Source organism: Eschrichtius robustus, chromosome 19, assembly GCF_028021215.1.
Source record: "Eschrichtius robustus isolate mEscRob2 chromosome 19, mEscRob2.pri, whole genome shotgun sequence".
Lineage (NCBI taxonomy): Eukaryota > Metazoa > Chordata > Mammalia > Artiodactyla > Eschrichtiidae > Eschrichtius > Eschrichtius robustus.
The window spans coordinates 63,553,815-63,688,723 of NC_090842.1; the positions used below are offsets into that span (position 1 = coordinate 63,553,815).

General features: G+C 56.9%; 9 protein-coding genes across 20 annotated transcripts; 5 read left to right on the forward strand and 4 right to left on the reverse strand.

Moving 5' to 3' along the window:
• The first annotated feature begins 5,023 nt into the window (after nt 1-5,023).
• On the forward strand, nt 5,024-11,195 carry NR1H2 (nuclear receptor subfamily 1 group H member 2). Of its 2 annotated transcripts, none has more exons than XM_068528235.1 (10): nt 5,024-5,129; nt 5,255-5,389; nt 5,880-5,941; nt 6,025-6,144; nt 6,465-6,755; nt 6,838-7,094; nt 7,308-7,487; nt 8,150-8,249; nt 10,390-10,598; nt 10,914-11,195. In XM_068528235.1, exons 3-10 carry the CDS (start codon nt 5,899-5,901, stop codon nt 11,058-11,060), a joined length of 1,347 nt encoding a protein of 448 aa, XP_068384336.1. In that variant the 5' UTR covers nt 5,024-5,129; nt 5,255-5,389; nt 5,880-5,898; the 3' UTR covers nt 11,061-11,195. The 2 variants fall into 2 exon arrangements, with proteins under 2 accessions (XP_068384336.1, XP_068384337.1); XM_068528236.1 differs by having other exon boundaries at nt 6,474-6,755.
• Nucleotides 11,196-14,022: 2,827 nt separating this feature from the next.
• On the forward strand, nt 14,023-37,043 carry POLD1 (DNA polymerase delta 1, catalytic subunit). Its single transcript, XM_068527836.1, has 27 exons — nt 14,023-14,095; nt 22,171-22,373; nt 22,736-22,849; nt 23,573-23,719; nt 23,805-23,930; nt 24,001-24,169; nt 24,261-24,342; nt 24,419-24,548; nt 25,072-25,238; nt 25,499-25,603; nt 26,945-27,085; nt 27,165-27,275; nt 27,650-27,841; nt 27,940-28,028; nt 28,097-28,213; nt 28,401-28,514; nt 28,844-28,991; nt 32,262-32,357; nt 32,474-32,611; nt 33,753-33,928; nt 34,217-34,369; nt 34,510-34,612; nt 35,426-35,558; nt 35,648-35,761; nt 36,061-36,113; nt 36,188-36,285; nt 36,857-37,043. Exons 2-27 carry the CDS (start codon nt 22,172-22,174, stop codon nt 36,960-36,962), a joined length of 3,324 nt encoding a protein of 1,107 aa, XP_068383937.1. The 5' UTR covers nt 14,023-14,095; nt 22,171; the 3' UTR covers nt 36,963-37,043.
• A 1,801-nt stretch (nt 37,044-38,844) lies between these two features.
• SPIB (Spi-B transcription factor) lies at nt 38,845-44,840 on the forward strand. Its single transcript, XM_068527848.1, has 5 exons — nt 38,845-38,988; nt 40,590-40,662; nt 40,951-41,162; nt 41,570-41,720; nt 42,950-44,840. Exons 1-5 carry the CDS (start codon nt 38,935-38,937, stop codon nt 43,246-43,248), a joined length of 789 nt encoding a protein of 262 aa, XP_068383949.1. The 5' UTR covers nt 38,845-38,934; the 3' UTR covers nt 43,249-44,840.
• A 1,762-nt stretch (nt 44,841-46,602) lies between these two features.
• MYBPC2 (myosin binding protein C2) lies at nt 46,603-70,825 on the forward strand. Its single transcript, XM_068527835.1, has 28 exons — nt 46,603-46,621; nt 47,733-47,822; nt 48,343-48,429; nt 48,580-48,779; nt 49,047-49,164; nt 49,981-50,029; nt 50,217-50,276; nt 52,422-52,615; nt 52,864-52,996; nt 54,793-54,917; nt 55,008-55,113; nt 56,622-56,794; nt 58,289-58,454; nt 59,531-59,637; nt 59,877-59,906; nt 60,214-60,353; nt 61,461-61,620; nt 61,712-61,816; nt 62,257-62,445; nt 62,897-63,031; nt 64,577-64,744; nt 64,900-64,988; nt 65,090-65,285; nt 65,548-65,687; nt 67,008-67,167; nt 67,530-67,666; nt 69,196-69,382; nt 70,741-70,825. The coding sequence occupies exons 1-28, from the start codon at nt 46,603-46,605 to the stop codon at nt 70,749-70,751; spliced, it is 3,474 nt and encodes a 1,157-aa protein (XP_068383936.1). The 3' UTR covers nt 70,752-70,825.
• A 537-nt stretch (nt 70,826-71,362) lies between these two features.
• Nucleotides 71,363-76,674, reverse strand: GARIN5A (golgi associated RAB2 interactor 5A). Of its 5 annotated transcripts, none has more exons than XM_068527851.1 (5): nt 76,450-76,674; nt 76,129-76,247; nt 75,669-75,799; nt 72,466-72,746; nt 71,363-71,584 (listed from the first exon to the last, which is right to left on the reverse strand). In XM_068527851.1, the coding sequence occupies exons 1-5, from the start codon at nt 76,490-76,492 to the stop codon at nt 71,496-71,498; spliced, it is 663 nt and encodes a 220-aa protein (XP_068383952.1). In that variant the 5' UTR covers nt 76,493-76,674; the 3' UTR covers nt 71,363-71,495. The 5 variants fall into 5 exon arrangements, with proteins under 5 accessions (XP_068383952.1, XP_068383953.1, XP_068383951.1 ...); XM_068527852.1 differs by having other exon boundaries at nt 71,363-71,536; nt 76,423-76,674; XM_068527850.1 differs by having other exon boundaries at nt 71,363-71,633; nt 76,423-76,674.
• A 92-nt stretch (nt 76,675-76,766) lies between these two features.
• On the forward strand, nt 76,767-83,658 carry EMC10 (ER membrane protein complex subunit 10). 3 transcript variants are annotated; one of them, XM_068527845.1, is made up of 7 exons: nt 76,767-76,946; nt 78,375-78,447; nt 79,286-79,407; nt 80,323-80,427; nt 80,725-80,906; nt 81,071-81,164; nt 82,493-82,781. In XM_068527845.1, exons 1-7 carry the CDS (start codon nt 76,833-76,835, stop codon nt 82,595-82,597), a joined length of 795 nt encoding a protein of 264 aa, XP_068383946.1. In that variant the 5' UTR covers nt 76,767-76,832; the 3' UTR covers nt 82,598-82,781. The 3 variants fall into 3 exon arrangements, with proteins under 3 accessions (XP_068383946.1, XP_068383948.1, XP_068383947.1); XM_068527847.1 differs by having other exon boundaries at nt 76,768-76,946; nt 79,298-79,407; nt 82,639-83,658; XM_068527846.1 differs by having other exon boundaries at nt 76,768-76,946; nt 79,298-79,407.
• A 14,551-nt stretch (nt 83,659-98,209) lies between these two features.
• On the reverse strand, nt 98,210-102,351 carry JOSD2 (Josephin domain containing 2). Of its 5 annotated transcripts, none has more exons than XM_068529133.1 (5): nt 102,171-102,351; nt 101,399-101,561; nt 99,739-99,864; nt 98,608-98,802; nt 98,210-98,505 (listed from the first exon to the last, which is right to left on the reverse strand). In XM_068529133.1, the coding sequence occupies exons 2-5, from the start codon at nt 101,542-101,544 to the stop codon at nt 98,406-98,408; spliced, it is 567 nt and encodes a 188-aa protein (XP_068385234.1). In that variant the 5' UTR covers nt 101,545-101,561; nt 102,171-102,351; the 3' UTR covers nt 98,210-98,405. The 5 variants fall into 5 exon arrangements, with proteins under 5 accessions (XP_068385234.1, XP_068385232.1, XP_068385236.1 ...); XM_068529131.1 differs by having other exon boundaries at nt 101,399-101,558; nt 102,171-102,349; XM_068529135.1 differs by having other exon boundaries at nt 102,129-102,310.
• Nucleotides 102,352-102,662: 311 nt separating this feature from the next.
• On the reverse strand, nt 102,663-105,021 carry ASPDH (aspartate dehydrogenase domain containing). The gene is made up of 7 exons (XM_068528227.1): nt 104,904-105,021; nt 104,355-104,499; nt 104,012-104,096; nt 103,771-103,920; nt 103,468-103,688; nt 103,244-103,398; nt 102,663-102,830 (listed from the first exon to the last, which is right to left on the reverse strand). Exons 1-7 carry the CDS (start codon nt 104,956-104,958, stop codon nt 102,787-102,789), a joined length of 855 nt encoding a protein of 284 aa, XP_068384328.1. The 5' UTR covers nt 104,959-105,021; the 3' UTR covers nt 102,663-102,786.
• A 3,439-nt stretch (nt 105,022-108,460) lies between these two features.
• LRRC4B (leucine rich repeat containing 4B) lies at nt 108,461-131,656 on the reverse strand. Its single transcript, XM_068527841.1, has 2 exons — nt 131,360-131,656; nt 108,461-110,302 (listed from the first exon to the last, which is right to left on the reverse strand). Exons 1-2 carry the CDS (start codon nt 131,654-131,656, stop codon nt 108,461-108,463), a joined length of 2,139 nt encoding a protein of 712 aa, XP_068383942.1.
• Between the last annotated feature and the right edge of the window lie 3,253 nt (nt 131,657-134,909).

Sequence of the window (134,909 nt, forward strand, 5' to 3'; positions counted from 1 at the left end):
GAGTCTTACCCACTGGACCACCAGGGAAGTTCCCGGCCCCAATTCTTACTCTCTAAGATTAAGTGGTTTCTGAAAGGTCTTGCCTGCAAATCCGTAAATGCTCACACGGTGGTGGTATGGGCCTATTTTCTCAGCCAAGATCCGCTCTTTCCCCACCCCCACCTCCCCCAATCAGTGTCTTTTCTTTTTCTTTTCTTTAAAGAGTTCTAGTTTATGATTTAGTCAAACTCTAGGAATTATACTCCTAACAGCTAGAAATGTAAAGCCTTCTGATTATTCTCTATTCAGTACGGGGGAAAATATTTTCTTTTTGAAAAATATTTTCTGATCAGTCTATTTTACATGAATTCTGATAATACAGTTTCATTTGTTTTTCCACATAAATTTCCCGAAAATGTTTTTAAAAATTAGTATACACGCTACAAAAATGGTTGACTCTACCCGCATCGTTTTTACATTGACAATAATATTTGATCAACTTTCTTGTAGTTGTGAACCAGTCTCTTAATTCAACTTAATTTACTGAGATCCAACAAGTATTTATTAAGCACCTTCCCCAAGGCAGCATTTTTTTCTGAAAAAAATTTAATTTTTAAACTTTACCTCCCTCCCTGGTTTCTTGAGCTGAAATCCTGGAACACATGGGTCTCTTTCAAGCCTGCCTGCTTTTGTCCCTGTGTTTCCCATTGCCTGAAATGCCGACACAAAGAAGTCAGGTAAGTTATTCCTCTCTGACTGCCCCCTGCCTAAGGTAGCTGGGAGATGTCTTCGGAACACAGTCAGCAAACGAGACCTAGATCACCCCTATTCTATCAAATAGTGGTTTGTAACAGGGTCGACCTCCAACACCAGAGCAGGAGCCCTCGAGGTAAGTCTCAGGCCTGACACCTTTCTCCAGACTCAGAACAATCAAGCCTCAAGATTCGAATGGATAAAGAGTTACTAGATTCTTCTTTTCTTTCTTTCTTTTTTTCTTTTTGGAGATTGTCCTTTTTTTTTTTTTTTTTTACTTTTTAAGGAATGTTTGTGACAATTGTATATAATTTTCAAGGTTAATGACATATTGCTTCACAATAATGAAAGTCTCCTTTATCTACATATTAGTGTCCTGAAGGTAGCTTAATTTACATAATCATAAATTACATTTCAACTGTCTTCATGAGCTTGTTCATCCTTTGATGAAAACGTAAACGGTAATTTTATTTGGGCTCAATTGCATACGTACTGCACTTATGCAGCATTAGAAAATAGCATTTAGGGGACTTCCCTGGTGGTCCAATGGGTAAGACTCCTCACTCCCAATTCAGGGAGCCCGGGTTCCATCCCTGGTCGGGAAATAGATCCCACATGCTGCAACTATCCCTGCGTGCTGCCTCAAAGACCCTGCGCAGCCAAAATAAGTAAATAAATAAATATTTTTTTTAAAGTTAAAAGAGAAAAGAAAATAGCATTTTAATCTAACCAGCAAGTTAGGGTCATTACAAAAAATAAGAATATTGGTTAAAACTTTTTTTTTTTAATTTTAGTTTTAACTTTTTTGCAGGATCTTAGTTCTCCGACCAGGGATGGGACCTACGCCCCCTGCAGTGGACGCGCTGGAGTCTTAACCACTGGACCGCCAGGGAAGTCCCTACTAGACTTTTCAACCTACCATTTTATTTAATCATCCAGCAACGTTGTAAAAGAGGGATTATTCTCCACATTTTACAGAGGGGAAAAACTGCGGTGCAGGCTGTACTCGGGGGTGGGGGGTGGGGGGGCGGGCGTGGGTTGAAGCTCCAGACACCTTGGAGTCAGCCTCCAGGCCTGGCTTTCGGTCACTGCGCTTACTACTTTTGCTGGGGTTCCACTGGCCAGAACGGAGTCACGTGATCACACCTAGCTGCAAGGGCAGGTGGGAAATGTAGTCCATTTGTGTCACCCTGGGCAAGGGACCGTTTTTTGTGAATTCTCAGCCAGTGTTGAACACATTTAGCCCACAGGTCCTCATGATTGGATCTGTGTTCCCTCTATGATCTTATCTTGTATCTTCATCCCACCCCACACAGCTCCAGCCATTCTGGCCTTCTTTGCCTGTTTTAGAACAAGCCAAAAGTATTCCTACCTTGTCTTATTGATAAGTTTATTAAGAGTTGGTCAGGGGATTTCCCTGGTGGTCTAGTGGTTAGGATTCAGCGCTTTCACTGCTGTGACACAGGGTTCAATCCCTCGTTGGGAAACTGAGATCCCACAAGCTGTGCTGCCAAAATGAAAAATAAAAATAAAAATAAAAAACAACTAAACAAACAAAGACTTGGTCATAATTTTGGAAAAATCGCATCACCCAGTACAACACTGCCAGAGGCATCTGAGTTGATGATATAGCGTTCCTGTGTCAGACTGCACTGTAGCTTTCAAATTCACGGTAATTCTATATTTTGAAGTAAGATTTGGCTGCCATATTTTTTCTGTCACCAACCTTTGTTGATGTAAATATCATTTTGTTACAGATTAGCTGTTACCCCCGAACCCACAGACCACAGTGAGGCCAAACAAACCAAAACATGGGAGTTTGGAGCAGAGAAATGTTTATTGCAGGGTAATGCAAGAACAGGTGGCTCATGTTCCAACCCTGAACTCCCCAAAGGGTTTCAGCAGAGTATTTAAAAAATTTTTAAATCTTATATTGGAGTATAGTTGATTAACAACGTTGTGTTATTTTAAGGTGTACAGCAAAGTGATTCAGTTATACATATACATATATCTATTCTTTTTCAAATTCTTTTCCCATTTAGGTGATTACAGAATATTGAGCAGAGTTCCCTGTGCTATACAGTAGGTCCTTGTTGGTTATCTATTTTAAATAGTAGTGTGTACATGTCAATCCCAAACTCCCAATCTATCCCTCCCCCCTCATTTTTAAAGGCAAGTTGAGGGAGGGGCGACCCAGGGTATGTGATCAGCTCGTGCATAGTTCTCTGCTTGATTGATGTTGAGGTAACAGCGCAGTTAACACTATCAATCCTTAGGTGCCAGTAGATCTGGGGGCTATGATCATCAAGTAGTTAATTTCTTACGTTTGGTGGTGGTTCTTAGCATCTGAAAAACTCAGGAAATATGCATGAGATACTATTATCTGGGTATAGTATCATGAGATACTATTATACTTCTGAAACTGTGTTACTCAGATTGGCACTTGAACCCACAGGCCAGGACTCAAACCCAGCCAAAACCTAGATTGGGACTTGAACCCAAGGTCTTTTAACGGAGATCACACACCTGGTCTCAGGACTTAATGAAGCTCAGGTTCTTGATGTCTCATCGCAGAAAGAATTCAGTGAGAGACAAAGTGATAGTAAGAAGTGGATTTATTTAGAGAGAAGCACGCTCCACAGACAGAGTGTGGGCCATCTCATAAGGTGAGAGCGGCACGAGGTTATGGGGTTGTCAGTTTTTATAGGGGTGGGTAATTTCATAGGCTAGTAAGTGGGAGAAGTAGTCCAGCTATTTTTGGGAAGGGGTGGGGAGTTCCAGTGATTAAGCCATTGCCCACTTTTTGACCTTTATCGTTGGACTTGGAACTGTCATGGTGCCTGTGGGTGTGTCATTTAGCTTGCTGATGTGTTACAATGAGCGTATACTGAGGCTCAAGGTCTAGTGGAAGTCGACTTGTCCTCCATCTTGGACCTATTTGGTTCTAATCAGGTTTATGTCGTGTCCTCGGGCTATGTCATTCTTTTAAAGGTTATGCCCTGCCCCCTTCCCTCCTGTTCCACTTCAGAGAGAATCTACAGCAGAGGATATAGTGGAGGGGTCTGTCATGGGAAGGCCCGTTAGAGTCCTGCTTGGTTACAAACTGAGACTGAGAGTGACGTGACTTGCCCCAAAACTGTTGTCCATCTTCAGTCTATTTCAGCCGTTTGCACTTTTCTAACAGTGAAAAGTTAAAAATAATTTTCACTGGAATAAACATAGCTCACACATACTGGGCTCCTTATTTGAGCCTGGCCAGGTTCACGGTTTTTACCTCATTTAATCATAATGACAATGCAACAACAAATTCTTGTCGGCCCCAATTTACAGATGAGGAAACTGAGGTGCAGGGATAGTAAATAGCTTGGCTCAACATTACACATTGAGGAAGTGGAAGAGATACCCATTCAGTCATCCCCCATGCCCATGTTAGCCACTCGTTTTATTGGTAAATATCCTTGGATGGAAATTTACACAGCTTGAAGGCCACGCTGGAATGGACAAAACAACCTACAAAAGAGTATGGAGCATATATCCCCATTAAAAAAAAATACATATACGCTCAATATAGATCTGATTATCACGGTGGAAAGACTTTGGAACAATTTCCATCTTCTACCTGTTCAAGTATTCTGAGTTTTTTGTTTGTTTTTGCCCTGCTGTGGGGCTTGCGGGATCTTAGTTCCCCTACCAGGGATTGAACGCGGGCCACGGCAGTGAAAGCGCCCCGTCCTAACCACTGGACCTCCAGGGAATTCCCGAGTTTTCTTTAAAAGCTATTATTTTTATCTTTTTCGTAGAGGAAGGTTACTTTTTAAAAGAATTCCTCCTATCACCAAATTATTTTTAAAATATATTTTTTCCAGGTTTTTTCTAGGTCTAGGTTTGTAATTTAACTTATTTAAAACCAATAAGCAGCGCAGCTCCAAAATCAGAAAACTTATAACAACCAAAAAAGGACAAACATGCTTTTAATCAGCCGTGTGCGAAAAGGATCTGTAGTCGTGGAGATGATGCAGAGTAAATCTTTGACCCGCAAGCCCAGAGAAGCACAGGGCAGAGTTTAAAGCCACGCAGGCCGGGGCGGGAAGGTTTGGGACTTGCCATACCGCCCTCTTGCCCAACGATTGATTGAATGGGTGCGGAACTCTTCCGCCAGCTCTCAGTGGAGCTATCCGGAAAGGTAAGCTTCCGGTGGGTATACGACTTCCGTGCGGGGCAGCTGGTTAGGCTAGCCCTAGAGCGACCGGAATTCCGTCACCCTGACTCCCCGCCCACTCCCGGAAGTGACGCACGGTGGGGTTGCCGGAAGAAGTGGCGAAGTTAGTTTTGAGGGGACTCGAGTCGCGGCGGCGTGCCAGTGGCTACAGAGGAGGAGGAAGAGAAGCAGACCAAGGGTACGCAAGCAGGTGCACTCGAGTGTGGGGAGACGCGGGAGGACCCCTGGGCCTGGGGCTTCCCGATGTTCCCCGCGCTGCTTGGCTCAGCCCCTTTCTCTCCTTCCACCGTCTCCCCTCCATAGCTCGCGCCGCCCCCGGCTGTTTCCAGGGCAACGGGAGTAGGGGACCCCCACGAGAGGCCGCCCACGAGACCCTCGCGCGCAGCCATGAGCCCCGCCCCCCACTGGTGTTCGGAGAGGGGCGGGACCTGGAGAGAGGTGTGGGGGCGGAGTATGATGGGAGGAGGTGGGGCGGGACCTGGAAGGGATGGGGAAGGACCTAGAAGGAAACGATATGTGGGCGGAGCATAAGAGGAGGAGATGGGGTCAGAATGAGAGGTAGGGGTGCTTCCTCGGCAGAGGTTGGGCGAGGAAGTGAGGGCGGAGCACTTGAAGCAGAAGGGACAGTATCTGAAAGAAGCCGGTGGGCGGGATCTGGAGTGGAGGGAGCCTAAAGGAGGGGCAGAGTCTAGAGGAGGGAGGGGTTTGAGACCCACCTGAAGGCTGTCCTGGAGCAGAAGGGGGCAGGCCCAATTGGAACTGGATGGGAGGGTATGTAGACTGGCAGAGACTGGGGTTAGGGTGTGTATGCAGTAGGGGGAGAGTCTGAGAGATGGAGGAAAGAGAGGTAGCCCCATGAAAACCTGTGGCTGGCCTAACCTGACCCTCCCTGGCCCCGCAAGGCTCTCAGTCCCCCTGTATTCTGCAGGCTGCTCCGTGACCCCACCATGTCCACCCCCGCCACGAGTTCCCTGGACACCCCCTTGCCTGGTGAGTGACCCCTTTCCCAACCCAGCCATCCCCCCGCCTGCAGATTATTGTCAGGAGAAACTCACTGTGCCTCCCTCTCCCAGGAAATGGCCCTAGCACCCCCTCTTCTTCACCTGATGGAAAGGAGGATGGCTCTGAGCCGTGCCCAGGGGCTGATCCTGATGTCCCAGGCACTGATGGGGCTAACTCAGCTTCCGTCGTGGGTGAGACGGGGTCCAAGGACATGGGCTGGGAGTTGGTATGGAGGCTTAGGGAGGGATCTAGAAAGGGAGAAAGATCAGAAATGGGGATGGGCAGCCCCAGTTTCTTGTTGTTTTTTTTCTTCTGTTAGTCCTTGACATCTCTTATTTTGACCCATTCTTTGGGATTCACTGACATACACATCTTTCCCTGTGAATTGCCATCTCCCTGGATCACTCTCCACACTCTGACTCTTTGCCTCCGATCTCTCATGGACCTGTCCCTCTGGCTGCCGTTTATCTCTGTGGCTCTGTCTCTCATGGCTTCTGTCCACCAACACCAGTCATCCTAGACACAGCAGAGGAGCCGGAGCGCAAGCGAAAGAAGGGCCCGGCTCCAAAGATGCTGGGCGATGAGCTGTGCCAGGTGTGCGGGGACACGGCCTCTGGCTTCCACTACAACGTGCTTAGCTGCGAAGGCTGCAAGGGCTTCTTCAGGCGAAGTGTGATCCGAGGCGGGGCCGGGCGCTACGCCTGCCGGGGCGGTGGAACCTGCCAGATGGATGCCTTCATGCGGCGCAAGTGCCAGCAATGCCGGCTGCGAAAATGCAAGGAGGCTGGGATGCGGGAGCAGTGTGAGTGCCGGGGAGGGAGCAGTGCCAGCCTGGCCCCTGCCCAGGCCTGGGGCCTCTACTGAGGCCTGTGTCTCCCCAACAGGCGTCCTCTCCAAAGAACAGATCCGGAAGAAGAAGATTCGGAAGCAGCAGCAGCAGTCGTCACCCACAGGGCTGGGAGTCGGCAGCAGCTCAGCCTCTGGGCCTGGGGCCTCCCCCGGAGGGTCTGACGGTGGCCAGGGCTCCGGGGAAGGCGAGGGTGTCCAGTTAACAGCCGCTCAGGAACTAATGATCCAGCAGTTGGTGGCTGCCCAGCTGCAGTGCAATAAACGCTCCTTCTCTGACCAGCCTAAAGTCACGGTACAGCCCCTTCCGCAGCCTTTAGGGGCGACGGGCCCAGGAGGCTCAAGCTGACAGGGCCGCAGTCTAGGGCACGGGGAGAGAATGAGGCTCCAGAGGGCAGGGGCTTTGAGACGGGGGCCTCCGAGGGTGTAGGCTTTGCCTCAAGGGGCCCCCATAGCCTTGGGCTTATGGGAGAAGTCCTGAGAGTAACCTGGCCCCCCACGTCCCCAGCCCTGGCCCTTGGGCGCAGACCCGCAGTCCCGTGATGCTCGCCAGCAGCGTTTCGCCCACTTCACGGAGCTGGCCATCATCTCAGTCCAGGAGATCGTGGACTTCGCCAAGCAGGTGCCTGGCTTCCTGCAGCTGGGTCGCGAGGACCAGATCGCCCTCCTGAAGGCGTCTACCATTGAGGTAATGGCCAGCCCGCCCAGCCTCAGGGAGGCCCTTCCATCCTGCCCTCAAGGAACCCCAGAGATAAGCCCCAGGACAGATGCTGGGAGCATAGTGACAAGCCAGACTCCGGTCCTTGCCTTGGTGGGGATGGTATTCTACAGGAGAAGATCAAAATATTAAACAAGTCATCAGAGCCTCCCACCAGGCAGGGAGAGAAAGGAAACAAGCCTAAGGCTGAGAATAACTGAGGATTGGGCTGGAGGGGTACACTTTAGGGAATGTGCTGAAAAGGCTTATTTAGGGAGTTGACATTTGAACCAAGCAATGGTAATGAATAAGCATTGAGTGCCTAGTGTATGCCGCGCCCTATTCCAAGTGCTGGGTGCATGGTAGTAAACAAAACAAAGAGCTCTGCCCCATGCCTCCTAACCACCTGGGGAGAGTGTCCTGAGTGGAGGAGGCTGGGGGTGCCGAACCTGGAGGAGGGAGAGAGCTCGGAGTGTCCAACACGCTGACCGCAGTCTGTGTGGCCGTGAGAACGGCGGGGCAGGGGTGGGGGGAGGTGAGGGATGATCCCGGCAAGATCAGGCCCCCCATTCAGGCCAGGAGAGGAAGGATGGTGGCTAAAGGGTCACAGGGCTCCTCAAACCCCTGCCCATCCCTCTCCCCACCGCTTTCAGATCATGCTGCTGGAGACAGCCAGACGCTACAACCACGAGACCGAGTGCATCACGTTCCTGAAGGACTTCACCTACAGCAAGGATGACTTCCACCGCGCAGGTAAGGCCAAGTGCAGGCTGGGCGGTGGGGGCACAAGTGGCGCCTCTGCTGGGTCCCTGCTGGCTGGGAGACGCGGGGCCCTCTCATCCCTGTCTGAGCCTCTGTTTCTTTATCTCCCAAGTGGGGTGAGGGTTGAGCCCACCTTGCAGTGAGACAAGAGCACGTTTATTGAGCACCAACTCTGCACAGTGGGACATAGTGCAGGATGAAACAGAGGGGTCTCTGCTGTCACATAGGGCATCTTGGTAAGAATTAAGAAAAGACACTCTCTCCTCCTCAAGCCTCGTCTCACATGAGGGAGGCTGGATCTCAGTCCATCAGGAAATGCGCAACCTCCCCAGCCGTACAGGGCAGCCCTGGTCCCTGCCCTCCAAGAGCACTTCCTTGGGGATGTAACCTAGGCGATGGCCTTCTGGAGGAAGCGTAGTTGAACTGAGGCTAGAGGAGTGAGAAAGATCACCTAGGAAAAGGGAGGTGAGGAGTAGCATTAGCCACCAGGGAATGCACGTGCAAAGGCCTCGCTCCCTCGGCCTCTGGGCTTTCTCAGTGAGTCTTGTTCTCTCCCATTATCTCTCCCTGGGGCACCTCTCTATACTCCTGGACATCTGCTCCTAACCTCATCTTCCTTTTAACACCTGGCCCTTCCAACACCCAGGACAGTCCCAGTAACCCTTTGAGTATAAGCTTGGCAGGGGAGCACTGGGTTGTGGGGGAGTGTTTCTGGCGGGGAGCTCAGCATGTGCAAAGGTCCTGAGGTGGGGAAGAGCCGGGCGGTTTTAAGGAACCACAAGGAGGCTTGGAGCACGGCGATGGGGCTGGAGAGGGGGTTGGTCCACATCACATCCCCCGCATTCTCTGCCATTACCGCCGTCTGGACCTCAGTGGGTTCTCCCTGGAACATTGCAGGGGCCCCTCACTGGGCTTCTACCTCCACCCCAACCCAGTGTGTTTGTTCACACAGTCATCAGAAGAATCCAGTTAACAACCAAGTTAGCTCATGTCCCTCCTGTGCTCAGAATTGTCCATGGCTCCCATCTCACTGGGAGAAAAGCCAAAGTCCTCACCTGGCCCACAGGCCCTGCAGGGTGTGGCCCTGTCCCTCTCAGCCCTCATCTCCCACCCTCTCCTCTCACTCTCCTCCAGCCACACTGGCCTCCCTCTTACTGGAACCCACCAAATGTGCTCCCGCCTCAGGGCTTTTGTACTTGCTGGTCCCTCTGTCCAGAACTAGGGTGACCAACTCGTCCCAGTTTGCCTGGGACCTTCCCAGCTTTAATACTAAAAGTCTCAGGGCCCAGGAAGTCTAGTTCCAGGCAAAACAGACGGGTGGTGCCCTACCTGGAACACTCACACATCCTGGTCACTTGCTCCCTCCCCTCCTTGGGGTCAGACACTCTGCAGTGAGGGAGGCCTTCGTGCAATGTCACCCTACGGTGACCATCTTGCCTAAGATGTTGACACGATTTTCGTGGGCCCGATTACCCTTCCCTGTGTTACCTTGATCCATAGAACTCAGAATCATCTCACAGGGTGGATAGTTTGCTTACATATTCATCTACTATCTGTCCCCTCAAGCCCCAAAGGTAAGTTCCACAGGAGCAGGGGGCTTTGTCTTGTAAACATCTCTACCCTGGGGCCTGGCATGTAGTAGGTGCTCAATCCAGTTTGATGAATGAATGAGTCACGCCTGGGAATGAGTTTGGCCTTCACTCCGAGAGCAGGCGAAGCCACCGCAGGGGGTGACATAATGTGACCGAGGATTAAACTTCTTTCTTTTTCCCAAGGAGAGGAACCGGGAAGGCAGGAAGGTGACATAATGTGACCGAGGATTAAACTTCTTTCGTTTTCCCAAGGAGAGGAACCGGGAAGGCAGGAAGGAAGTGAAGGGGGTGGTGGGGTGGCAGAAAATTCTGAGTTAAGTGTTCACGCCCATTACTCGTTCCTTCATTCGGGCGAGAGGTATGGCACACCTACCACGTGCCAGGCACCCTGACCGGCAGTGGGGTTACAGGGTGACCAGCACTCTCTACCTGCTGCTGTTTCCCTCCCCCTGCTGAAGGTGGGCAGCGCCAGCGGCCAGGCATGGGGGCCGGTTTCAGGGTCGGGGCGGTTCATCGGGCCGGGCCTCCCACCTCCGCAGGCCTGCAGGTGGAATTCATCAACCCCATCTTCGAGTTCTCGCGGGCCATGAGGCGCCTGGGCCTGGACGATGCTGAGTATGCCCTCCTCATCGCCATCAACATCTTCTCGGCCGACCGGCCCAACGTGCAGGAGCCGAGCCGGGTCGAGGCGCTGCAGCAGCCCTACGTGGACGCGCTGCTGTCCTACACCCGCATCAAGAGGCCACAGGTGCCAGAGCCCAGCCCCTCCGGCTTGGGGAGGGACAGGAAGTCCAGACCGTGTGGGGTCAGCCTGGGGCCAGGGGCCGGCTGCCTAGTCCCAGCCCGGCTCTGTCGCCGCCCCCGGCACCCGACAGCACTCTGAGCTCTGCTCAGCGTCCTCTCAGCGAGAGTGTGTCCTCAAGCCCCTGTCCCCTCCACAAGGAGCCAGGCCTGGTCCATGCACGGGGCGCCACACTGTCTCTCCTGGCTCGACCCACGGAGGGGCCCTCCCGGTGGTCTGAGGGGGCTGGCCCGCGCCCACTCCCTCCTGTGCCCCCCGCAGGACCAGCTGCGTTTCCCCCGCATGCTGATGAAGCTCGTGAGCCTGCGCACGCTCAGCTCCGTGCACTCGGAGCAGGTCTTCGCCCTGCGGCTCCAGGACAAGAAGCTGCCGCCTTTGCTCTCCGAGATCTGGGACGTCCACGAATGAGGGGCCCGGCCACCCCGCCCCACCGCCCTGCACCCTCCAGTGAATGAACACTGGGGTGGGGAGGGGCCGGGCTGGGCCTGGGGTTCCGCCCTGTGGCTTGGAGCTCAGGCCCTGGCCCCGCCAGCCCTCAGCCCTCAGGATGAGCCCCAGTTGGGGCCGGGAGCCTCTCTCCCCGCCCACTGAGTCTTCCTGGGAGGGGTAGGTGGGTCACAGATCCCGACCTCTCCCAGCACGCCCAGCTGCCCTCCCCGCCCAGCTTACACCTCAAGCCTACCACGCAGAGCACCTTGGGAGGCAGGGGAGGGCCTGTGGCTCCCCCAGAGCCCGAGAGACACAGGCCCCCCTCCCTCTGCTCCTTTTATTTAATAAAAACTAAAAAAAACAAAAACAGGAAAATAAAGTATGAATAGAAACCTGCCCTGAGCCAGAGTGAGTCTGAGGTGGGGAGGGGCTGCCAGGGTCTTCGTGGACACCAGCCCCCATGGACCTGGTGCTGAGCTGGGAAGGGTTCAGGGTGATGTGACTAGGCACTATGGGTGCCCAGGAGAGGCCCCTGACAACCTCCCGGTCACCTCCCGGTGGTTGGAGCCCGCTCCTGAAGGACAAGGAGGGTTTAAGTGGATGAGGAGAAGGGGCTTTTATTCAATCAAGTATTGGCTGAAGTCTCTTGTGGGCCAGGCACTGTGCTGGCCATCCTGGGGTCACAGATGTCATTCATTCAGCAAAAATGGGTGAAGCATTTTGGGACTTCCCTGGTGGCACAGTGGTTAAGAATCTGCCTGCCAGTGCAGGGGACACGGGTTCGAACCCTGGTCCGGGAAGATCCCACATGCCACAGAACAATTAAGCCCGTGCGCCACAACTACTAAGCCTGCACTGTAGAGCCCGCACGCCATAACTACTGAGCCTGCGAGCCACAACTACTGAAGCCCATGCGCCTAGAGCCTGTGCTCCGCAACAAGAGAAGCCACCACAATGAGAAGCCCACGCACTGCAATGAAGAGTAGCCACTGCTGGCCGCAACTGGAGGAAGCCCGCATACAGTAATGAACACCCAACGCAGCTAAAAATAAATAAATTAATTAATTAATTTAAAAAATGTGTGGAGTATTTACTATGTGCCAAGTACAATATTAGGCACTGGAAACATCAGTGAACAAGATAAAGTCTCTCCTTGCAGCCACCGTGGAAAACAGTATGGAGGTTTCTCAAAAAACTGAAACTAGGGGAATTCCCTGGTGGTCCAGTGGTTAGGACTCTGAGGGCCTGGGTTCAATCCCTGGTCGAGGAACTAAGATCCCACAAGCCACGCGGCTCGGCCAAACAAAAACAAAACCAAAAGCAAAACTAAAACTAGAACTGTTATCACAGGATGCAGCAATCCCACTCCTGGGTATATATCCAAAAAGAACAAAAACACTACTTCGAAAAGATACATGCACCTCAGTGTTCACAGCAGTATGATTTAAATTACCAAGATATGGAAGCAACCTAAGTGTCCATCAGATGAATGGATAAAGAAGATGTGGCGTATATATACACAATGGGATACTACTCAGCCATAAAAGAATGAAAGTTTGCTATTTGCAGCAACCTGGGTGGACTTGGAGGGCATTATGCTAAGTGAAATGAGAGAAAGGCAAATACTGTATATTATTTGTATGTGGAATCTGGATACAACAAACTAGTGAATGTAACAAAAAGAAACAGACTCACAGATAAAGAGAACTAGCTAGTGGTTACCGGTAGGGGGGAGGGGCAACAGGGGTGGGAGAGTGGGAGGTGAAAACTATTGGGTGTAAGATAGGCTCAATGATGTGTTGTACGACACGGGGAATATAGCCAATATTTTGTAATAACTCTAAATGGAAAGTAACCTCTAAAATATATATTAGGGAATTCCCTGGCGGTCCAATGGTTAGGACTCTGCGCTTTCATTTCCGGGGGCCGTGTTCGATTTCTGGTCGGGTAACTAAGATCTCGCAAGCTGGGCAGCATGGCCAAAAATAAAATTAAATTTAAAAAATAAAATAAAACAATAAATAAAAAGATCAAGTCCCTCCTTGGAGTTGTCTACCAGTCAGGACTGGTCAGGGTAACGGGGGGCTGAGCAAGGGCTGCTAGAAGGTAAGGGAATAGGGGCTTTAATGGGGTCAGCACGGGGCAATGTGGGAGCTGGAAGAGGAAGTCCGGCAAGGCCTCACAAAAGGCCCAGATGAGTTCAAAGTAAGGAAGGGCAGTGGAGTTCTCCTAATGTCTCCTTCTCTTGCGCCATGCCTTGAGGGGACACCGAGGTGAGCTGGATGGACAGTCCTGGTCGAGGGTGAAGAGGGTGTTGCTTGGAGGGATGGGTTGGGTACTGAAAAACATTATGTTTTTTTTAAAGGGGGAGAGGGAACAGCGGAAGTGAGAGTAGTTACAAGAGACGGTCCCAACCCAAGCAGTGTGCCCCTCGCCTTACAGGTGTGCCCGCCCTGCGCTGAGTCCACTTTACAGATGGGGAAACTGTGGCTGTGAGACAGGAGGACCGACCAGGCCAGGATCTGAGCGCGAACCGGCCAGCCTCCACGGAGAGGGAAAAGGTCAGGCTGCGCGAGCTGAAGAATGAACAGTGCCCAGGTGGTCCTACCGAGCAAGGCCTCGGCCAGGAGGCAGGTGGAGAAGCAGAGGAGGCGCGCCTAGCACCTTAGAACTGGCGGAGTCGTGGTGACAGCCAGTGCCCACGACCGCTGCGCGCGCTCAGATAACACTGAGTAGCGACGCTTCGGCAAGGAGGGGGCGTGGCTTTGAGCCGCATACGTCAGAAGGGGCGTGGTTCGGCGAGGGTTCGTCAGCAAGGGGACTAGACCACAGCCCGCGTCTGAAAGAGGGGGCGTGGCCTGTGCCCCAGAGGCGGGGGAAACAGGGCGTGGCTTTCCCCTATTCGGGCGGTAGGGGCGTGGCCCTGCTCGGCGGGCCTCTACTCTGGGCCTGCGCGCGCCGGAGTCAGGGGTCACGGCGGCGTGGGCTGTGGCGGGAAACGCTGTTTGAAGCGGGTGAGTTACGGGAGAAGGGAAATTGCAGGCGGTTCGGCCTGGCAGGGAAGGGGGCTTGAGGAGCCGGACACGTGGGTCTGAGAGAGGGTTGTGAGGGGTCGCGTGGGGCGTGACGGCGAGAGGAATCCCCTTGGCTTGGGGGCGCGCGGAAGAGGGGCAGGGGCCTGTTGTGGGCGCGTGCACGGGGACGCGCGGGAAGATGAAGAGGGTGGGGCGCCCCTTCGGCGTGCGGGGGGCGCTTGCGCTGGGCTCCGTGGACTCACCCTGGAGGGTCCTTGGGGCGACCGGTTCCGGATGCATTGGGGACTGAATGGTGCACGTGGGGGCATAGCGTCATTTTTTATTCACTAAATATTGAGTATTCTGTGCCAGGCACTGTTCTAGAAGCAGGCGCTACAACCGGAACAGGTCAGAAAAGGTCCCTGTCTCAGGGGGAGACAGACAGTAGACAAGTAATAAGTATAAACGATAAAGCAATGCTTTCAAGCCTGTGATACGTTATCCCAAGTGAAGTAAAACAGAGTAGCCTGCTTCTTTAACGAGGGTGATCAGGAATCGTCTCTCTGGGGAAGTGACATTTGAGAGAGAAGTCGGCCACGTAAAGAACGATCCGGGCAGGGGGATCATCCAGGGCAAAAGCCTCGAAGGAGGAAGGAACTTGGAGTGCTTGTAGCTGGAGGGAACAGGTGAGGCTGGAGACGGGATAGAGAACCAGATCCTGCAGGGCCTTGTAAATCTCGGTGTGCGGTTAGCTTTTATTCTAGGTTCGATAGGGAGCCGGGGGAGGTTTTAAACATCCCAGCAACGTGACCCTCCCCTGCGTTTTAAAAAAAGTCCCTGGCAGCTGACTGAAGATAGGATTGTGGCAGGAGCAAGAGTGGAAGGAGGGAGGCCAGTTAGGAGGCAGGAGGGGACCGTAGGTGGCTCTGTCTGCAGTGCAGGTGGGGAGAAACCATCAGGCATAGGTTGTGTTTGGGGTCTGAGCCCGCACGATGGGATAGGGTAGGAAAGGGGAGCCCAAGATTACTGCGGTTTGCGGTTTGAACAGCAGGCTGGAGAGAGAAGGCTGAGGGGGAACAAGTTTGGGGGTGCCACCCTGAGGGCAGAGCTTAGGTGGAGTGAGTGGGCAGGGTGATGTCAGTGTCTCAGGTTCATGGCCACACCCACTCCAGGAACCTCTTGTTGCCTTTTCTCCCCCTGCTTCCTGCACTTCCCCACCCAGGCCCCTTAGGTTCCTGTCCCATTCAGGGCCTTTGCCATGCCCTTCCCTCCTCCTGCAATGCTGTTCCCTCTCTTCATTCCTTCAGCCAGCTGCTCGTGTGGCAGGGCCTTTGTTAGGCACTGGGGAGCCAGTGATAATTCAGTTTGGCTGGGGGAAGGACAGGAAACCTCAAGCCAGAGCGCTCTGAGCTATAAAGAGGTAGTGCTAGTCTTTGGGAGCCAAGAGAAGAAGGCCGGGGCTCAGTGCAGACTTGTGGAGTCGGTGACACTGGAGAGGAGTCTAAACTGACACAACTTGAAGTGGCCTGCGTTCCAGGCACCGTGCTGGGTGCTGCTGGGGACCCAGACTGGAGTGAGCCCCTGACCCCTGTTTTTGAGGGCCTCCCAGCCCAAAGCCATCACAGCTCGTACAGTAACGGAAGTGCTCCAAGGCACTGTGAGAACCCCAAGGGGCAGCTGATGAGCGTGGAGGAGCTGAACCGGAGCCGAGTCTCGAAGGATGCAGAGAGTTAGGTGGCCAAGAAAAAGGAGGATTTCCTCCAGCAGATACTTCCCAAGACCACGTTCCATGCTGGATAATGCTGGGGACCCAGAGAAGCATCAGCCCTGCCCTACTCTTGAAGGTTCTCTGTCTGGTGAGGGAGTCAGACACAAGCCCACATGGTCCCCAGCCTGTGACAAGGGCAGCGGGAATCAGAGAGGCTCAGAGGCGGGACAAGACCAAAGATGAAAAGTGTGTCGTTTTTTGGGGGGCAAGAGTGAATAGGTTCATCTGTCATTATTTGATCAATCCCTCAGCAGATGTGTGTGAGCCAGGATACAGGGGTGAGCAAGCTGATGAACCGGTCCTAATTCTGTCTCCCCAGCTGGGCAGAGGGCAGTTCACCCCCATACCTCTCCTGGCACACCTGGAGGCCGCAGTCTGGAGCGCTGGTTTCCGGTGGGGCTCTGGAGCCAGCCTGCCTGGGTTTGAACCCTGGCTCTGCCCCTCTGAGCTAGCTGTGCCACCTTGGGCAGGTGGCTTCACCTCTCTGGGCCTCAGTTCCAGTCATTGTGTTGGAGGGTTAATAGCAGCACCACCCTCAGAAGTTTTGGTGGAAATTCTGTGAGTTCCTTCCTTCCTTCCTTCCTTCCTTCCTTCCTTCCTTCCTTCTGCATTCGGAAAATATTTATTGGGCACGAACTCAGTCCCAGGCACTCTCCTGGGGACATGAGATATAGCAGGAGACAAAGATGAAATCCCTGCTCTCACAGCGTTTCCATTCTCCTCGTGGGGAACAGACAGTAAACAAAATGAATAGGCAGTGGTGCTCAGACTTGAGCAGCGTCGGAGTCCCTGGAGGGCTCGATATACAGATTGCTGGGCCCCGCCCCCAGAGGCCCTGGTTCAGTAGGCCTGGAATGGGGCCTGACAATCAGCATTCAGACAGGTTCCCACCAGAAGTTCATGCTGCAGGTCCAGGGCACCACGCTTTGAGAACTCTTGAGACCTGGTACAGTGCACCAGACAGCGACAAAGGCCAGCAAGAAAAGTAAAGCAAGGGAAGGGGTTGGAGAGTATCGGGATGGGGCAGGGGGCTGTATTTTTAAACAGGCCTCACTGAGTAGGGGACATCCGAGCAAAGACCCGAAGGAGGGGAGGAGGGAGCCGTGGTAAGATCTGGGAAAGAGCATTTGCAGAGCAGCGGGAACAGCTTGTGCAGAGGTCCTGGGATAGGACCAAGCCTGGAGTGTTGAAGGAACAGAGAGGAGGCAAGTGGCTGGGGTGAGCAAGGGAAAGAGGGCGGAGGTGGTGTCCATGAAGGGTGGGGTGCAGTTGTGCAGGGTCTTGTGGGCCAAGATGAAGGCTTTGCTTTTAACTGTGCATGAGATGAGAGCCAGGGGCAGCGTCCGAGCAGAGCAGGGAATGGGTGATCCAACACACTAGTATGGGATCCCTTTGGCTCCTGAGTGGAGAACACTGAGGGGGCAGGGTGCAAGGACGGAGATGGAGGTGGGGTGGGGGAAGAGGCTATTCATTCATTGAACAGATATTTCTTTTTTTTTTTATCATAGTCGTTTTATTTTAATTTTTTTATTTTTTAAATTCTTTCACAGGGGAATGGGAGCCCTGAAGACAAATTCCCCAGGTGTGGGGGAGGAGGCTTTATAAGCTGGTTCGGCTGGGAGAGGTCAGGAATCAGAGCTGTTGCAGTAGTTTGGGGGATAGGGGAGGTCTGAGGATGCTGATGGCAGGAAGCACCCTTTTTTTTTTTTTTTTTTTGGCCTTGTGGTAGGGAATGTGGGATCTTAGTTCCCTGACCAGGGATGGAACCCGTGCCCCCTGCCTTGGAAGTGCAGAGTCTTAACCGCTGGACCGCCGGGGAAGTCCCAACAGATATTTATTGAGCGCCCTCTATGGGCCAAACGCTGTTATTGACACCCGTGATACTTCAGTGAAGGAAACTGCATCCCTGCCCACTAGGAGCTCATTTTCCAGCAGGGGGAGCCAGACAAACAGCAATGCACAAAATAAAGAGGCCAACCATTTTAGGGAGCCAGAGGGACCAGACTGGGAGGCTGAGAAGCGGTGGGACGCCTGTCCGTTGGAAGGCAGAGCTGATGGGATTTGCAGATGGAGTGAGCGTGTGATCTGAGGGGAAGAGAAGTTGGGGTGACTCCAAGGCTGTTGGCGTGATGGGAGCTGCCGCTTACTGAATCGGCGGAGATGGTGTGGTGCAAGGAGCAGGGTTGTGGGGAGATCAGGAGCCCGGCTTTGGAGTCTGGGGTGCCTGAAGGCACATGCTCACAGTGGGCAGTTAGATCTGTCAGTCTGGAGCCCGGGCTGAAATCTGGGCCAGAGACACAAAAGCGTAGAGGTGGCATTTAAAGCCGTGAGGTTGGGTGGGATGGGATGACAGCCTCGAGGGAGTGAGTGTCACAGAGAAACTGGTGTCTGGCCCGAAGCAGACACTCATCGTTGTGTGTTATTGCTGGATTCGCTCGCTGTTCAGTATTTGCTACTGAAGCGTCGAGAAAGGGAGAAGCTCACAACGTTTGCCAAGCTCCTGCTCTGCGCCGGGGCCCCTGAGGGGGGACACCCAGGGGCCTTCTTCCTTCTAATGCTGCCTCGCCTGACTGCACTAGGGGCAGCGCCTGGGATAGGGAACTAGTCCAGGACCCTAGATTTTGCTCCGGTGGCAGCTGCCCTCCCATCGTAGCCCCTGGCCACAGCCCAGTGACCCAGGGCTGCCATTCGGCCCCCTTCTACCTCCCTCTGCCAGGCCAGGTCTGGCCACTCCTCCAGGCTCCTGGAAACCGCTCCGCTTCCTCTGCTTCACCCGGGTTTCTCCCCCAGGTCCTGACTCTGCATCTCTCACAGTTACTTCAGAGGGCACAAAAGGAGAGCAGGTTCAGATTCTTTCTCCTTATACAAAACCTGCGTTTGCACGGTCATAGCAGCACTGTTCACAAGAGCCCAAAGGTGCAAACAACCCTCGTGGATGAACACAATGTGAGATAGCGACGCGGTGGGGAAATATTCAGGCATTAAAAGGAACGAAGCACTGATCCGTGCTATGTGGGTGGACCTTGACAACATCATCCACAGGGAAAGAAGCCAGACACAAGATTCCATTTCTAGGAAATGCCCAGAATAGGCAAATCCATCTAGACAAAGTGGATCAGTGGTGCTTTCGGGGAGGGGGAGGAGGGGGATGGGCTGACTCCAGAGGGTCTCTTTTTGGGGGCGTTGAAGGTGTTCTAAAATGGACGGTGGTCATGGTTGCACAAGTCTGAATATACTAAAAACCGTTAAACTATACACTTGAAATGCGTGAATCATATGGTATATGAATTAGCTCTTGGTCAAACTGTCTTCTCACCCCAGCCCCCCAGGGAACCAGTGTTGCCAGTTTATTACCCATCCTGCCAGAACTATGCATGAAAAGCCAACATCTTTAGATATATTCTCCCACCCACCTTGTGAAAATGTTATTTTTATTTTATGTGTTTCCCTCCAACTTTTAATTTTGAAAAATTCCAAGCCTGCAGAGAAGTCCCAAGACAAGAACAATTAACACCCATGAACCTTTGCCTGGATTTGCCAGTTGTGAATGTGCTGCCTCTTTTTTTTTTTTTTGGCTGAACTATTTGCAAGTTGTAGTCATCATGATACTACAGGATAATTATAATCAGGCCATTTACCATGAGGCGATACTGTTATCTCATAGGCAGTCCTTATTCAGTTTGCCCAGTTGTTCCAGTGATACCCTTCAGAGCTATTTTTGTTTTTTTAATCCAAGATCTGACCTTGCATTTAGTTGTCATGACTACGTAGTCTCTCCTTTAATCTAAAACAGTTTCCTGGCCCTTTTTCCCCTCTTCGTGACTTTGACATTTTTTGAAGATTCCATCTTGCAGGCCAGTCTTGTCTTTGGTTTGATTGTTTCCTAATGATTAGAATCAGGATAAACATTTTCTTCATTTTCTTAGACACCTTTTTTTAATATATATATATATATATATATATATATATATATACAAAAGTTCTCTTATGTACAACATTCTGCACTTTGCTTTCTCTACCTAACAATGGGTCTTTGAGAGTCCTCTGTCTCAGTACATAGAAAGCTTCCTCATTCCTTTATAGAGCTGCATAATATTCCATGGAACGGAATTCATGTAACTTATTTAAACAGTCCCCCAGGGGAGGACATTTAGGTGGTTTCCAGTCTTTTGCGACTGCAAACAATGCTGCCGGAAATAACCTTGTAAATGCAGGTTTTCATTATGTGATAGTGTATCTGTAGCATAAACCCCTAGATGTGTAATTGCAGCCTCCCCACTTTTATTGCTTTTACTTGAGGTGCAATTTACATATGGTGAAATGCACAGGTCTGAAGTGTACAGTTGGATGTATGGCACATTTCCATCACACCACAAAACAACCTCATGCCCCTTCCCAGTCAATCTCTCCCACCGCAGAAGCAGCCTGGTTTCTAGTACCATAGATGAGCTTAGTCTATTCTATAACTTTGTGTAAATGGCATCATACAATATATACTCTTGTTTTCTTAAATTGAGGTGACATTAACCATTTTAAAGTGTGTAGTCAGTGGCATTTAGTGCATTTACAATTTTCTGCAGCCATCACCTCTGTCTGTCTAGTTTCAGAACATTTTCATCACCCCAAAAGTTACTCCCCATTTCCCCAGCATGTACTCATGTGTCTGGCTTCTTTTATGCATTTTTTTTGGTAACATCTTCATTGGAGTATAATTGCTTTACAATGGTGTGTTACTTTCTGCTAATAACAAAGTGAATCAGCTATACATATGCGTATATCCCCATATCTCTTCCCTTCCCTCTTGCATCTCCCTCCCACCCTCCCTATCCCACCCCTCTCAGTGGTCACAAAGCACCGAGCTGATCTCCCTGTGCTATGTGGCTGCTTCCCACTAGCTATCTATTTGAAATTCGGTCATCCTGTGAGTATATCAGCGGCCACCTCCTTTTTAATGCTGAGAAGTGTACCATTGTATACCACCAACATTTGCCAAAACATATCCCCAGTCAGCTCAGAATTTTTCCGTGCTGTGTTTGTTAAGGTCTAGGCTAAGCTGCTATAACAAAGAGACACCAAGGCACAGTAGCCCAGGCAAGATACAAGTTTATGTCTCCCCATAACCATCCAAAGGTAGGCAGCTCTGCTCCAGAAGGTTGTCAAGGGCCCAGGTTCCTTCCATCTTGGAGCTCTGCATTCCCCTCAGTGTTGTCCTTGTCCCCGTGGTCAAGGTTGGCTCACTGCCGCCACATCCACGCTCCAGCCATGGGGAAGGGGGAAAAGGCTGGAAGGCAGGCTTTCTTTTCAGGCTGTCCCAGAAGCTATACACCTCACATTCACCCCCATTCCATGAGAAAGAACACGATCATGTGACGACCCTTTGCAATGCACCTTGGGAACTGTAGTCTCAGGCTGGGCTGGCTGTGGCAGCTCCAAGGCAAGGGGTCTGTTGCAAAAAGGACTAAGGGGAGACTGGATGTGGGGGGATAGTTATAAGATCCAGAGGTGTTCACTTGAACCTAGGGCAGCTGACCTGTCCCCTCCCCCACTCTCTCCCAGCCGGGTCTGGGTCTGCTCTTAGTTCTCATAATTCCCTCTGTCCTGGCCTGATGCTGGGAGAAGTGTACTTTTTTAAAACTTATTTTTCTAAATAAATAATTAATTTAAAAAATTTTCATTTTTAATAATTTCAAATTACAGGCCTGAAGGAGGCGCTTCCCAGCCGTTTGTAGAAGGAAGGCCTGGGCCAATGGGGAGAGGGGCAGGCGAGGGCATTGAGGACAGGGGCTTATGGGAAGGAAAGGGATGATCTGAGGACCAAGTCTGTGATGAGAGAGGGTGGAGGGTGCACAGGGCTGGTGCCAAGGGGTTGGCAAGGGGCAAGCAAACGAGGACAAAAATTATGTGGGGGCTTGACCATGTGAGGAAAGGGCTAAACTGAGCTGGCATTGCTGATGATTGTTGAGCATCTGGAAGGTGCCAGCACCCCCTGAGCCTGTGGGGGGGGGGGTTGGGGTGGGGAGAGTGTTTGTGGGGGGATGGAGAGTCATGTTACTCTTCAGGCACTCCGGAGATTGATTGATTGATTTATATTTAGTTATTTTCTGGCTGCGCCACACGGCTTGTGGAATCTTAGTTCCCCAACCAGGGATTGAACCTGCACCCTCAGCAGTGAAAGCACGGAGTCCTAACCATTGGACCCAGGGAATTCCCCACTCTGGAGATTTTTAAAAAGCTCACGGTCATGGTGGGTGCATGGGAGGCCATGGAGAGGATGGACACCCTCACCCCGCTCCAACTTGCCCCACAGGATGGATGGTAAGCGGCGACCAGGCCCAGGGCCTGGGGTGCCCCCAAAGCGGGCCCGTGGGAGCCTCTGGGATGAGGATGAGGCATATCGGCCATCGCAGTTCGAGGAGGATCTGGCGCTGATGGAGGAGATGGAGGCAGAGCACAGGCTGCAGGAACAGGAGGAGGAGGAGCTGCAGTCGGCCCTGGAGGGGGCTGCAGACGGTGAGACCTAGAGCAGGAGCCCCTTGCACCCCACACCTGTCATGCCTCTGAACCGTGGAGCTGACCTGTAACCTCTAACTGCCAGCCCCCGGCTCACTTTGAGCTCCACAAGGGGCTGACCTTTGACCCCATGTCAGTAGGCCACCTCTGTTTCCTGTCACTTCCAGTCTACCTTTGACCCTTGACTCCTCAGTCTCTCTCGAGTTTCCAGCCTGATCCAGAACACGACCTCCACCTGACTTTCTTTTCACGAATCTGATGCCACCTGAGGGATCACTGGCAGGGCTGGGAAGGCAGTTAGTACTGATTTCCGAAGCAGGACCACAACTCCATGGAGCCCTGCTTCCCTCTCCCCCATCCAGGGCAGCTCTCCCCGACAGCCATAGATGCCCGGTGGCTTCGGCCCTCCCCACCCACCCTGGACCCCCAGACGGAACCCCTCATCTTCCAGCAGTTGGAAATCGATCATTACGTGGGTGAGTTTGGGGGACAGAGGCCTGGCGGGTGGGAGGAGGGGCCCTGGGCTCCCGGGTGGAGGCTGGGTCAGGTCAGCCCCTCTGGCTCTGTGGGAGGAGATGGACACAGATAGTCCCCGCCCAGGTGACCAGAGCTGCGAGAGGGAGGGACAGGGCTGGGGTGGGGGCATCCTGGAGGAGGGGGGCATCTTCTAAATGAGGCCTGAAGGAGCTGGCTCCTCGCAGAGGGGAGAGGCGTGTGGCGTGGTATCCATTCGTCCATCCAGTTAGTCGGGAACAAATGAGTGTCTGCACTGAGGCAGGCCCTGTTCCAGGCAGACCAGGTCCCTGCGCTCAGAGGCTCACGTTCTAGAAGGAGAGGCAGAATAAGAAAGGAAGTGGAGGGAATTCCCTGGCGGTCCAGTGGTTAGGACTCTGTGCTTTCACTGCCGAGGGCTCAGGTTCGGTTCCTGGTCGGGGAGCTAAGATCCCACAAGCCGTGTGGAGCGGCCAGGAGAAAAAAAAAAGGAAGCGGAACGTGAGATGGTGGTGAGGGTTACCGAGGAGCATCGAGGAGGGTGGCGGTGCTGGGCCTCGCGTCATGGGTTGGGTGCTCCCTCTAGCTGTGCAGTGGGAAAAGGACTGTAAGGAGGACAAGGGTGGACACGTAAACCAGGAGGGAGGCAGGCACACCTTTGAGGTGTCCGAGAGAGCAGCCCCTGCCTTACCCTGTGACGCCCCCAGGCCCAGCACGGCCCCTGCCTGGGGTGCCCCCGCCGTCCCAGGACTCCGTGCCGGTGATCCGCGCCTTCGGGGTCACTGACGAGGGCGTCTCTGTCTGCTGCCACATCCACGGCTTTGCGCCCTACTTCTACACCCCGGCACCCCCCGGTGAGTGGCCCCGACCCCGAAGACCCCTCCTCGCCCCTACCACCTGGAGGCCCCCTGCACTTCTGACCTGCCCTCCCACACCCAGGGTTTGGGCCTGAGCACCTGAGTGACCTGCAGCGGGAGCTGAACGCGGCCATCAGCCGGGACCAGCGCGGGGGCAAGGAGCTCACGGGGCTGGCCGTGCTGGCCATGGAGCTGTGCTCCCGGCAGAGTGAGTGCTGCCCCAGGGACCAGGTGGGTGGGGGTCCCTCCAGGCCGGTGCCAACCCGCTCTGTCTGCAGGCATGTTTGGGTACCACGGGCACGGCCCCTCCCCGTTTCTGCGCATCACCCTGGCGCTGCCCCGCCTCGTGGCTCCCGCCCGCCGCGTCCTGGAGCAGGGCATCCGTGTGGCCGGCCTGGGCACCCCCAGCTTCGCGCCCTACGAGGCCAACGTTGACTTTGAGATCCGGTATGGCCCCCGCCTCGCTTCTCCAGCCTTCGCCTCCTTCCCCTCACCGCCCCCAGCCAGCCTCTGCCCACTGACCCTCATCCCCCTGCAGCTTCATGGTGGACACGGACATCGTCGGCTGCAACTGGCTGGAGCTCCCGGCTGGGAAATACGTCCTGAGGCCGGAGGGGAAGGTGCGTGGGTCCCCTGGGTGGGGTGGGGGGTGCAGAGCCGGGACCCTGCAGACGCTCACCCACCTCGTCCCCACAGGCCACACTGTGTCAGCTGGAGGCGGACGTGCTGTGGTCGGATGTGGTCAGTCACCCGCCAGAAGGGCAGTGGCAGCGAATCGCACCTCTGCGGGTGCTCAGTTTTGATATCGAGTGCGCTGGCCGCAAAGGTGTGTCCCCGGGGCCTGGGGGTCCTCCCTCCCTCCTTCCGGATGTTAGTGATATGCCAGTCTCGCCCCGGGAGTCCCTGCACTTCTTAAGCTCACTCAGGGAGAAGGGAGTAGACCCACAAGCAGACAGGTTATTAAAAGACTCGCAACACAAAGGAGGAAGGTGATGGAGACAGACAGGGCTGCTTCAGACAGGTGGGCAGGGGAGGCCTCGGGCGGGCGAGGGACTAAGCTTTGTGAAGAGGGAGGGGCCGGGGAGTGGGGCGGGGAGAGCATTCCCTGCAGAGAGAGTGGCAAGTACAGAGGGGCTGGGGCAGGACCGGCCCTGTCTGTGAGGGATGGGGAAGAGGGCTGGGAGCTGCAGGCAGTGGGGGAGCCAGGGTGGATTGTGCAGGGTCTGCAGGCGGTGGGGACAGAAAGGAGTGGGTGGGCCAGGTGAGATTTAGAGGTGCACCCACCCGTTGTGCCACGAGGGAGCATCAGGGGTCAGGCCCCCGCCTCCCCCTCCTCCCTCCCCTTGCAGGCATCTTTCCGGAGCCTGAGCGGGACCCCGTGATCCAGATCTGCTCGCTAGGCCTGCGCTGGGGCGAGCCAGAGCCCTTCCTGCGCCTGGCGCTCACCCTACGGCCCTGCGCCCCCATCCTGGGCGCCAAGGTGCAGAGCTACGAGCGGGAGGAGGACCTGCTCCAGGTGGCTCTCGTTCCATGCCCCCCAACCCCCACTTTCCTCAGCCCCCCACACTGCACCTCCCAGGCGCGAGGCCGTTTTCTGAGCCGTTTCCCCTCTGGATTCGTTACTTTCAGAAGCACCTTCCCAGTCTTTCTTCCACAGGTGGGAGGGCTCTTGGGCTGCTCTTGGGGGCTTCCAGAACATTCCAGGATTGGGGAGGCTCCATGGCAGGGGGTTGACCAGGATGACAGCCTGGGTGACCCGGTGTGCTCCTGCCTCAGGCCTGGTCCACCTTCGTCCGCATCATGGACCCCGACGTGATCACTGGCTACAACATCCAGAACTTCGACCTTCCGTACCTCATCTCCCGGGCCCAGATCCTCAAGGTGTGGCAGGCGGGTGGGGGCATGGGGCTGCCCTCAGACACCCCACTGATGGCTCAGGGTGTGGGCGGCTGCCCAGCAGCTCCACAGGCCTCCCCGAAACCCCGGCTCTGGCCCCGTCCCTGCCCCGTTCAAAGCCCAGAAGGTTTCTGTGGCTTTTGCAGAGGCGAGGAAGCATTCGTGGTTAAGTAAGAAAAGGCTCGTGTATTTGGAGGGGCAGACTGAAGCGGGCAGGGGTACAGTGCCTTATTCTTCGGGCTTTAAAATATGTCAACAAAAAATAAGGAAAAAAGGGGGTGTCCTTGAAGTAGGTGGCAAAACCTTGATGCTTGAATCTGGTGTGGGCCGGAGCGGGGCGTATGAGCTTGCAGGGGCTGCCGTAACAAAGCCCCGCGGTTGTGTGTCGTCTCTCAGTCTGGAGGCTGGAAGGCCAGTCAAGGTGTCCCAGGGTTGGTTCCTTCTGAGGCCTCTCTCCTAGCTTCCGGTTGCCTCAGACATTGCTGGAGTATACATGGCACTCTCCCTGTCTCTCCCGTCTGTGCATGTCTCTGTGCTCCAATGTCCCCTTTTTCTAAGGACACAGTCATATTGGATTAGGGCCACCCTAATGACCTCAACTTGCTCACCTGCAAAGACCCAATTTCCAAATGAGGTCACATTTTGAGGTACAGGAGTTAGGACTTCCGCATCTTTTGGGGGGACCCAATTCAACTCCTAACGGAGTATATTGTATTATTTTCTTCCTTTTCTCTATGTTTGGCCAGTTTCATAATGGAAAAAGCAAACAAGCACACTTTAAGGCCCCCAGCAGCTCCAGGGAGAAGCCCACCCCTGTCAGCCTGGCGTCTATACTCCGGCCTCCGCTCCCTTCCCTTGCCCTCCACCCCCAGCCTCGTTGCTCCCAGCCCAGCTCAGGCCTCTCCTCCACGCCTGGCCCCTGCTCACTCACTGTCGCCAGTGCAGACCTGGCGCTCCACACCGTGCCCTGCTTGCGCTCCCGCCTGGCCGTCCCCCAGGCCTCCCACCCCGAGCACCCGCTGCTTCCCCGTCAAGCTCAGCACCATCCCCAAGTCTGCTCCTCCTCCAGCTCCTGCAGCCAGAGGTGCTGTGCCCCAGCCCCTGGGCACTGTCCTTCACGCCCACAGCCCTCGGGCCCCTGACTCTCCCTGTCCCAGCCTCCCATCCGTGCCTGCCCAGCTGCAGAGGGTCCTTCTGCCCCAGAGCTGCCCCTGCCCGCGGGGCTCCCAGCAGGAAGAGAGGGTGGCACCGCAGGGGGTGTCGTGGGTCTCGGCCCTGCGGATCCCGCCGCCACAGCCCCCGCCCTCCCACGTGCTGTGCCCCCAGGTGCAGACCTTCCCCTTCCTGGGCCGCGTGTCCGGCCTCCGCTCCGGCATCCGGGATTCGTCCTTCCAGTCCAGGCAGACCGGCCGGCGGGACAGCAAGGTGGTCAGCATGGTGGGCCGCGTGCAGATGGACATGCTGCAGGTACGGCCGGGTCGGGCGGGGGCCGCCCTCACGGGGCCGCTTCCCCGGGCCACCGCCCACCTGCTGCCGCTCGCTGCAGGTGCTGCTGCGCGAGTACAAGCTGCGGTCCTACACGCTCAACGCCGTGAGCTTCCACTTCCTGGGCGAGCAGAAGGAGGACGTGCAGCACAGCATCATCACCGACCTGCAGGTGCCCGCCGCCCGCCCGCGCCGCTGCCCGCCCTGCTGCCCGCGCCGCTGCCCGCCCCGCTGCCCGCTGCCCCTCCTCTCCCCCCACCCTCCCGACCCCGGCCCTCGGCGCCCATCTGCCTTCCCGGCCTGGGACATCCGCCCCCCGCCTGTTCTCCTGACCTTCCCCTTTAGCTCCTACCTTCGACCTCTGATCTCGCCCCGCAGAGGGGACCCCTGTCCCTACCCACTCCTGCGACCTCTGGCATGGCGACCTTTGTTCCGCTGCCCTGCCCCGACCTCTGGGCCGCACTGGGTCCTCAGATTGTGCCCTCCTTTCCTCCTCCCTCCCACACTGTCGCCTCCCTGGCCCCTAATCCCCGCCCCCGTCCCCAGAACGGGAACGACCAGACACGCCGCCGCCTGGCTGTGTACTGTCTCAAGGACGCCTTCCTGCCCCTGCGGCTGCTGGAGCGCCTCATGGTGCTGGTGAACGCCATGGAGATGGCACGCGTCACCGGCGTGCCCCTCAGCTACCTGCTCAGCCGCGGCCAGCAGGTCAAGGTCGTGTCCCAGCTGCTGCGGCAGGTCAGCGGGCAGAGCCCAGGGCGGGCCCCGGCCACCACGCTCCCCGCTGAGGGGCCCTGCCCGTGCCCACCCACAGTTCCCACCTTCTCCCCTCCCAGGCCATGCGGCAGGGGCTGCTGATGCCCGTGGTGAAGACGGAGGGCGGCGAGGACTACACGGGGGCCACGGTCATCGAGCCCCTGAAAGGGTAAGGCCCGGTGGCGGGGTTGGTGGGGACAGGGGGGCTCCCCGCCCTGACTCCTCCCTGCCCCCCAGGTACTATGATGTTCCGATCACCACCCTGGACTTCTCCTCGCTGTACCCGTCCATCATGATGGCCCACAACCTGTGCTACACCACGCTCCTGCGGCCCGGGGCTGCCCAGAAACTGGGGTATGGCGGCCCCCCTCGCCACGTGTACCCCGAGACCGCCCAGGGGCCGGCCTCAGGCGGGCTGGGGCTGGGGATCCAGAGCTAGTGGGGAGGGGAGGGGACTGGCAAGAGGTGGGGGGACCCTGAGACGGGATGGAGGAGGAGGAGCCGGGGAGGCCAGGCATCACCCCCACCGTCTTCGGCCCAGCCTGACTGAGGATCAGTTCATCAAGACGCCCACGGGGGACGAGTTTGTGAAGACGGCGGTGCGGAAGGGGCTGCTACCCCAGATCCTGGAGAACCTGCTCAGCGCCCGGAAGAGGTGGGCCCTTGAGCCTGGCCGCCCACCCCCGCCCCGCCCGCCCCAGCTCAGAGCTCAGCCTTGCTGAGGCGGCCTGGCAATCCCTGTCCGTCATGGGTGCCCTTAGCTGCAGCTGTGCCGGAGTTAGAACAAGCCACCCCCTGCAGGCAGCTCCCTCCAGCCCCTCTGCTGGGCACCTCTGTGCAGTGTGCAACCTGCACAAATGTGTGTGGCACCCCTTTCTAGAAAGGCACCCTGACCAATGCCCAGGCCCGGGCCTCTCATCTGCCCCTGAGGCCTGAGATGCCACCTGAATGGCCTTTGCTTCCCCCTCCTCCTTCTCCTCCCAGGGCCAAGGCCGAGCTGGCCAAGGAGACAGACCCCCTACGGCGGCAGGTCTTGGACGGGCGGCAGCTGGCGCTGAAAGTGAGCGCCAACTCTGTGTACGGCTTCACTGGTGCCCAGGTGGGCAAGCTGCCGTGCCTGGAAATCTCACAGGTGAGTGCACCGCGGCAGGTAGGGGACAGACAACCACCCCTTGGGGAGAACCAGGGCTCAGTGTAGTAGAGGTCAGGGCCCAGATCGCCCCAACCCGCCGACCTTTTGGAGAGTGGATGCTTGTGCGATTGGTTCATTTGTTGGTTCAGCAAATACTTGCTGACCGTTCACTGTAGGTTGGGCCTTGTGCTCTGTGGGTCCAGCAGGTGACACAGTGGATGAGAGTTCCTCCCCTGGTGCCCAGCCTCACGGGGACACAGATGGTGACAGCAGTAAATGTGTTTGGGAAAGCAGTTGGCACTCTGTAGACAAATAAATTCCGGGAGGGCTGGGGTGGGGCGGGGCGGGGGAGGCAGAGGCCGAGGGACTGAGGGAGGGAAGCAGTTTAGCTCATTCTTTCCACCTGTCACACAGTCACCTGACAGCCCCTATGTCCCTGGCAGTCTCCACCCCAGCCCACCTCCTCCCCTGGTCCCCATGAGGGTGGGGGAGCAGAGAGCAAGTTCCCTCCCTCCTCCTGATGGGAGAACAGGGCCGTGTCTCTATCGGGGGGCTGGGGCGGGGCTGGGGGGTCACCCAACAGCACAGTCAGGCTCTGGCAGTTGATGCGCGGTGTGTTCTCGGTCACAGTTGGAACAGGCACGAGGGTCCCCCGTCCCGTCCCAGTGAGGATGCTTGGCCGGGGCTAGGGCAGTGCTCTGCTCTGAGGGAGTGTGGGCATGAAAGCCCGCTACCTCCCTCCCTGCCACAGCAGCACCCTAGGCCTGTGTACTCTGCTGTTCAGACAGAAAAACAGACCCACGGCACGACCACAGAGCGCCCGAGTCTGAGGCTCTGCCATGCTGGGATCAGTGCCTCAGCTCATGGCCTGAGAGATTCTTAGAGAGGTCTTCTGTCTAGCCCCTTCTCCTGGGGTTGGGGTCCCTGCACATTCCAGACTTGGTTACCTCCAGCCACAGGGAGCTCCCTTCATGAACATTGTGTCAGTCCTCACATGGCTGTGGGTGGAACACTTGGAAGCACTGGCAGTGGGTGGGCCTTATGCTGGGAGGGGCCTGTGCACACACACACCCACTTACAGTTCAGGGGCCCCTGAGCCCATCCACAGATCCAGTGGTTCACTAAAAGGATTCCGAGAACTCAGAAAAGCTGTTATACTCATGGTTATGATTTATTACAGTGAAAGGATAGGGATTAAAACCAGCCAAGGGCAAGGCACGTGGGGCAGAGTCCAGGGGAGACCAGGTGGAAGCTTCCAGTTGCCTTCCCCAGGGTAGTCCTGCAGACAGCAGTTATTCCTCCCGGCACTGATGTGTGACCATACACACGGTACTGCCCATTGGGGAAGCTCCCCTGAGCCTTGGTGTCCTGGGTTTTTATTGGGGGTCAGGTGCGTGGAGCGCCACGTGACTGACCTTAGATACTCAGTCTCCAGTCCCTCCAGACGTCAAGCTGGATACCATGTGGCCCAAGGCCCCACCATAAATCACGTTAGCACAGATCACCTGATGTGACCCAAGGTCCCAGATGAACAAAGACACTTGTCAGGCAGGACACGCCAAGGGCTTAGAGCAGCAGTGCCCAACCTTTTTGGCACCAGGGACCGGTTTCGTAGAAGACAATTTTTCCATGGACCTGGGGTGGGGGGGGGGATGGTTTGGGGATGATTCAAGTGTATTACATTTATTGTGCACTTTATTTCTATTATTATTACATTGGAATATATAATGAAATAATTATGCAACTCACCGTAATGCAGAATCAGTGGGAGCCCTGAGCTTGTTTTCACTTGCCACTCACTGATAGGGTTTTGATATGAGTCTGCAAGCAACTGATTTATTATGGTCTCTGTGCAGTCAGACCTCTCTGTTAAGGATAATCTGTATTTGCAGCCACTCCCCAGTGCTAGCATCACCGCCTCAGCTCCACCTCAGATCATCAGGCATTAGATTCTCACAAGGAGCGCGCAGGCTAGGTCCCTCACACGCACAGTTCACAGTAGGGTTCGTGCTCCTGTGTGAATCTAATGCTGCCGCTGACCTGACAGGAGGCAGAGCTCAGGCAGTAATGGGAGCAACGGGGGAGCAGCTGTAAATACAGATGAAGCTTTACTTGCTCGCCTGCCTCCTGCTGTGCGGCCTGGTTTCTAACAGGCCACGGACGGTACTGGTTCATGGCCCGGGGGTTGGGGACCCCTGGCTTAGAGGTTCCCTCCTAGGAGCCAGCCAAGAGCCAGGCCTCTCTTTGGGCGAGGTTAATCTCTTACAGTAGGCCACCCTTACTGCTCTGACTGGCCCTTCATAATCTCTGGGGGCATCTCCCATCCTCCTTGGTGGAAAGAAGTGGATGTTTGGCTGTCAGGTTCCAGCCCCCAGGGGAGGCCAGGCAGGAGGGTGTGGCTTTGCTTCCCCTGGGGCTTCCTCGTAGCGGCTGCTGCTTCCTGGCCTTGTCTCTCTGTCATTTCCCTCTCAGCCCCTTCCCTCAGTCTCTGTTATGTCTCTGTTTCTTAGCCTCTTTCCCTATTTCTGTCTCTCAAGCTTATGGGGCCAGCAGAGTGGAATAATAAAAAAAAAAAAAATACTGAGTCATTCCAGAAAGAAGTTAGAAAGAAAAAGGAACATAGAACAGGTGGGACAAATAGAAGACAGTTAGTTGGATGGTAGATTTAAGCTCAGATATAATCAGTAATTACACTAAACATAAGTGGCCTCAATGCTCTAGTTAAAGACAAAGGTTTTCTGGGTGGATCCAAACAAAAACAGAAGAGTCACGCCTGTTTCTCCTTAGTGCGTCCCTTCTCCTCCCCCAGCTTCAGTTTCCTTATTTGGAAAGGAATGGTCTTTCCATGGCCCTGGTATAGCACCCTACCTTTGGGGGGACATTTCTGATTGCCCAAGGATAGGGGGATGGGACCAGGAATGTCAGTAGTCTTGCACCACGGAGAGCTGCCTGCAGTGTCTGCAGATTCTCAGCACCTCTGTGGAGAGAAACACTGAGCTGATGGCCTCTTCTGGCTCCAGCCTTTCCACCACTATTTGCTGCGGTCAGTTCCTCCTCTGTGCCCAGAGCTCTGGGCCAGGGACCTACTTCCAACAGACCATTAAGGAGCAGCTCAGTAGCCGCATTTTGCAGATTTGGAAACTGAGGCCCAGAGGGGCAGTGGCTCACCCATACTCACACCTGCAGAAAGCAGCAGAGGTGGGACCCTAAGCCCGTGTTCCCTGGGGACGGCCCCTGGGCCCTCACTCTGCCTGATTCTCTCTCTGACAGAGCGTCACTGGGTTCGGGCGCCAGATGATTGAGAAAACGAAGCAGCTCGTGGAGTCCAAGTACACGGTGGAGAACAGCTACAGTGCCAATGCCAAGGTCAGGGGCTTCCTGCCTGCCCACTGCTGGCCTGAGACAGGCCTGGGGCTGGTGTGGGAAGTGCAGGGGCCGCCAGCATCTCCCCAACCCTCTGGGTCACACGTGCCCCTCCCCAGGTGGTGTATGGTGACACTGACTCTGTCATGTGCCGATTTGGCGTCTCCTCTGTGGCTGAGGCCATGGCCCTGGGACGGGAGGCTGCGGACTGGGTGTCTGGCCACTTCCCCTCGCCCATCCGGCTAGAGTTTGAGAAAGTAAGTGGGGGCCCCCCAGCGCTTGGAGTGGGCAGACGTGGGTCTTGCCAGTTTTCGGGGGGTCTCTGATTCTCAGGGTGCCTGCAAAGTTTGAGTGCGTTTGGGTAGGGTTCTCCTACTGCGTCAGCATCCAGGAACGCCCATTGTTGCTTATGTCTCCATTTCGAGGTGCGCTGATCTGGGTGCCCTGGGTATCCTATTCTTTGAGTTCATCAGCCCCAGTTTTATTTATTTATTTAAAAAAATTTTTTTGGCCCTGCTGTGCGGCCTGCAGGATCTTAGTTCCCCAACCAGGGATCAAACCCGCACCCCCTGCTGTGGAAGCGTGGAGTCTTAACCACAGGACTGCCAGCGAAGTCCCTTATTTTTTTAAAATTTATTTATTTAAAAATTTTTTTCGTAAGCCCCAGTTTTGAGGTATTATGTTGCCTGGATCCTCCTGAGTTTGGGGACCTTGGTTTTGGAAACCCAAAAGCCTTGGGCTTTGCTATGCAGAACGGTGTCTGTTTCCTAAAGACCCCGTCGGTCTCGGAGCGTCTCTGGTTTTCAGGTGTTTTCAGGGGCTGTCCTGTGCAGCAGCGGCCCTGACGGGGCAACTCCTGGATCGGGGCACCGCTGCCCGGTGCTCCCTGCCTCCCAGCGTGCGACAGGCTTGGGTCTGGGAGCCCTCACGCCGGATTCATCCCCCGCGTTCAAAGCTGGGGTCAGGCCTTGGGGTACACCTCTCAGATTTGGAGCCTGTCCATTTGGGGAGGTCCCTGCCCCAGGGCTCACTCCCTGCCCTTAGTCTCCTCTCTTTGCGGGGGTGCTGCCTGGTCTCCCCCGTCTGCCTCAGGTCTGTTTCAGGCCCCCGTTTGGGGCTCTCCAGACTTCACCCCAGTGTCTGGATCTCGGGTTTTAGGGTCTAGCTTTATCCCAGCCCATTTCCAACTTGGGGTCCCTGGAATGCTGAGGGTGTCCCCGGAATGCTGAGGGTGTCCCCCTGAGCTGAGGTGCTGGGGTCTTGGGGTCCATCTTCCCGTGTCTCAATCCTGGGTCCCAGGGACCATCCCTGTCTGGCCCTGTCTGTTTCTGGGGAAGCCTCAGTATGGGGCACTGGCCCCCACAGCCTCAGGGGGTCTCAGCCGCGGGTTCCCCCCAGGTCTACTTCCCGTACCTGCTCATCAGCAAGAAGCGGTATGCGGGCCTGCTCTTCTCCTCCCGGTCCGACGCCCATGACCGCATGGACTGCAAGGGCCTGGAGGCCGTGCGCAGGGACAACTGCCCCCTAGTGGCCAACCTCGTCACCGCCTCTCTGCGCCGCCTGCTTATCGACCGGTGTGTGGAACCCTCACCCGGACCTGGAGCCCGGCCCCCAGCCCCTCCCCCCTTGGGGACACAGGTGTCAGGCCCAGCCCTTCGTCGGTGGCGGAGCTGTGGAAAGAGTGTGGGGTCGGACAGCTGCGGGTTCCGGCCCTGCCTCTGCCATTTGGCAGCCTGCGGCCGGGCAGGGCCCCTCCCCGTCCCTGGAGCGCATCCCGGTCCCCCAGCCTCAGGGCAGTGGAGGTGCTAGCCGGGCGGCCGAAGCCACCGGTGACGCCCGTCCGTCCGTCCGCCCCCCTGCAGAGACCCCGCGGGCGCCGTGGCGCATGCGCAGGACGTCATCTCCGACCTGCTGTGTAACCGCATCGACATCTCCCAGCTGGTCATCACCAAGGAGCTGACCCGCGCAGCCGCAGACTACGCGGGCAAGCAGGCCCATGTGGAGCTGGCCGAGAGGTCCGCCCAGCGCGGGAGGGGGCGGGACCGGCCAGAAATAGCCCCTCTCCCGTCAGCTGGGCCCACCACTTCCTACCCCCCAGCCTGCCCCCACCATCCCACCTGCCCTCACCCGGCCCGCCGCCTCGGTCTCCCCGCAGGATGAGGAAGCGGGACCCCGGGAGCGCGCCCAGCCTGGGCGACCGTGTCCCCTACGTGATCATCAGTGCCGCCAAGGGCGTGGCCGCCTACATGAAGTCCGAGGTCAGGCCCACCTGGGCTGCCCGCTCCCGCCCAGCTCTCCTCTGCTCTCACTTCTGCTTTCCAGGCCTGGCGGGGAGGGTGTTTCTCTCCGCAGGCCCCACGGGGCCTTGAGAACCGCCCCGCAACACACCCCGGGCAGTTGGCTCCGTGATGCTTTGCTCCCGGGCCTCCCGGTACCCTCTGGAGAGGCCCCCACCCCACCCCCCTTATTCTGACTCCTCCTGGCTCCATCCTGCAGAAGGGGGCCTAGCCTCACTGCACAGAGCGAGAGTGTCTGTCTCACCACCTCTGTTTCTGTGTCTCTTACTGGCTCCTTGATCCTGGCTCTCCAACTTATAATTCTCTTGGATTCATACCCTCCTCCCCCATCCTACCTGGATGTCCAGTGACCTCTGACCCCCACCACCCTTTCGTCAGTCCCCAGTTCCTGTCCCACTACCTCTTATCTTGGCTTCCAATCTTCAGCTCCAGCTCACATCCACCTTCACATCTCCTGTCCCCACCGTGAACTCTGACCCTTGCCTGGTGACCTGAGGGCTCCTACCTGTGGACCCTAGCATGGATCACAGGGCCCGTGGCCAGGGGCCCCCATGACCTCTGACCCCATCGCAGTCTGGGCCCAGTGACTGCCCAGCACCGTTGCCCCCACTCATGACTGGAAGACCCCCGGCAGTTCACAGTGCCCTGCACCCTGGCTGCCCGCTGGTGACCACAGCCCCTGCCCCCCTGCCTGGCAGGGACCGCAGCCCCTCCTCCCTTCCCGGGCGCCCGTGTGTGTGTGTGGTGAGACCACACCGGCTGCTCTGCCCGCAGGACCCCCTCTTCGTGCTGGAGCACAGCTTGCCCATTGACACGCAGTACTACCTGGAGCAGCAGCTCGCCAAGCCTCTCCTGCGCATCTTCGAGCCCATCCTGGGCGAGGGCCGAGCCGAGGCCGTGCTGCTGCGTACGGCCGGGGGGCAGCCGGGGCAGGCGGGGGCACCGGGGTGGGGGTCGGGGGAGGGCACCTGGCCCACCGCCTGCCTTCACACGCAGGCGGGGACCACACGCGCTGCAAGACAGTGCTCACGGGCAAGGTGGGCGGCCTCCTGGCCTTCACCAAGCGCCAAAACTGCTGCATCGGCTGCCGCACTGTCCTCAGCCACCAGGGTGAGCACCGTCCCCGGCCCTCCCACCTCTGCCAGCACCCAAGGTCCCCGGCACCGACCCCACGAGCTGGCATGGCTACCTGGATAGGCCCCGGCCCCTGGGTGGGGGGCTCCTGTCTGCAGGCAGCCCCACGAGGGTCCTGGGCCCCCCGCCCCGGGAGTTCCCCAGGGAGTTTTCTCCACACACTTGCTCCCTTGTTCTCTCATCGATGGGGACTTTCAGAAGCCGGGATGGGCAGCGGGCGGGGAAGGGGCAGGGGTGGGGCGGCCCAGGCTGACCTGCCCCCTCCCCCACCCCAGGAGCCGTGTGCAAGTTCTGCGAAGCCCGGGGGTCGGAGCTGTATCAGAAGGAGGTGAGGGGTCAGGGGAGGCGGGGAGGGGCAGCTGGGGGTGCACAGGGCCGCCCACTCAGCCCTTCCATCCCCAGGTGTCCCACCTGAACGCCCTGGAGGAGCGCTTCTCGCGCCTCTGGACCCAGTGCCAGCGCTGTCAGGGCAGCTTGCACGAGGACGTCATCTGCACCAGGTGGGCACGCCTGTTGGGCCCCAGCGCTGGACTGCCCAGGTTCCTCCGAGCTGCCGAGGCCTATGGACCAAAGCCCTGGCTCCGGGCTCTCAGGCTTTGGCGCCCCCCGCATCGCCGACCCTCGGCGTCCTGGCCTGCAAAACGGGCCAGTGCCCATCCCAGCCTTCTTGGGGTGGGGTTGGGGGCTGCTGAGTGGGGAGCGCTGGGCACCCAGTATCTGCCCAGGAAATGGAGACACACACACACACACACGCGCACACACACACGGTCCTGGCCCCCTCTGCCAAGGCGGGGCCAGCCTTTCCCCAGGGAACGGGTGGGCGGGGCGGGTTCCCACGCCAGGTGCCAGGTGATATACGGCTGGTGGCCCAGCGCCTGAGCGAGCACCCGCTGTTATCGGCTCCCCCCATGCCCGCTGAGCAAACAGCCCATCGTGGGAGGGGGGTTGGGTGGGCAGCATACAGGGGCCAAAGTCCTGGGAACGGCCCCTGCCCCACCACTGGGCTGGGCAACGGGACTCTGGTGTGCCCCGGGCAGCGGCAGTGGCCCTGACCCCCGTCCTCACCCGCAGCCGGGACTGCCCCATCTTCTACATGCGCAAGAAGGTGCGGAAGGACCTGGAGGACCAGGAGCAGCTTCTGAGGCGCTTCGGGCCCCCCGGCCCCGAGGCCTGGTGACCTCTGACCTCGGCCGACTTCCCACAAGGGCCTTGTGGCGTGGGATGGGCGGAGAATTAATAAAGTTCAGGCCTTTTGTTACCCGGTGCTTTGTGGTCCCTGGGGGGTCGTGGTCCACTGTCGTAAGCTCTGGCCCAGATGGGTTAGCTCCACTCAGTGGGATCCGCTGACCCCCAGGAGGCCCTCACCGGACTCCTTCACCCTCCCTGCAAGATCCCTGGGCCGGGTTTCGCCCCCGCCCCCACGAGCCCTCCCTCGAGGCCCCAGTGAGCAGAGCATCTATGGGCACAGGCTCCTCTGGCCTGGCTGCCCCGCCCTCCAGGTGCTGACCTGTTTCCTCCAGGCCTGGGGCAGCCCCTGGCTTGGAGGCTCCCACTCCCCGGAACGACCAGGGGGACCCCCTTCCCATGTCACACACCCACAATGTTTCCACCTTGGGGTCCCCACCGGCTTCGGGCCTGGGTTTTTCTCAGGGACCCCAGCCCAACCCACGTCTACTCTGAGAGCCCGGGCCCCCCACCCCCCACCTCTGACAGCCCCCCACCTCTGACACACCCCAGTGCTCTCGTCCGCCGGTGGTCTCTGCGTGCCCCCAGCGCCCAGCCACCCACTCCCCTCTGGTGCTGGGTCCAGAGCCTCCCCCTGCCCACAGGACCCCTTGACCCCTCCTTTACTTTTTCAGGGTCCCCCCAAATCTGGCTCCTCTCCCGTCTCCACTCCTTAGGGTCAATCCCCCCATCCCAACCCTGGGGATCCCCAAATCCAGACAGACCCTGGGCCCACCCTCCCTGCCACGTGACCAAGGGGTTGTGCAATCCAGCCCCCTCCCCTGACTCCCTCCCTGAGGGGATTTTCGAGGAGGGCTGAGCTCACAGCGGCCGGCACCCCTGCCCCCCCCAGGGGGCTGGGCCAAGGTATAAATAGGGGTGGTGTCTGCAGGCGGCAGCAAGCCCAGCCCAGCACCACCATGCTCACCCTAGAGGCTGCACAGTAAGTGGGGGCCACCCGAAACTGGTACTCAGGACCCCTGCCCTGCACCTCACCTTTGACCCCTCTGCCGGGCCTGCCCCAGGGGTGGTGGTCTCTGCCCCACCCGGGGGGCAGGTGGGTGGGAGGGGAGGGTGGTCCACACTGTCTCTTGCCCCTCCTGGATCTCTTTCCTCTGCCACCTCGATTCCTTCCTGCGTCCCATCCCTGTCTCCCCTGGACCCCAAAGATCTCTTTTCCTTGGGATGCTTGCTTCTCTCTGCCCTGCTGTCCTCTCCCAAGTGGCCCTCCATCTCTGTGTCTGTCCCCGTCTCCTTCGGAGTCTCACTGCATCCCCGACTCACTCACTGGGTCTGTTCACTCTGCTGCTTAGCACATCTTTTCTGTTTCTGGGTCTCTGTTCTCTGCCTCTTGCTCCCTCTCTGTCTCTGTGTCTTTCTCTGTCTCTCCAGTTTGTCTCATCTCTCCTTCTGTCTCCCCATCTGTCCCCCACCCCATCTATCTGTGGGGCTTCATAAATACTTCCTACATCCCATGCCATGTGAATTGTCTCTCCACACCTTTCTCCCTTCCCTCCTCTCCTCTCCCCTCTGCTGAGCCTCTTATGTGTTTTTCCATCTCCACCCCGACGTCCATCTGTCCATCTCTCTCCTCCGGTCCAAGATGGACCCATTTAACCGACTCGCTCACCAAGGCCCCCTCCCCGCCCCCACCCGCCCTCGGGCGCCCACATCTCTCCGGGGACTTTCTCTCCCTCACTTTCCCTGCCCCCGCCCAGCCTCTGTCTATGCAAATCCCGGGGGAGGGGGAAACATTTGCCTGGCCCCCGCCCCCCACTTCCTGTCCTGGTGGGGGTGAGTGTGGTGGGGCTGGTCTCACACAGAGACACGCAGCAGTGAACGAGCTGTGGTGGTCACAGCTGCAGCCGCCTATCCCCCATCTGCCCAACCACTTCGAGACTCAGGAGGCTGAAGACTCCCCTGACATGCCCCTGTGTCTCTCCCCCTCCAGGCTTGACGGGCCACACTTCAGCTGTTTGGTGAGTTGGGGCCCTGGGGGTCAGGGAGGGGTGGGGGGACCCACGTGGCCCATCGAGACCTCCCTGCCTCAGTTTCCCCCTCCACTCCTTCCTGTCCCTTTGGCTTTCTGACTTTTCCTCGGTATCTCCAAGGTCCCCCTTCCCACCCACCCCATCACAGATGTTTTTCTAACATCTCTTTCTTTCTCTCAGACTCTGGTCCACTTCCTCGAATGGGGAGGGGTGGGTCTTTGTGTCTTTGACTTTGTGTCCCTTCCTCCGTCCATCCCACATTTAGTAAATCTACTTATTCCTTCTTCTCTTCTCTGCTTTACTTCGTATTTTAAAAAATTGAGTCTGGACTATTTCAGACACGCAGAATACTATACCCCACCCCCACAAACCCACAGCTCAGTCCAAGAAATAAAACCCCACTCACGTGCTGGAAAGAAACCCCTGTGGGTGCCCCTTCGCCAGCACATCCCACCCTCCTCCAACTTGAAGAGTTTTGCTTTAAAAAAAAAAAAATTGAGGTTTGCCTTACAAGTCAAGAAAGAGACAAATCTTGTGTACAGCTCAATGAGGTTTTAACTTAGGCACACACCTGTGTAACCACGAACCAGACTGCGATATAGAACATTACCATCACTCCGGAAGATTCCCTCATGTCCCTTCCCAATCAATACACCCCTCTGATATTTTCCACCACGGATTACTTTTGCTTGGTTTTGAGCTTTATATAAAGTGAATCACACAGGGTGACCCCTTTTGGGTCTGGTTTCCTCACGCGACATCAAGTGTGTGTCAGACGTTGGTCCTTTTTCCTTGCTGTATAGTACTCCGTCCTAGGAACGCACCACAGTTCTTGTGTCCATTCTCCTGTCTCTGGGCACTTGGGCTGTTTCCCGTTTGGGGGCTGTTACTAAAGCTGTGCTGATTATTCTTGAACAAGGCTGTTTCGTAGACATACGTTTTCAGTGCTCATGGGTAAATACCTTGCAGTGAGATCACTGGTTTATTATCAGGATGGCATATATCTAGTTTTAGACTTTAATTGCTAAAGCAACATGACTCTTGGGATGAATCGGAGTGATATGGAGGTGGATAAAAAAAGCATGGAGAGCATCTTTGCCTCTGTTAAAAACACTTCTGTGCCTCTCACCCTTCAGCCCCCTCCCCCTCCCCCAGGCAGGCAAGACTGGGGGAATTCATCTACACCTTCCCCAGCTGCTACAATGTCACAACCGTGTATCGGTGAGGTGCTGGGCTTCCTGGGAGCCCACAGTCTTGGTGGGAGCTGGCTGCTGTGTCCCTTTGCGAGACCCTGGTCTCTTTCTATGTGTCCCTGCCTGTGTCTCTCATTCTGTGTGTGTGTGTGTGTGTGTGTGTGTGTGCGCGCGCGCGTCTGGGTCTGGGCCTTTGTGTGTTTCTGCTGTGTTGTATCTATCTCCCAACTCTGTATCTCTGAGTGTCCCTCTCTTTGCCCCTGTCTCTGGTGCCTAGTCTCTGTGTCTCTCTTTCTCTCCCTCTCCCAGCCTGTCATAGTCTCCCCGCTGGTCCAGGGTGGGGTGGGGTGTCCCTGCAGCCTGGGTTGACCCCTTTTCTTTCCCAACCCCTACCAGTACCCAGATGGGGTCTTCTATGACCTGGACAGCTGCAAGCACTCCAGCTACCCTGACTCAGACGGGGCTCCTGGTGAGTGACCCTGGCCCAGCACCCTCCCCACCTGTCCCTTGGGCCCATTTTACAGATGGGAGAGCTGAGGCCCAGGGGAGGCTGTCACCTGGCACAGCAGGACAAGGTTAGCCCAGGCCTCCAGACCTCCTCCCCTTTCCTCTCCCACTCACCCGCTTGCCCATGCAAATCCTGGGGTCAGAGATTTGCACAGCCCACAATGGCCCCTCTGTGCCAGTGCAGGGGCTTCAAGGGGGAGGGGGCCGAGGCCAGACCTCTCAGCTTCTGATTCAGTGCCCTTCCCCCCAGATCTATGGAGCTACGGCCTCAGTCCAGCTGTCCCAGCCGCCTCCTATGAAACCTTTGACCCGGCTGTGGCCACCTTCGGCCACACCCAGGGTGTCCAGCTCTGTTACGGACCCTCAACCTACAGCCCTGTGGGGAACCTGGACCCGGCCCCCAGCCTGGAGGCCCCGGGGCCTGGTTTCCCAGCATACCCCATGGAGGACTTCACAAGCCAGGTGAGGGGGCAGGGTGACCATGAAAATCCCCATCATTTGATTGAGGTTTCCTAGGTGCCAGGCACTGCATCAAAACCTGTGCACACAGGAACCCCTTCATCCCTGTGACGACCCTGTAAGGTTAAGCAGCATTATTACTCCATTGCACCATCGAGCCAACAGAGGCACAAACGTGGGTCAGGGGCAGCACCAAAGGCCATTATCTGTGTGGAGCAGGCTGTCATGGAGGTGGCCTGGGCATCCCCTGGCCACGCCATGGAGACCTGAACCGAGGCCAGAGTGCAGGCTGTAAGCAGAGTAGGGAGGGCCACGGCCAGGGGCCAAGAAGAAGCCAAGGGACGAAAGCAGAGGGAGTGAGAGAAGGGGGGCCTCCCCCTGGGACTACAGGTAACCCTGACCTTCCACAGACCCTGGGCCCCCTGGCGTACGCCCCATACCCCAGCCCCGTGCTGTCAGAGGAAGAGGACCTCCTGCTGGACAGTCCCGCCCTGGAGGTCTCGGACAGCGAGTCGGATGAGGCCCTCATGGCTGGCCCCGAGGGGAGGGGATCTGAGGCAGGTATGTGGGTGCAAGTGGGGTGGGAGGGACTCCAGCTGGAGATGGGGGTGGGAGGTTAAAGGAACCGTGTCTTCCCAAGCGACTACTATATATACTCCAGCGCTAAGGGCAGTTCCCACATCTGCCATCTGCTGGCTGTGTTGCCTTGGGCAACTGTCTCTACCTCTCTGTGCCTTGGTCTCCTCTCTGTACAGTGGGGATGACAGTAATAGTGTCTATTGCTGGTGGTTGGGAGGATTAGGGGGGATCATACGTGTCAATGAGATAGCAGTGTTTGGCACAGAGTTTGGCACTCAATAAATCTTCACCATCATTATGGACACAATAGCAAAAGAAATCATCACAATATCAACTCCCATCTATTATTCAACCCCTGCTTCTGTCCCTGTGCCCGACCTCCATTACTCACAACCCCTGGAAGTTGGAATTATTAGTTACTTTCCCTGTCTGGGCCTCAGTTTCCCATCTGTAAAATGGGCATTGTTATTATCATCCCTATCTCGTGTGGTTATGATGAAGATTAAATGAGCTCATAATTGTTCAGTGCCTAGCGCAGCACCTGGTACTAAGCACTTCAGAAAGATTTGTAAAAACACACACACATTTATAGCTGAGGAAACACCAGCTCAGAGAGGTTAAGTCACCACCCCAACGTCACACAGCTGGAAAATGGCAGAGGTGGGGTTCTTGTATCAAATGCCTGCTGTGAACCCCCCAACTCTGTGGGGCCCTTGCTGCTTATAGGAGCCCGGGAGTCAGACCCCTTGGCCTCTCCCAGGATCCCAGTCCCCATGGAACTGACACGCTGAGAGACCCGGAGCTGGAGAAATGGCCACATTCAAACCCACTCCAGATCTCTTCACCACAAGTCAGCTCTGTCATAAGCCTTTGAGGAGCATTGCCAACCCATTTCACAGATTCATCCATGCACTCAACAGATATCTGCTGGCCACCAAGCAGACACAGGACAGACACACATCCTGAAAAATAAAGCAGGGATGAGAGATGGGGGTTCTGGGGTGACACTTTCAGGAAAGGGGAGCAACTTGCCCCGGATGGGGGTGTGGCACAGACAGAGACAGGCAGGTGTACCTAGCAGCCACCTTCGTCACCCCAATTCTCTTGATGGGGAGACAGAGGCTTCGCGGTTCCGGGGCGGGGTGAAGCGGGGAGGGGGTGGGGCGGGGCCCGAAGGAAGCTCCAGCTAACACGCCCCGCACCCGCCGCAGGGGCCCGCAAGAAGCTGCGCCTGTACCAGTTCCTGCTGGGGCTGCTGACGCGCGGAGACATGCGCGAGTGCGTGTGGTGGGTGGAGCCGGGCGCCGGGGTCTTCCAGTTCTCCTCGAAGCATAAGGAGCTCCTGGCGCGCCGCTGGGGCCAGCAGAAGGGCAACCGCAAACGCATGACCTACCAGAAGCTGGCGCGCGCCCTGCGCAACTACGCCAAGACCGGCGAGATCCGCAAGGTCAAGCGCAAGCTCACCTACCAGTTTGATAGTGCGCTGCTGCCCGCCGCCCGCCGGGCCTGAGCCCGGGGCGGCCTCTCGGGGGCTCTCAGGGGCTCCACGCCTGTGTCACGTGGGCGTCCCCACACCCTAGGTCATAGGACCCACGGATCCCCCACCCTGGCTGTGGGGGCGGGGCGCTGCCACAATCCCTAAGCCCTGCCCAGGGTCCTTCTGGGATCCCCCCAGTCATGTCTGGGGCCTCTTTGGGATTCCCTTGTCATGTCCACGGGCCCCAAGATCTTCATGTCTTGGGTCGAAGGACCCAGAGACGACTATACTTATGTGTCTGTGTGGAGGGGCGGGGCAGGGCAGTGCTTCCAGAATCCCAAGAGCTTCTCTGGGATCCCCTTGTGATGTCTGAGATCCCTTGTGTGTCTGCGATCTCTCAATCTCATCTAGGGGAGGGTGAGCCTACAGATCCATCACACCAAGAGGGGGACTCTGCCAGCACCCCTAAGCCCTGTCCAGGGTCTTTCTGGGATCCCCTTCTCATGTCTGAGTCCCTCCTGTCCCATCTGAGATCTAGTTATGTCTGGGTCCCTCTGGGAACCCTTTGCATACATGTCTCTGTGCCCATCTGTGACTTTCATTCCGTCTGTCCCCCCAGATCCCTTTGTCATTTTTGAGATCCCCTAATTCTCTGGAACCACCCTGCTATCACTTGTTTATGTCTGGAATTCTCCGATCACATCTACGGTGCCTCTGGGATCCTTTTGTCATGTCTGAAAACACCCTTGTCAGGTCTGGAGGGCGGACCTCAGTGAACCTTGTTGTATCTGGGCCACCTCTGCGATGCCCTTGTTTGTCTGGAATCCTCCAGTCACATCTGAGGCCCCTCTGGGATCCTCATCTGGTATGCCCTTTTGGGGACCCCACCAACAGCTCCGAGTTCTCCTGGGGACCCTCCCCCTCCTGTAATGCCCTCCCTAGGGCCATGCTGGGGATCAGTTCTGGCCACTCAGCTGATTTCTGGATGACCGTGGCAGCCCTCCCCATGTCAGTTCTAACCAGAGACTTTGCACAGTCCAGCAACAGTGGGCCAGCTTTTCGGTGTGGAGAGGCTGGAGCAGGGTGGTGGCCGCTTCTAATGGGGAATCTGTTTTCCAATCTGCTCAAGTCCCCATCGCCCCTGGCTGTCATACCCCGGTGGCTTCTCTCAGTTGTCCGTTCGCGCCAACCATTCTCGTGTGAATCCAGCCTGAGCAGAAGCCCGGATGAACTGTGGGAGCTCTGATTGGAACCCTCGGGCGGTGTCAGAGGCTGTGGGCTAAGAAGCCAGAGTCCCAAGTCCTTGAGCCTGGGTGGCTGGGGGATCGAGGGTGAAAGACTTGCTGCTTCTGGGCCAGTTTGGCCCTTCTGTGAAAGGGGAGAGGAGGAGGAGGAAGATCTCGGAAGTCCCTTGCAGCCCTGTCAAGCCTTTGATACATCTCCTGAAATCCGCCCATCCGCCCACTGGTGGCCAGAAGGAAGACGAGGAAGGAGCATCAAGGACCCAGAGAGGGAAGAGGTCCTTGAGGGGGGCACACAGCGGCTGGTAGCAGAGCCCAGGCTGCGACCTGCCCTCAGGAGGACAGCACACCCCCCTTCCTGGGGCGGTGCCAGGGACGAAATGTCTTTTGGGAGGGCCTCCTCTTGCAAATGAGGTACCTTTCACGAAAACTATCATCATCACCCCAAGTGTGGAATAAAATAAAATAAATCAAGGTAGACAGAGCTTCTAGGACCCCTTGTCAGGGACCGCAAAGCTGCCCATCAATCCGGGCCTGCTGGCCCTCAGAGACACTGGGACGGCGAGGGGGGAGATAAGAGAGGAGATGCAAGAGGCAGTTAGAGCCAGACCAGGCCGAGCCTTGAAGGCCGCGGTCAGGGCTTGAGATGCAGGCACTGGTGGTTCGATTCAGTTTTTGTCTCCGTCTCTTCTTGACGACTGGAGTTCTTCCCCACCCTCTTCCTGATTCCCTTTCCGTCTGGGTCTTGTCCCCCCCTTTCTGAATTTCTGCCCTCCTCCGGATCTCTGATACAGCCCGCGGGTAGCGAGCGAGGCTCTCGGCTCTCCAGGCGCTCCACCAACCGGCTGGGCCCGCAGGAGCCGCGCAGCAGTCTGCCTGGCAACCCATGACGTCACAAGGAGGCTGCCTTCGGGTTGGCTCCGCGCTCCGTGGAGGCGGGGAATTTTCCGGCTCTTAGGGGGTTTTGGAAAAGAATGGTGGTGGGGGGGGGGGGGTGGTGGTGGCGATGGGCAGGAAGAAAACGGTGAGGGACTTGTCTTCAATGACACCGGGTCCTCCACCCGGCGTTACTTCCCCGCCCGTCCTCCGCCTTAACCCCGAGCCACACCCACCTCGCCCTCCTCTCCGAAACACCTGGAGTCCTGGAGACCCTCTCCTCCCGCAATCCCCTCATCTCCTTCACCTCCCCCCACCCGGCGTCCGGCCACCACTACCCCCATTCGGAAAGCCACAGGCACCCCTGCCGGGAAGGGCGCCAATGTCTGGGCAGCCTTCCAGGGCCTTCCCGGTCTCCCCACCCGCCCCAGCTGGGGCACCCGCCCCCTCCCCCGCCTCCGGTGCCCGCCGCGCCCGCTCCGGGAACCATCGCGGGGAGCCCGCAGGGCGCGGTCCCAGGAGGGGCCGCGGCCAATCCGGGGTCCCAGGTGGCCGGGGCCCCAAGCCATCATGTATGCCCACGCCCGGGGGTGGGACTCCGGAGTCCCCGACCCTCAGTGCCCTCCCTGCGGGCACAGAGACCTCCCTCCGCCTCCCCCGCGGCCATCCTGCCTACCCTGGGAAACCGGACCCTCCCTCCCGGCTCTGGTTTCCCGAAAACTCCTGACTTGCAGATACTAAGAATGGCTTTCTAGACCCTGTCTTCCCCACCATCCTCAATCCCCATGCCGGGAGTTCTGGCTCAGAGCCCTCACCCACTTCAGACCCCAGTCCTTTACTGTCCCTCCGCCTAGGACCCAAGAGTCCAGGCCCTCATCCTTCTTTCTCTGGGACCCAAAAATCTGGACTCCAGGTCCCTTCTGCACCTGGACCCAGGAGTCCAGGCCCCCAGGCCCCCTTCCCTCAGACCCGGGAGTCCCCCGCCTCCGGCATGTCCTGCCTCGGACCCAGGTGTCGGAACCCCAGCCCCTCCTCCCTGGGGACCTGGCATTCAGCCATCTCTCCTTGTCCAGCTGTTATTTCTCGCCCTTTAGAACACACAGGCGGAATGTGGGGCTGCAGGGGAGGGTGGGGAGGCGCGTTTGATGCCTCCCAGGGCCTCCTGGGAGTCTCTGGACTCCTTAAAGGGCTCCCCCGGGGGCCCACCTGTCCTCCCTAAGGCCCATCGGGACGCAGCTGCGGTCAGAGGAGAGGGAGCAGATCCGCCGACATGCCTGAGGAAAAACCAGGTGGATTTGGGGACTTCCTCCCTATGTGGAGATGCAATTCTGTTTTCTGAATGGGGATTGGGGGCTTCTCCCTCCATGGGGTTGGGAGAATGGGGTGACTTCTCTGTGTGGGGAGGAGCTCCCTTCCTTGCGTGGGATGGGAGGGTCCCATACTTGTGTTAGGTGGGAGGGGGGTTCCCCTTCCCTGTGGGGTGGTAGGGGTTCCTTTCTCTGTAGGGAGTTGGGGGTTTATCTCTGGGTGCAGATGGAGATTCTCTGATTATGAATTTGTGTCCCTTCTTTGTCGTTGAGGATGGGAGTCCTGTGGTTGTAGACTGCGGAGTCTTTGCAGGGCGTTTGGGGTCCTCTACATTTGGGGATGGGGTCTTCTGGGAAGGGACTGGGGTCACTTCTCTGAGTGAGGATTGGGGCCTTTCGCGGCAGGGGAATGAGGTCCTTGTGTGCCTAGATATTAGGGGTTCCTGTCTGTGTGGTGAGGAGAGACTTCTCTGTACAAGGTTGAGGGGACCTCATTTCAATGGGAATTGGGGCTTCCCCGTGTAGGAATTAGGGGACCTTCTCCATATAGAGTCTGGAGAGCCTTTCTTTATGTGCAGTTGTGGGGCCCTTTGAATGGGACTGGAGGCATTTCTTTATATGGGGATGGGGCTTTCTCTCTATGAGGCAGTGAACAGAGGAGGCACAAGCCCCCAGGGAGGACCCCTCCTCCCGGGGTGTCCAGTCCGCTGGCACCAGACCAGCCAGGCTGAGGGATGGTGGTCCAGCCCCTCGCTGCAGCTGGGGCCCCAGCGGGCCAGGCGCCAGCAGGCAGGGCGGGTGAAAGATGCTGTGGTCAGCACGAGTATCCAGTTTCCAGCCCAGGGGAAGAGCTAATTATACCACCAAGTCCTAAAAGGTCAGAGGCTGGTGGCCTGGGTAGATGGGGCATGGCCTGCCTGGGGCAAGGAGAAACCGGATCTCACAAACTCTGGGATTAGAGATAAATTTACACCTGGACTGCTGGACTCCAGATTCTGAAGGAGGAGGGGCCCAGGGACATGCACTCCTGGGTTCTGGAAGAGGAGAACGCTGAGCACGTGGTGCTCAACTGTGAACATCTCCTGCCTCACAGCGGCCAAAGGTGCCCCCGCAGACAAAGATGCCACCAAACCGGCTCCCAAGGAAGCGCCACCTCAAGAGGCTCTTGCAGAGCCCCCCAAAGGTGAGATGGTGTTCCAGAGGGCCGGGCAGAACCTGGCACCTTATCCCCCAGCCCGCCCTGGCCCCTCTGCACCTTCCCGCTCTCTCTCCTTTAGTCCACCGTCCCCACAGCTCCAGTGCTGACCGCCCTCCCCTGCTCACAGCCCTCCCTGGCTCCCCAGTGCCTCCAGGACAGAGCCTAGCCCCTCAGCCTGGCCTTCAAGCCCCCAGCAACTGGCTGATTCATCACCGAGTCCTGCCCAGCTCTGAACGCCCCAGTCTACCGTCTCCTACCCCAAAGCCCCATTTAAGACCATCCGGTTCACAGATGGGGAAACTGAGGCCCAAAGGGGCAGGGAACCTGGTCACGCAGCTACCTGGATGACGCGTGATCTCTCCCAGGTCAGGAGAAGCCACTGTGCCTCCAAGGTCTTTGACTGCTGAGCAGAGGGTCCCTCATTCACTCTCAACCCCGCCCCCAAAGTGGCCTGCCGCCCCCTCCCTGGCCGGCCTTAGACCCCCTAATCCTGTCTCCTGAGCAGAAGCCCCACCTGAGGACCAGTCTCCCACCACTGAGGAGCCCACCGGCATTTTCCTGAAGAAGCCAGACTCTGTGTCGGTGGAGGCTGGTGAGGGGTGCCTCGGGGAGGATCGGGTGGGGGGCTGGGCTCCTGGGTCTGAGGGAGGCGGGGCTGGGGTCTCCCGGCTTCCCAGTCCTCTCTGTGGAGTCTTATGACTCCTGCCTGGCCATTCCCTCCCACCCCTCCACCCCTACCCAGGAAAGGATGCCGTGATCTTGGCCAAGTTGAACGGGAAAGAGCTGCCGGACAAACCAACCATCAAGTGGTTCAAGGGGAAGTGGCTGGAGCTGGTCAGCAAGAGTGGGGCCCGATTCTCCTTCAAGGAGTCCCACGACCCTGCCAGCAATGTGAGGACCCTGTGGGGACTCGAGGGCTTGTGGGCCAGGCCTGGAGGTCGTGTGGAGCTCCTTGGTAGAGGTTGTGCCGGGCAGGAGGGAAGAATGTTTGGGCCAGGGCAGGGTGCACTTGGGCACGGCGTGTGCGTGCCCAGAGAGCTCTCAGGGTCAGGGATGCAGGCCCCCAGAGGTCAAGATTGTCCAGGCATGGGAAGAGACAGCTGGCCCTTCCTGGGGGCACTCAGAGAGAGTTGTGAGGTGGGCTCTGGGGTAGGTGGGGTGGCACTGGGGGTCGGTCATGTGCACCCATACCCCTGGCCTGGCCCCCAGGTATACGCCTTGGAGCTGCACATCGGGAAGGTGGTACTGGGTGACCGCGGGGATTACCGCCTCGAGGTCAAAGCCAAGGACATCTGCGACAGCTGTGCCTTCAAAATTGATGTGGAGGGTACGCTGGCGGGGGTGGGGGCCAGGGGTCTTGGGTCTGGTTGGGGGGATGGATCTGTCAGCCAGGTGTTGGGAGAGTGTACTGATGTGGGGATAAGGCGGGCACAGGTTTTCTGAAGATGGAACACAGAGGCAGGGCTCAGGTTCTTCAAAATTGGGGAGACAGTCTACCGGCTTAGAGGGTGAGGAGGTGTAGATTTGGGGGTGAAAAGGTTCAGGGTTTGGGGGTGTTCACGTGGAGCTTAGGAGGTGAGTTATGTAGATTCCAGGGTCACAGTGTACAAGCTTGAGAAAGTGTCAGTAAGGGCTCGGGAAGTGAGGGTGTCCCAGGTTTTTTTTGTTTTTTGTTTTTTAAAGGATAATTTCCATTGTATTGTCTCCTGTTTATTTCAGGGGGGTCTAAGGGTGGACAGGTTTAGGGTGAGGGTATACAGGATTGATGGGAGGCTACACAGATTTGAGAGCATGTGTATGGAACTCTGAGGGTGTACAGGTTTTGGGGCATCTGCAGCCCAGGATGTGTGGGGACTTAAACATGGAGGGCACAGGGAATGAGGTTGCCCAGCCCCGGGGAGAAGGGCCAGCCGGCCCAGGTGTGAGGGGGATACAGGCCGCTGAGAGAGGGTGGTGCATGGCAGCCAGGGAAATGCGTCCACAAGCAGAGGGTGTCCAGGCCCAAGTGAGAGGGTGTGCTGGCCCAAGAGATGGAGGAAAAGGGGTCTGGGGGAGGTTGTGCAGGCCCGGGGTGGGCGCCCTTGGTCTTAGATCAGGCCTTGTCTCCGAGCTCACCTTCCCTTCCCCCATTGCCTCTCCCCAGCGCCCCATCAGGACGCCGCTGGGCAGACTCTAGAAAGCTTCAAGCGTTCGTAAGTGACCCTGGACCCTGGGGAGGGGCAGGAGTATGTCCTGGTGCCAAGGACCGTGGGAGGGTGTCCCTTGGGAGGGGCAGCTGTGGGAGAAGGGGAGGATCAGGGAGGGCAAGGAGTGGGGACCCAGGGTGAGTCTGAGGGTCGGGACCTCCTTGGGGTTCACACTCCCTCTCAATGGCCACAGGGGTGAAAGGACACCGGAAGGCAAAGGTGAGCTGGATTTCAGCGGCCTGTTGAAGAAGAGGTGAGTCCCCCCTCCGCCTGGCACAGAAAGGGGAGGTGGGGGCTCAAGGAGGAGAAGGATGGTGGGTGAGGCCCCCCTGCCGCCCGTTGCTTCCCCACTGCCATCCTGGGACTCTACCTCCCCTCCATCTACCCATTCCTTGCCCATCCAGCCACCTGTCCATTCACCCATCCGCCCATTCACCCACACCCCTACCCACAGCCCCACCCAACCAACAGTCTGCCCATCAATTCTCCTACCTACCCACCCTTTAACCCATCACCCTCAAATCCACTTTCCTGTCCACTCAGGCTCCAATTCACCCACTCATCCTCCTGTTCCCCCAACCAACCATCCATCCATCCACTTGGCTGTCCACTCATCCATCCATCCAACCAGCTACTATTTATCCATCTACTAATCAACCCACCCACTCATCAGTCTGCCCACTCATCTATTCAGGCAACCAGCTACCTATTTATCCATCTACGGATCTACCCATCCACCTACCTGCCCACCGCCCATCCATCTGCCCACATATCCATTCATCTACCCCCCTCTTCCCACTTGTCCATCCATGCATCGGCCATTACACTCAGCCACCCATTCATTCACCCATTCATTCATCCTTCACCCACCTACTGCATCATCCACTTCCCCATCTATTGAGGCGCCCATCTATCCACCTTTCCACCAGCCATCTGTCTACCATGCATCCACCTTCCCACCTGTGTATCCATCTGCACCTGTATCTCTCTTTCAACTGAGTCCAACATCCCACCCATCTACTCATCCACCTCCCCATCTAGCCAGGCATTCCTCTGTCAACTGTTCACCTCTTCAACGGCACACCCATCCTCCCAGATAGCTCTCTGTTAGACTCATCTATATGAAATTGCTATTCTGTAGGTAAAAAATGATTGAATATTGGCAAATTTATATTATTCTACATGATGCTTGTCCAGTCACTCAGTTATTCATTATCTGCTGGTCCACGGATCCATCCTTCTACTCACTCAACTATCCCCATAACCAAATCCCCAACAACTCCATTTACTAATACATTCATCTGTTTGTCTTTACCCAGCCAACCATCTTCCCAGGCATCTTCCATCAACATATTCACCCAACTGTGCTCACCCAACCATCTGCCACCAACTCATCAATCCACCCGCTTACCCAGCCATCCTCCATCAACCCATCCACCTATCTTAATGCCACCCATCCCCTACCAACCCACCCATCCATTGACCCATTCATCCATCAGCTTAGCCATCCATGGACCCCTCCACCCATTTACCAGTTCCCCACCTAATGCTCTGTACATCAATCCAGATATTCATATGTCCCCCAAATTCACCCACTCATCTATCCTTCTTTTGTTCCCTTCCCTTCCTTCCTTCTTTCCAGAGATTCACTCTCTCTCACTCATCAAACATCTTCTGAGGCCTCCCGTCTACCAGGCCCTGATCAGGGGACAGGGAGAAGTTTGACTGGTTCCCTGACATTGAGTCACTCATTGCCTTGGGAAGATGGGTCTGGTCCAGCCGACACAGACACAGACCAAGACGGTTTAGTGTGGTCAGAGAGAAGGTCCCACGAGGGCCTTGTGAGAGCTCAGAGTGAGGGCAACTGATGTTGCTGGCAGGACAGGGGGTGCCTCGTGGAGGAGGGAACTTCGGTACTAGCATCTGTAGGATTGAAGAGCAGGTGGGGATAGGTCATCCAGGCAGGGAAAGACGTTGTGCAAAGGCTGGGATGCAGGAGCGAGCCCAGAGTGCTCAGGAAAAGGCAAGTAGCGTGGTTTGGATAGTGGTGGGAGTTTGATGGGACAGAGGGTGAGGTTGTGATTTCGAGGCTGAGTTGCTGGGGTTTCCTCCTGAGGGCAATGGGGAGCTATGGAGGAGTTTTGAGCAGGGAAGGGATGGCATCTGATGTGGGGGCAGAAATAGCCCTCTGGGGCCAAGTGGGGAACCAACTGGAGGGGAAGGGATGAGATGAGGTCAGGAGGCCAGGGAGGAGGCTGGGGCAATGGTTCAGGTGGGACAGGATAAGGAATAACAGACCCAGAGAGAGAAAGTGACACAGCAAGTGGGTGGAGAAGGCAGAGGGAGACCCTCACCTCCTCACTCTCTGGTGGCCCCGGCCTGTTCTCCCCACCTTCAGGCAGGTGGTTGAGGAGGAGAAGAAAAAGAAGAAAGATGACGATGATATAGGCATCCCGCCTGAGATTTGGGAGCTCCTGAAAGGGGCAAAGAAGAGCGAGTATGAGAGGATTGCCTTCCAGTATGGCATCACTGACCTCCGGGGCATGCTGAAGCGGCTCAAGAAGGCCAAGGTCGAGGTCAAGAAGGGTTCAGGTCAGTGCTGGTCTGAGGGGAGATGGGCCCTGCCCATAGGGACTCCAGCATCGTAGGTATCTGATGTTTGAACCCTGGACTTATCTTTTTGGAGGTCCTAATCTGAGGAGTAATAGAGATGCCAGTTCTCAGGGGCCTCCAAGTTCATAGGAAGCTCTCTGACCTTGGTGGTCTGGGGAGGGAGACTTGACAGCTCAAGGCAGTGAGAACCTCTCAGCTCCATCCCTCTTGCATCCCTCAATCTCCAGCTTTCACGAAGAAGCTGGATCCAGCCTACCAAGTGGACAGAGGCAACAAGATCAAGTTGGTGGTAGAGATTAGCAACCCAGACCTTCCCCTCAAGTGGTTCAAGAACGGCCAGGAAATCAAACCAAGTAGCAAGTATGTGAGAGGGGCAGTCCCCGGGTTGGGGGGGTATCCAAGTCCCAGAGAGGGAGTCCAGAAATAAGGCTGGCCACTCTTAACCCAGGAAGGGCGCTCCCTCATCCATATGAAAAGTGCAAATACCTCGGTAGAAAAATAGACAAAGGCGATGAAGAACAGGAATTCAGTTAGAAGAAACCCAATAGCTAATTCACTGAGTACATATTCAACCTTGCAAACACAACCACCACCACCAATAATAATAACACAATTCAAAACAACGGTCTTGGGACTTCCCTGGTGGCCCAGTGGTTAAGACTCTGCGCTCCCAATGCAGGAGGCCCGGGTTCGATCCCCGGTCAGGGAACTAAGATCCCGAATGCCACAACTAAAGATCCCACATGCTGCAACTAAAAATCCCGCATGCCACAGCTAAGACCCGGCGCAGCCAAATAAATAAATAAAATAAATATTAACAAACAAACAAAAAAACCCACCAACGGTCTTTCTGCTCTCCAGATGGGCAAAAACTTTACAACATGATAAATGCCTCATGCCAGGGTGCAGCCCCCCCCCCCCAAAAAAAGGATAAAACCTGGAGCTGGAGAAGACATAGGGAAATAGGTCCACATGTTATTGGTGGGAATGTAAATCGGCAAATCTCCAAAAGGGCAGTGTATTCAAAAGCCTTTATTTATTTTTAAAATATTTCATTTTGGCTGTGCCAGGTCTTAGTTGCGGCATGTGGGATCTAGTTCCCCGACCAGGGATCGAACCCAGGCCCCCTGCATTGGGAGAGCGGAGTCTTACCCGCTGGACCACCAGGGAAGTCCCCCCAAAACCTTTAGATTGTGCAAGTCTAGGTATTTATCATAAGGGCATGATCATGGTTATACATATTTAGCTGCAAGGACGTTCACTGGAGCATTTGCTGCTGTAGCAAAAAGTCAAATAACCAAAACATACAATTCCATGTTAAGGTGCTGTGCAGTCACTAAAAAAGATATTCTAAAATTTATACTAACATGGGAAGCTGTTCAAGATTAGTGTTATGTGCAGAAGCATAGTGCTTATCTCTGCTTCACAAAATGTTAATCTACATATAGATTAGATATAAAAAGATTGGAAAGAGAGAGGCCAAAATATTTGTAGCTGTTATCTCTTGGTGATACAATTATGGATGGGTTCTATTTTTATTATTTTCCCCTTGGCTGTGTTTTCTAAATTTCTCATCACGAGCATTTTGGATAAGATAAAAATTATGTTAATTAAGATACAGGTTAAGTTGCTGTAACAAAGAGTCCCCAGAACGTATTAATTTAGAGAGAAAGATATTTCTGGCGGATTGAGCTAGACGCAGGTTCCATATTTTTTGGCTACACCATTTCTTGTGGTGTTGTCCTCATCTGCATGATTGAAGCGGGTCATGGGCACATCTGTGTCTATCGGACAGGAAGCTGGAAGGAGAGAAGTCTAGAACAAGCACCGCAAAATTAGAGATGACCTAGCAGTTATGCCATCACATCCATTCACGTTCCGTTGGTCCAAGCTCAGTGGTGCGGCCCGCCCAGCCGCAAAGGAGGCTGGGAAATGTAGTTCTCTAGGTGGGTCGCTGTGTGTCACTGCTAAATGGAGGAAGACGGATATGGGTGGACGGTTAGTATTTCCGCTGTGGTTACTTAAATACTAGAAATTGGACCATCGATCTCCTCCCACACAATTTGTCTCTGAGAGGGAGTGGCTTGTCCTGAGGATAGATGGGTGGATGCAGAATCTCCTCCATGCCCTGGCTTGAGCTGAGACTTTTGCATCAGGCACGTGTTTGAGAATGTTGGTAAGAAACGAATCCTCACCATCAACAAGTGTACACTGGCGGACGATGCTGCTTATGAGGTCGTCGTCAAAGATGAGAAGTGTTTCACTGAGGTCTTCGTCAGAGGTGAGGCCGGGATTTGGGCGTGAGCTTGGGGAGTGGGGCTCTGGAGGGGACCCTGAAACTACTGACCTCCTGTCGCCCCGCACCCCACAGAACCCCCAGTCTTGATTATCACACCCCTCGAGGACCAGCAGGTGTTTGTGGGCGACCGGGTAGAAATGGCAGTGGAGGTGTCAGAAGAGGGTGCCCAAGTCATGTGGTAAGTGACTTTTGACCCCTGATCTCCCTACAGATGCCCACAGCGTCTTTACCTCAGCCTTGATCTTTAGGACCTCTCTCTTTTTTTTTTTTATTTAATTTAACTAATTTATTTTTGGCTGCATTGGGTCTTCGTTGCTGCGCGCAGGCTTTCTCTAGTTGCGGCGAGCAGGGGCTACTCTTCCTTGCAGTGCATGGGCTTCTCACTGCCCTGGCTTCTCTTGTCACGGAGCACGGGCTCTAGGCCCACGGGCTTCAGTAGTTGTGGGGCACAGGCTCAGTAGTTGTGGTGCATGGGCTTAGTTGCTCCGCGGCATATGGGATCTTCCAGGACCAGGACTCGAGCCCGTGTCACCTGCATTGGCAGGTGGACTCTTAACCACTGAGCCACCAGGGAAGCCCCAGGACCTCTCTTGAAGATTTCAGACCTTTAACTGGTAGTTTCCAGGAGACCTCAGTCTTTCTCTATAAATCCTGATCTTCACCCATGACCTCTTTCTGAAACTTCTGACCTCTCCCCATCCCATCCTCTTCCAGGTCTTTTTCCTGATCCCTGCTATTTCTGATTCTTTAAGTTATTTATTCACCCATTCAACCAATTATCCATCCTTTGACCATTCATTCATGTATCCATCCATCCATCTCCCCAGCCCCCCATCCATCCATCCATCATCTCCCCACCCATCCCATTGATTCATCCATCCATCCACCCACCCGTCCACCCACTCACCCATCTACCCATCCGTTCGTCCATTCTTACATCTATTCCCCCATCCAACAAGTGTTTATTGAGCACCTGTTGTGTGGTGGCACTCTTCTATGTATTGGAGAGAAAATGGAGAGAATATATATTAACATGGCACCTGCCCTTGTGGAGTTTATGATCTGGCAAACTGCTGGGGCGGAGTGTGTGTGTGTGTGTGTGTGTGTGTGTGTGTGTTGAAAACGGAAACAGGCATTAATAAAGTCATCACACAAATAAATATCAAAGTTCTATTTTGACAAGTATTGATATTGCAGAGGAGCAATAACTGATGCTATAACCACTTTTTAATAGGAGAAAAGGACTCAGGAGGTCAGGGAAAGCTTCCTGGAGGAGGTGATGATTGAGTTGAGGTTCGAGTGATGAGGAGGTAGAAGTGAAGTGGGAAGACTGGCCCAAGCAGGGAAGCACCATTTACTGAGGCCACAATATTTGACATCCCTCTGTGACCCCGAACGTCCTCCATGTTCTGACCTCTCCCCATGACCCTTTTTTGTGTCTCCTGACCTCCAGCTGAGACCTGTGGCCTGTGACCTCTTCTTCTTCTTTCTCTCCCCAATCCCCACCTGTGATCCATCCATTCTAGATGCCTCTGTCAACCTTTGTCTCTCCTCCTTTTCGTGATCTCCCTTCTGACCCCTGGTTCCTGCTCAGGACTGTCTGTCTGGCCCCTCACTCACCTCTGACATCCAGACTCCAGTCTAAGCGGGCCCCTCACTTCTCCCCTTCCTGTCCCCTCCACCCAGGATGAAAGATGGCGTGGAACTGACGCGGGAGGATTCCTTCAAGGCCATGTACCGCTTAAAGAAGGATGGGAAGCGTCACATCCTCATCTACTCGGATGTGACCCTGGAGGATAGTGGTCACTACCAGGTCATGACCAACGGCGGCCAGTGTGAGGCGGAGCTCATCGTGGAAGGTAGGGGGCCTCCCGGTGGGGCAGGGAGCTGCACTGCACATGCTTCAACACGCCGCTCGAAGTTGCCCAAGCCCCAAATCTTGGAGCTGTCCCTGACTCCTTCTTTGCCTCATACCCTACATTTGATTCACCAGCAAATCCCGGTGGCTCCACCTTCAAAGGATATCCTGAATCTCACCACTTCTCTCCACCTCCATTGCCCTCACCTGGCCCAGGTCTCCATCCCCCTCATACCCTGAACTGATGCAATAGTCTCTTCACTGCTCTCTCTGTTTCTACACTTGTGCCTCAACCCCGACTCCAGCCAGAGTGATCCTTGCAAAATGTCAGATGGTGAAAACTGAACACATTCTATGGTCTAGTTCACAGGACTGGACCCATGTCGGTTTCCTGGTTTGGATAGTGGACTACAGTTACGAGAGATGTCACCATTGGGGGAGCTGGGTGAAGGGTACATGGGACTCTACTTGCTATTTCTCCCCCCTTTTTTTTCTATGTACTATTTTTACAAACTCCTGTGAGTCTGTAATATTTTCAATATAAAAAGTAAAAAAAAAAAAAAGCCCGAGTCATTGATAGGCCAGATAAATGATGGTAGTTCCCTCTGAAGCCATAAAAGAGGACAATTTTTAGTTAGTGATTTGGAAGGGTTTCCAAGATATATTGTTAGGTGAAGAAGCAAATATGCCACTATTTGTATGGAGGGGAAAGAGAGGAAGCAAGGGAAGGAGGGAGGGAGGACGGAAGGAAAGAAGGAAAGAAAGAAAGGAAGGAAGGAAGGAAGGAAGGAAAGAAGAGGGAGGAAGGAAGGAAGAAAGAGAAAGAAAGAAGGGAATGAACTGTATGTACGTCTTTGCTTTTCTGGCTATGAACTGGCTATAGTGTCTTTGGAGAAGGGATCGAGACTGGTGCGACTGGAAGTGGTTGGGTGAGAGATTTCCCGCTCTATATCTACACCCTCTTATCATTTTATTTTTAAGCCATACAAGTGCATTGTTTTATTTAAAAAACTAAAATAAAAAAAAGTGTAAGTCAGACCCCAGCCATGTTCCCAACACCCTCCAGCGGTTTCCACCTCACTCAGAGTCAATGCAAAGTGCTCTCCGTGGCCCATGGGATGTGTCCTGCCTGTGCCATCTCCCACATCTGCCTTGCTCACTCTGCACCAGCCTGCTGGCTGTTTCCCAAACCAACAAGCCTGCTTTCCTCTGCAGGGCCTTTGCACATGCTGTGCCCTCTACCTGGGAGCCTTCTGCGGCCTCCCTGCCATCCCTCAGGCCTCATCACTCCCTCTAGTTATTGGTTTATGTGTTTCCCATTCACTGCCTGTCTCCCCACTAGAACGTGAGCTCACGAGGCCCGCAGATTGTTTCTGGGTTGTTTCACGGCCAGAATCCCAGAACCTGGGACACTGCTTGGCCCATAATGGGTGTTCGCCTATCTTTGTGGACTGACCGCAGTTTGATGGCCCCCTCTCCTTCCCTCCCCATCCAGAGAAACAGCTGGAGGTCCTGCAGGACATCGCAGATGTGACGGTGAAGGCCTCAGAACAGGCCGTGTTCAAGTGTGAGGTGTCCGATGAGAAGGTCACGGGCAAGTGGTACAAGAATGGGGTCGAGGTGCGGCCCAGCAAGAGGATCACCATAACCCACGTCGGGAGGTACGGAGTGGACTGCGGACGTGGTCTGCAGACTCTGTGGTTTAAAAGAACAAGGGTTTAGGGAATTCCCTGGCGGTCCAGTGGTTAGGACTCTGTTCTCACTGCCATGGCCTGGGTTCAATCCCCGGTCGGGGAACTAAGATCCCACAAACCATGCAGGACGGCGAAAAAACAAAACAAACAACAACAGTAAAACACAAGGGTTTATTTCACTGTGAGTCTCAGGGTTGGTTGGAGGCTGGCTGATCTCAGATGGCCATCTTCCTGGGCTCCCTCAGGCCCTCATCTGGGTCACCTGGGCTGCCTCCACTCTGGTCCGTGGGACGCCTCATTCCCCAGGAGGCCGGTCCTGGCATATTCACGTGGCCGACACAGATGTCCCGAGAGAGAGCAGAAGCGAAGAGGGCCTCTGAGGGCTGGGCTGAGTGCTGTCCCAGTGTCACTTCCACTATATCCTATGGGGCAAAGGAGGTCACAGGCGGCAAGGTCTCTTTGCAAGGGTCACGGCTACAGGACGGGAAACTTGTGACTATATTTGCAAAGAGTCAACTTTGGCGGGGAGGCCACCTAGCTAGGGAAACGGGGCTGGAATTCCAAGCGTAGCACGTGGACACCTGAGATAAACACCTGGTAATCTGCAGAATGCTGAGAACCACTGTGATGCCAGCAGAACATCGTGCCCCCGTGGATTTCCTGATAATAGCTCTTGGCAGACGTAGACTTTTTCTGGGTTCTGTGTAAGGCCCCTGCCTGCTGATGGTGTCAATAATGCTGAGAACTAATCTTAATGCTTTACAGGGCACTTACCAGGTGCCAGGGAGTCTTCTAAATGCCTTGCAACAACCCCCTTGTAGATTGTGAACATTACCTCTATTTTATAGGTGAAGAAACGGAGGCACAGAGAGGTTAAGTGACTTGCCCAAGGCCACACAGCTAGTAAGGGGCAGAGTGAGATGTGGGCCCAGGCACTAGCATTGCATTGAGCACGGGGACCGCATTGAGGAGCATGTTTCTCCGTGGTGGTCCCCAGGGCGACCCGGCCTGACCTTTGCCCTGCACCCCCCCCCTCCCCTTAGGTTCCACAGACTGGTGATTGACGATGTCCACCCTGAGGATGAGGGAGACTACACATTTGTGCCCGACGGCTCTGCCCTGTCCCTCTCGGCCAAACTCAAATTCCTGGGTGAGGATACCTCCTTGTTCTCCCCCTGGGTGCCACAGCATCCACCCTCCCAGACCCCAACCCCCTTCAGGATTAAGTTTCCCTAACTGTACGCTGGGGGTGACAGCAGGTGCTTGTGGGAGGAGGGACAGTCATGGGCCTGAATCCACCTCCCAACCCCCCAGGTCCCAGGGTGATGGGGTGTGAGGGTGGGATAAGGGGCCCCATAGACCTAACCATCAGTCTTCTTTGTCCTCCAGAAATCACGGTGGAGTACGTCCCCAAGCAAGGTAAGGACCAGAGGCCGCTGTGGTCCTTAGGCTGGGGGCCTGGACTCCTGGTTCTGAGGGAAGAGGGGGCTGGGGGCCTGGACTCCTGGGTCTGAGGGAGGAGGGGCCGGGGGCCTGGACTCCTGGGTCTGAGGGAGGAGGGGCTGGGGGCCTGGACTCCTGGGTCTGAGGGCGAAGGGGCAGGGGACCTGGACCGCTGGTTCTCTGTGGCTGTTGGAACCCAGCTTCTCAGGAGATCCTCTGGAGGGGATTGGGAGGGCCCAGCTGCCCACTCCCAAGTTCCCCAGAATCTCTCCTCTGCCACCAGAGCCACCAAAGATCCACCTGGACTTCTCGGGGAAGACCTCAGAAAATTCAGTTGTGGTCGTGGCTGGAAACAAGCTGAGGCTGGACGTGTCCATCACAGGGGAGCCCCCTCCTGTGGCCACCTGGATGAAGGAGGATGAGGTATGTGGAGCTTCCCCTGTGCCCTGACTTCTCCCTCTCAGCTCTGCTGGGTGACTTCAGGCAAGCTGGTTTCCCTCTCTGAGCTTCAGTTTCATTGTCTGTAAAATGAGGAATTTGATTCCTTCTTCAGAGGGTTGTTGTGAAGATTGGAGATTATATTTGTTCATCACATGGTTCTGGCCTAGCACATGATGAGTCCTCCATCCACTCATCCATCCATCCATTAACCCATTAATCAATCAATCAATCAGTCCAGCCATCCATCAATTCATCCATCTAACCATCTTTCCATTCATCAGTTCATTGATTGATTAATGAATTCATCCAGTAATTAATCCATTTGTCCATTTATCCATGAATCAATCCACTTATCCATCCATCCATCCAACAAATATTTTCATCTTGTATGTTCCAGGCCCTGGAACAGTTCAATTTTTCTTCTCTCCTCTGGGCTTCAGTTTCCTCTTCTGTAAAACGGATAGACTTGACTCAATCTTCATTCATTCCTTCACTCAGCAAACACCCCCTGATGTTTCCTGTATGTCAGGCTCTTGCATAGGCATTGAGGATACAGCCATGAATCAGATGCAGCCCCTGCCTTCCTGGAGCCTTCTCTTTTGGAGAGAGGCAGACACGTGCCCAAACAGTCACAGTTCAGGGTGATCAGGGCTGAGAGAAAGGGAGGTACCAGAAGCTATGAGGATTCTGTCACAGCAGTCAAAGTGGGCTGTCACTTTCAGCTGAGGGCATCCAGGAGTGCTTTCCAGAAGAGGCGACTTCTGGATGGGTTCTAAAGGATGGGTAACAGTATAGCAGATAGAGAAGTGGGTCAGGGCATTGCATGCCCTGGGGATCAGCTTTGCAAAATCTTGGGGATGAGACAGGCTGGTGTTTTTAATGAAGGGTGGTGTCTGGAAGGCAAGGAGGGCAGTGGCAGGGGGGTGATGGGGCTGGGGGCAGACCCAGCAGGTCCTCTTGTGCTGGGTCCACAGCCTGTGCATCGTGTGGTCACGGGGAGCCATTGGAGACTGTTGGGCAGGGGAGGGGTGGAGGCCGGTCTGGTTTTTGAGAGGGGTAGAAAAAGGCCATCTGGTGGGCTGTGTTCAGGTGTTCTCAGGCACCGAGGGCAGGGTCCGCATTGAGAAGCGGGCAGACACCAGCAGCTTCGTGATTGAGAGCGCGGAGCGAGCTGACCAGGGCCACTACACCATCAAGGTCACCAACCCCGTCGGCGAGGACGTGGCCTCCATCTTCTTGCAGGTTGTGGGTGAGCAGAGGGGAAGCAAGGGGGCTGAGCCAGGGGGTGGTTCCCCGAGGCCATGAGGTGCCCTCTGACCACCCTGCCTCCCCTTCCCCAGATGTCCCAGACCCCCCGGAGGCTGTGCGTGTCACATCGGTTGGAGAAGACTGGGCCACCCTAGTCTGGGAGCCACCCAAGTATGACGGGGGACAGCCGGTCACCGGTGAGTGCCCATGTGCCACGGTGCTCATGACCTCTGACCTCCCCTGTCCCCTGACTTCTCCTTGACCTCCAAGAGCCCTTAGCATCATCAATGACCACCCTCGGAAACTCGGTTTTCTGTCTTCAATATCTCACAGTCCCTTTTGCCTTCCCTAGCATTCTTCACTCCCCAGCAACCTGGGAATCCTCACTTTGGCTAACAGCCTAGGATTTTCTGTGACTCCTTATGCCCTGATTCATGACCTGTGGCCCTTCTTGATCCCTGACCCCATGACGGGTGACCTCTGACTGCTCTGTGACCCTGAGATCAACTCAAGATTCACAGCCTCAGACCTCTCTGAGTCATGTGACCTTTTGATGTGCCTTTGACTGCCCCAACTGACCTGGGACCCCAGGCCTCCCCATGACTTCCCACTTCTCTCCGCTTGCGGGGGCCTCCAGGGTACCTCCTGGAGCGGAAGAAGAAGGGCTCTCAGCGCTGGATGAAGCTGAACTTCGAGGTCCTCCCGGAGACCACCTATGAGTCCACCAATATGATCGAGGGCATCCTCTACGAGATGCGGGTCTTTGCTGTCAACGCCATTGGGGTCTCCCAGCCCAGCGTCAACACCAAGCCCTTCTTGCCTATTGGTGATTCCTCTCTGCACCCTCACTGAGCCCCCGTCCACCTCTGACCCATGGCCTGCCCTTCACTGATCTCTAACCCTACACCCTGGCCTTTACTCCCTTGACTCCGCTGACTTCTGTCCCCTCTCATCCAACAACTCAAGACATTGACCCCCCAGCCCCACGCATCCTCCTGACCTCTTCCTGACCCCGTACAACAGCCACCGACCTCTATGATCCTAGACTCCATGCTGTCCCCCGAATATGTCATTGACCTCTGACCTACCACACAGACACCTATCCCTGCCCTTGGAGACCTCACGATTCCTTGAGATCTTGTTTTAATGACCCGTGATACCACATCCTTGCTCCCTGACCTTTGGCCCACCATATTGATCCCTTTCCTGACCAGTGACTCCAGCTCTGACCCCTGAGCCCTCATTTACCCCACCTCCCCTTTCGTGGATTCTTACAGCGCCCACAAGTGAACCCCAGCACCTGACAGTGGAGGACGTGACAGACACCACCACTACCCTCAAGTGGCGGCCCCCAGATAGGATTGGGGCAGGTGGCATCGATGGGTACCTGGTGGAGTACTGCGTGGAGGGCTGTGAGTTACCCCGTCTGGCCTGCTGGGGGGCAGTGGCACACACAGAGTCCCAGTGGGTGTCCGGTCCAGAGGACTGCAAATAGGGCAGTGCAGGGACAGATCTCTGCCATAGCGAACTGCCCTTCTGTCTGTGCTTGCCTGAATCCCTGGGATGGGATGGGTCAAGCCAGGCCCCCAGTGACCAGCTTGTCCTCTCTCCCTCCCTCTCTCCCTCCCCGCTCCCTTCCTCCCTCCCCTACGCCCATCCTCCATACAGTGATACCTTTTTATCCATCCATCCAAGTATTTATCTACTACCTACTTTGCTCCTCCTCTGTTCTGTCTAGTTATCCATTCATCTAACCATCCAACCAATCTTTCATCCATCCATCCATCCATCCTTCCATCCATGTACCCTTCCTTCCTTCCTTCCTTCCTTCCTTCCTTCCTTCCTTCCTTCCTTCCTTCCTTCTTTTCCTTCCTTCTTTTTCACCTCTTATTTCTCCCTCCCTCCCTCCCTTCTTTCCTTCTTTTTTTCCAGTTGCCCACCCAGTCATCCATCCAACCATCTCTCTATCCATCTGAAAATTTTTTGGATCATTTAACTATCCATCCATCCAGTAACATTTTTTTCATCCATATATCTATCGCTTCACCACTATGTTTCTTCCCTCCCTCCCTTCTTTCCATCCATCCGTTTGCCTATATGACCATCCAACCATCTAATTATGCATTGTTTCTCCATCTGTCTGTCCATCCACCTATCCATATTTCCACACATCCCACTCTCAGTCCTCCACGGAACAAACACGTATTGAGCACTGAGTCCATGCCAGGCCCAGTGCCCCGGCTCTGGGGATATCTCCGACATGGTCCTCTCACTGGGGAGACAGACAAGATCATTTTGACACTGTATCCCAGGCTTTAAGTCAGACAGATGTGGGTTCCAATCCTGTCCCTTCACTTTGTAACTGTGTGACCTTGGGCAAGCCTCTAAAGCCTCAGTTTCCTCATCTAAAAATGGCGAAAACAGTTTCCATTTTGACGGGATACAGTGATGACAGAATTTGGGGATGCATGTAAATGATGGACGGGTGGTCTCTGGTCAATTTCTTCCTTTTCTCTTCCCAGCGCTCTTTACCCAGTTCCTACCCTTGCCCTCCCCTCCCCAATCTGTCTTTCAGAACCTATTATACTTTTGTTAGAGTTCACCCTGTTGATTGTTGGTCTGACTCACATTGGTTCACCAACCCATGGCAATAAAACCACGATGGAAAAGCACCCATTTTCAAGCAGGAAATCCGAGGAGCTGTCTGTAACTACCACCCCCAATCCCTTACCCTCTCTGAGCCTCAGTTTCCTCGTCTCTAAAATGGGGATAACAGAATGGAGGCAGGAGTTAATGAGCCAACATTAATTAGCTCCAACCTGGTCATAAGAAATGCTCAAGAAATGTCCCTTGCAGCTACTCATTGCGGTGGGGCCCTAGGCGCTTAAAGGACACAAACGGAGGGGCACCTAGGAAGGTCTTGAAGGAAGGTCCCCAGCCTCGCTCCTCTCTCGTAGCTGACGAGTGGATCCCTGCTAACACGGAGCTGGTGGAGCGCTGTGGCTTCACTGTCAAGAACCTCCCCACGGGAGCCAGAATCACCTTCCGCGTCGTTGGGGTCAACATCGCCGGGCGCAGCCAGCCAGCCACCCTGGCCCAGCCGGTCACCATCCAGGAGATTGTGGGTGAGGACTCCTGACCCCCGACTCTGCTCTCCTAAAGGCCAAGTTGGTGTCATCATTAGGGCCTCCCGCGACAACCTCATCGCCCCTGGTCTGTCTGTCCCTCCGTCGAGTTCCTCGGCCCGGCGCTGAGCCCCTCCCTGGGTTTGTGCCCTCAGAGCAACCCAAGATCCGGCTGCCCCGCCACCTCCGCCAGACTTACATCCGCAAAGTGGGGGAGCAAATTAACCTCGTCATTCCCTTCCAGGTGCGTCGAGCTGGGGTCGGGGGGTGGGGCAGGGGTGAGGGGTCAGCTTCTGCGGGCGAGACCCGGGCTAACCTCGCCGCCCTCCCCGCCTCCCCGCACAGGGAAAGCCGAGGCCGCATGTGGTGTGGACGAAGGGCGGGGCGCCCATAGACACCTCCCGCGTGCACGTGCGCACCAGCGACTTGGACACAGTGTTCTTCGTGCGCCAGGCTGCCCGCTCAGACTCCGGGGAGTACGAGCTCAGCGTGCAGATCGAGAACAGGAAGGACACGGCCACCATCCACATCCGGGTCGTGGGTGCGCGGCCCGCAGGCCGGGAGGGGATGGAGGAGGCGGCGATGAGGGGGGAGGGGAGGAGATGGGAGGAGATGAGGAGGACCGTGGAGAGACTGGAGCCGGGGAGGGTGTGAGGTGGCCGTGGGGCAGAAGGGGAGGATAGCGGAGTGGGAAAAAGCCTAAGAGAGATCAGAGGGTGTGGGGATGGACAGGGGAGAGGAGGTGAGGCACTGGACGTTTAGGGATGCTTGGGGTGACTTACAACAGGCCCCCCATCTTCCAGAAAAGGCAGGGCCACCGGAGAAGGTGATGGTGAAGGAGGTGTGGGGCAGCAACGCGCTGGTGGAGTGGAAACCCCCCAAGGATGACGGCAACAGTGAGGTCACCGGGTATTTCATCCAGAAAGCCGACAAGAAAACCATGGTGAGAGACCAGGGGCCCGGGCTGGAGTGGGCTTGCGGGGAGAAAAGCTGGCCAGATTGTCAGAGCAGGTGTGTTGTTCCCATTTCCCAGCTGGGGAAACTGAGGCACCGGGAAATGTGGGAGAATGGGCCGGGACAGGGAGGAAAGCCTTTTGGCTGAGATTTGGTGCATAATAGATTTTTTTTCTTTTTTTTTGGCGGTGCCAGGCGGCTTGAGGGATCTCATTTCCCCGACCAGGGATTGAACCTGGGCCCAGTAGTGAAAGCCTGGAATCCTAATCCCTAGGCCACCAGGGAGCTCTTTAATAGGTTTTCTTTTATTTTTAATTTTTATTTATTTATTTATTTATTTTTGGGTGTGTTGGGTCTTCGTTTCTGTGTGAGGGCTTTCTCTAATTGCAGCAAGCGGGGGCCACTCTTCATCGCGGTGCGCGGGCCTCTCACCATCGCGGCCTCTTGTTGCGGAGCACAGGCTCCAGACGCGCAGGCTCAGTAGTTGTGGCTCACGGGCTTAGTTGCTCCGCGGCATGTGGGATCTTCCCAGACCAGGGCTCGAACCCGTGTCCCCTGCATTGGCAGGCAGATTCTCAACCACTGTGCCACCAGGGAAGCCCTAGGTTTTCTTTTTCTTTCTTTTTTATTGAGGTAAAATTCATCTAGCCAAATTTAGCATTAACCATTTTCAAGTGGCATTTCACACCTTCCCAGTGTTGTGCAACACCCTATTTAGTTCCAAGACATTTTCATCACCTCAAAAGGAAACCCCTCGTCCATGAAGCAGCCACTGCCCTTTCCCTCCCACCCCGTCCCTGGCAACCCCCCATCTGCTTCCTGGCCCTGTGGATTGGCCCCTCCTGGACATTTCTTACGGACACAGTCACACACTATGTGGCCTTTTGTGTCTGGCTCCTTTCACTCAGCACCATGTTTTCCAGGTTCATCCACATTGTAGCAGGTATCCGTGCTTCAGCCCTTTTCACGGCTGAGTGCTAGGCCCTGGTTTTTTGTTTGATTTTTGTTTTTGGCTGCGCAGTGCGGCTTGCAGGATCTTATTTCCCCTACCAGGGATCGAACCTGTGCCCCCTGCAGTGGAAGCGTGGGGTCCTAACCACTGGACCGCCAGGGAATTCCCCTACCAGTCCCTGGTTTGAATGGACCACGTTTTGCTTGTCCATTCATCCACTGATGGGCACCTGGGTTGTTCCCACCTTCCGGCCATTGTGAACAGAGCTGCTGGGGAACGGTGGGTTTTATGAGCGAGGTGCCTGCTTGGGTCCGTGTCCCTGACTCTCCCGGCCCCTCCCCATCCCCCATGCCGTAGGAGTGGTTCAACGTCTACGAACACAACCGGCAAACCTCCTGCACCGTGTCAGACCTCATCATGGGCAACGAATACTATTTCCGAGTTTACAGCGAGAACATCTGTGGGCTCAGTGACTCGCCTGGCGTCTCCAAGAACACGGCCTGGATCCTCAAGACAGGTATGGCCACTGCCACCGCTCCGAGGGGGCCAGCCCCAGTCCCCCCTCTCTCTCAGTTTTTAAAAATTTTTTTTATTGGAGTATAGTTGATTTACAATGTTGTGTTAGTTTCAGGTGTACAGCAAAGTAATTTAGTTATACATATACATATATCCATTCTTTTTCAGATTCTTTTCCCATATAGGTTATTATAGAATATTGAGTAGAGTTCCCTGTGCTATACAATAGGTCCTTGTTGGTTATCTATTTTATATACAGTCTACCTCCCTGGACTCAAAGTTGATGGCACCTGGTGCTGGAGGAGAGGTGGTCCGGGGACAGTCAGGATCTGTCCCCTTACAGGTGTGTCACCCCTCCCCCAGGTGCCACCTTCAAAATGCCTAAGTACAAGGAGCATGACTTCCGAACGCCTCCCAAGTTCCTGACGCCTCTACCTGACCGGGTAGTCGTGGCTGGTTACGCTACAGCTCTCAACTGCGCCGTCAGAGGCTACCCGAAGGTGCCGTGTGTGTGTGTGTGTGTGTGTGTGTGTGTGTGTGTGTGTGTGTGTGTGCGCACGCACGCGCGCGCAGTGTGTGTAATGTGTAACCCTGTAGGGAAATCTTCACCAAGGTGAAGCCCCATTGCCTGCCCGCCACACGGGCTCTTCCTCCCTGAGTTATCTCTCTGCTCGTGGCATTTGCTCACTTTTAACCCACTTCCTGTCTCTCTGCTCTAACCAGAGCCCAAGTCTCAGCTCACTACACTCTGACTTCCCTTAAAAACAGAAACCTTTGGGGCAGAGGGGGTCTAAACCTGCAGGGCTCCTTGGCGTCTTCCTGCCCTATCTGGTTTCCAGACTGCTGTCTGGGAATGTGGACACTTGCAACCTTGAACTCCAAGGACCCACGTAGACCAGTGGCTGGCGAACTACAGCCCTCGGGCCAAATCCGCCTGCCACCGGTTTCTCTAAGATTTTTTTTTTTTTGGCTGTGCCACGTGGCTTGTGGGATCTTAGTTCCCCGACCAGGGATTGAACCCGGGCCCTGGCAGTGAAACTGCCGAGTCCTAACCACTGGACCACAAGGGGATAAATAATTTTTAAAACGTTTTTTTCTTTTTCTTTTTTGTTATTTTGCTTTCACGTTAATGGTTTGCGTGTGGTCCATGACCCAGAGACCACAGAGCCCAAAAAGCCTAAAATATTGACTGCCTGGCCCTTTTGACACATTTTGCCAATTTTTAGCATCAGCTCCTGTAGGCATCCCGTGGATTCTCTCCTTCACTTCCACCATCACCGCTGTCTACTGCTTTATTCACTAACTCCATCCATTCATTCATTCCGCTCATTTATTTCCCTACCAATCCATTCATTTATTCAGTTCATTCATTCGCTTCATTTATTTACATCATTCATTCATTCATTCAACACACGTTTTCAGAGGCTTTCTATGTGCTGGTGATTTGAACAAGGAGTTCCCGTCTGTTGGGGGAGACCGCCATTCATCCGAAGTCACACAAATGACTATAAAATTATAAAGGGTAGTGAGTGTGCTAGGGAAATGCAGGCAGTTGTGAGAGTGTAACGTGGGCATTCCTGTTCCAGTCTAGGACCCGGGAAGTGACAGGGGAACTGAGACCGGAAAGATAGGCACGCACTGGTTAGGTGAAAAGAGGAGGGAAGAGCAGTATTGGAAGAGGCAGGAGCCAGTGCCGGGTCCTGAGGTGGGAGCCTGCCTGTGTCTGAGGGACAGTAAGGCAGCCCGTGTGGGTGCAGCAGATGGAAGGAGGGGGTGGGAAGTGAGGGCAGAGGAGTAATGGGGCCAAATCGTGCAGGGCCCTATGGGCCGCCACAAGGAGCGGGCTCTTCCTCTTACCGAAGAGGAGACTGAGGGTCAGAGAGGAGAAGCGACTCATCCAAGGTCAGCCAGTCAAAATTAGGAGGTGGCACAGCCAAAAGGAGAACCCAAATCTGCCTCCCAAGGCCCATTCTGCCATTTCCCAGGGGACCCTCTGTCACATGGCTTCCTCTCCCACTCTCCTCAACAGCCCAAGGTGGTCTGGATGAAGAACAATATGGAAATCAGTGGAGATCCCAAGTTCCTGATGAACAACTACCTGGGGGTCCTGACGCTGAACATCCGCCGCCCGTCCTCCTTCGACTCGGGGACTTACACGTGTCGGGCCGTCAACGAGCTGGGGGAGGCCCTGGCCGAGTGCAAGCTGGAAGTCCGAAGTAAGCACGGGGCGGGCCCCAGTGCTGCGCCTGCCCGACCCTCACCCACTCCCTTTACCAAGCTAACGGGAGGCCGGGGCTGAGCAGGCTGAGACCGGAGCCTAGGCAGACCCGCGCCCTCTGCGAGTATGATTGGGAAGCCGATTCAGACCCCAGCAGGATGTTTCAGGGCTACACGTGGGGGAGGGAAGGCAGCACAGGGTATTGTAGGGGTGGGGGAAGGGGAGCGCCTGACCCGGCCTGGGCAGGAGTCTGAGGTTTTCCAAAGGATCTGAAGGACAAATAAGAGGTGGATGAGGGCGAGACGAACTTAGCAAATGATCGCTAAGGCTTCCAGTGTGCCTGGGGAGGTGTGTGGCACAGCACTGAAACCAACATGGGTAGCGGCAGAGGACGGGGGTTGTGGGAGCCCCGAAAAATGAGCCCCCTCCAAAGCCTGTCCCTGTCCCCCTCCTGTCCCCACCTCTCTCCCCACAGCCCCAGCCTCATCTGTCCTCCTTCCTGAATTCTGCCCCAGCCTCCTCTCGGGCCTCAGGGCCTCCAGTCTCTCTCTCCGGTTCCACCTCCTGGCCCTAGAGGGTGCCTGGCCCATATCCACAGTTGACCTGCTCACAGCCCTCCCAGGGCTCCCCCGCAGCCCCAGAACCCTTCCTCCTGGGGTCATGGTCCTGCCTCTGCCACCCCCAGCCCCTCTCCAGCCTCAAGCGCCCCCATTTTCCAGCCACATCGAGCACTTGGCGGTTGGACAAACTGGTTGTGCCTTCTCCTGCTCCTGGGACTTTGCACATGCTTTTCCCTCTACCCAGAATGCTCTTCCTTGCATCCGCTGCCTTGGGCTTCAGTCCAACAAGCATCCACCAGCCAAGACTCGTGGGGAGGCCGCTAACCAAGTCCCTCAGAGGCGACTGACGTTCATAGGGGCTTCCAGAGTCCCTCCCTGGCTCTGATGACAGCCCAGTAGACAGAAGGGGCTGCAGACCCTTAGCAAAGCGTCCAGAGGGAGCACTCCCTGTCATTCTGAAGCACTGATCTGCCAGGCCGACCTACTGATGATTCCTAGGGTTCTGCCGTCCCCCTCGTCAACCATTGAATCCGCTCAGAAATATCCCTACTTCAGGATTCCAGTGACGGCTGGTCTCCAGCAGCTGCTCCGTAATCAGAACGTCCCAGTTTTGGGTTCAAAACTACAGGCATCAGGGCTCTATGGAGTTGGGTTGACCAGGTGCCGAGCTAGGTGATGAAGGGAAAACCTGCTCCCCATGCTGGTCAAGCGAACCCAGCGGGCGGAGGGCCGGGCGCAGGGGCGGGTGGCTGTGGGACAAGCATTTTTACCACCCTTTTCTGTTTTCCCCCGACAGTGCCGCAGTGAAGCTCTCTCTTCCACCTGCCAAGATAATTGGCTGCTGAGTCCTAACCCGGACCTCCCCCAACATGTTTCCCTTTCCCGAGTTATCAATGAGAAGATCATAGTCTTGTCTTGGACTCCCATATGTCTGTCCTTCTTGAGTCTGTAGCCCCGCCTTCCTCCTCCTGTAGGGCTTAGTCACCTGGGGCTGGGTGATGGGGACAGCCAGGTTGGAATGGCAACCACGATGAGGCAGCCCTGATGTAACAGACCACATTGAGGCTGCCATCTTGCAACAGCTACTTTAGCGAGCCTACCGCGTTGCCGTGGCAACTACAAAATCACGGGTGGACCTGACACCCTGTGGAGGCAGCCCTGTTAGACGAGCTACTGTGAGTGGGGAGCAGGTGGGCTGGCTGCAGGGGCCAGATGCAGTGGGCAAAGAAGAACCAAAGGCCAGACTGGGGAGGGCTACTCTAGCGAGGTAGCCATGATGGAATGATGGGCGCTGGGCCTCGGTGGTGGCCCGAGGAGCCAGACACCATGAACAGAAGACTGTGCTGGGGCAGTCTTACTGGAAGAGCTATTTCTGCCATGTTGAATCGGTGACGATGGGGAAACTGCTCGTGACCGGGTTGTTGGTTCTTAAGTGGCCGATCTTTATTAACTTTAATAATTCATCTGTCCGGCCCCGAGGTAGGGTACACTTTGATCTCTGGTCTTTTAGTGACCGCAAAAGAATGTTGGAGGAATCAGAGTCCCCAGAGTTCAGAGGTCTGTGGGTCCAGTCTGGCTTCCATGGCTTGAAGCTGGGTACGAGAGCGAGTTTGTCTCAGAGGCCTTGACTGCGGATGTATCTGCCGTTTGGGGGCGGGTGAGTGGGCACTTTGTACTTCCTGGGAAGGCCTGGGGAGCAGGGTGTCTCAAGAGGAAGAGGCCCCATAGGTTCCAGTGTCCCCACCTTCAAGGACTGGGGCATTTCCCCTCCCCAGGCCTTACACGGACCTGGCATCTTGTCTGGCTGACCCCACTCCTTCAGGGCCTGGGCACTCCCTCCCCAGATCCCACCATGCTAGGTCAAGGGGAGCGAGACTGGGGTGGGGGGATGCCCAGTTAGGAAACCATCACCACCTTTGCTGGTGCGCCAAGGTCCTGCAGACCTTGCCCTGCTTTTGAGAGCTTCCTGTCCTCTGGGTACAGATGCCACACCCTGTCAGGACTTAGGAGTCTGGGCTCCTGGTCACCTCCACTCTCAGACAGAGGCATCCAGGTCCCAGGCCCTCCTCCCTCAGACCCAGGGGTCCAGGCCCCCGGCCCCTCCTCCCTCAGACCCAGGGGTCCAGGCCCCCGGCCCCTCCCCCCTCAGACCCAGGAGTTCAGGCCCCCGGCCTCTCCTCCCTCAGACCCAGGGGTCCAGGTCCCCGACCCCTCCTCCCTCAGGCCCAGGGGTCCAGGCCCCCGGCCCCTCCTCCCTCAGACCCAGGGGTCCAGGCCCCCGGCCCCTCCCCGCTCAGACCCAGGAGTCCAGGCCCCCGGCCCCTCCTCCCTCAGACCCAGGGGTCCAGGTCCCCGACCCCTCTTCCCTCAGACCCTGGGGTCCAGGTCCCCGGCCCCTCCTCCCTCAGACCCAGGAGCACAGGCCCCCAGCCCCCTTCCTCCCTCAGACCCAGGGGTCCCGCCCCCAGCCCCGCCCATGTCCCTCTCCCCACTCCTTGCAGCCCCGCCCTCCTCCGCTCACCTCCTCCGCTCACTTCCTCCTGCTCGGTCAGATCCTCGTCCTCGTCTTCCTCCTCGTCGTCCTCCAGCGCCGAGTACTCCTGCGTGAAAGGTACGGCTCCCTGGGCCGAATGGAAGCGCAGGCGGTAGAGCAGCCGCACCCACTGGCCGAACTCGAGGTCGCGGGTCTCCGGCGGGGCCCGTAGCTGCAGGTAGAAGGCGCGGCCGGTGTGGAACTTGACCTTGAGTTGCCAGCGGCTTTCGTCGTGGACGAAGAGCTGGACGAACTGCAAGGGGAACAGCCTGGCGGGCGGGAAGGGCAGCCTCAGCATCTGATCCTCCCCGGCTCCGCAGCGCCCACCCCAGCGCCCCTCTCCCCGCCCGGAAGGATCCTTTTCCACTTTCTCTGCCTCTTGCATTTTATCCATCCCCAATTTTCTTCCATACACAGAGCCCATCCGTGTCTCCCGCTGGTCCTCCCTCCTAAATGCGAAACTCAGATTGCTGCTTACTTGAAATTTCCATTTGTATGTTGGATCGACATCGGACACATAAAATGTCCAACAGCCAAATTCCTGACCTTCCCCCAGCCCCGAAGCTGCTCCTATTCGTCTTCCCCATCTTAACTACATCCTCCCACTTGCTCAGTCAGAAACCGTGGGAGTCGACTTTTTCACATTCTTAGCCAATCCTACCAAATCCTGATGGCTCCACCGTTAAAATGCAGTCACAGTCCGACGATTTCTAAGTCCCTCCACCAGCCGCCCCCGACCCCCGCCGTCCAGCCACCGTAATTTCCCGCCTTCAGCCCAGTCTGTTCCCATGCGGCCGCCAGAGGGCGCCAATCAACACCCGCGTTAGCTCAAATCCCTCCCGTGGCTCAGAGTAAAAGCAGAGTCCTCGCCTTGACTACAAGGCCCTGCGGGATCTGCCCCCTTTGTTCCCTCTCTGCCCTCCCCTCCCACCCACTCTCCTCGCTTACTCGGCTCCAGCCATACTGGTCTCACTGTCCCATATTGGTCCTACCTCAGGACCTTTGCACAGGCCGTTCCCTCTGTCATCCTCCAGCCATCCCCATAGCTTGGGCCCTTCCTCTCTTAGAGAAGATCTGTTTACAACCTCCAGCCTATATACAACCACATTCGCCCTTGCAGACCTCCCCATGCCCACCCCCACGCCCCATCTGTCTCCACAGACCTCACCCACTGGACAAATTGATATCTGTCTGCTTTCCTAGTAGAAGGTGAGCTTGAGGGCAGAGATTTTTGGTCCAATTTTATTCAGTGCTGCTTCCGTAGTACCCAGAGCTGACCCATGGTCAGTGCTGAGTGAATGCTTGTGGAGTATCTGAATAAAGGAATTGCTCAGGCCCCCAGCCTGATTCAAGGTCCAACAAGGCAGTGGAGGAAACAATCCAGACAGGATGGGTAACTTGGTCCAGATCACACAGCAGGGATTTGAACCCAAGTCTTACCCATGTTCTTAACAACACTGGGTAGCCACATACCACCTCCCTCAGGCCCTGCAAGACTACCTCTAGAAACTGGTCTTACAGACACCCTCGCAGCTGAGCACATGGATGTCCCTTGCCTGCCACACTGGTTGTCACCCCAAGGCACAGGACACATCAGACTCCCTCAGTAGGCAACTCGATCTATTAGTATGTTCCCCAAATGGAAGAATAACAGCTGACATTTCCAGAGCGCATACTCTGTGCCAGGTGCTGTTCCAAGAGTTTTACAGACATTTACTTAGTTTATCCCCTGACAGCCCTGGAAGGTGGGCTCTCCTCTTATCCTCATGTTGCCGATGAGGAAACTGAGGCCCAGACGGGTAGGAAACTTGGCCGAAGACAGTGAAGAAGAGGTGAAGCCAGGATTTGAAACCAGGCCGTCTGAAGGCAGCCATTCGTTCAAGGACATTCCCTATTACATCATCACAGCAAGAGGCTGGATGCAAGCTAGGTGTCCAAGGGGACGGAGTTTGTTGAATTGTGTGTCCAAAAATGGATCTGTGTGCACTGGCACAGAATCACTAAGGGCTGGAAGCTGGTTAGAAGTGAGGGGCTGGGGGATGTGTCTTGAGGCTGAGTTGGCAGAGCAAGCTCAATGATTTTACTTCGATGGTATGTTTTCTCTGGGGCTGGGAGGGGAGAGTGCTGAAGGAGATGATGAGGGGCACCATCCTTAGCATCCTTCCAACTGCAGGTTGTGACTCATATGGTGGGATACAATTAGCATTGAAAAGAAAAGCAAGATGGTAGAGAATGTCCCAGTACAAGGTTCCGGCATCAGAATACTGCTTTGTGAAAAGTTTTAAACTTATTCGGGGGGGGGATAAATAAAGGCTGTAAGTGGCATCAAGTTTGTTCAGGTCAGAATCAGATTCTACCACCAAATGAGTTACATCCAAAATTGCAGACAAAGGATTGTGTGCGTGCGTGCGTGTGTGTGTATGTGACAATGTGACTCCATCCTTCCTTCCTTCCTTCCCTCCCTTCCCCCATCCCCCTTTCTTTCATTAACTGTGAGATGTAGCCCAAAAAGTGAAAGCCACCAGCAGAATGTTTCTGGAAATATACTCTATGCCTGTAAATGTCTTGGTATTTTCCCCTGGAGTTGGAGACAGGAGCCTAGGATGGAAGAAAGGTGTATTTTGTGCTATGTGTGTTTTGTACCTTGGAGTGTATTTGCATTACCTTTTCAATGAAAAAAACAAAGACCTGAAGGGGCAGTGTGGAGTGTGGCCCAGGAGCTCCAGAATCGTGAGGTCAGCAATCCTGAGGAGCCCAAGGTTCTGATCCCAGGCCACCCCTGACCCACTGTGGGACCCAGGGCAAGTGGCTCCCCTCTCTGGGCCTCAGTTTTTCTTATGGATGGGCCTAAGGGGCCCCACCATATGACAGTAGGAGGTCAGAGAAGAGATGATGTGCATGGTCAAGGGGATGCCTGGCATGCAGTAGGTGCTGCATAAATGGTCATTCTCCTGATCCCTGCCAGGGTGTAGCTGAGGACAGTCCCCCTCATGTCTATCTATCCCTGATTCCTGGCCCCTGTGGATGGCCCCGTCCTTGTTCTCTTGGGTGGACAGTAGCCCAGAGAAGGCTAGCAGCCATTCATGGCTCCTGGCCCTGGAGGTCGTGTGGGTGAAAGGAGGTGCTGCAGGGGGCCTAGGATGCCCAGAGCTGGGGAGGAAGGAGGTCTAGGCTGGGGTGGGGGCAGTCACCCGAAGAGCTGCAGGCGTCCGTTCTCCTTGGCAGGGCCCGCCAGAAGCAACAGGTCTGGGAGTTCCAGGGCAGGACTGGAGGCTGCCACCCCCATGGTGACCTTGTTGGCAACTTCTCCTAACCGGGTCACCTGGGGCCAGGGGTCAGAGGTTAGAAGCCAGATAGATGGGGGACGGGATTGGGGAGGGATCAGGAATTTTGGTAGGGTTAAGGGTCAGGAACCAAGTAAGTTAACCACCAAGATGGGGATCAGAGATCCTGGGGTCAGAGGTCAAGAGTCATATGGGTATGAAGTCAGGGAAAATGGACCGAGGGAATCAAAGGCCAGGGTTCATAGGGAAGCAGGAATTTCAGGAGATGGGCATTAGGGGGAGTGATCAGAAATAGGGCGAACAGAGGTTCCCCAAGTCAAGAGGCCGGGGCTCAGGCCTGGGCTCGGAGGGCCCTGGGGCTCCACACCTGCACGAAGTTGCTCTCAAAGATGGGTAAATCCCGCAGCTGGTCGAACTCGCCGCTCAGGAGATGGCGTTGGAGCCGTCCCGGCTGGCGCGTGGGACAGGCTGGAACCTGGGGGCGTTCTACATGGGCGGCAAAGTTCGCAGGTCAGTTCCAGGGGGCTGGGCCAAGGTCCCAGGGTCAGCCCCGCGCTGAGCGTAGAGGGTTCCCGGCTACCGGTCTCCGTATCGCAGGCTCCATCCCTCACCTGGTTCCCTCACCTGGCCCAACCCCTCCAGGCCTGGCTCCGCCTCTCACCTGCCATCCCACCTGGTCCCGCCTCACCTGCTCCACCAGGGGCCGAATTAGGCTTGTGCCCCCGTTTCATCGCAACGTCCCGCCCCTTGTGGGGAGCGGAGGGAGGCGCCCACGGAGGAAATGGGGGGGAGGGGGCCGGGCTCTGTGACGTCACAACGCGACGGACCGGGTTTGACTGCGTCACGGAGGAGACGCCCGCGATTGTGGCGTCATCCAAGGGGCGGTGCCCGGAGGCCCGGATGGAGCGGCGCCCGCCCCGTGACGTCAGGCCCCGGTAGCGGGCGGGCGCTAGCGCGCAGACGCAAAGAGCCGGCGCAGGCGCACGGGCGACGGGATGTGGGCCGTTCCTCCCGGCGTGCTCCGCGGCGCCCGGCTCACTCCAGCCCCTTGGCTGGTGGGACGGGGCCGAAATGGCTGCGACCGGCGCTGAGGCGACTCGGCTGCTCCTGCTCTTGCTGATGGCGGCAGCAGCCCCCAGCCGGGCGCGGGGTAGTGGTTGCCGGTCCGGGGCCGCTGTGCGGGGGGTGAGTGCTTATTCGCTGTGCACATAGGGCGGGATTGACGGAAATCGTGGGTCTCGGGCCTTTAGGTCGGTTAAGGTGGGAACGAAGTTGCGCAGAACCGAGAGGGAAGACGAGGTAAAAGAACCGTGGAAAGCGAGGCTGTAGTTCTGCGCATGCATGAGACCGCACAACTGGGAGAAAGCGAGAGGATAGTTAGGAAGGCTCTAGCTCGTGAATATGCATAAGGGGGCGGGGCTCCTTATGGGATTTTGTCATCCCCTCTCTGGGCCTTAGTGTTTTTTTTGTTTGTTTTTTTAAAAAAATTTATTTATTTTTATTTATTTATTTATTTTTGGCTGTGTTGGGTCTTCGTTTCTGTGCGAGGGCCTTCTCTAGTTGCGGCAAGCGGGGGCCATTCTTCATCGCGGTGCGCGGGCCTCTCACTATCGCGGCCTCTCTTGTTGCGGAGCACAGGCTCCAGACGCGCAGGCTCAGCAGTTGTGGCTCACGGGCCTAGTTGCTCCGCGGCATGTGGGATCTTCCCAGACCAGGGCTCGAACCCGTGTCCCCTGCATTGGCAGGCAGACTCTCAACCATTGCGCCACCAGGGAAGCCCTGGGCCTTAGTTTTTCTTATGGATGGGCCTAAGGGGATCCCTAATGGGATCCCTAATCCCATTTTGGGATGGGACTTTGGCACCTGGGCGTTGGGTGCTGTGAAAACGAGGCTGCACCGAAAGAGAAGGTTGGGGCAAGAACTTCCTTAACATTAGGACGCTAGGGATCCGCAGTCATGAATATGTTTGAGGAGGTGTGGCCCGGGTGGAATCTTGGCAAATCAGACGTCGGGGTGGCTAAAATTAAAGAGGCGTGGGGGGTGGGGTGTTCTCGGAGGAGTTCCGCCTCCCGAATATGCATGAGGAGGGCGGGATCTTGAGCTCCCGGATTAAAATCTGGAACGAGGTAGCGCAGGCTTGAGGGCGTAGAGAGGAAGATGCAGAATTAGGAGAGATGTGGAGAGTTGGAGAAAAGGAAGGCATGGAATCTTGAATGTGCTTGAGAGGGGTGGAACTCGAGCGGCATCGTGGCTATTGGGGCTGTGAAGGTGAAAACGAGGTCACTTGGATATTAGCTTGGGAAGGATGCCCTTTAACTCATGAATAGTTATGATGCTAGGTGTGAAAGTGACCTGGAGATAGTTGCCTTGGAAACGAGGTTCCGCTGGTTTGCAGGCTCTGGTTTTCTCTGGCCCGTCCAGATCATGAATTTTCATGAAATGGGCGGTTCACGGTGGAATAGTGGGCAAGTGTCAGTGTTTGGATATGGGTATGAAAATAAGGCTCCTGCCGCAGCCTGCGGGTCTGTCTGTCCTGGGGTCCGCGGGTCCTGCCGGACTGAGGGCTCTGATGGTCCTTACCTGGGGCCCTCTCTATCTCTATCCGACCTGCAGGCGGGGGCAGAAGGTCGAGAGGGCGAGGGCTGCGGCGCCGTGGGGCTGCTGCTGGAGCACTCATTTGAGACCGGTGAGTCCAGCAACGTCCTGACCTGGACACTTACCCAGTGCCCTGTGTCAGGAACTCGGGTGCCACTCAGCGTGAGACATGCCATCCATTCACTTACAGCTTTGCACTTGGGAGTGTGTTTGCATTACACTGGGGAGGTGGGAGGCGGCGGAGAACAGAAGCTCTGTCTTTGAATACTCCCATACCTGTAAGACAAATGCCAGTTTCAGAAAGGTCAGTATGGCAGTAATAACCTCAGAGCAGACTTTGACCAATTGCCCCATGCCCTGCCCTAGTGGTTAGATGTATTAACTCAAACATCTCTATTAACTCAGACATCCTCAGCGTAGTCAAGCAGAATAGGAGGTGTTAGGGATAACCCCATTTTACAGAAGAGGAAACTGAGGCGCAGAGGGATACCAGATAAGCTCCTTTTACAAGTGAATGGCAGAGGTGGGACCTTCTCTAAAGCCCAGCTTAAACTGCGACATTTCAGGCCTCCAGACTCCCAGAGCATAGATGTCAGTGTGGCCCAGGGGTTCATAATTGAGTCTGAGGCCCCAAGCTCTGGGGGCACCTGTTTTAAACACTGAAGCTCGGACCCTCTGCAGACCTCCCCAGTCAGACCCTGGCATCTGCCCAAGACAGCCCGGTGGTTGGGAGCTCCTGAGCTCTGCAGCCCCTGTATTCCGCAGCTGGGGAAACTGAGGCCCGCTTAAGTCACGTGAGCGACTCTCGGTCACCTGGCAAGGCAGAGGCAGGGCTTCAGAGACACGTGGGGCTGTCCCCAGTTTTTAAGTGGGAAAATGGAGGCTCGGGGTGGGGAAGCGACCTGGTCACTGCAAATGTTGACGTCCAGGCTCCCGCACAGATGACAGTGCCCACTTCCGGAAGCGGGGCTCGCTGCTCTGGAACCAGCAAGATGGCACTTTGTCTTTGTCGCAGCGGCAGCTCAGCGAGGAGGAGCGGGGCCAGCTCCGGGTGAGGACGGGACCCCCGGCTCTGCTGGGGCTGGGGGCACGTGCCTCAGAGCACAGCATGCGTACTTCGGGGCCTCTGCCCGAGCTGTTTCCTCTGCGCAGCACACCCTCTTCCCCACAGTTTTCATACGGTCAGCTCCTCTCGCTCTTGTAGGTTCAGCCACGATGCTTCACACTTAGTGCAAGATTTGCTTGTGAGGAGAAAGGTATTCCCACGGTAGCCATGGTTAAGCAGGAGAACGTTACCTCTCCTGTCGCCCTGCTTTGTGGCCTCCTCAAGGGCTGGGTTCCCCCCAGGTCCGCCTGGGTCCTCCCTAGGGAAGGTGTGGGGCTGGCGGGGGCGGGGGGGAGGTTCCAGGCAGCAAGGTAGAGGAAGGGAAGAAGGAGGGCCAGAGGGAACAGCCGGCTCTGGGGGAAAGCTCGGGAAAGCTGCCACAATCCACTTCCACTCCGTCCCTTTGGCCAGTTGGAGCTGCAAGGGAAGCTGGGGACGCAGGCTTTATTCTGGGCGGCTGCGGGCCCGTGGGTGCCAGCGCTGTGGGAGAGATCAGGCTGAGGCCCACCCTGGCCAGCCTTCCTGCGTGGTGCCCGCGTGATTCCTGTCACAGTTGCCCACAGAGAGAACTAGCCGCTCATATAACCGGGGAGTTCGGGTGTGGGGCTGGACCCAGACCTGTGGGAAGTGTCCTCGGGACCTACTCTGTCGCTGGGCTGGCCTCTCCTCTCCTCGTGGTGGTCTCCCCCCGGGTGGGGCACCCAGTGGGAGGAGTCTTGGGCTTGGCCGGGCCAGGGAGTGGGGGATGCTGGCTGGGCGAGACTGGGGAAGGGCCCTCCTGGCTGTGGGCCCAGTGGGTGTCCAGACCAGGTGGGGGCTGGGCACTGTGCCTCTCACCGCCACCCTCTCTCTGCCCTGCAGGACGTGGCCGCGCTGAATGGCCTGTACCGTGTCCGGATTCCACGGCGGCCTGGCGCCCCTGACGGCCCAGAAGCCGGTGGCTACGTCTCCTCCTTTGTCCCCGCGGTGAGTCGGTGATGAGGTCAGCCCCCATCCTTGCTTTGTCCACCCGCTCTAGCCTGGGTTCTTAAATGCCCCAGCATTTAAGGACCTGGCCTTGCCCTCAAGGGTCTCCCAGGCTGGATGAGGACAATCCAGTTGGTGGGCCCTGGGGAGGCCGTTGCTTCATGGAGGGCTCTGAAAGATGCTTCGGGGGTCCTGTGGGGTGGGGAAGGAGGCTTGGTGGGGGGGCTGGTGTGGGCGAGGCCTGGGCAGCAGCCCCTGCTGGCCTCCCTCCTCTCACCGCCCCCCCTCCTCCCCCAGTGCTCCCTGGTAGAGTCGCACCTCTCGGACCAGCTGACCCTGCACGTGGACGTGGCCGGCAACGTGGTGGGGGTGTCGGTGGTGACGTATCCTGGGGGCTGCCGGGGCCACGAGGTGGAGGACGTGGACCTGGAGCTGTTCAACACCTCAGTGCAGCTGCAGCCGCCGGTCCCGGCGCCAGGGTGAGGAGCGGCTGCAGGGCGGCGGGCAGAGCCAGCCCTGTCCCCGGCTGGCCGGCCTTCCGCTGCCTCTCACTCTGGCCCCACCCCTCCCCGCACCCTTCCAGGCTGCCGCGGGGGCTCCCGGGCCCTCATCCCCTCTCCTCCTTCTACCCCCCACCCCCCAGGCCCGAGACAGCAGCCTTCATCGAGCGCTTGGAGATGGAGCAGGCCCAGAAGGCCAAGAACCCCCAGGAGCAGAAGTCCTTTTTCGCGAAATATGTGAGTAGGGTTCTGCCCGCCCCCGGCCGCTTCCCCACCGGCTCGCCCCCTCCCATGCTGAGCCCCCCTCTGCCCTGCTCCCCTCGCCCACGGCCCTCCTCTGGGCCTCGTGTATGTCGGGCCTGCTTGGCTCCCCCGGCGTCTCTGTGCACGTCCTCCTGGCCCCTGGCCTGCGCCCCGCACCCTCCCCTTGCCCCTGCCGCTGTCAGCCTGTGGTGGTGCTCACGGGGCATCCGGTCTCCGCAAATGGCCGGCCCGGAGCTGGGCAGTGAGGGGGACTGGGGACAGCCCCTCGGGTGCCCGGGCTGGGGGCAGTGTCGGCCTTGCCTGTCAGGAGGGAGTGCAGTGAGGAGGGTGTGGTTACGGGAGGGGCGGGGTCCGAGCTCGGAGGAGGCTGGGACCAAGATCTGGGGGAGAGGATGAGGCCTGACCTAGGCTGGGAGGCTGGGGTGTGGGGGGCGCCCGGCAGAGCCCTCGAAGGAACGGGAGGTTTGGAAAGGAGGGAGCGGGTGGGCTCCGCCAGCCGGGCCGGGGGGTGGGTGGAGGGGCTGTGCCGGGCGGTGCCCGGGAGGCTGGGAGCCGGCAGCTGAGGGTGAGCCTGTGCTGCTGCTGGGGCAGCTCTTGAGGCCCGGGGCCTTTGGCGCCGGGGGCGCTGGCGGCTCTGGGGGCCCTTGGCGCCGGGGGCGCTGGCGGCTCTGGGGGCGCTGGCGGCGCTGGGGCTGGCGGAGGTGGTCCCACCCCAGGCAGGGGCGGGGGGCAGGGGAAGCCAGTGTGGCTGGGCCCTCGGGGCCTCGGGTCGGAGGTTGCTGAGCCTGACCGCGCGAGCGCCATGTCCGTGGGGCCTTGGTTAGTGTGCCGGGAGCCCCTGATGTCAGGAGATGTCAGGAGAGCCGGGCTGCGGGGAAACTGAGGCCCAGAGAGGCCGAGAGCTCGCCCACCCCCGGCTCTGCCCTCCCTGATGGCCGCGGGATGCCACAGCCGCCACTGGCCCTGACCTGCGCCCCCCTCCCTCCTCAGTGGCACCTCATCCTGGGGGGGGCCGTGTTGCTCACAGCCCTGCGTCCTGCTGCCCCCGGGCTCGCACCGCCACCGCACGAGGCCTGAGTGAGGACTGAGCCCCCTCCCGCCTCCTCCCCCGCCCCTGCACCCTGCCAGCCCTTCCCCAACCCGTAGTGGAGTAGGGGACCTGGGCCCCCTTCCCTCACTGCCTCCCCTCATGCCGGCCCCCGCCTTCCCCACCCTGGTCCAGACACTGCTCATTCTCCCCTCTCTTCTCTCTGTCTCCCTGTTTGTCCGTCTGTCCTTCTGCCATCCTGTCTGGCTCACAGTGGATGTACATCATTCCCGTGGTCCTGTTCCTCATGATGTCGGGAGCACCGGACGCCGGGGGCCAGGGCGGGGGCGGCGGCGGCGGCGGAGGTGGTGGCCGGTGAGGGGCCCAGGGCCCGTGAGTGTCCCGTCCTCTTTCGCTCAGCGGACGCCCTTCCTGCCCAGCGTGCTTGTGTCCTTGGTTATCACAGGAAGAATTTGCCGGCCCCTCCTGTCTCCCCGTCGCATGAGGGTAGGAGAGCGCCCCCTCCCCAGGAGTCCCTTCCCTCTGGGCCTTGGCGTTACTGGTGGCAGAAGGGCGGCGGGTTCTGGGCCCTGCTGCACCCCGCCCTCCCCTGTGGCCCCGCTGTAGCCCCAGAGGCTTCCCTTTGCCGCAGGGTAGAGCCTAAGCTGGTCCAGCTCTGACCTCACTTCTGGTTCCCCCCACTCCACCCCCTGAGGCCCTGCAGTTTGGGAACATGCCTAGTTCTCTCCAGCCTCTGTGCCTTTGTCGTGGTCTTCTCGCTCTGCCTGGCCAGGTTAGATGATACCCCTAACTTGTCTGACACTGGATTGGGACACTAGCCTCTTGTCTGTCTGCCCTTGAGGGCACCCTGGGGCTCCTCGCAGCCCAGAGCTGGCACAGAGCAGGGGGGGGCTGGCCACGGGCGCCCCCTTTTCCATCCCTCCGTGCAGCCCTGTCCCCTGTTTTGGCCTATATCTGCCCACGGCTCTGTGCCAGTGGGAGTTGAGAATTCCTGCCATCAGGATGCCAGGCCCTCCATAGGCTTCTGGGCTTGAAGAAGTGATGTTGAAAGTCAAAACAAACATTTAGTGGAGTCAGGGGCCAGATGATGTAAATAGAATCCCTTTCCTGGCCTGGGTATCTTCCCTGGGACTTCGCTGGGTCCTTGCTATCTACATCTCCTCCTCCTTTCGTCTATTTAAAAACATTGACAAGGCAACATATTGAAATAGGTAAACATTTTGGAAAGTTACAACTTGCAGCAGCCAGTGCAACTGTTGACTTGGCTAAGAGGCGGTCAGGATGTACCAGCGCTGCTGAATTTCCCTGGTCACTGTGTGTGTTATTCAGAAACACCAAAAAATGGCTGCCATTGTCATGGTAACGGCTGCATCAGGCTCCACGGTGTCTGGGTAGCAGATTATTAAACGGTCCCCCAAACGTTCAGCGTTCAGCTTGCCTCCTGCTTTATGTGGTTATAAATAGTGCGACATCGCGGGTCTGTCGCTGATCTTCCTCTGATGTGAGTTTGAATGACTTCCCGCAGACTCATGACTCGAAGTAGAATACCAAGGCAGATTAGAGACGTTTTGTGAACAGGGAAAACAGCCGAGGAAGGTGTGCAGTGGAGTCTTGTCTCCCTGATCACTTGATCATTTTAGTCCATTTGTTTTCCCTCCCGGAGTGTCTGTGCGGGCACCAACCAGCAGGAATGTGTGTTCTTTCCCCCTCTTTGTAGCAAAAGTAACATGTTTGAGGTTGTACACTGTCCCGTGCTTGCCACTTTCCTCCCGCGCCGTATCTTCTGCAGTTCTGTCCTTGCCCAGAGAGTGGCCTCGTCCTTCGTGTGCTACCAGAAAGGGACGTTGAGCTCATTCAGCCCGCCCTCCTCCAACTGACTTTCTCACAAAATGCACACGTGACCTAAATGCACACGTGACCTAAATGCACACGTGACCTAAATGCACACGTGACCGTGGAGCGTGGCAGCACTATTGGCATTTTCTGAGAACTCTTCTTGTCCTTTGCTCCGTGGCAGTATTTGTGTTTTTGAAGTCCTCTCGTGATTCATCTGATATTGTGAGACCTCCATGTGCCACCTCTGTCCTCTGATGCCCTTGGACTCTGATCCTGCTGCACCTCTTCCCTGCAGCCCCATGGGAGCTCAGAGCCCACTCCCTGGGGGGCCAGCCACGCCCCTCTGCACAGTGGCAAGCGGCCTGAGAGCCCCAAAGCCTCCCGCTGATTCACATTGCCTTGGTATTTTTTTTTAATTAATTAATTTTTTTAATCTTATTTTTATTTTTGGCTGCATTGGGTCTTCGTTGCTGCATGCAGGCTTTCTCTAGTTGCGGAGAGCGGGGGCTACTCTTCATTGTGGTGCGCGGGCTTCTCATCGCTGTGGCCTCTCTTGTTGTGGAGCATGGGCTCTAGTTGCACGGGCCTCAGTAGTTGCAGCACGCAGGCTCAGTAGTTGTGGCTCGTGTGCTCTAGAGCGCATGCTTAGAAGTTGTGGCGCATGGGCTTAGTTGCTCTGCGGCATGTGGGATCTTCCCGGACCAGGGGTCGAACCTGTGTCCCCTGCATTGGCAGGCGGATTCTTAACCACTGTGCCACCAGGGAAGTCCCCATTTTGTTATTTTTTGGTGGTTCGAGGTTTGAGGTCTTTGTCAATCTGATTACATTATTTTTATTTATTTATTATTTATTTGGCTGTGCTGGGTCTTAGTTGCACACGTGGGATGCGTAGTTGCGGCATTCGCGCTCTTAATTGCAGCATGTGGGATCTAGTTCCCTGACCAGGGATCGAACCCAGGCCCCCTGCACTGGGAGCGTGGAGTCTTAGCCACTGGCCCATGAGAGGAGTCCCACATTCTTTTCTTCTTAGACTTTTTTTGACTGCTCTCAAGCCAGCAGGGTTCCCCTGTGGCATATTCTAGTCAGTGTCCGAGCTCGCGCAGGCTCCCTGGGGCTCTCTTCTGATTACACTTCTCTTCTAATTCTTGCCCATCCCTGGAGAGCTTAGTCACTGTTTCTCTTTATTGATCAGGGTATCTGGGGATATAGTGCGCAACGCACAAGATCCAGTGGGATCCACAGAGAGGGCCCCTCTGCTCACCTGTTCCCCTCGCGGGGGCAGCCTGAGCGTTCCGTCTCCTGTGCCTTGCTCTGGAGCTGCTCCCTCCAGAAGCAAGCAAATGTGTATGTACATAGGGTTAGCAGAAATATGTTGCCCTAGCTCCCCACCATCACCACCTGATGTAAGTGGGAGAGGCTTCCATCTCTGATGTAGAGTGCATCCTCATTCCACCACGTGGCTGGCTCAGAGTGGATTTCATTGGTCCCCTGTCGATAGACCTTTGGGTTTCAAGCAATGCTGCAGGAATCCCTGTGTACCTGCATTATTCCCCGCACGTGTGCGTGTGTCTGCAGGACACACCCCTGGCTGGGGACCTCCTGGGGGAGGGTCTCACTGCTGCCTATCCGCACTGGAGGTTCTGAACAGCCCCTCCTCCCTGGTGGCTCCCAAGCCCGTCTCCAGCCCAGACTCCCCTCCAGGTTCTCCTGACCCCAGGCTCCTTCCCCAGGATGTGCCTCAAGGACCACCGGGGAAGTTGGTGCCACCCAGGAATCCTTATCCCGTGAGTGGTGCCTCCAGCTACCCGGCCTCACAGACCAGAGTGCTGGTCTGCCCTGCCCACTGTTCCTCCCTGCCTTGTCCTTTCGTCTCTGCCCCCGTGGCGCCAGCCCTGGCCTCGTCCTCTCCCACCTGTACTTCCTCCCTGGCCTCCCGTGTGCCCCCTCCAGTCCATCCCCCTCATGGAGGGCTTTCTGACACCAGTGCTGCCCCCACTCCACTGCTCCCAGCCCTCCCATGGCTCCCAGTGCCGTCAGGGCAAAGTCCCAGCCCCTCAGCCTGGCCTTGGAGGCCCATTGGTTTCTGATCTCTTCCTCCTCCTCGGCCTCATGAATTACCACCCCCAGCCTCAATTAATGATTCAGCTAGATGCCACCGGGCCAGGCTGCAGGCACCGTTCTCCCCCTCTCCACCCCTCCACAGCCCCATCCCTCCTCTTCCTGCCACATTTCCTTCCTCTCTGTCCCCACTGAGTTCAGCCCTCACTCTCCCCCTCCTGCTCCCTGACCCTAGCCTCCTGACCTCTGGTCTAAGACAGGGGAACACCTGCAAGGTAAATGCTCAGTGAAAGGAATGCCCCCCTCCCCAATTTCCTGCCTCACCTCTTGGATGCCCTTCTCTGCCCCACAAAATGTCACCTGTTCCCTGGCACTGAGGAAACTTACCCTCTCCCAGCCTGGGCTTTCATATTGTCATTTGGGCGTATTTAAAACAGAGTTGTTTGACAAGCAATCTTTTAAAATATATAAGGCTAATTTTCGTACTTTTCAAAATTTTTTTTAAATTTAAATTTAAATTTTTTAAAATTTATTTTTGGCTGTGTTGGGTCTTCGTTTCTGTGTGAGGGCTTTCTCTAGTTGCGGCAAGCGTGGGCCACTCTTCATCGCTGTGCGCGGGCCTCTCACTATCGCGGCCTCTCTTGTTGCGGAGCACAGGCTCCAGACGCGCAGGCTCAGCAGTTGTGGCTCACGGGCCCAGTTGCTCGGCGGCATGTGGGATCTTCCCAGACCAGGGCTCGAACCCGTGTCCCCTGCATTGGCAGGCGGATTCTCAACCACTGCGCCACCAGGGAAGCCCTAATTTTAGTGTTTTTAAAGAATCTTTGCCGCCCCCAAATTGTGCATTGTAGCAGGTAGCTTCTGGAAACAATTCTAGAGGTTTCTTTATTTAACCCATCAGAGAGACTCCAGGTGAGGGTCAGGGGCCAGTGGCTGGGGCCTCTCTGGCTGTCAGCCATTCACCTTTGCTTGCACCCAGCTTCCATTCAGCAAGGTCATTGCAGAGGAAACAAACTCAGTTTGGCCCAATTCCTAGAAATAGGCTCCCCAGCAAATTGTGTAAACCAAATCCCACTCTCCTTCACTTCCCAAAGCAGCAACACGTGCATTTCCATGGCAGTGCAGGAGAGAACCTGCCCATAGCATGACTTGAAAACACCCGTGAAGTCTGGAGATTTAAGTTGGCATACCAAGAAGCTTGCTGAGTATGATGTTTATGTATTGGTTAGGAGTAAAGTTTTTAATTTTTACAGAATTTTGCAAATTCTCCCTTTCCTCTCCCCCAGCCCCTCTGCCACCCCCTGGCACTGTCCTTTTTTGTCGGGGTCATTCCCAGTGTTTATTAGAGCTGGGTTGCAGTTTTGTCGTTTGCCAGTAGGTGGCGATGGAAGATCACACCCAGTCTGAGAATGCCTCTCAGGCGGTACTGGGGGAGGTCAGGCATCATGCTGACCCATGTGGTCTGTCTCAGCGGAGAGAAGGGCCCTAGAGGGGGCACTGTTGATCCTTTGGGAAGGTTGGGGTTCCCATGAAGTCTCTGTCTTAGCAGATGCTGGTCCTCAGGAACACCAGGTGCCTATTTTCTCATCGTGAAGTGGGGTCGTGTGAGGTCCTCCCAGCTGCTGCTGTGCTTCACGCTGCCTGAGGAAGAGAAGTTGGTGGAGGGTTGGGAAGGGGAACGGAGCAGAAAGGCGGCAGCCCCCTTCTCACCGAGCTCAGGCTGGAGTCCAGGGCTCAGCAGAGTCAGGAAGGAGCAGATTCCCAGCCAACTGTAGGGCGGCACACCCTGTCCTGGCCCCGCCACTTACGCGCTGTGAGTCTTTAGGCAGCTTGCTCCCCGCCTCTGAGCCTGTTCTTCGCTTCGTCCTTCCTGCACCTGGGGCAGACTTGATCCCTCCAGGCAGATGTCCAGGGTCCAGGGCAGACAGAAAAAGAGAGAAAATGGGTGTCACAAAGGTCCTTCCGCCTCGGGGACTGTGGCTTGACAGCCCGGCCCTGGGCTCCCTGGGTCGACTCCGCCGTCTGCGCAGAACCTGGAAACCTCAGAGCCCCAAGGGCAGGAGAGGGAAAGGGAGAGACGAGCCCCTGGAGCCCTCAGGGCGACGCGCGGGGGACGGGGTGCTGGGCAGGGCAGGGGCCTCCCGAGACACAGAGAGAGAGGAGATGAGACGACAGATTGGGAGAGGAGAGAAAGGAAAGAAGGAGAGAGACTGAAAAAAGGTGCGTGGGGCTAGAAAAAGAGAAACTGGAGAGTGAGAAAGAGGAGGGATGAGGAGAAGGAAAGATTCAGCGAGGAGAGGAGAGAGAAGAGACAGATGTGAGGAGGGGAGAGGAAGGGCAGGGCAAATAGAAGGAGGAGAGGGGGGCCACTCAGAGGGGAGAATAGGCAGAGAAATGGGAGGAACAGAGACAGAGGGAGGCCCCGAGAGAAGGGGGCAGAGAGGGGAGAAACAAGGAAAAGACAGGTGTGGGGAGGGACGGGGCGGGGACGAGAAGGGAGAGGGTCGGAGAGAAAGGAGGAGGAAGAAGGAAAGAGGGGAGAGGAAAGGAACAGAGGGAGGGGAGAGGAGAGACGGGGCGGCCAGGGGCACAGAAGGGAGGAGCAGGAGAATGAGAAGACGGAAGAGGAAACGGAAGGAAGAGGGAGGAGGCGGCATTGAGACCCGAGGAGGGGAAGGAGGAGAGGAAGAGGCAAGTGGTTTTGAAAGACGAGAGAAAAAAGGGGCGAACTGGAGTGGGGAGGAGGAAGGGAGCAAGTAGAAAAACGGTGAGAGGCAGAGGAGGAAACAAGACAGAAAGTAGAAGGGAGACAGGAGAGAAAGCCATGGGCAGAGATGCAGGAGGGGGAGAAAGAAAAGAGGGAGACAGGGAAGCTGGAGGAGAGAAGAGATGGGGCGAAGGGGGGAGAGAACCGCTCAGGAGACAGACCCGAGAGGGAGGGGAGGAGACGGGAGAGAAGCAAGCGGAGAGAGAGAACGGGTGTGAGCCCTGGGGAGATTCCCAGGGAGCTGGGGAGGAAAGAGGAAGAGACGAGGAGCCGGGAGAGGAGGGGAGGGGAGACCGAGGGAGAGAGAAAAGGATGGAGGGGAGATGGTAAAAAGAAGATGAGAAGAGAAAGTGTGTGTATACATGTGTGTAAGAGAGAGAACAGGTGTGAGAGGCGGCACGGAGAGAGAGAGGCAGAGAAGGTGGGAGAGGAGGAAAGGAGAGAGAAAAGGATGGAGGGAGCGGGGAGAGAGGAGGAGGGAAAGGGAGAGAGAGGCGCAGACACCAAAGCAGGGGAAAGAGGGGTCCCGCCAGTGTCACACACACGCACCCTTGGAGGCCACGGGGAGGGGCGGAGGGAGGGGGAGGTCCAGGCTGAGGAGAGGATGGAGGGAGGCCAGCGGGGAGGCACGTGGTGGACAGAAGGGACCGGGGAACACGGAGGAAATGAGGAAAGTGGAAAGTCAGGCAAGACTAGGCCGCAGCACGAGGCCCGGAGACGCCGGGAGGGGTGGGCGGCGGCCCCGCAGACCCCAGCCCGGCCCACAGGGCACAGTCTCCCTCCTCGACACCCGGGTGACCACCGCGAGGGCATTTGGTGACTGAGGGAGAGAAAAGAGTGACAGCAGGGAAAACAGAACAAAGCCGAAGGTGTGACAGGAAAGAGCCAGGTGAATAAAGAGGGGAGAGAAGGAACGGGGCTCAGAAAGGAGAAGGGGGAGAGAGAGAGAAACAGAGAGGGAGACAGAGGAGGGAAGGGAAGGTTTGCCCCCTCTCGAGTGATAACGCGCCAAGTCACGGGACGGTGTCCCCGTGTCCCAGTTAACGATGAGCTGCAGACGGCGAAAACGTGCAGCTGATGGGCCCAGGACCTGGCAGGACATGAAATGAATTCCGTAAACTGTGAAACATTAATCACAGGACCGTCTGTTCCGAGACAGGATAAAAATACCACCGGCGCGGGGACGCAGCTGTCCCCGCCCCCGTCGGTTACCGCAGGGGCCTCCCCAGCTGTGGGAGTCGAGCAAGGACGGGATGGGGACAGGGGCGGGGAGAGCGGGGAGAGGGAGACGCTGCAAACCCCAGGTATATGGGAACAGGCGTGGGAGAAAGAGACCATGAGAGACGGAGACGAGGGATGCGGTGAGGGCTGAGGGGGCGGTTGGCCCCTCACGCCAGGGAAGGGAGGCGGGGCGGGGGGAGTAGACGGCGGAGGAGAGAGTCAGGAGTAAAAAGCCAATGGAGAGAAGATACCAGGAAAACAGAGAGGGTGAGGCTAGGAAGGGAAGGAAATAGGAGCCCCTGTGGGGGGAGATGGGAGGAGCCGGAGTTGCAGGAGAGGCTGGCGTGAGAGGTGAACGTGAGGAATGGAAACGAGGTGACGGGGACAAGGGGAGCGAGAGGAGACACAGCAGTAGCCGAGGAAGGGGGAGCGGAGGGCGAAACCGAGAGCCCAGAGCGGGAAGCCCAGGACTGGGGACTCCGCGCCCCATCCCCATCGGGGGTGGGAGCCAGGAGCGGGGGGCGGGGCAAAGGCAGAGGGAAAAGCAGAAGGGCTTCCAGAAAGGCTGGGAGTGACAGCGCAGGGGAGTCAAGCCGGGGCTGGGGCGGAGGAAGGTGTGAAGGAAGGAGAGGAGCGCGGTTTAAGGAAGAGAAATGGGTGGGGGGGGGGGAGCGTGTGTGCGTGCGAATTAAAGAGGAAGAAACTGAGGATCGGGGTGAAAGACAAGGGTGAGGGGAAGGAGACCTGGGGGCGGGTGGGTGTGGAGAGACGGACAAACGGACAGAAGGTAGAGACAGGTCAGAAGGGGGAGGAGGAGGAAGAGGAGCAGCAGCACGAAGAAAGAATGAAAAGGGCCTGAGCAAGAAGGTGTGAGCGAAGGAAGCGACAACACAGTGTGAGGGAAGTCCTTTCGGGGAGGACCGTGTGTGCGTCGAGAGAAACCGATGGGGCAGAGGCAGAGGAAGTGTGTGTGAGACAGAGGAGCAGGAGAGAAAGAGAAAAAGGATGGAGCGAGAGATGCAGAGAGAACGAGATCCAGAAAACGGGAGGGCGGGGAGAAAGAGCTAGTGAGAGAGAGAGACTGGGAATCAGGGAGCGATCCCGAGAATGGGGGAGAGAGGGGGCCGAGGCTCACAGAAGGGGGGAGACACGGGGCCGAGTGGCGGGCGAGTCTCTTCCCCGCCTGAGCCTCAGTTTCCTCAGCTGCTTCTCGGGGGCGGGGGTGGAGCAGAGCGCGCAGGGAGGTGGGGGAGGGGGCCACGAGGGCGACAACTCAGGACTCAACGGCCAGAAGCAGAATCGGCGCCCCCTCCTCCCGTGGGCACTGCTCTAGCACTGTCTATCCTACTTTCCCTCCTGGTCTCCTTCAGTCACCCCTCCCTCCCCCGCCCTAGGGAGTGGCTATTGTGATCCGCATTTTTTTTCCCCAGTGAGGAAATCCAAATGGAGCCCCAGTCGGTCATCAGCTCGCGGTGCCCAGCACCATGAGGGGAAGATGATGGGCCCCTTCTACAGCCGTGGTGGCTGAGATCGCTGCCTACATCCCTTCCGTCTGGAAAAATTGAGAGCTTCCGCTGCAGAGAAGGGAGAGAAGAAGGAGAGGAGGGGGCAGGGGAGAACACAGGGTCTAAGGAGAGGCAGCAGCATGTGTGAATTGCCCAGCACGCAGCTGGTGCTTAATTAGTGCCCCTACCCTTTCCTGGTGGAGAACGCGGAGAGCAGGAAGGGAGAGAAGAGGCGGTAGAGAGGAAGGGAAAGGGAGAAGGAGAGAGTGTGAGGAGGGGACGCTGGGCTTATGAAGAGCCTGGCACACAGCTGGTGCTCAATCAATGCCCATTCATTCCCTTCTTCAGGAGAGAGGAGCCAAGTCAGAAAGGAAGTGAAGAAACCACCACAGAGGAAAAACGGGAGGAAAGGCAGCCAAAGGAGGGAGGGCCAGGGGTGGAAATAGCTAGGCATATGGTTGGTGCTCTTAAGTGTTAGTTCTCTTCCCGGGAGAAAGAAGGCAGGCAGAAAAGGAGCGGGGAGGGGAAACTCCAGCAGAGAGGATGAACAGGAGAAGCTGTGATGGAAGGAGACGGTGTCGGTAAAGCAGTGGGCATACAATAGGCACTTAATAAATGCCCGTCCCCCTTCCTGGCAGCGAGCAGAGGAGGCAGCCAGGAGGAGGAAAGCAAGCAGAGAGGGAGAGAGAAGGGAGCGCAGGGCCTATGAGGCAAGCCGGGACAGACAGCTGATAGGAGGAGTAGCACACAGCAGGCGCTCAGTATATGCCTAGTTCCTCCCCCAGGAGAGAGCTGGCAGGGCAGAGAGGAAGGGGAGACGCTGGAGGAGAGCAGGAACCAGGGAGAAGAGAGGAAATGAGGAAGAGACCGTGCGAGTGTGTGGGTGAGACACACAGGAGGTGCTCAGTGAATGCCCACTGTCTTCCTTGGAAGAGAAGGCAAACAAGAGGAAGCGGAAGACACTGGTGAGAGGAAGGCTGGCCGAGGAGGCAATAGGATGGAGCAGAAGGGAGGAGGTGATGTCAGAGGAGGCTGTTCCGGCAAAGCATGGGGCACATAGAGGTGCTCAGTTAATGCTTGTTCCCTTCCCCGAGGAAGGCCCAGAGAACACAGGAAGGGAGAAGCTGGCAGAATGAGCGGGGCAGGGAGAAAGAGGCAAGAGAAGATGAGGTGGGGTGTTAATTGCCTGGCATACAGTAGGTGCTCCATAATTGCTTGTTTTCTTCCCCCAAGAAAGGGGAGACAGAGCAGAAAATAAGGAGAAGTCAGAGATGAAGGAACAGGGAGAATCGAGGGGGAGGGGGAGTGGAAGGAAATTACCAGGCACACAATAGGTGCTCTATAAATGCCCAGTTCCTCTCCTGGCAGAGAGCAGAAAGAAGCAGAGGACAGCAGAAACCACAGGTCAGCGGAGATGAGAGGGTGAGAGGAGAGTAGAGAAAGCACAAGCAATTGCTTGGTATACCATAGGTACTCAATAAATGTGTGTTCCTTGCCTTGGCAGAGAGCAGAGAGCCCAGAAAGACAAGGAGAGGACAGAGGAGAGACAGGGGAGGAAGACGGTGTGAGGAAGGGTGAGATGGTGTGTAAACTGCCTGGCACACAGTAGATCCTCAATATATGTTCATTCCCTCCCCTAGGAGGGAGCAGAGTCAGAAAGGAGAGGAAATGAATAGAGAAGGAAGAAAAGAATTGGGGGAGAAAAGGGTGTATATAATAAGAGAGGAGACGGGGTTTGTAAATTCCCTGGTACACAGTAGGTGCTCAATAAATGCCCATTTCCTTGGAGGAGAGACCAGGCAGATCAGGAAGAAGGGAAAGGAAACAGGGTGGAAGGGACAGGAGAGCAAAAAGTATAAGGTGCAGAGACAGTGTATGGAAATTGCCTGGCAAACACTAGGAACTTAATAAATGCCCATCTTTTCCAAGGAAGGGAGCCAGAAGCCCAGGAAGAACAAGCAGAGGGCACAGAGGGAGGGACAGGGGAGACAAGAGGGTGTCAGGAGGGGCACGGAGGCATTTCAGGTACATCCAGCAGGTGCTCCATAAATGCCTGTCCCCTTCCCCGGCAGAACAGAAAGCAGGCTGGGAGTGGGCAGAGACCCCAGAAGGGAGGCTGGAAGGAGGAGGTCGAGGGAGGAGGGGGAGTCTGAGGGTGGAGGCCAAGGCCAGGCTTCTGGTGGCCGCCCCTACCCCCCCAACACCGGGGCCCAGCCAGCCCAGCCCCCAGCTGCCCCGACAGAGTCAAGGCCCTGTCAGGACAAGGGCCCGTTGTCTGGGGCCTGGCACCGCCTGGCGGGAGGGGGAGGGGCTGCCCAGCCCAGTCTGCCGTGTCTGGGGGGATGCGGGGCGCCATCTAATCTCTGTCTCTCGGCCTCCGAGTCTCTCCGTGTCTCCGCATCTCCCTGCCTCTGAGATGGAGACGTTGCCCTGTCTCACTCTGTGTTTCTCCGCGTATCTAGGTCCTGCTGTCCCACTGGCTCTCCCATCTCTGAGTCTATGGCCCCCATCCCGGTCTCTCTGTCTCTGAGTCCCTGTCTCTTGCTGTTGCTGGGTCTCCCTCTGCATCCATCTCTCGGTTTTTCTCCCCATCTCCTCCATCTGTCTCTCAGACTCTGTTTCTTGCAGTCTCTGGGAGGGAGGAACCCCGACCCCGACCCCAGCCCCGGATTCCCGACCTCCACCCACCTGGGTTCAGGGCGGGGGTGCTGAGCTCAGAGGCAGAGGGGTGAGAAAGGAAAAGAGGCGAGAGGAACGGAGAGGTGAGGACAGAAACAGCTTTATTCAGCAGAAACCGCAGCAGAGGCCCCGGGCGGCCTCCATCCGGGGCGATGGAGAGGTAGGGTCAGAGAGAGACGAGGAGAGAAAGTCAGGGAGAGGCAGAGAGACAGAGACAGGGAGCGATTGAGAGAGACCAAGAGAGTAAGTGAGGAGAGAGACAGACACACACACACACACACAGGGGAGAAGGGAGAGAGATGGGCGGAAGGGTCAGAGATGGGGAGAGAGACAGAGACAGAGAGACAAAGAAATGGAAAGAGACAGGAGAGATACACAGAGATGAAGAGAGATTAGATAGACATGGGAAGACAGAGACAAGAGAGAGAGGATGGGGCAAGAGAGACAGAGAAAGAAGGATAGAGGCAGAGTTAGGAACAGGATGGGGAGAAATGGAGAGCGGGAGGGTCGGAGATCGGAAGAGACAGAAAGACAGATGGAGAGACGAGAGGGAGAGAGATGACAGAGAGAGAGAGAGAGAGAGAGACAGGAGAGCCGGAGAGAGAGGGGCAGCGCTGTGCAGGCGGGACGCGGGGAGTCAGGAAGGAGCGCAGCCCCTCTCACCTGGCATCGCTGGCGGCCACCCCCCAGGGCCCGACCGGGTGATTTAAGGGGTGCCCTGGGGGCGGGGCTGCACCCCTCACTGCCTTATCTGGCTAGCCCTGGGCTCCGAGAGCTAAATTGGGCCTCAGCTGTCAGCACCCGGGGGGCACGGAACAGCTGTCACCTCCCCCTGCACCTTCCGCGTGACCGGCCCCCCTCCTTCCCTCCTGCAACCAGGCCGGCACTGAGAGGCCCCTGGGGGCCTGTGTGGGGCGCCCCCAAAGGGCAACCGGGGATCCCCAGGAGCCCCCGCCAGCCGATGCTCTGGGACCAGCCTGGCTGGGCACCCTGGGACAAGGGACAGCCTGAGTCAGGCTTGTGAGAAGTGGGGTGGCCCCAGCAGGTGGGGGCTTTCGAGGCTGCATGGGCCCGTCTGCACCCACCGTAAGGGGCAAACAGTAAGTGCTCAATTCATGCACTGGTCCAGCCTGCCGATCCTCTAGCCTGCAGAGCAGGAGGGGTTAGCACCTGGGGGGGGGGCTGGGAGCAGGAGGAGGGAGGCTGCAGGGACCCCCCACGCCCCCTCCCCAGGTCCCACCCTTGCCCTCTGGGCTCCCGCTCTGACCATATTAGGCCACCGCTGAGAAGGCACCTGGGGAGGTCACTCAGGCCCAGGAATAGAAACACTCAGGGAGCCCCGCCAGGCTGTCTGGGACCGGATGGGACAGGCGACAGGCACAGGGGGCAGGAGGGGGCCCCAGAAGCTGAGAGCGACATGGAGAGACAGAAACACCCAGAAAGAGAGCCCAAGAGAGGGACCCAAAGGGAGGAACAGAGGGAGTCAGAGACTGAGTGGGTGTGGGGGGCACCCCCGAGTTGGGGTGTCCCGGGACCCCAGCAGTTTCCCCTCACGTGCTGCTTGACTTTTCACTTTACAAGTTGCCCTTTGACCTCTGAGGTCTTGGGAACCAGAACCCACCAAGCCCAAGTGCCCCCATCACCACGGGTCAGCGTGTCCTGCCGGCGCCTGCTCCCCGCCTTCTTTCTTGTGTCCTCTCAGAATTTACTGTCTGGGTGGAGTGCAGCCTTAGGCGGGCTCGGGGAGACGCCCCCAGCTGGGGCCCTGCCTGCCTCTCCCTGCCCACGGCCTCCCTGTGCCTCCAGGTCCCCCATATCTGCCCGCCACCTAATGGGGGGCCCCTCTTTTGCCCATGTTCCTCCTTCACAGTTTTAGGCCCGTGACCCCTATAAACCATCCCCTGGGTCCCTGACCCTGGTCCTCCTCCCCTGATGTCACCCGGCCTGTCACACTCCTTACATCCCCCTGAGCTCAGCATGCCCCCCACACCCACTCCTCCTCCCTCGGTCCCATCTGTTGGGGTGGCCCTACTGTCCCCCAGGTCCCAGGGCCAGACACCGGGTACCTCCTTCCCTGCCCCTCACCCCCAGAGCCTGCCCTGATTCTCTTGTCACCTCCACTCTGCCCCCAGGGTCCTGACTCAGGCCTCGTCCTCTCCCATTGGGACCCTCAGCCTCCAGCCTTCCCCCACATGGCCCCAGAGGGGTCTTTCTGCACCCAGGACCGACCTGCCCCCCCTGCTCACAGCCCTACCCATTGCCCTGGACCAGATCCAGCCCCTCAGCTGCTCTTGGAGGCCCTGTGGGCCGTGGACCTGCCAGGATCCACCCTTATCTCTTTATCACCTCCTCAAATAGCTACTGGAGAAATCATCTCCCTCAACATTCCAGGTCTCAATCTGGGCTGTTTCTAATTCTGGAATGGGCCCTCCCTCCCTTCCCACTGGCTCCCTGGAGAATGCCCCTCAGCCAGCTCCCCCAGGACCCCTCATCTTCCTGTGGCCCCCACCTTGTCCCATGGGACCCTTGTTAAAACACCCCACCACTGGGACTGGGGGTCTTTACTTCCATCCCCTTGTGTCTTCCTCGCAGCCTGAGAGCTGGGGAGGGCAAGCATCCAGCTGCACAGGCCAGACCTGGAGGGACAGGGGGCCCTGGGGGAAGGGTACAGGACAGGATGGGGGGCTGCTCAGGGGAGACTGTGGAGAGGACACCCAGTGGGAGTCTGTCCTTCCTCTGCTCAAATCCCACCGGCCACCATCTTCCCCCTCCGTCACCTCTCCACCCTCTCTCTCCCTTGCTCCCTCAGCTCCAGCCACACCAGCCTGCCTCAGGACCTTTGCACTGCCTGTTCTCTGCCTGGAATGCTTCTCCTGCAGACCTCTCCGTGCCTGCCTCTCTCCCTCCCCTTCTCCCAGTCTTTGCTCAAACACCTCCTCAGCAACACCTTCCACTGCCCTGAGGAATTCTACGCTGTGTTCCTTTCCCTGGTGTTCCTTTCCCTGGCTGCTCTAGCAAACGTAGTGGCTTATAACAACACACATTGATTCTCTTACATTTCTGGAGGTCGGAAGTCCAAAATGAGTCTCACTGGATTAGAGTCAAGGTGTGGGCAGGGCTGGTTCCTTCTGGGGGCCTGGGGGAGAATCCGTTTCCCTGTGTATTTCACCTCCTAGAGGCTGCCTGCGTTTCCTGGCCCGTGACCCCTCTTGTCTCAAAGCGCCCCCCTCCGTATAGCATCTCTTTGACGCTGCTTCCTTAGTCATGTCTGAGATTCTCCTCTCCTGCCTCCTTCACTTTTTTTTTCTTTTTTTTGGCTGCACCCCCATGCATGCGGTATTGACCAGGGATCGAACCCGTGCCCCCTGCCGTGGAAGAGTGGAGTCTTAACCACTGGACCACCAGGGAAGTCCCGTGCCTGCTTCACTTTTAAGGGCCCTCGGGATTACATCGGGCCAACTCAGACAATGCAGGGTAGTTTCCCGATTTTAAGGTCAGCGGATTAGCAACTTTCGTTCCCCTTTGCCACGCATCTGAACATATTCGCAGGTTCCGGGGGTGAGGATTTGGACATCTTTTGGGGCCACGACTGCAGTTGGTACATGAGTTGGGAGTCAAGAAGTAAACCCTCTCCTTCTCCTTGGGGCTTATCTCCCTAAACACCCTGGACTGCATTCTCTGTTCGCTCCTGGTCTCTCCCAGGTGCCTCAAGAGGGCAGGCATTTGCATTGTTTTCCCCTGGGCCCACCCCCATGAGGAAACTGAGGCCCGAGAGATGAGTGACTTGCAGGTGGCCAAGCCGGGAGGTGGCAGAGAGCTCGGATCCTGGCCAGGCCCGCCTGGGCCTCTCTGATAAACCAGCGTAACTGAAGGAAAGGGGCCCCCAGTGAGACTCAGGCCAGGCTGGGAGCAAATCATCGGGTTTATTGAGGCAGCAGTGGCATGTGGGGGGGGGGGGAGACGGGATGCGGGGAAGGGGCTGGGACCTCCGCTGGGTCCACGAGGGGCGGGGCCTGGCCCTTCCCCCGGCACTTGGGAACCGGATGTGGACGCGCGGGGGCCACGCCCGGCAGGCAGCCATGGTCCCCTCCTCCGCGGGGTCAGTCTGCCCGCAGCCAGGAGCCCTTCTCCTCCACCTCCTTGGTCACCACCAGCAGCACCTCGCACAGGCCCTGAGCCAGCGCGGCTGCCAGGAAGGCCCTGGGCGGAGAAACGGGGAGACTGAGGCCTGGGGGGTGCCTGGGGCTGCCCCCCGGGGAGGGGGGTCTGGCGCGCAGCCCTGGAGTCGCCCCCGCCCCTCACCTGACACCGTCCTCGTTGCCCAGGACCTCGGGCGCCCGCAGCTTGGAGTCAAGGTTGTAGTAGACGCCGTCCACCTGGCGCAGGGCCACCCAGTGTCGCCGGCGCAGCGGCAGGGACAGCAGCCCCAGGGACACAGGCGAGGGCAGGTTCAGGATCAGCCCCAGCACCCGGGGCAGCACCAGCTGGGACAGGGGCCTGCATGGCGGGGCAGGGACGCCATGGTCAGGGCCCGGCCCCCGCAGGCGCCCGCCGGCCCGACGTTACCGGGTGTGGGGCCCCAGGCTGGTGGCAGCGGTGGCTGCCCGAGCCCACCCAGGGACTCTCTTCCACCGACCCACCCCTTGCTTCCTTCCACTCACCTGCTCCCCCTCCCCACGCAAACCTCCCAGTCAACCACCCCCCACCCGCAACTCCCCCTTCACCATCTGCCACCTGCCTGACCATCCATTACCCGCCCGTTACGCACCTACCTACCCATCCAGCCACGCGCCCAACAAGTCCACCACCCACCCCACTCCCCAGCCACTCCTGACGCATCTACTGCTGACTCTACCCATTATCCATCCACTATATACCACCTTCCCACCCACTCACCCGTCCAGGCCTCCCAGCCACCTAACAACCACCCACCATCCAGCTGCCCATCAACGCCTCACCCAGCCATCATCCACCCGCTGATTCAAGCAACCAGCAGCCAGCCAGCCAGCAGCCCAGCGGCTTCTCCACCATCCACCCAACTCTCCATTCATTCTTTCCGTCCACCCATCCAGCCACTTACCCGTTCATCGACCCAACTGCCTATTTGGTATCCACTGCCTACCAGCTGTTCATCCCTTATTCACTCAACCACTCAACCACCCAACCATTCATATCATCCCATCACCCAACCACCTACCTGACACATCCAGCCGCCCATTCACCATCCACTCACCCAGTCACCATCAACCTACCCCACTGACGACCTAGTCATCCCTCTACCGCCTCCCAACCCCTCAGTCTGCCAGCGTCCACGATCCACCCATGCAAACCTTCCACCCATCCCCTCCTCCTGTTTTGTCCCACACTGACCACCATCACACCGCACCCACTGTGCCAAGCTCAGCACACAGGACGCGGTGCTTTCGGTCGCACCTCCTTCTATCCCACCACACGGCGGCCAGGCCCTGCCCCTGCAGGGCGGCCATGATCACGTTGACGTCATAGTTGCCGGTGCCCAGGAGGCTGCGATGGGGGTTCAGCCGGGAGTCTGGGGCCAACCTGGTTGGGAGGTGGGCAGGGCCTCCTGAGTTGGGGGGGTCCCTGGAAAGGCCTCCCCCTCCCCCACAAAGCCAAAGAGTCCCAGGGTCCGTGAGTCACCCAGCCTTGGGACTCTTCCCTCTCTTCAATCCCCGTGACTCATCAGCCCCAAGCCCTGCTCCTGTCCCCTCACTCTCTCTGCCCTGGCCTCAAGGATGTGTGCCCTGTCCCTCACCCAGCTTCCAATCCTCCCCCTCCTGGGGGCTCTTTCTACACCCAGCGTTGCCTCGGCCCTGCCCCTGCTCCCGGCCCTTCCTGGCACCCCCGTCACCCCAGGAGAGAGCCCCAGCCCTTCAGCCTGGCCTTGCATGATCTGGCCCCTACTGGCCTCCTGGCTTCAGGCCCATCCCACCCGTTGCAGCTACCTGTCCCCAACCACATCTCCTGTGCTGCTACCCCCAGCCTTTCGTCCAGCTGTCCCCCAGCCCAAGAGGCCCACCCCGCCACCGCTTGTCTCTCTGGGCTCTGCCTCCTCTGGACAATGGCACCTTTGTTCTGTCTCTGGGCCTTTGGTGGGCAGGGCAGGGGGAGGGGTCGGAGAGGGGAAAGTTGTGTATTCTTTTTCTGTGTATCTGTTTCCCTGGCTTCCCTCAGCGCAGGGCTCATAGCGGACTCATCTCTGGGTCTCCAGCATGGACTTGCCATGAAAGAGTTGATTGATCCCTGTTTTGAATGACAGAGGAGATGAATACATTCTAAAATAATCAGTCTGAGGGGCTGGGACTTTGCCTGAGGATGCTGGGGCAGGGGCACGGGCACGGGAGGGCTGTGAGCAAGAGATGGGGAAAAAGGGTCATCTCTGGGTGTAGGATCATGCTGGGAATTGACTGGAGGCTGAGGGGAGGGTCTAGGAGACGGTGGGGCCAGAGCTGTGGGGACAGAGAGGAGGGGATCAGGCAGAGAGATAACAAAGAAGTGATGTTTGAAATCTTGAATAGTGAGGAGGAACATTCCAGGCTGCCAAGAGGAGAAAGCTGTGTCAGGCAGAAAGAATAGCCTGTGCAAAGGCCCAGAGGCACCATGGCGGGGCTCTTTCGGGGACTGGAGAGGAATTTGCTTGGAGGGGAGCAGTGAGATATGAAGCGACAGACGGGTGGGGATCACAGCACACAGGGTTTTGGTTATCTGACTGCAGAGCTTGGGACTTCTGCCAGGGGTACTGGGGAGCCATGGGAGGACTGGGAGCAGGAGAGGGGCAGGGTCATCGCGGGAGCTCTATGTAGCCTGGACTGAACGAGATAAACCAGAAGCTGGGAGGCCAGAGGAGAGTGGGGAATGAGGGTCCAGATAAAAGGATGTGGCCTGATCTGGGGCTGAGGCCAGAGGGGTGAACAGGCACAGGAGGCACTCTCAGTCTCTGAGTCCCAGAGTCCAGGCAGGGGATGGGGCAGCAGAAAGCCCCGGGGCTCTGCCCCTGCCTTGCTCTGAGACCCAGGTGGGTTGCCCCGCCTCTGTGAGCCCTGCTTCTCCAGGGGTTGGGGTGGGTGATGGTCACCTCTTGCAGATCTCATCGGCAGCCTCCTGGCTGAAGAGCTGCTGCTGCAGGACGTTGTTGAGGGCGTGGACGGCACAGAGCTCCAGGCGTTGCCGTTCATGGTACACGGAGGGCGGGCTTGGCTGAGCTCCTGGGGCCTGGGACATGCCGTCCTCGGCTCCTGCTTGGGGGTGGGGGTGGGGGAAAAGGTACTCAGGGGCCTGGGATCTGGAAGCCCAACCTGCCAGCAGGCCCTGGGGGTACCGTCATTGAGTGAGGGCTCAGGCAGCCTGAGCGGCCACCGGGCCACTGACTGCTCTCCTGGCGCTCTCCTGGCAACAGAGTACCTCCATCCCCTATTTCTAGGAAAAAAGCTCTCTTCTGCTCACTTAGCAACAGAGGACCACCCCCGCCACATCCCAAAGTGAAAGGGTCCCTATGGTGGTCACCTAGCAACAGAGAACCCCCCCTCCCCTGTCCCTAGGTAACAGGCTTCCTCTCTGGTTACCTAGCAGCAGAGGACCCCCCCCACCCCACCCCACCCCACTAGGTAACCAGTCTCTCCTCAGGTTACTTAGCAATAGAGGAAGCCTCCTCCCCTGTCTCTAGGTAACAGGGTCTCTTCTGGTCGCCTAGCAACAGAAGACTCCCCTCCCCTGTCACTAACCAACAGAGTTCTCTCCTCCTGTCACCTGGCAACAGGGCCCCCTCCCCGGACACCGAGTAACAGAGCCCTCTCCCCGACCCGTACCCCAACCGTGGCGCTCGCCCGTTGCCTGGCAACGACCCTCACCCCGCCTGCCTCTCTGTTCCCCCGAACCGGGGGCTCCCGCATCCCCCTGGGCGGCGGCTCTGGCCTCCGAGAACAGGGCGGGCAGCACCGCGCTGACTGGGCAGGAGGGACGGAGTACAGCTCCCGGCGGCCCCCGCGAGCCGGACTACGACTCCCGGCGACCCTGCCGAGAGCTCTTGTTCCGCACGGAACGCCCGGGCAGCGTGGCCCGGAAGTCCTCTGTCGCCCCCGAGAACGCGGGACTACAACTTCCGTCGGCCCCTGCGGTGAGTCCCGGAAATGTGCCCTGAGGCGACCCTCTCCTTCGCACACTTCCACGCCCCCTGCTTCTCGAAGGATTCTGGGAAATGTAGTGAATAGGCTCTCGCGATAGCTTCCAGGGGTGTTGCTACCCTGTATGCCCGCTCCCTGTGATGACATCATGCCTAGTGTGAGGACAAAGCGTGACGTCACAGAAGGGAAACAAGTGATCAGACACCAGACTACGTAGGGAGAAGAGCCTCCAATATTTACTGAGGCAGGAGGGAGGTCTGGGGATACTGAGGCAGCAGCGGGACGGTGGCGGTGGGAGGTAAATAATGAGATGAGGACGTCCTCTTGGGAAGGAGGAGGCTTCTTAGCAGAGATGGATCCCCGGCTTGGAGGGAAGGTGGCAGCAGCCTGTGGAGGAGATACGGGGAATGAAAGGCTGAGACAGAGAGATAAGGAGTGACAGACACCTGGAATGAAGGGACAGACCAAGGTGGGGACCTAGAGGGAGGGACTGAGACCCAGAGAGAGGGACCAAATTCCAGAGATAGAGGGACACAGACCTGGGGGTAGACAGAGACTCACATGCTAGAGTCCCAGAGAGAGGGGGACACAGAGGCTCAGAGAGAGGAGACTTGGACAGAGAGAGAGATCTATAAAGATTCAGCGTCGCGGAGTAGAAGGTTAAGGAGACTCAGAAATAAAGATCAATCGATAGAGACAGAATCAGAACTGCAGACTCAGAGAGCCTGAGACCCAAGCTCTGCAGAGCACAAGAGCCCACGGCTTGGGGAGAGGAGCGCCGGGGAGGAGCGTGGCCGCACCCAGGAGGCTGCGCCAGAAGGTGGTGATGGTGGCAGCGCCGGTCACCGCGCCTGGCTCGGTGGGGTTCTCTCTGTGGGTGTGCACAGCAAAGCTTCGGCCTGTGGGACCCGGGGGTCCGCTCAGCTCCACATCCACCACATGCATGTCCTTGAGGCTGGGGCAAGCAGGGTGGTCAGTCCAGCTGGGCTGGCCCCAGCCCAGACCCCCGCTCAGCTTCGCTCACCTGAAATCAGCCACAAGCACCCCGATCACGCGGTCGAAGCCCAGGCCGGGGGCGGCCAGGGCAGCGGCAGCCATGGTGTTGGAGTTTCGGGGGGCAAGGGGGCAGAGCCCACGGACAGGGCCTTCATAGAGCACAGTGCGAGGCCCGGGGCTGTGCGCGGTAGCCAGGGGTCCCTCGAGCCGGAAGCCATCAGGGTGTGTGGCCATGGTGACACGGAGGCTCTGGAAGTGAGAGCCAGAGTCGGGGGGACTGGGGGTCTCTGTTGGACCCCTCCGGTTCCCAGGGAGCCCAGCAGGCCCTCACCTGGAGGCCCCCGGCTTCGTCCAATCTGGTGATGTCCTCAGTGCCCCAGAGGGCCCCTCGGGCCACGAACACAGCGTGGCCCCAGCGATGCGAGGCCTCCAGGAGCTGCCGCTCTGTGGCCTGGTCAGCTAGGGCTGAGGGGGATCCCACCTGGGGCAGATGAAGGTGGGGAGGGGCTGAGGTCAGGAGATGGATCCCGCTTTGGGGGGGGTGATGCCAAGGCGGAAGACACAGAGCTCACCAGGAGATTGGCATAGCGCAGGATTTCTGCCCCAGATTCGTGGATTATTTTGGGATGGGCCACTTCCACCACAAGGTCAGGGTGCCTGGGAGAGGGGAGAGAGGCGGCGAGGGCCTTGAAGAGGTATTAGATCTCCCCTCCCCAGATTCCCTGAGTCTATGGAGGCCTGTCACTCTTCACCCTGGCCTGGGAGGGGAAATAGGACAGAGGCTTGTCCTATTTCACATTTGGGCGAACTAATGTCCAGGGAGGGTAAGGGACTCGCCTGAGAGCACACAGCACCTAAGGGAGGCCAGAACAGGAGCTTCAGTGAGTCCCACTCTCTCACGGCGAGGTCACTGACCTCTCTCCGAGGGCAGCAAGGTTCTGGAGCTGAAGGGTAGGGGGCACACTCCCCGCCATTCGTCCTGGGTCACGATTCCAGACAAAAACAAGTTCTAGGCCCAGTTCTGGTCCCTGAGTCAGCAAGTGGGAGACCAGGGACTGTCCTGGGGAGAGGGAAAGAGACTCAGAGAGGGGCACAGAGACCCAGAGAGAGGGGCACAGAGACCCAGAGAGAGGGGGACAGAGGCCCAGAGGGAGGGTGACAAAGACCCAGAGAGAGGGGGACAGAGGCCCAGAGAGGGAATGACAGAGGTGAGGGAGGGAGTACACTGACCCAGAGTTGGGGGGCACAAAAACTTAGGTGGGGGGCAGAGACTCAGAAAGGGGAGGACGGAGATCCTGAGGGGGCCAGAGCCCTGCGGTGAGGAGTGGAAGACACTTAGGGAGACAGAGGCAGCCAGGCCACAGATAAAGACACAGAAGAAAAGTATGTTTGTGGAGGACACACGGGCTTTTGAGGCTCTAGAAAGGGGCCTGGGGAAGAAGCCCCAGACAGTCAAGGACTCACCGACGCGGCCGTAGCCCAGTATCCCCACCTTCCTCGGGACTGTGGTGAGAGCCATGCCCTTGGACTTGGTGGCCTGCGGTCTGAGCTCCGCAGCTGCTTGCTGCCTCCCATCCCCCCACCTCACCCCACACACGAGATTTGGGCAGCGGCTGAGCTTTGGACATTTGACCCTTGAGCCTCTCTGGAACCTTCCCCCTCCCCGCGCTGTGGCCCAGAGGTGGGGGTGTGGGGGGGGCGCCACCTGGGGGCAGGATGAGAATCCTGGGAGGCAGTGGGCGAGATGTTTTGGGGTTCCAGGGCCCTGTGTGGCGCCCCCCCATGTATCCAGCCCATTCCTTCTCTGCATCACATCCTCTTCCTGCTGATGTGGAAAATTTCCTCTGCAGTCCCCTGCCCCCCTTTCTGGCCGGCCAGGTTGTCATGGAAACTGCATCCTGCTTGGGTCGGGGTAGAGAGGGTTGGGAGCAAGAGAGAGGAGATGGTGACAGGGGACTCTGGGCTCTGTCTGTCCCCTTGCTCCTGTGTTTCCAATCCCCACCCTTGCGGCCGCTACCCACCCCCCACCCCGTGCCTTGGCACCCGTGTTTCGTCAGCATTCCTCCTCCTGTGTTTTCCTCCCTTGGTTCTGTCTCCATCTCAGATCTCTCTCACTCCCATCGCTGTCTCTCCACCTTTTCCCGGATCTCCATCCCTCCGGTCTCCATCCCTCCAGCTGCCGCCCCTGCCTCCTCTGGGCTGGCTGCCATTCTGTCTCCAGCCAGGCCCTCATCTCCCCTAAGGTCCGAGGGAGGCCTGGCCTGGTCATGCCCCTCTCCCCACAAGGCTGCAGGAGCTGGAGTTCGGCTCATCCTAGCCTCAGTGGCCCCCAACCCCACCAGCACCCATGGAGGGGGCCCTTCCCCCGGCCCCTCCTCGAACCTCCCTCCCTCCAGCCTGATCATCCTTCTTTTCACCTTGACTTCTCACCTTGTATCCTCCCCTCCCCCGGCCACGATGCCACCACCCACCCCTCTTTCGCCCCCTTATATTCTCACTCCCATGCCCATCCGTCCGCTCTCCCCACCTCCCATGGCCAAGGAGAAGCCTGCGAGGCCTGGGGAGTCGCCGAGTGCCCCCCCAAATGAGCCCCAGCCAGGGCGCCTCGCGGGTGCCTGGCATCGGAAATGGCGGAGACTGCGGCAGTGTCGGCTCCCTGCCCCCCCCCACCACCTGGTACCCGCTGCAGCGCTACCATGGCAACCAGGATCTGGGGGCCCTGAAAGAGGACAAGAGAGAAAGAGAGCATGAAAGCGGGAGCGAGGGGGAGCCAGGCGTCGCACTAGAGGAGAGTCCCAAGCAGACAGGCCAGACAGATAGGGTCAGGGACCCCAGACACGTCGCAGCAGAGGCAGCTGCCACGGGTGATAAGGGAAGAATTTGCTTTAAGAGCTCCAGGTGGGGGCGGTGGGGGGAGATAAGATGCTGTGGAGCAGAAACAGGCAGGGAGGAGGCGTAGGGCCGGGCGCACGGACCCGGTCCAGGCCCTCTCAGAGGACACAGGGCCCCGGTGGGGTCGTGGGGGCTTCCTGCCCGCCCCACCTTCAGTCGTGGACTGCACGGGGCCTGGTCGTCCTGCGCATGCGCCAGGCTTACCCTGTACGCGGGCCAGTCTTGACCGAGGGGAAAATGGGGCTGAGACGAGAGCTGCTTCCGGGGGCCCAGCCCCGTGTGTCCGCAGCTATGTCTGCCCAGAGCAGTGCCTCATCCTGCTTCCACTGGCCTCTGTCTGTCTAGACAGCACGAAACGGCGGCCCTGGGGCGGGGGCCTGGCCCTCTGGAGGCGGCAACGCTGGTACCTTGGCCTGCCCCAGCCGTACCAGCACCTGCCCAAGGGCCTGGCCGACCGCTGGCATTTGCTGGCATTTGCACCCACTCGCTGGCTTTTGTCTCTCCGAGGGCTCTGCGTGTGAGCTGCCCTTCTGAGCTGCAGCGTAGCCCCCCTCCACTTCCTGGGCCTGGACTCTGCCTCCTGCTGCTGAGTTAACCAGACCGATGTGCAGCCCCCCTGCTGCTCCGCTGGCCCCAGCTCGAGCACCCCTCCCCCGCCCACCCACCCAGCTCACTCCTTGCCTCCCCTTCAACGTGACCCGCTTTCTCCGCACGGCAGTGTCTTGAATGGGTTTGCGGTAGACACGGACCCTCTCTGGTTTGGCTCTGAGATGGGATGAATTGCGTCCTCACCTCCACGACCTGTGAATGTGACCTTATTTGGAAATAGGGTCTTTGCAGATGATCAGGACGAGGCTGTACTGGAGTCGGGCGGTTCCCAGTCCAATATGACGTATAAGGAGGGGAAATCTGGACACAGAGACACACATGCACAGAGGGAAGGTGCTGCGGAGACAAGGGAGAACGCCCTGTGGAGACTGGGGTGACACTGCCACCAGTCAAGGAACATCTGGGGCGACCAGAAGCTGGAAGAGGCAGAGAAGGACCCTCCCCTACAGGTTCTAGAGGGAGCACGGCCCTGCCCACACCTTGACCTTGGCCTCCAGAACTGAGACACTAAATTTCTGTCGTTCTGAGCCACCCAGTCTGTGGTACCTTGTAACGGCAGCCCCAGGAGATAGGCCCCCTAGGTTTCTGCTGTGAGGTGGGAAGTTGGGGGAGAGGACCCCAGTACCTGCCTCAAAAGGGGTGCAGGCAGAATAAACACAAATGCCGGGCGTGCTGGGTGACCGAGCCCCTCTCTAGGGCCTCGGAGGTGAAAGGGTAGGGGCCTAAGACCACTCAGAGGTGCCGGCTCTCCCACTGACCTTCCAGCTGGGGCCTGGAGTTTTCCATCTTCTCATTCTACTGCCCACCCATGTTCCCTTTCTTTTCTCTCTCCTCCATGCTTTCATAACCAAAAAAAAAAATTTTTTTTTACTTTTTCCGTGTTTTTTTTTTTTTTTAAAGTAATTACAGAGCAGGTAGTCGTTGACGCAAACCTCCCTTCAGTATCAAAAGAGTCTGTGGGGCAGGAGAGGGCTGGGGGCAACGGCGGGGGGCGGGCTGAGGCCGCCCCGCCCCCGGCCAGTGGGGACCAGGGGCCGGGAATGGACTCCCCCGGGGCAGGGCCAGGGGCTCGGGAGGCTCGGACGACGTGGCTGTCTCTTCAGTTTAGAGGGCGGGGGTCGGGGGTGGGACAGGCGTCAAACTGCAAAAAATGAACCGTAAAAGGAGGGCTGTTGGGGGTGAGGGGAGAGGACACCCCTGAAAAAAGCTCCTCTCTCCCCCGGAAGGCGGAGGGCCGGGAGCAGTTGGTCGGGAGAGCGAGGAGGAAAAGCGGAGGGTTCCGGCCACTCCCGTCCTGCGTCCCCTCCCGCGGCCGGGGAGGGGGGCGAGGCCGGAACCACGCGGGTTCCATTCCCGGAGCCCCGCACTGTCCTCGCTGGGGCGAGCTGCCCTGGGCTGCGGACGCGGGTGGGGCTCCGAGCTGCCTGCCCCGACCTCCCCGGTGCGGGGCTGGGGCTGCGGGGAGGGTGCCGGTCCGGCCCCCGCCCCGGGGGTCCCCCCTGCCCGGCAGGCCGGAGGCTTCAGATCTGCGTCTCCTGCACGTTCTCCTTGGAGCCGCTCTTGAAGAGCAGAGGTTCGTGGATGGAGTTGAGGCCGGGCGGACCTTTGCCCCCGCAGCCCCCGCCACTGGGGTTGCTGCTGTAGTGCGCCTTGAAGGCGGCCGCCACGTAGTGGTGGTGGTTGAGGTGGTCGCGCTCCAGGGCGGGCAGGGCCAGGTGGCTGTCCCCGCCCACGCCGCCCCCGCCGGCCACAGCGGCGGCGGCGGCCACGGACACGGCGGAGGCGGCGGGCAGCTCGTCCTCCACGTTGATGATCTCCACTGTGCGCGTGGGCCCGTGGTGCTTGTGGAGCTGGTGCTGCTTGCGCAGCTTGTAGAAGGCCACGAGCATCACGGCGGCCATGAACGTGATGGCCACGAAGCAGCCGATGATGATCTTGGTGGTCTTCATGACGTCGTCCAGGTCCTTGAGGGCGTTCTCCGTCACGTCCGTTATGGGCACTGTGAACGCCTTCTCCGTGGGGCGCGAGGAGCGCGGGGCGGGCGCCGTGGTGGACGACGAGGCCGGGCCGGCCGCCTCCCCCGGCCGGCCCCCGCCCCAGACGCCGTCCGTCGTGGGCCCCGGCGGCTCCTTCTCGGTCCCCCGCGGCTGCAGGGCCTCCTCTCCGGGCTGCGTTTCCAGGGTCTCCACTGTCACCGTGGTGAAGTAGGTGTAGCCGCCGCTGCCCCCGCCGCCGCCCCCGCCCCCGGGGCCGCCCCCGCCGCCCCCGGCGCCTCCGGCCGCCACGGGGTCCACGGCCGAGACGTTGAGCGTGGCCGAGGCGGTGGTGTTGCCGGCCGAGTTCGTCACCATGCAGGTGTACTGGCCCGTGTCCTGCACGGTGACGTTGGTGAAGTTGAGCGTGCCGTCGTGCAGGACGGAGATGCGCACGCGGTAGGAGCCGTGGGTCATGAGGGTGCCGTTGGGCGTCAGCCAGTTGACGGAGGTCATGGACGTGCCCGTGCGGCACTTGAGCTCGGCGGCCATGCCCTCCGTGACGTTGAGGTCCGTGGGCGGCTCCACGATGACGGGCGCGTAGCAGGTGAAGTGCGACTGGTCCAGCTCGCCGATGTAGCGCCCCTTGAGGCCGGCGGGCGCGTGGCAGCGCGCACAGCACGTCGTGTTGCTGGGCACCGTCTCCTTGAGCCACCAGCTCAGCCAGAGCACGTCGCAGTTGCAGTGCCAGGGGTTGTGGTTGAGGTGGACGCGCTCGAGGCGGTGCAGGGGCGTGAAGAGGTCGTGGGGCAGCGACATCAGGTTGTTGTGGGACAGGTTGAGCTCCTCCAGCGACTTGAGGTCGTCGAAGGCGTTGCGCTCGATGGTGGCCACCTGGGCGTGCATCAGCCACAGCTTGCGCAGGCTGGTCAGGCCCTGGAAGGAGCCCGGGCGGATCAGGTCCAGCCGGTTGCCCGACAGCTCCAGCTCCTCCAGGCGCACCAGGGCCGTTAGGTTGGGGATGTCCTTGAGGTTGCACATGCCCAGGTTGAGGTAGCGCAGGTTCACCAGGCCCTCGAAGGCTGCCTCGGAGATGTACTCCAGCCGCTTGAGCTCGCCCAGGTCGAGGCGGCGCAGCGAGGGCACGCGGTTGAAGGCGTACGACGGGATGCTCTCGATGGGGTTGTTCCGCAGCCAGAGCTCCCGCAGCTTGGACAGGTACTCGAAGGCCTGCGTGGGCACTGTCGTCAGCCGGTTGTCGAACAGCTCCAGGGTGTTGAGGCTGGGCAGCCCGTTGAAGGCGCCCACCTCGATCTTGCGCACCAGGTTCTTACTCAGCTGCAGGATCTCCAGGTGCCGCAGGTGCTTGAATGTGTCCGTCCGGATCACCTGGGGTCGGGAAGGGGAGACACCATCAGTGATACTGATACTAACGGAGTCGACCACAGAGGGTTTTTAAAAAAATTTATTTTATTAAAGTATAGTTTATTTATTTATTCATCTATCTTTTGGCCGTGCCCTGTGGCTTGCGGGATCTTAGTTCCCCAACCAGGGATCCCCTGCGGTAGAAGCGCGGACTCCTAACCACTGGACCGCCAGGGGAGCCCCTAAAGTATAGTTGATTTAATGTTAATTTCTAATGTAAAGCAAAGTGATTCAGTTATACATATATGAAAATATATGTATATATTGATATATGAAAAAGAATATATATACACATTCTTTTTCATATCCTTTTCCATGATGGTTTATCACAGGATATTGAATATAGTTCTCTGTGCTATATGGTAAGACCTTGTTGTTTATCCTTTCTATATATAATACTTTGCATCTGCTAATCCCAAACTCCCACTCCATCCCTTCCCCCTCCCCCCTCCCCTTTGGCAACCACGCGTCTGTTCTCTATGTCTGGATCACAAGAGTTTTGAGTGCTGGTGAGGGTGCTGGGCCGCCCCGTCTCTCCACCTTTCCTGTAAGACCATGAGGTCACTGTGGAAAGCAGTTTGATGGTTTCTTATAAAGTTAAACAGAGAGTTAGTTACACAGGACACGGCCATTCTACGCCCGAGTATTTCCCCAAGAGAAATGACAGCAGATATCCATCCAAAGGCCTGTGACAGGTGCTTGCAGCATCTGTGTTCATTACAGCCTAAGCCGGAAATGACGCAGTGTCCGGCAGCAGGTGCAGGACCCACGCTCTATGCTGTAGGATGGAACACTATGGCTCAGCAATGAAAAGGAATGAACTTTCCACACAATGACTTGAATGGATCTCACGGGCGTCAGGTTGAGCAAACGCAGCCAGATGCAAAGGAGCACATGCCGTGGGACCCTGTCCATTCCACAAGCGTGTGTGTGTGTGTGTGTGTGTGTGTGTGTGTGTGTTGGGGCAGGGGGAGGACAGTCTGGGAAGGGGCACGAGAGAACTTTCCGGGCTGATAGAAATGTCCCTAGTTGGGGTGGTGCCTACAAGGGTGAATGTGACTGTCAAAACTCCCCAGACTGGGGACTTCCCTGGTGGTCCAGTGGTTAAGAATCCGCCTTCCAGTGCAGCGGATGTGGATTTGATCCCTGGTAGGGGAAATAAGATCCCACATGCTGTGGGGCAAATAAGCCTGTGCGCCAACTAAGCCCGCGCGCCAACTAAGCCCGCGCGCATTACAACTAGAGAGAAGCCCGCGTGCCGCGATGAAGAGCCCGCATGCCGCAACTAAGACCTGATGGGGCCAAGTAAATAAATATTTAAAAGAAAACAAAACTCCCCAAACTGTACCCATAACATGAGAGGCATTTTATTCTATGTAAATTACACCTCAATCAAAAAGATTAAAAATAGGGAACTCCCTGACGGTCCAGTAGTTAGGACTCCGCGCTCTCCCTGTGGAGGGCCTGAGTTCGATCCCTGGTTGGGGAACTAAAATCCCACAAGCCGTGTGGCATGGCCAAAAAAAAAAAAAGATTAAAAATAGTTATACCAGCAGCTAACATGCATCGGGCACTTCTCGGGTGCCAGACGCTGTTCTGAGTGCTTTAGCGCCGACAACTCAATCCTCCAAACTGCCCTGTGAGATAGGTGCTTATTCAATACACACAACTCTGAAATCCACAGAGCTCCGAAAACCACATTTCTCATAACTTTGGCACCAAACCTGATCAGAACTCATGTGAAGCTGTTCAAAGCTTTTATTGATCCCACTCATGTGACTATTCAAAGATTCCACTCTAGAAACAGACCCAGATTTGATAAGGGGTATAAGACCCACTGGGGGTGCTGTAAAAATCTATGCTGTATAGTAATACCTTTCTAATATCAGATGCCCAAACTCAACTAGCCTCAAGTGTTTCACATGAGGGATTAAGAATTATCTCCATCTAAGCAGGAGGAGATGGAGGCACAGAGAGGTGCGGCGACTTGCCCAGGGATGCACAGGAGGCGCTGGCAGATCTGGGATTGGACCGAGGTTGTCTGGCTCCAGAGTCACGGCTCTTAATCCCTGAACTTGGCTGCCACTTCTCAGGGCTGAGGCTGATGCACCACCGAAGGGGCAGTTTTGGGCTGGGCATGGAAGGCAGAATCTTACCAGATTCTCCCCACTGATCACTCAGGTACACTGAGACACAGAAGACCATGCAGCCATCAGATAGCGTTTCTGAAGCCTAGTTAACGCCATGGAAACAGTTGCATTAAAATATTAAGGGGAGGGACTTCCCTGGTGGCGTAGTTGTTAAGAATCCGCCTGCCAACGCAGGGGACACGGGTTCGAGCCCTGGTCCGGGAAGATCCCACATGCCGTGGAGCAACTAAGCCCGTGCGCCGCAACTACTGAGCCTGCGCTCTGGAGCCCGTGAGCCACAACTACTGAGCCCATGTGCCGCAACTACTGAAGCCCACGTGCCTAGAGCCTGAGCTCCGGAACAAGAGAAGCCACCGCAATGAGAAACCCATGCACCACAACAAAGGGAAGCCCCCGCTCGCCACAACTAGAGAAAGCCCGCGCGCAGCAACAAAGACCCAACAACGAAGACCCAACGCAGCCAAAAATAAATAAATAAATTTATTAAAAAAAAAAAATTAACGGGATAATGGTGAACTCTAGGTAGCATACTGTGTGATTGTGACTTTGTAGAACTGAAAAAAGCAGCTGAGGAATTAGGTATCTGCGTATATGCACCAAGAAAAGACTGCAAGGAAATGCCCTAACCACTTCTTAGTGGTGAACTCCAGCTGATGAGGATTATGGGCAATTTTAACTCAAGTTATTTTTTTCTTTAATGAACAAAAATTCCTTTTTTTTTTTTGGCTGTGCTGCGCGGCATGTGGGATCCTAGTTCCCCGACCAGGGATCGAACCCGTGCCCCTGAAGTGGAAGTGCGGAGTCTTAACCACTGGACTGCCAGGGAAGTCCCCAAAATTACTTTTAAGTAGAAAAACACTGTAAAAACTTTAAGAAAAGACTGTACCTGGGAGGCACCCAGCATAAGGAAAATAATATTCCTGGTACCGTTATCATCATAAGACAATAACAGCCACCATTTCTGCCAGCGCGATCCAACAGAAATACGACACCAGCTACCTGTTTAATTTTAAATTTCCTAGAGGCCACGTTAAAAAAAAAAAAAACCAAGACAGATGAAACCAATTTTAATAATTGATTAGCCCAATAGGTCCAAAATATTATGATTTCATCATGTAACCAAGAGGGAAACTTACAAATGAGATATTTTACTCTCTTTTCACACCAAGTCTGCGGGGGTCCGATGTGTGTTTCACAGTACACGCCCTCCGCAGCAGGTCCTGCATTTCCCCTCAATAACAGTATATTGTGAGCGTTTTCCCATATCATGAGTATGCTTCTAAAACCTGACTTCCGTGGCCACCTAGAATCCCTCCCCAGGGCTACACCTCCTTTCTGATGTTGAGATGGAATTGACAAGGTCAGTTTTTTATTTTCCTTAACGTGCTTCCGCCTCCTCTCATTTCTGGCAGCGAACACGGCTAATCTTTAGAACCGGACGAGGACCACGAGGGCTGGCCTGGGGTGTCTGCAGCCTGCCGGCGGTGTGGCCGATGCGGCCGTGTCTGTGTGGGGTGAGAAGAAGGGGGGGCTGGAGAGCCTTGGCCTGACAGCCCTCAGGCCCTGGAGCCCCAGCTCTGCTGCGTGGGCTGCTGGAGCCTTGGTTTCCTCCTCTGAGGGACCCCGGGAAGAGCCCAGCCCCTCGCCTCCCACCCTGCTCTCTTGCTGCCTGCCCAACCCGTGAGGTGCTAAACAACAGCACAACGAAAAGCTTTCCTGATCAAACAGTCTGGCCCCTTTGCTTTGCTCGACTCTTGAGTTTCCCAAGTATAATAACCCGAGAACCCTTCTCACAGGCTGCCTTTTATCACTGCCCCGGGAAACGCTGGCAAAGCACCAAGCAGGCTTCTAGTTGCTGTTTCTATTAATAATAGTAATAATAATAATAGTGGTAATAATAATAATAAGAGGATCCAGGCATTACTAATCGCTAGGGAGAGAATGAAGTAATGATCCAGTCATTACTAATCGCTGGGGAGAGAATGAAGTAATGATCCAGTCATTACTAATCGCTAGGGAGAGAATGAAGTCTGAAGGTCAGACTTGAGGGTTTGGACGGACAAATTGAGAACAAAGGGATTGCTGGCCCAGGTGTTGGAATGGCCCGTTGCCTGGTCTGAGTCACATGTAGTTCCGGGGGCCTCCCCAGTTCCCAGCAAACCCGTCTGCATGGCCCACCCTGCCCCCGCTCCTGCCGGGGTCCCTGTTCTCGGCGCGGCCCCTCCAGCCTGCCTTCCCAGTTGAAAGCGGGCCTGCAGCCTAGAGGCCCCTGCATCGTCCACGGCCTCCCCTTGTGAGGGTTGGTCAGCCAGCAAGCCTGCCGGTTCTAATCCTTTTGAATGTCTCACAGCCATCTTCTCTCTGTCCCCACGGTCCAGCTCAGGCCTCAACCTGCCTGGCCTCCAGTCTCTCCCCTCAAGTTCATCTCCAGGGCCTTGCCACATCCAGAGCTGGCCCTGCCTCTGCTTTCCTCTAGAGCCCTCCGTGGCTCCCCAGTGCCCTCCAAGGAAACTCAGCCTGCCTTGCAAGCCCCGCTTGGCCTGGCCTGTAGGCTCCCCTCACTTGCAGCCCTCACTCCGGCTACATTTCAGCCAGTATGAACTTCGTGGAGCTATCTCACAGGCCCTCCCCCTTTGCATACACTGTTCCCTCTACTCGGAACTCCCTTCCCTTTTCATCCACCTCGAAAACCCCTGCTCACTCTCTTGGACCCAGTCCAGAGGTCTCACACTCATCCATCCGTTGCTTATTTATTGAACGGGGATAAAGGAGTTCTGAAGGGGCAAACGGAGGAGGACCATTCTCTGTGGAAGGGCGTTGTAATGTCAGCCCTGCAGAGCTGTTTCGAGGATGCAAGGTAATCGGTGAGATTCGCTCAGCACAAGGCGTGGCCCTCGCAGGTGGCATCTGGGCTGCAGCGATGAATGCCAGGCTCTGGGCTGGGTGTCCGCATCCGTCAGCTCGGCTTGTCCCCACCAGCCCTGCAGGGCAGGTGTTGTTCGCTCACTTTCACAGAAGGAACCACTCGGCGAGGTTACTCGATGAGGGGTTTGAACCTGGGCAGCCCACAGGCCAGCATCGTGCCCCGTTTCAGAGACCAGGAGCCGAGGCTCAGCGAGGTCAGGCGACTCAGCAGGGCTGCTCACCTTCCCCGGGGGAAGTGGGAAGCCCGCAGCTGGGAGTCCAGCCCGGGTCTCCCTGATCCTCTGGGCAAAGCAACTGAAACTACACCATGTCCATAAGGTGCGTCCTGGCAGAGCCCGAGGCTGCGGCTGCTCCTGTTCCACGTGCTTTGTCCCAGTTGCGACGAGAAGGGGGTGTGTGAAGGGAGATGCAGGGGCACTCCCAAAGCGGGTGGGGTCCCCCCGCCAGTCACTTGAATGATGCACTTGGGAATAAGCAGGACGGGGGTGTTGCTGAGAAGGGAAGTCTGGTTTTATTGAGGATGTGCTGTAGGATTGCTTAAAATAGTGAGTCCCTTTATTTTTAACAGGATTCCAGTCTTTTCTCCCTCCTCCTCTCTGCAGGGTGACTGGGGAGCAGCCTAGTGGGCGGGGGTGGAGTCAGGGCTGGGTCTGAATCTTGGCTTTGCTGTTGACCAGCTGTGTGAACTTGGCTGAGTGTCCTAACATCTCTGAGCCCACTTTCCTCGCAGGTCCTGCAGGGTTATTGTGAGGCTTGGACAAGATAGTGAATGCTTGGGACATGGCAAGCAGGCAGTAATACATATTTTTAAATTGTTGATGCAGCTGATAATGATCATTAACAATTGTCCTGCCTCTGGGGTTCCAGTTTCTTCCCCAGCCTCTTTCCTCTACATCAGCTGTCAGAATTGTCTAAGATGCAGTTCAGACCCTGCCAAATCCCTGCTCACAGCCCTCCCATGGCTCCCTTTGACCCTCAGCCTGGTATCAGAGGCTCTGCAGGACCTGCCCCACTGGCCTCTCCTCTACTCCAGCCACAGGGAGATGTATGGGGTTCTATACGCTCACCATGCTCTGCTCAGCCTCTCTGCCTTTGCACAGGCTGTGCCCTCTGCCTGGAATGCCACCTTCCTCCTAGTTCTCTGGGATGTTCCAATTGTTTTCTGCCAGGAGGCTCTCTTTGGCCTCCTGTTCACTGACTCATCACAGGCATTCTCTTATCAGACCCTTATCACACTGGTTCAATGCATCTGTCTCCTTGTCTAGGCTGTGAGTCTTCATGAGTAGAGACTCCATCTGAATCATTTCTGCATTCCCTGCACTCAGGTCAAGGCCTAGTTCATGGCGGACTTCAGAATGGACAAGGCTCATATTTGGAGAGTACCCACTGTGTGAGTCAATGTGCCTGCATGGCTTTTGGCCTGGGTGACAGCACCCAAAATGTTGAAATCCTCAGTGACAGAACTTGGGAACTGAGAGAGCACCAGTGTTCTGTTTTTGGTTCTGTTTCCAACTTATTCTTCTTTTTGCCTTAAAGTCCATGTGTCTGATATTATTAAAGACACACCAGCTTTCTTTAGGTTAGTGTTTGCCATCATTTTTGCTTTCATCCTTTCTGTCTTTATGTTTTAGGTATGTCTCTTGGATTTTGTTTTTCATTCAGTCTGAAAATCTCTGTCTTTTGACAGGAAGTTTAGTGTGTTTACATTTATTGTAATTACTAATCTATTTGGAATTATTTTTCCTATGTTTTTTCACGCTTTCTATTTGTCCTGATTTTTTTTTTGCAGCCTATTCATTCCCCTTTCCTATGACCTTTTGCAAAGATCGAGTTTCTTATTCCATTTCCCCCATTTACTATCTTAAGATTTATGTATTTTCTCTTCTTTTAGTGGTTAGCCTTAAGATTTAACATGCATACCTAAAGACCAAAGCCAATCAACTCCTCCCCTCTTCTTCCAAACAATACAAGGCTGATCCCATCTCCGACTCTGACAAAGTGCCATCCAGGGCAGGTTTCTAATAAGGCAAAAGGGGGGAGCCAGTATTTGTTAAGTGCCTAGTATTCACTGGACCCTATGCTAAACACTCTGAGGTCATGATCTCCTTTAATCCTTGTGGAAATCCTGTCACATGGAGATTATCAACCACATGTCCCTGCCTTCCTTCTTCATATTTGATGGTTTACAGCCGAGGCAATGGAGGTTCACTGAGGTAAAGTCATTTGCCCTCAGTCTCACAGCTCCAAAGTAGCAGAACTAGGACTCAAAGTCGGCTTCTCCTGAATCTAAACACCAGGTCTCCACCACTCTCACCCACCTAAACCAAGAGGGTTGGGCTGTGTGTGGGTTTTGATGTGTTTTTTGAGCTGCAGAGCCCGTTCATTATTCAAACATTACCCATGTAGCGATTTGCTCATTTGACAGATATTCTTTGAGTGCCTGCTATGTGTCAAGCATCATGCCGGGCTCTGGGGATCCAGCATGGACAAGACAGCCATAGCCAAACTCCCAGAGCCTGACCTTGAGAGGGGAAGAGAAACACTAAACATATTATTATGCAAATGATCATTTAAGTGGTAATGGTATAAACGGATCTGGATCTCCGGAGATGCCCTGGTTGCAGGGGGAGAGGCAGGCCTGTGGCCCCTTCACAGCACAATTTGAAACCCCCGAGGCCAGATGATCTCAAATCCTCTTTGATGCCGAGGGCTGGCTCACTGACCCAGAGTCGGGTAGGCAAGGTGAGGACTGGTTCTCGGAGCAGGCAAATCCCCCTGTCCTCCCAGCCTGACATCTTTGGCCTGATGGGACGCTGACATCCTGTGATGTGGCAGAGGAGCTGGGCCTAGGGTCCTAACTACCCAAGTCACCAAGTCCCCTCCCTCCTTCAGCCCACGTTTGCTAAGCCCTCCCCAACCTGTGCGCTCGGCTCTGTGCTGATTGCCAAGGATGCAGACACCAGTCAGGCACCGGAACATGGTCCCATCAATGACCACCTCCCAACCTGACGGGGGCCTCTCCCCTCTCTTTCCATCCTGTAACTTGGCCTATTATTTAGGGGACTTTCCACTTCGGTGGTGGTAGGTAAACGCTACTAACTCTAGAAAAAAAACCCCATTGTGTTCTCTTGGGATTTTTAAAAAAATTTTAATTAATTAATTAATTTATTTATTTTTGGCTGCGTTGGGTCTTTGTTGATGCGCACGGGCTTTCTCTAGTTGCGGCGAGCGGGGGCTACTCTTCGTTGCGGTGTGTGGGCTTCTCATTGCGGTGGCTTCTCTTGTTGCGGAGCACGGGCTCTAGGCGCTTGGGCTTCAGTAGTTGTGACACTCAGGCTCAGTAGTTGTGGCTCGCGGGCTCTAGAGTGCAGGCTCAGTAGTTGTGGCACATGGGCTTAGCTGCTCCGCAGCATGTGGGATCTTCCTGGACCAGGGCTCGAACCCATGTCCCCTGCATTGGCAGGTGGATTCTTAACCACTGCGCCACCAGGGAAGCCCCTCTTTTGGGATTTTTAAGAAAATAAACTGTCAAGAAATCCCTTATTAAAAATTTAACTGTGGTTGGAAAATGATGAAGTGAATTGTTCATCTTAACACTATTAAGATAAATTGCTTGTATGGGTTTTGAATGTAATGAACCGATAACAAAAGTTTAGTAAGCTTACTGTTGGGTTTTTTTTTAATCTCGTTAATTATTTTACGTTCATAATTTAAAAGCCTTTTTTTTTTTTTTTTCCCTCCGTACCAACTGTTTTTATGACAACTCCTCATATTTCTTCCTTCTCTGAGATCAGGGTCTTGTGCATCGCTTTTCAGTAGGGATTTCCCTGACCGCCAGGGTGTGGCCAGAGCCGGGCAAGCATGGGGGCTAGTGTAGGCCCCTGCCTTGCTCACTGAGTCCCCCACCCCCCAGGCCTAGACTCGGCCTCCTGGGGCCTCAGTCTCCTCTGTAACGTGGGGACAGGGGCCCTGAGGACTAAGAGAGAACAAGCATGTACCACAACAACACAGCCCAGCCCAGGGGCAGGGTGGCCCCTCAGAATGCAGCACCCTCTCCATCCTCGCCGTTACCCCCTCACCGCCAACAACAAATCCTAAATTTGTCCCTGATAGGAGGGTCCAGGCCATGCCGGGCAACCCCTCTAACAGGGGAGGGGGGCATCCTAGAGGCTCCATGCCCAACCCCCAGCAGCCATCCTGGGCGAGGGCAGCTGGAACCAACCTCAGCCTGCACCATGGGCCGGCCATCCTCAGCTACAGGAGGCAGGCAGGAAGGGCTCTGGCCAGAGCGAAAGAGGAGACAGCCTGCTCCCCACGGGTCCCCATCTCCCCAGAAGACCACTGTGCTCGGACAGGCTTGTCTCGTCCCCGGCCCCCAACCCTGCCCGGCTGTCACTGCAGGTTGAGCCCTGCGGCCTGGTGGTTAAAGCTCTGGGGTCAGACAGCCGGAGTCCTGATCCAGACTGCCCTTTACTGCTTCTGTGACTTGGAGCAAATTTCAGACCTCCTGGGGCCACTTCCCCATCTGTACAGTGGGGCTTATAAGATCTACCTCCTAGAATTGGTGAGAGGATGCCCTCAACCCCCAACCCAGGAGCCCAGATGGGTATCTAAACCTGCGTGCAGACAATGCAGGGGCGAGCGCTACACCAGAGCGGGGTGCCAGCCGCTAAGTGCACCCCAGCTTTGCCTAAGATGGTGGGTGGGGGGGAGTGGGGAAGTGGGGTTAGGCTCAGGCTCAAGCCACGCCGCCTCCCCCACTTGCACCTCCCTCTCCTGCTTGACTGTTTCACTCAGCTCATCTCCATCTAAAACACACCGGCATTGGAATTCCCTGGCGGTCCAGCGGTTAGGGCTCCATGCGTCCACTGCAGGGGGCACGGGTTCGATCCCTGGTCGGGGAACTAAGATCCCACACGCCATGTGGCACAGCCCAGAACACCAGCACTGGGACTTCCCTGGTGGCGCAGCGGTTAAGAACCCGCCTGCCAATGCAGGGGACACGGGTTCGAGCCCTGGTCCGGGAAGATCCCACATGCTGCGGAGCAACTAAGCCCACGCACCACAACTACTGAAGCCCGCGCGCCTAGAGCCCGTGCTCCGCAACAAGAGAAGCCACCACAATGAGAAGCCCACGCACTGCAACAAAGAGTAGCCCCCACTTGCCGCAACTAGAGAAAGCCCGCACGCAGCAATGAAGACCCAACGCAGCCAAAAATAAATAAATAAATAAAAAACAGAACAAACCAAAAAAAGACTGGCATTGTGCTGTGCACCTCCTGCACTGTCTCTGTTTCCACCCAGCTTCACCAGGGCAGGGACATGAATCTGTCCTGCTCACTGTGCGTACAGCAGTGCCTGGCACACAGTAGGTGCTTAATAAATGAATCAGGTATGTGAACTGGGTGATGGACTAGCCAGGGCCGGTCAGACACGGGAGGGACAGGCATTGTAGGGAGAGGGACACATGAGTCTCAGCCTCCTGTCAGTCGGAGCCTGTTTCCAGGTGGAGACTTCACGGTGGCATCTTGAGGATCACACTTCTGCCCGGTGTGGGCAAGCACAGAAGGTGACTTTGGCTATTCAGGGACAGCGTGTTTTCTGAAGGGAGGGAAGGGTGTCTGAGCCCAGCAGGGGGCGTCCCTGAGTGAGGTGAGGCTGGGACACCCAGTTTGAGAAGGGTCTTCTCTTGGGGGAACATGGGCCGTTTTAAAGCCCAGGAATGACGTGGTGACGCTGGCTGAGGGTGGGGGAACAGACTGTGGCCAGGTGGCCGGAAGGAAGCCGGGGGGAGTGTCCTGATGGGCAAGGTCAGGCCAGAGCAGGGACTCCAGACATGGAGTCAGGACTCGATTACAGTTCTGTCTTCAGGTCACCAGGGTGGAGAGCCCAGTAACTATGAATTAGGAAGCATCAGGAATGGCACTGAAGAACCCAAGGCAATCTACAGATTCGATGCAATCCCTATCAAATTACCAACGGCATTTTTCACAGAACTAGAACAAAGAATTTAAGAATTCGTATGGAACACAAATGACCCTGAACACCCAAAGTGATCCTGAGAAAGAAAAACGGAGCTGGAGGAATCAGACTCCCTGACTTCAGACTATACTACAAAGCTATAGTAATCAAAACAGTATGGTACTGGCACAAAAACAGAAATACAGATCAAAGGAATGGCGCTGAAGAAATACAGTCTTGCAGCCTGCCTGCCTGGGCTAAGTCCCAATTCCACTGACTGTGGCCTCTTGAACCAGAGTCTTACTCCTGCACCTCAGTTTCCTCATCTGTACAATGGGGATAAGAACAGGCCCTGCTCACAGGGTCGCCGTGGGAAGGGCTTGGAGCAGTGCTGGGGCTGCATGAATCGTCTCCCACTTTCCGCCTCTGAGGCCCTCAGTCTGCTCAACTGAGAAGTGGGGGTGAGATCTGGGCCTGTGGTGAGGTTCAGAGGCCACATGGCTTGGCAAGACGGCAAGCCATTCTCTGATTCATTAACTTAACAGTTGTATTTGGGGACCTACAGTCCATCAGGCTCTGTGCTGAGTGCTGGGGCCAGGGGCGACCACAAGCGTGACCAACAGATTTGGGCACCAGAGGGACCCGTGGGCCTGACTGGACCGGGGGCTCAGAGAAGGTGCCTCTGAGGCCAAGACATTTCTCTGACTCAAGAAAGATGACAGTGACCGACCCTGATGACGGTCTCACTATCAACACTAGCTGGACCTCTCAGGAGCTGACCGCTCGCCAGCCCCTCTTCCCTCATCTGAGCCGCTGAGACCACTGAGTCCCCAGGGCCCCCAAGACCACCCAGCGTGCAGTGGTGCTCATTACATGCTGGTCCAAAGGTTAAAGACATGGAATTTCTCGGTGGCTCTAAGACGGAAGGACTGTTATCCCCATTTTACTGATGACAAAACTGAGGCCCAGATGAGTTCCATAATGTTCCCGAGAAGTTGTGATTCAAACCCCAATGGTCCCTTACAATCTTAAGTGCTGGTGTTACCTAGGTGAGTGGGAAACTGGAAGAGTATTCCAGAAAGAGGGAACACCATGTGTGAATGTGCTGAGCTAGGAGGGAGTGGAAAGGCCCAGTGTGATGCCCGGGATGCAGGAGGCTGGAGGGGGGAGGGGTGGGGCTGCATCCTGAAGGACCCTGCCTTCATCAGGGTAGGTACCAGAGGGAACACCTCAGGGTTTGATGTTCAAAGAAGCAGACCAGCTCTCTGGCATCAGACTTGCCCCGTGAGGTGTGAGGCAGGAAGCGTGTATCACCCTTTCCTGAGCCGCTCACCAACAGAGTCTGAGGCAGCCTTTGTGCTAGCCCCCACCTTCTGCCCCGGCCCGAGGCAGGCAGGCCGCTCTCATGGAATAAATGGGGGAGGGGCTCCACCCACATCTCCTCCGGCTCGAAAAAACTAAATCAAAACCAGGCAGAGTGGGCTTCCCTGGTGGCGCAGTAGTTGAGAATCTGCCTGCCAATGCAGGGGACACGGGTTCAAGCCCTGGTCTGGGAAGATCCCACATGCCGCGGAGCAACTGGGCCCGTGAGCCACACAATTACTGAGTCTGCGCGTCTGGAGCCTGTGCTCCGCAACAAGAGAGGCCGCGATAGTGAGAGGCCCGCGCACCGCGATGAAGAGTGGCCCCGGCTCGCCGCAACTAGAGAAAGCCCTCGCACAGAAACGAAGACCCAACACAGCCAAAAATAAATAAATAAATTTATAAAACCAGGCAGAGTGAGAACCCCAACTGGAGACTATCCAAATGCCCATCAACAGAAATGCATAAAGGAATTGAGGTATCTGCATCAGATAGAATGTGATCCAACGATACAAAAGGAAAAGGGGAAAAGCCACAGCCACAGGAAACACCAAGCATGCGTCTCAGCAGCTGTGCGGAGCCAAGGAAGCCGGATGTGCAGGAGTGTAGGCGCCTGATTCCCTTGGCCTGGAGTGAGGACTCTGGGGAGGGTTGTCTCTGGGGAGAAGGGGGAGGAAATGAGGGGAGAGCACAGGGGCTTCAGGGGCTCTTTATATTCCACTTCTTGCCCTGGTGGCATTGACGTGGCCCTTCCCTTTCTGATGACCTTTTGAGCTGGACATTCACGTCCGTGTTCTTCTTATGTGTGTGTTACACGTGATAATAAAAATAAGTCAGGAAGAAACAGGGCATCTGGAGTCCCATCTGACAGGTGTGGAAACTGAGTGCCAGAGGGGGCGAGGGGATGATCTAGGGTTCTGGGGGTGCTTCCGGGGGAAGGAAGGAGGAAACCAGAGTCAGGATGGAAGCTGGACAGGTTGAATTAGGCATCCAGTCCTGGGGGGCCTGGGTGTGGCCCCTGAGGCTGGCTGCTCTTTCCTGCCCAGGTGACCCGAGTGTCCCACGGGCCTGCAGGTGGGGCTGCCCTTGCTGACCTCTAGAGAGGACCCTTCCACACCCCTCGGTCCACCATTCCCTTCCTTCAAGGGCTCTGGCTGGGAAAAGTCCATCCGGTCAAAAACTCCCTGTATTTCCTGATGCTGGTGGGATCGGCCACACGGAAAATCGCAAACTAGCATGTAACTGAAAAGCCATTTCTGGTGTTTGCCTTGGTCGTGCATTACAGTGTGTTCTTCTTTGCAGCAGATTGACTTTCCTAAAAGCTGAACCCTGGCTGGCAGGGCCTTGCTTCTCCACGGCGGCTCCTGGGGCCTGGGGCAAGCCACCGGGGTCACTGCCATCTGGGTGACCTTGGACAAGCAGGTGAACAAGCCACCTGCGCCTCTGTTTCCACATCTGTCAAATGGGAACAATCCCACCATCAAGGAAACAAACGAGTCAGGGCAAATCCTCCACAAACTGTAGTTTCTCCTCCCTTCTCCAGGGAAGGGTGAGCAAATGCCAGTGTAGACTTTTTTCTTCGGCTCGTGTAACATTTTGTACTTGTTATTTTTTTTTTTAAATTAATTTACTTATTTATTTATGGCTGTATTGGGTCTTCGTTTCTGCGCAAGGGCTTTCTCTAGTTGCGGCAAGTGGGGCCACTCTTCATCGTGGTGCGCGGGCCTCTCATTATCGCGGCCTCTCTTGTTGCAGAGCACAGGCTCCAGATGCGCAGGCTCAGTAATTGTGGCTCACGGGCCTAGTTGCTCCGCGGCATGTGGGATCTTCCCAGACCAGGGCTCGAACCCGTGTTCCCTGCATCGGCAGGCAGATTCTCAACCACTGCGCCACCAGGGAAGCCCTGTACTTGTTATTTTTAAGTTGAATTTTTCCTGATTACAAGAAGTATTAAATGCCCTCATTGAAGAAAATTTAGGGAATAAAGAAAACATAAAGAAGAAATTAAGGGAATTCCCTGGCGTTCCAGTGGTTAAGACTTGGTGCTTTCACTGCCATGGGCTCGGGGTTCAATCCCTGGTCAGGGAACTAATATCCCACAAGCCTGGCGGCACGGCCAAAGGCAAAAAAAAGGCACTGTGAGAGTGTCTGGGCGGTCCCTGAATTTTGTTTTAAATTAAATTTTAAAGACACATTGGACATACTCCTTGCATCCTTTGAAAAGCTCAGTATGATCTTCTAAGCATTCCCCTGTGTCCTTCAATAGTCTTTGAAACTCCATTTTGAATCGCTGCATGATATTCTGTCGTAAGGATGTGCAGTGATTCACTGAACCAGTGCCCCAATCATCAGGAACTGAGACTGCTTCTACGTTTTGGCTGTTGTGCCATCCAGCATTCAACACAACTCTCTGAACACTTCTGAGGATCTCAGGATGGGTTGATCTGTTTCTTAGGATGGAAGCATATTTCCTTGTCAAGTGACTCTACACGCCTTGCCCACAGGACCCCATGTTAGACCCCTGGAGGGACCAGGGCAGCCCCCTAAAGGCCTGGGTGGGTCAGTGTACTTTGTGAGGTTAAGTACATCATGTCTTCTGACCCAGCAATCCCCCCGGCGTACATTCCAAACACATTATCATGCCGCAGCCCCCAAAGGGTTCCTAAAGGAGGCTTTGTGGGGGGTGGGGCAGGAAGGGGGGGACGCCCATCAAGGAAATTCTGCAGCAGTTAAAGCACCCGAGTACACACACGCACACACACACACACACACACACACACACACACACACACACACACACACACACGGCGACGTGGATGGCTCTTAACAACCCAGGCCAAGTGAAAACAGTGAGACAAAGAAAGCCATCTATAACGCACCTTCATTTACATAAATTAAAAATACATGCACACAAAGCAACAATAAGCATTTTGCAAGAACACACACAAGCAGAAAGATCCAGAGTAAACACATGAGGATGGCTGGCTCTGGGGGAGGGGAGGGGAGGAGAGTGGGGACAAGGAGACGAGGCCGTGACCTGTGACCGAGGAGGGGGGCCCAGGGAGGACCCCCACCTGCCTGAGGATGGGTGGGCTGGCTGAGCCCAGCCCAGGGGCACAGCGTCTACGTGGACCCAGAGTACACAGGGGAACAGAGGTGTCCCTGGGCCCGCCCGGTAGTGGCAGGTGCCCGGCTTGAGTGGCAACAGGGCTGCAGGGCAGAGGGAAGGCGGGTCCCCAGGCCTTCGCCTAGAAAGCATCTCTGTAGGCTCAGCCCCGTCCCCGTGGCCACTTGGCCACGTGTGCTTGGCGTCCCCGTGCCCCCCGTGTGGTCCTCGCCCTCGCTGGACCGCAGGCCAGGGGTGAGTGGGAACAGGTGATGGGACCCTCAGGGCTACCCCAGTTCTCAGGGTGGGCACTGCAGGATTCACCTCCTGCTCCCGCTCACGGAGGTTCCCCCGGTCTCTGCCAGGTCCCCTGGGGCTGGCCTCCCATTCTCAAATAACTGCTGATCACCTACTGTGCGCCAGACTCTGGTCTAAGTGCTGGGGATGACACAGGGAGCAGGGCGAAGTCCCTGCCCTCATGGAGGTGACCATCTGGGCAGGAGCCAGATGACAAGCAGGTGACCATGGACATGGGGGGACTCTCGAATCTCCACAACTCAGGCCACCTCTACGGAGCTTTGGTGCCAGGCCTCCTGTGCGTGCACCTTGGGGCGGTCACAGCCTCCGACCCCACAATCCCACTTCTAGGAATTTGTCCCAAGGGCAGAATCCAGAATAGTACAAAGAACAAGAACTGAGGATGTTCACTGCAGTGTTGTTTACATCAACGAAAACGCTGGGTGGCGCAGTGGTTAAGAATCCGCCTGCCAATGTGGGGGACACGGGTTCGAGCCCTGGTCCGGAAAGATCCCACATGCCGCGGAGCAGCTAAGCCCGTGTGCCACAACGTGCGCCTGCGCTCTAGAGCCCGCGAGCCACAGCTACTGAGCCCGCATGACACAACTACTGAAGCCCATACCCCTAGAGCCTGTGCTCCGCAACAAGAGAAGCCACCACAATGAGAAACCCGTGCACCGCAACGAAGAGTAGCCCCCGCTCACCGCAACTAGAGAAAGCCCATGCGCAGCAACGAAGACCCAAAAATAAATAAACAAATTTATAAAATAAAACACTGGAAATAAGACGGGACTAGTTAATTAACTGGACGCTCACGCATCGGAATCTAATGCAGTCATTAAAATCCACATAATAGACAAGTATCAGAATCAGGGAGAAAGATATTCATGGTTGAACTCCTAGGTGCCAAAAGCCAGTTGCCAGCCAGTAAGAAATGGGGTGATTCCATTTTTTTTTTTTTTTTTTTTTAAAAAGCAAAATATCCATTTAGAGACCCAACCCTGTCGTGCACACAGAGGTGTGCGTGCAGAGTCTCTGAATAAAAAGACACCAAATGTTAATGGGAGTTACCTGTGGTTGTCGGATTACACTTGGCTTTTGTCCCTGTGTTCTTACTTAGGTACCTTTTCTGGTTTTTCTAAATTAATTTGTATTCATTCTATAATAAATCATTTTAAACCACGTTTACATAGGCACAGAAAAGAGCCAGGAAGGCTTTAAAACAAAATGTAAACAGTAGTTATGTATATCTAGGTAGTGGGACTAGGGGTGAGTTTTTTCATTTCTTATCTAGATAATTAAAAAGTTATTTGGTAAAACCCCTCTAACGGCGGCCCCACTCCTCCCGCCATCTGCAAGGTGTCCACCGAGGGAGGAAGATTCCATTGAACATCTTGAATCGTTCACTTTTGCGGACTGGACGTTCCCTGGCCTCAGGGAATGTGCAGTCTGGGGGGTGGGGTGGGGTCGGAGGTCTCCAGAGAAGGGGGCTGCAAGAATCCCCAGGGGTGAGAAACGAAAGTGTTAGGAGTTCAAGACATGCTTGCCATCCTTTAACGTGGCCATTTTTGTGCAAGCTTTATAATATACACGATCCATGGATGCTGTAGACCTTTGTATGACTTTAGCAATAAAATTCATATATGTATATTCCGACAGGGATGTGGGTCACATCGTTTGGAGACCAGTGGCCTGGGAGATGAGGTGAGAGACACACGAGCAGACAGGTCCAACCAAGGGGTCCACTCAGACCTACAGAGTCATCCTCTCTCCTTCTTTTCCCATATCCACTTTGCTGGAAAATCCTGTGGTCTCCACCTTCAAAACAGACCCAGGGGCTTCCCTGGTGTTGCAGTGGTTAAGAATCCGCCTGCCAGTGCAGGAGAAACAGGTTCGAGCCATGGTCAGGGAAGATCCTACATGCCGCGGAGCAACTAAGCCCATGCGCCACAACTACTGAGCCTGCATGCCACAACTACTGAAGCCCGCATGCCTAGAGCCTGTGCTCCACAAGAGAAGCCTGCTCACCGCAATGAAGAGTAGCCACCGCTCGTCGCAACTAGAGAAAGCCCGTGCACAGCAACAAAGACCCAACGCAGCCAAAAAACCAACCAACCAACCAACCAAACAAACAAACAAAAACACCACCAAAAAACAGACCCAGAATCTGTCCGCTTCCCACACCTCCACCGCAACCAGTCTGGGCCAACCTGGGGCCACCAGCATCTCTCTCCTGAACTCTACACCAGCCTCCGAACAGGCCTCTCTGCCATCGCCCTTGCCCCTACAGTCCCCACACCTTGGCCAGAGAGAGACCCAAGTCAGAGCCCGTCTGTCCTCTGCTCAGAGCCTCCCCTGGCTCCTGTCTCATGCAGAGAAGAGCCCAAGTCCTCACCGTGACCACGAGCCCCCCTTGTCCCACCTCTGTCCTCATCCCCCGCCCTCTCCCCATGGTTCACTCCGCTCAAGCCACGCCAGGCTCATGGCTTTTCCTCCTACACACCAGGCAGGCTCTACCCCAGGGCCTTTGCACCTGCTGCCCCCTGCCTGGAATGCCCCACAAGGCTCCCACCATCACCTCCTCCAAACATTTGCTCAGATGTCACCTTCTCCATGAGGCCACCCTGACCTCTGTGTCTTTTTTTTTTTTTTTTGGCGGATCTGAGTAGCTTGCGGGATCTTACTTCCCCGACCAGGGATTGAACCCGGGCCCCTGGCAGTGAGAGCACCGGGCCCTAACCACTGGACCACCAGGGAATTCCCAGAGAACCACTGTTTTAAAGGCATTTGGTCAATCCCCTGTCCCCATGCAGGCCTCTCCTATCCCAGCCCATAGAGCCAGGAGAGAAGAGGGCTCAGAGCTAAACTTCCCCTCCCCCACTGCACATCCTGGTCTGACCCTGGGGAAGAGGAAGGGATCAGGGCCCCCATCTGACTGTCCTGGACAGCCTGGGGACCAGAGCCCCCCTCTGTGGGGGCAGAGAGGGGACCTCTTAGGGGGTCAGTGCCAAGGGGACTGCCAAAGGCAAGGCTGTCCCTTCCTGGGTGGCTGTGGGGCAAGGACCACTGAAGCTGGAGTTGTGTCACATCACCACACCCCTGCCCCTGCAGGACTGTGTCCCCGGGCTCCAGGCCCACCTCACCAGCTGCCTCCACCTAGAGGCTACCTTTTCTGCTCGTGTGCTCTGAGTCAGCCTCAGACACATCAAGCTGCAGTCTCAGCGGCTCTGTCCATGCCTCCCTTTAGGGGGCGACACCCTCCCTTCATTCTCACCATACACCTGCCCCCTTGTTGCCGGTACTCCATCCATCCTTTGTGTATTCATGTGACAGTCCACAGACGCTGCTAGGACCAGCTCTGGGCAAAGCCTTTCCCTGCCCCTGAGTGGCTTATATTCTAGAAGGGAAGAGGCAATCAACCAATAAGCAGGGTGGCACGCCAGGCTGGGATAACCGGGAAATGGGAGCCGGAAGCGGGGAGGTTAGAGCATCAGGGATTGCGTCTGCGACGAGGAGCCACTGAGTTCCCACCACCAGCAACATCCCTTTGGAGGAACCGGGCCGTTTTCTCTTTGGGGGGCTCAATGAACAATTCGGTCCCACCAACAGCTGCTCAGTGCCCGGCCCTGCGCTAGGCGCCCGCGCCCCAGTCCAGTGCAGGGCACTGGCTGACATGTGACAGCGACCAAGAGACACGGGTGCCACAGCTCCGCCACCTCCTAACTGCATACATTCAACCCATCCTCCCAGGGGCCACCACACAAGCCTGATGGTGCCCTCTGCCTAAAGCCCTCCAGAGCCCCCTGGACTCTGGCATGAAGTCCAGCCTCTTCTGTGATAACCAGTCGCCCTCCCAGCCCTGGGGAGCTGCTCAGACGATCCCTCTGCCTGAATAAGCCTCTCTTGGGTCCTGGGGTCCCGCAGGCAAACCTCCCCTCACCGTCTTCCTCTCCGGGCCCAAAGCGCCCCAGCATCCACATCCTTCCCCTGAACGCTTTGGTCTGTTCAGTGTCTCTTGGTTGACTTACACATGGGAGGCCGTAGTCTAGGCACTTGGGACACATCAGTGAGTAAAACTGACAGCCACACGCGCCCTCCCTGATCCCGCATTCCAGGCCTCTGTCTAGAAGTAAACGGGCATTGTGTTAAATGCTAAGGGCCGTGGGGGACGGAACCGGATGGGGGAAGGGGGTGGTGGCTGCAGGAGGAGGGGTTGCTGGCTGCAGCTTTAAAGACATGGAGGTCAGGGGAATTCCCTGGTGGTCCAGCGCTCAGCGCTTTCACTGTGGTGGCCCGGGTTCAAAAAAACCCCAGAAAACAGTGGTTCTCAACTGGGGGGGGGGGAAATTCCCGCCCTCCCCAGGGAATATCTGGCAACATCTGGAGACACATTTGGAACTGGGGGCGGGACGCTACTGGCCTCTAGTGGCCGGGGATGCTGCTTTACACCCTGCAGTGCGCGGGATGCCCGCCCCCCAACCCCACCGAGGAGGGTCCAGCCCCAAAGTCAGCAAAGCAGAGGGGAGACCCTGCTTCCGAATAGCACAGCTCTGCCCCCAAAGCATCACTCATGGCCCATCTTAATGACAATTATAATCGGATGGCAACTGCCCCGTCCGAGTGCTGCCAGCCAGGTACTGGGGAGCGCTGGGCTCTCACACCAGCTCCGGGAAGCGGGGGGTGTGTGAGCCCCGTACCGCACAGCAAGTGAGCGCTCGCCCGGGGCCAGAACGGCTCTAAATCCTTGACAAGTGTGACACCCATCAGTCTTCGCACCAACCCCTTGGGGCAGGGATCGTATCATCGCCATTTTCCAGGTGAAGAAACTGAGGGGCAGAGCCATGCATCATGTGCGCCCGACGCCACGCGGCAGGTGCGGTGGTGCAGGTGGCCCAGGGGCCTCAGGGAAGGGTCACTCCCAGCACGACCTGTGGCTCCGGGGCCAGGCTGAGGGCTCACCTGTGCCGTGCTGTGGGAGGAGGGCAGATGGTCCTGCCCTGGGGCCCAGTGTGCTGGTACAGACACAGGGAGCCTTGTGCCGAGGAAACCCAGACAGCCTCGGCTCAAGTGACTAGGGTGCAAACAGCATCTCATCAGTGCCCAGGGTACGGGCGTGAAGAGCTGGTGCGGACGCCCAGGAGGCTTTGCCAGCTCAGGGAGGAGGGACTGGCCACCGCCTGGGCCCCTCCCCCACCCCCACGGGCCGCCAGCCCGGCTCACCTGGATGCCATTCTCCTGCAGGTTCAGGTACCGCGTGTTGACGGGGATACTGGCCGGGACCTCGGCCAGCTCCCTCCTTGTGCAGATCACCCGGCTGGCCTGGTTGCTGCAGGAGCAGGCCGCGGGGCAGGAGGTGGCCGGCGGGGAGCCCCCTCCGGCGGCAGATGTCCCGGCCACGCCGCCCCCGCCGGCCCCCAGGGGTGGGGAGAAGAGCCAGAGGAAGAGCAGGGCCCCATGGGGCCAGGACATCCTACTGGGCGGCAGTGGGGGGCACGGGGAGCCGCGGGCACGCGCCATCCTCAATGTTCATGCTCCGCCTGGGCGCCGGGGGGCTGTCAGGGAGAGAGAGGGAGAGGCTCAGTGAGGGACGGGGACCCCCGAGTGGCCCAGCTTCTCCCCGACATCCAGGCCGCTCTCTGCGGCTGCTGCCACCACCATCACCTCCCTGCCCAGGCTCAGGACCCAAGGGGGCAAGGCTCCTGCAGGCCCCCTGTGGGGGGAGAGGCCACCCCTGATGATGAGGGCCCAGCAGGACGAGGTGGGCAGAGAGGAGGGCTAGCCCTGCGCACCCTACACTCATCTCACCCTCTCTGTGCTGGGAAGACTTTATGCCCATTTTGCAGAACAGAAAACTGAGTCTGGGGGAGAGGAAGTGCTCACCCAGGGGCGCTTGGCCGGCAAGTGGAGATGTCGGCCAGATTAAAAACTTGGTTCTTTGCATGATTTCAAAAAGGGACATAAATAGGTCGAGATAGAGTGAGAGACAAGACAGACAAGACATAAGTGACAGAGAAGAGGTGAAAAGCCAAGCCGGGAAGTCGGAGTGAGGATCTGGCTCCTGTCCCAGCAGCCACCCAAGTCCCCTCTCCACCTGCTCGCACCTCTGGGAGGGGACCAGCCTCCTGGACGCCCCTCCCCCACCACTTCTCCCTCCAGGGAGTGTTTGTAGAGGCCAAGTTTCCCAGCAACCCGGACTCCCCGCCATCACCCATGGTCCGTGCGCCTCGCAGCAGCGGCAGCAGCTGGAGGGATCTGAGTTAGACTCAAAGGGGGAACTGGAAGGAGAAGGTGAGGTGCCAGACAAGGCAAGTGGGGAGGTGCCGGGTGTGGGCAGGTGAGGCAGCTGGGGAGGGAGGACACCGGAGACGATAACGGGGGAGGAGGAGGTGGTGGAGGGCGGCAGGTGCTCGAGGCCACTATGGCGGCTGGTGGGTCCGTGCCAGCGGCTGCTGCGCGCAGGATGGTGCCGGGCCCGCCCGCCCGCTGGAGAAGGGGCTGGGGGGCCGGAGAGCCTGAGCCTGAGTTCTGGGAAGGGAGTGGGCAGCGTGGGGGTCAGGTCCTCCCACCCACATTTCCACAGGACCAGAGACGGAGAGGGGGATCGGCTAGTCATGACAGTAACAATGAAAACAACAACAATAATAATGGCTCCGGAATTGCGAGTCTGCCCCTTCTCTGCGCCAGACCTGCACACGCTCGTTTAAGCCTCCTGGGAGCCCCAGGGGGAAGCTGTTAGGACGCCCAGTTGACAGATGAGGCCACTGAGAAGCACGGAGCTGGCTGGGCAGCGACAGAAGGGGTCTGTGGTCCTGGCTTTACCCCTCGGGCTCCCAACCCGAACCCTTCCACGCAGCGTCTCCGCCTCGAGCGCACGCAAACGCGCCCACGCCCGCGAGCTCTGCTCCAACACGGCTGACCCAAGAGTTCCCCACGAGTGGGGCGAACAGGGGGACAGAGGAGCCGTCTGCACAAACACGCACAGCAGCAGCGGTGCCGGGGCGCGCCCTCGCGCTCCCAGACCCACGGACGCAGGGCCGCCGGGCCTCCCCACCGCCCCGCACACGCACGCGCACACACACGCTCCCTCCCGCCGTTTCCAACATCATTTTAACTCAGATAAAAAGACATGTGCGTATGTCTGTGTGCCTGAACGCATGTGTGAGGGGAAGAGCAACAGCTAGACGGAGACACAGAGACAGAGACAGAGAGAGAAAGATGGGGGTGGGATGGGGGCAGGGTTGGTCCTGTGTCTACACTCCAGACTCATTTTTCTACCAGAGGGCTGGGGGCTGTGAGCGCCTCTATCTACGCGGCCTGTGAGGGCGGTGGGGTCTTTGCATACCCCTGAGTGACAGGGAGCGCTACGCTCTGTCCCTGTCCTGTTCCCACCTCAAGACACTGGTGATAAGCCAGCCCACACCCTCGGAGCCAAGGGCCGGCGCAGCCCAAGGGGGCCAGCCTTCGAGGCCGGGGCACCCCCAGAGCGGGATGCCCTTCGGGCGGTGGGAGCCCGCAGCGCCCACCCCAGGTCCAGACCCGCCGCCGCTGTGTCTCTACCTCTGCCTCGGTCCCCATCTCGCCTGCTGCCAGCCCGCACCACCGCCGCCCCCACCTCACCCCGACCAGGACGGCTTCTGCGGAGCCTGGGCCTCCCTCGCCTCCCTCGTCGCCCTCCGCCATCTCCATCCTTGTCTCCCCCAACAGAGAGCGACACTCACCCCAGTGGCTTGGCTTCCGCTGGGCCTCTCCCTGCGCCCCAGGTCCCCCCTCCACATGCCTCCAGCCGCCGGGGGCTCTGTCTCCCCAGTTCTCCAGGGCTTCCCGTCGAGGTTGTGCTGGGGGGGGCGCAGGGGCTTTTGGGGTCTCCCCGCGCCCCCCCCTCCTCGCCTGTCGCCCTTCCCACCCCCCCCCCCGAGGCCTGTCTAGGCCACTGCAGCAACTGTCTCCTCCTCCCCTCCCTGCTCGCCTCCTCCAGTCTCTTATCCTCTACCTCCACTCTCCCCCCACCGCCAGCCTCCTCTTCCCCCGCTGACCTCAGCCCCCTGCTCTCTCCCTGCCCCTCTGCCTCTGCGCCCCGGCTCCCTCCTCAGGTCCCCCCCTCACGGTCTCTCCACCCTTGGGACCACCAGGCCCCCCTCTCCTTCTCCATCTCCTCCTCACTCTCTCTCCATCCCCATCACCCTCTCGCAGGTGGGTCGGGGTGCCCGTCTCGGTCGGATTCTCTGTCCGTCTGTCCGTCTGTCTGTCTCTGTCTCCCTCGGCCGGGCTCTGTCTGTCTCTCTCTCCGCGATTACAATTTCTAGTCACACGGCAGTGCAGAGCCAAGCTGTGTCTCAGCTCCCTCCCTCCCCACCCCCTCCCTCCTTCTTTCTCTGCTCCTGAGCGGGGAGGGCGCCTCTCCTCCCTCCTCCTCCAGCCCCCCTTCCCAGCGCCGGAGGCCTCCCCCTCCCCCGTTAATCAAAGGCTCCGTTATCTAATTAACCCATTGGTTCTGGGCAGCCGGGGAAGGGCGGGGAAGCCGGGGAGGAAGGTTGAAGGCTGGGCTGCCCAGGGAAGTGGGGAGGGGGGGCGTCTGGGCTGTGCCAGGCCTGGCCTCCTGGCACAGACAAACTCATCGGCCGCATAACCAGGCTGGGCCAGCGCTGACCCACCGCCCCTCGTGCACCTGCCCCCCAGCCCGAGTGCAGACAACCTGGCACGGGCTCCTCTGCAGGCAGGCGCTCCCCCAGGACCCTAGGAGCCCCCCCACAGCCCCCCACCACACCGCACA

Bases quoted from the DNA above. Each gene is read 5' to 3' on its own strand.
- JOSD2 (XM_068529133.1), bottom strand. From the start codon at position 101,544: ATGTCCCAGGCCCCAGGAGCTCAGCCAAGCCCGCCCTCCGTGTACCAT. The intron at 99,865-101,398 runs GTGACCATCACC...CCTCCCAACCAG, and splicing joins GCCGATGAGATCTGCAAGAG to GTTGGCCCCAGACTCCCGGC. The intron at 98,803-99,738 runs GTGCGACCGAAA...CCCGCCATGCAG, and splicing joins GTGTGGTGGGATAGAAGGAG to GCCCCTGTCCCAGCTGGTGC.
- LRRC4B (XM_068527841.1), bottom strand. From the start codon at position 131,656: ATGGCGCGTGCCCGCGGCTCCCCGTGCCCCCCACTGCCGCCCAGTAGG. The intron at 110,303-131,359 runs GTGAGCCGGGCT...TCCCGACCCCAG, and splicing joins TGCAGGAGAATGGCATCCAG to GTGATCCGGACGGACACATT.
- GARIN5A (XM_068527854.1), bottom strand. From the start codon at position 76,492: ATGAAACGGGGGCACAAGCCTAATTCGGCCCCTGGTGGAGCAGGTGAG. The intron at 75,800-76,128 runs GTGTGGAGCCCC...CCCTGGCCCCAG, and splicing joins TTGAGAGCAACTTCGTGCAG to GTGACCCGGTTAGGAGAAGT. The intron at 72,747-75,668 runs GTGACTGCCCCC...CCCGCCCGCCAG, and splicing joins GGACGCCTGCAGCTCTTCGG to GCTGTTCCCCTTGCAGTTCG.
- SPIB (XM_068527848.1), top strand. From the start codon at position 38,935: ATGCCCCTGTGTCTCTCCCCCTCCAGGCTTGACGGGCCACACTTCAGC. The intron at 38,989-40,589 runs GTGAGTTGGGGC...AACCCCTACCAG, and splicing joins GGCCACACTTCAGCTGTTTG to TACCCAGATGGGGTCTTCTA. The intron at 41,721-42,949 runs GTATGTGGGTGC...CACCCGCCGCAG, and splicing joins GGGGAGGGGATCTGAGGCAG to GGGCCCGCAAGAAGCTGCGC.
- ASPDH (XM_068528227.1), bottom strand. From the start codon at position 104,958: ATGGCTCTCACCACAGTCCCGAGGAAGGTGGGGATACTGGGCTACGGC. The intron at 103,689-103,770 runs GTGAGGGCCTGC...TCTCACTTCCAG, and splicing joins ACGAAGCCGGGGGCCTCCAG to AGCCTCCGTGTCACCATGGC. The intron at 103,399-103,467 runs GTGAGCGAAGCT...TGCTTGCCCCAG, and splicing joins GTGCTTGTGGCTGATTTCAG to CCTCAAGGACATGCATGTGG.
- MYBPC2 (XM_068527835.1), top strand. The intron at 54,918-55,007 runs GTGAGGCCGGGA...CGCACCCCACAG, and splicing joins CACTGAGGTCTTCGTCAGAG to AACCCCCAGTCTTGATTATC. The intron at 67,667-69,195 runs GTGCCGTGTGTG...TCTCCTCAACAG, and splicing joins CCGTCAGAGGCTACCCGAAG to CCCAAGGTGGTCTGGATGAA.
- EMC10 (XM_068527847.1), top strand. From the start codon at position 76,833: ATGGCTGCGACCGGCGCTGAGGCGACTCGGCTGCTCCTGCTCTTGCTG. The intron at 80,907-81,070 runs GTGAGGAGCGGC...CCCACCCCCCAG, and splicing joins CCGCCGGTCCCGGCGCCAGG to GCCCGAGACAGCAGCCTTCA. The intron at 81,165-82,638 runs GTGAGTAGGGTT...TCTTTCGCTCAG, and splicing joins AGTCCTTTTTCGCGAAATAT to CGGACGCCCTTCCTGCCCAG.
- NR1H2 (XM_068528235.1), top strand. From the start codon at position 5,899: ATGTCCACCCCCGCCACGAGTTCCCTGGACACCCCCTTGCCTG. The intron at 5,942-6,024 runs GTGAGTGACCCC...TCCCTCTCCCAG, and splicing joins CCTGGACACCCCCTTGCCTG to GAAATGGCCCTAGCACCCCC. The intron at 6,145-6,464 runs GTGAGACGGGGT...CACCAACACCAG, and splicing joins TAACTCAGCTTCCGTCGTGG to TCATCCTAGACACAGCAGAG.
- POLD1 (XM_068527836.1), top strand. From the start codon at position 22,172: ATGGATGGTAAGCGGCGACCAGGCCCAGGGCCTGGGGTGCCCCCAAAG. The intron at 25,604-26,944 runs GTGTGGCAGGCG...CTGTGCCCCCAG, and splicing joins CCCGGGCCCAGATCCTCAAG to GTGCAGACCTTCCCCTTCCT. The intron at 27,086-27,164 runs GTACGGCCGGGT...CGCTCGCTGCAG, and splicing joins TGCAGATGGACATGCTGCAG to GTGCTGCTGCGCGAGTACAA.